Below are 144,179 nucleotides of genomic sequence, written 5' to 3'. Positions count from 1 at the left end.
CCAATGTCACAGGAGATGGGAGGAAGGAATTGAGAATACTCTCTTATTTGGTACCTGTACTACACATGAAATGGTATAAGCTTATTTGAAGTTTAACCAAGATTAGTTTAAAATGTACAGGATATGGTAAACTCTAGGGCATCTACTACAAAAAATTTTTAAAGAAGTATAATTGATACACTAAGAGGGGAGATAGAATGGAATCATATAAAATATTCAAAACTAGAGAAGGCAGAAAAGAGGGGAAAAAGAAACAGAGAGAAATGGAATGAACAGGAACAGTTTCAAACATGGTAAATATTAATTCAACTGTATCAAGGATTACCCTAAATGTGAATGATCTAAATAACACCAATTAAAACATACAGATTGTCAGATAAGAAAAACAGTGCCCAACCCTATTGTATTCAAGAAATTAATTTTAAATATAAAGACAAGGATAGGTTAAAAGGTAAGGTTCAGAAAAAATATAATTCAGAACGAGAAAGATTATGAGCCATGAAGAGGAATCTTGCATAATAATAAAGTGGTGAATTTTTCAAGAAGACACAACAAATCTGAACATGTAGGCACCTAAAAAAGAGTGACAAAATAGCTGGTGCAAAAATTGATAGACAAGCCCACATCATCTTAGAATCTAAAAGCCCAGACCAGTAAATGATACAAAAAGATGCACAACATTCTGAGAAATAGATGACTTGAAAGACTGAAAAATTTAGGCCATAAGCTTCAAAAAATTAATAAAACAAAAGTTTAATAGAACTTAAAAGGAAAAGATAATCTGGCACATTTGTATGAATGCTGTTCTCTGAAACCATTATTTAATTTTGATCTCTCAACCCAGGAATCCTCACAATGAAATAGATCTAAAAAATAGTAACAAAGAATTGTTAATTTTCCCACATCATGTTGCATAATTTAAAAAATGCAAAATAAGTATCATTTGTTCTGAATAATTCTACAGATAAGTTCAATAAATTAACAAAACCACCCAAGTTGTATTTTTAAAATATAATTTAAATGCCTTTTGTTTTTAGTAATATGGTAATTTAAAAAAATTATTTAGTTTATTTATTTTTACTTTTGGCTGTGTTGTGTCTTCGTTGCTGCACACAGGCTTTCTCTAGTTGTGGCGAGCAGGGGCTACTCTTCATTGTGGTGCGTGGGCTTCTCATTGCAGTGGCTTCTCTTATTGCAGAGCATGGGCTCTAGGTGTGAGGGCTCAGTAGTTGTGGCTTGCTAATGCAGTAGTTGTGGCTCATGGGCACTAGAGCTCAGGCTCAGTAGTTGTGGCGCAGGGGCTTAGTTGCTCCGAACAATGTGGGACCTTCCTGGACCAGGGTTCGAACCCGTGTCCCCTGCATTGGCAGGCGGATTCTTAACCACTGCACCACCAGGGAAGCCCCAATATGGTAGTTTTGTTGCATTTAGATTAGCATCTGGTCAATATGTTAGAGTTAGTCATAGGTAATGTCAAAACTATGTCAGTAAATAATCTCTTCTTCCTATGCTAAATGTTATGGCCAACTGTAACCAAGGTAATAGGCTAAGTCAACTTTCCAATAATTATAAGAAGAAAACTTATACACACACACAGGCACAAGGCTATGTGTGTGTATATTTACCTTGTGCATATTATGAGCTAAACCTAAACAAGGACCTGCTTACATCTAAACATGAAGAGCAAAATGAAGGTGAAGCAATATCAGAGAAAAAAATGACTGAAATTTTTAAGAGCTGATTAAAAACCTCACAAATTTATAGATAAAGAAAGTATAACATATACCAACTGGTATAAGTAAAGTGGCATCCACCGACATAGTGTAATTAAGCAGTAGGTAACCAAAGATATTGGGAGGACCTTGCTATCTGGCCAGGAAAAAATAGAGATCACCTACAGAGAAACTGTAAAAGACTGACAGCCACTTCTCAAAACAATAATGAAAGTAAAAAAATAAGTGGAATAATACCTTCAAAAGTTTCAGAAAAATTAATTATAACTAACAAACTAGAATTATATTCCCAGCTGAACTACCAAGAATGAGAGAACAATAAAAACCATTTAAGAGGAAAAAGAAGTTTAGCACTTCTAGTCTGTCATGAAAGAAATTCCCAAAAGATACACTGCAGGATGAAGGAAAATAACTTTACCACAAAAATAGTATGCATTGAAACATGAAATGCTGAGCAAAGTAATTATTAAACAAGTGGAGAAAATTCTAAAAATAGTGTCTGTAAAAAAAATAAAAAGTGTCTGTATAAAACAGTAAGCTATGATGAAACAAGAATAATATTTGTAATAATAATGTATTAATTTGGTTTTACTTTAGTAAAAAGGCCATAAGTAGACCACTGTACAATATTATCATTAAAGGGATCAAAGTACAATTTCCTAAAGTCCTGAAGTTTCCTCTTTGGAACTAAGGCTTTAATTAACTTAATATTATTGATTAATATACAAACTAACGAAGCACAAACTTTAAACTTTGAAATTACATTTGTAATTCTCAAATCAGCATATGTAGTAAATAGAATAAAATTAAAACTGACAAAAACACTAATCACCTCATAAAATAAGAAAAAATATAATGAAAGAGCATCAAAATATGGAAGATATAAAAAGCACAATAACTACAAATGTAAAAAGAAAAAAAATATGTCAGTGTAAAGACAGAGGTTATCAGGATGGGTTGTAAAAGGCAAAAAAAAAAAAATAAGCAAACAAGCCAAAAAAAAATCAACATTCTTCTGTGTTTCTTTTAAGAGAATACATCCATAAATAGCAAGGAAAAAGTTGAAAGTAATAAAATGAAAAAGAAAAAAAAAAAAAAAGAACACCAGAAAATAGTAGCCAAAAGAAACTATAGTAGCTATATATTACTTTCAGGCAAAATAGATTTTAGAACACAATATAGCTTTATCATAAATAGTTCCATATAATAATTTTTAATGTTGAATTCACCAGAGAGACATGACACTTAACTTGTATTCACCTAATAAAACATTTAAAGCAAAACTTATAAGACTACAGGAAAAACAGACAAATCTGCTGTTATAATGGGATATTTCAACACACATTTCTCTATTATGAATAGGGGAAGTAAAGATAAGAGACTAGTAAATAAATGGAAAATTTGAAGAGAACCCTTGCTTGGCTCCCATTTTCATTCAGAATGAAAACACATCTTTGTAATGGCCCAGACCGTGGTTGAAATCACACCTTTACATCTTTCCTGATCTCATTTTATATGACCAGCCCCCCTCATTCAGGTTGTTCCAGTTCCTGGCCTCTTCACTCTGAAAATGCAAGGCATGCTACCACACCAGCTGCTCCCTCTTTGAAAAATGACCTTCCTGGAGATTACTTCCTTTCGTTGCCTAGACATCACCTTCTCAATGACCACACTCTTTAAAATGCAATGCACATCCGATGGTGGACACTTAGGTTGTTTCCATCTCCGGGCTATTGTAAATAGAGCTGCAATGATTCATTTTGTTGTAAAGCAGAAACTAACACACCATTGTAAAGCAATTATACTCCAATAAAGATGTTTAATAAATAAATAAATAAAAGGATTGAAGAGAAAAGACATAGAAAAAAAAAATGTAATGCACAACCCTCCCGACTCTCTTACTCCAGCTATTCCTTACCCTGGCTTTTTGTTTCTTGCTTTTTTTTTTTTTTCTTTTCATTACACCTATCTTCTTCTAGTGTATTAGTTAACGTTCCTTTTTTTTTTTTTTTGACATTTACTATTAATGTTCTGCTTCCCCACCCACTGCTTGAATGCAAACTGTATAAAGGAAGTAATCAGTATTTCCTTCAGGAATATGTACCAAGCACTTAGAACAGTGTGTGGCACATAAAAATATATTCAATAAATATTTGTTGATTGAATGAAAAGACCAGGAATTGGGCTGTGATGGGCAAGGCTGAGCCAAGTAGAGAGGGTGGAAAGATCAAGGCAAAAATTTTCCCACAGGAATTCAATTTTGAGAAATTACAAGCAGGAAAAAGTGTTGGAAATCGGTTAGTAAAGCTGATATGTGTGTGTGTATACGTGTGTGTGTGTGTGTGTGTGTGTGTGTTTATGTATGTATGTATGTATGTATATATATATATATATATATATATCCAGTGTCAGACACGATGTGTTGTCATCTGATACCTGAGGACTTCTAGGTGAAGATAACTCAGTTTTGAATGCACACTCCAGGCCGTATAGAGATGAACACATCAAAGTGCCACATTGCTAGGAACTTACGACCTAGTGTGAGACAAATCATTACCAGAAAATATATTTATGTAAATCAAAACAAGTAGTCATGTATCTAACTTTATTGATTAAAATGTATTTTTTCTTAATAAAACTATAACGTTATATTGGAAAACAAGAGCATACCAAGTGTTTTAAAGCACGTAGGTGTATATCTATCTCAAACTTAGAAAAACACTATTCAGATTCTAGAAGTATAAAAGGATTCACATATTTCTTTTGAGAGGAAATAATCTGCTAAAACATGGGACTCCAAACTAGAATTTACCAATTAGTTATTTTGTGACGCTGATAATTCCTTGGTATCCAACTCTAATTTTTATTGAAGTATCTATAAGCTGCTTTACTTATTTTTACTCTTTAATCTCATATATTTCTTCTTTTTCCAAAAGCCATGTTTTGTAGGCCTACCTATTCTTTCAAAAGCATGTCAATAGTTCGATCTCCTCCACCACACACCCAGAAAATGGAAATAAATAAATTAATTGCTTAGGATATGTAGCAGGCAGAGTTAACAGCTTTCTAATGTGAAAATTGTGGTAAGAAGACCAAGTGAAGGAAGTCTGAACAGAGAATGTTTCCACTTTCTTTGGCCACCATACAAGACTTAACACAAGAGAATCTCCAGAGATCCAAGGATGGTGTCTCTACAGAAGATTTCATGATTCTGGTAATTTTGTTCAAGTTCATTTGACAGGCTTGGCTTTAAAACATATTTGTGGAATTAGACAATACTCACAACTGGCCAAATGCCTAGTTTTAAAACACATTTTAAAAAATCTATTTTAGAAAGCTTTTTGCTTTGTCATTAATTTTTACAACTGAAAGTTTTGATATTAGGAAAAATGGTGATGATTATCTCTTTATTAGAACCTACATGAAAATCATATCTTTTTCTTGGGTTTTTACCCCTAATGTGTTGAGACCTTGATTTTATAGCATAGTGTTAATTTCTTCCATTGTAGAAGATGGTACTTTACTAGTTAATCTTAAATTTGTTGTTCTGCTTTCACACACAGAGACATACTCATGGTAGCAACCAGGGAAAACAACATTTACTTTTTTATCTGTAACTTTCATTACATAACATATTTTAAAAAGGTTGCAGTATAGTGAATAAAATAAGGGTATACTATGGTTCATTCTTATTGAAGTATATATTTTAAGTCTAAAAAATACAAAAGGTACATTTTCTACAACATCAGATTGTAATTTCCTCAATATGTGGAAATGTATTTTACATGATTTCTCCAAATCAAAATATCATCAGATATAGGCCCCATTATTGTACGTGCCACTGCAAATCCAAAAATGCTGCCCCGGCATTCATTGTAAAACAGCATGAATTGTAAGGCAAAAGACACATCATGATGTTAAAATGTAACATATGGTCTATCTTCTAAGTGATTTTTAACTATGTGCTAATAGGTTATACATATTTTGATATGATATGTGTACTTTAGATTTTAGTGTTAAAATGGACATATCTGCACTGTTTTATGTGGAAGCGATTGCATGAAATCCAGCAAATATTACTAGCAACTGCATATGGTTGTAGGATGCAGACATATTTTAACAGTAATTCTAATTAATGAAATGTGTTTCCTCCTCATAGTATAGGGCAGTAAGTTGAGTATATTTTGAATAGAACCATTCTTAAAAGAGATACATACGTGTCATGAAAAGTAATGAAACAACTGTTCTCTGCTAGAGATAAATTTGTTGGAAATTTAGGTATGAAAATTCCTGGAGAAAGTTCTGCTTCCAGTAATGACAGAGGACCTCCTATCAGACCTCTCCACAGATAACAATTATAATTTCTGGAGGATAAATAAATAAATTGAGCAATTATCTGGAGGCTATGGAGAATCACTGAAAGCAGGCAGACTATACCGAGAAGGCAGACTATTCTTCTTCACCATTTGGAAGAAATGGCACTGGATGAAGTTCCTTTTTTTTTTTTTTTTTAAATGGTTTTTACCTGATAGCAGGCCCCAGTCTGTGACACGTGAAGTGGCAAATACTCAGATGGAAACTTAGAGCCTTACTGGCTTGAAGAACCACAGAAAAGAGTTTGGAGCTATTACAGCCAGTGGAAAGGTAAGAGGAAATACAAGAAAGGAGAGATCCCTGTTTAAAAAGCCTCAAATTCTGCATATGAACTCTGCCCAAATCTCTGGCTAACACATGAATTATGCATGCATATGGCAAACTCCAAACAGTCCAGGCAAGGTTAAAAGAATTAAACAGCTTTCTGCTTCTGCCCACCTCAGCAAAGGTAGTTTTGAGTTTGAGTTTAGCCTGGTTAGCTGTGTACTAACACAAACAAAAAACAATAATCTTTTGAGGAATATAATCAAAACTGAAATCTCTATAATACCCTCATTCACAATGACCAGGCCATAATTGAAAATTTGACCCATATTCAAGAAACCAATTGAGATGACCCAGATGTTAGAATCAGTAGACAAGGACTGGAAAACAGCTCTTATGTCTGTGGAAACAAAGAAAAATATGCTTATAATAAAAAAAATAAGAAATCTCAAAACAGAAAGGGGAACATTTAGAAAGAACCAAATGGAAATTTTAGAGTTGAGAAATATGAGATAATTTATGTAATGTCCTAACATGATCAGTTCTCAAAAAAAAAAAAAAAAAAAGAGACAGAACTGTAGCCAAAGAACTGCTAAATATGGGGAAAAAAAAGGAAAATCACCTTTAATCTTCCTGTTATTCTATGGCAAGAATAAAGGCAAAATGATGTCAAATTTGTGTTTATTTAAGTAAAAAACACTAAAAGAATAGACTAGGCAAGTCACTCTTTTGAATCTTTTTAACTGTCAGTGGAGGTGGACAATTGTTCTTTCACAGTAAATTAAACATTTACTCTTTCCAGTAAGTACATTCAGCTGAGTAAATTCTGATACATTATACTGAAATATCGTTTAAGGATAAATACAGAGCACATGTTGTTATATAACTTTTAGTTTAATACTCAAGTATGAGAGTCACAGAATTTGACACATGGTTACCAGTAAAAGACACAGGGTCCCATACAAGGAAAGTAAACCATCCTCTATCCTTGCTGAGCACTTCTTTCTTTTTAACCTTTAATCTGCCTTTAATCTGCCTTAGCTGCCTCAGAGAGATATAATGGCTGTAATTAAAATCTGTAATTTGCAAGAGGAAGGGGGCATGGATTCTGTTGGAATACCTTCTACCAATTACTTTGATTTTTACCATGCAGATTAGCAAAATCTTGTGTTAGAAAACATCCAAAGAGATTCGAAATTAAATGATAGTTAAAGATCATTTTCTAAAAGAAATTACTGCTTTTGTACAAAACTCAAAATATACTACTTATCCATTATGTTGAATATTTTTTTCACTTTTGTGAACATCTCTTCTAATGATCTTAATTCTAACCTTTATATATAAAACATTTTAATAGAAAGTTGGATAAATGAACTCCAGACTTACTCATCGGTAGTGTGAAAGGTGTCTACACGAAAGATGAAAATAAAAAATGAATTGTGCAGTCTTTCTTTTGACTTAATCTGAGAATTTTAAATTAGATTATTTTCAATGTAGCTGCTATTCAGGACCATGGAGGTGAATTTTCTTCCCCTTACTGCTGACTAGTGAGGTGCTGCAGAACTAAATCTGAACAAATATTTAGAAAAAATATTTTAAAATAATAAGTATTTAATTTATCTATAATTAAAGCATTAACTCAGTTTGATAGAGCTAGTGAAATCATGATGATAAAAATAGATTACTAAGAGCAGAAAATTACTGTTATGTCCATGAACACTTTTAGGTCCATGAACATTTGCTCAGGGAAAAATTATAATTTCATTGTTGAAATAATATAATCTTCCCCCCAAAACTTGAGTGAAACTTTCCAAGACAGAACCAATTATCTTATTCACCTTTGTCTTCCTCAAACCTACCAACAGATTTAGCATATTAGATGCTGAATATACTAGTTAAATAAAGTGTTCTTACTTAAAATCCTAAATATATCAATTAAAGAAGAAAATAGATTTAGTTTCTAAAAGATTTTTTTTTAAGATTTTTTTTGATGTGGACCATTTTTAAAGTCTTCATTAAATTTCTTACAATATTGCTTCTGTTTTATGTTTTGGTTTTTTGGCCACAAGGCATATGGGATCTTAGCTCCCCCACCAGGGATCGAACCCGCACCCTCTGCATTAGAAGGTGAAGTCTTAAACACTGGACTGCCAGGGAAGTCCCTAGTTTCCAGAAGATTTTATCCTTTTGGGTTTATGTATAATGAACAAGTCTTCAACTCTTAACCTGTAGTTAATTTTAAAATAGAGTACACAGAGAGTATGATAATGTAGCATTTTTATCTTAATATCTTATTTCTAAAAGAAGGGTATAAAATATTCACTGCCATGGAAATTGTTTTAATAAGGTATGACTGCTATTTTCAGCCATACACTTATCCCATTATACATGTTTTTGTTGATATACATTTGAAATTTCTATCAAAAACTTTATTACCATTTTCCTTCATAACTTTTGGCACTTTAATAACACCTGAACACTAGTATTGTATTGGAAAAGTAATCATCAAAGTTTATATACCAATTTTGAAAAAAATATATTTGAATTCAATTAATCAAAACTTTAGTTTAAAGCAAATTGCTAACTTTTGGGGCATGGTCTTAAATAGGCTTTAACAATTTTTAAAAGGAAATTCAAAGGAAGGAAAATAGTTTAATGACAGATCATGGAAGTGCTACTGGAGCATTTGATATTCACATTCAATGTTTTCCTTGGCCAAATAATGAAACCCAAAGATCTAAAGGTGTTTTTTTTTCTTTTTAAACAACTTTGGAGAGTGTATCCCCAATGGACAAAATGGGAAAAGAAGAGGATAAAAGTAAGTCCAGTAAAAAGAAACCATTATATTTTCAAAAACTTTGATCTTTATATAAGGAAGTAGTTAGAGCATGGAATTATGTAATGCGATTTGTACACAAAATACTTGGAGATGCTTAACTACAGATACTACTCAAGACATTTACAGGGAAATGATACTCTGCACCTACTCCAAATTACTCCAAATAGTCAAAGTTGATGGAAATTTTCTCTGCTATTTCAATTTCTGTGATGTGATCCCTCAGAGGTTTTTTGTTTAGACACTACAACTAATAAAAATACCACCAATTTAATGACGGCTCCTAAGCAATCTCACTAGTGAGGATTATGAAGGAGATAGAGAGATACTGAGATGTCCTAACCCCCAAATAACCCTTTCTTAAAAGTCATGTAATGGCAGGACCTATACATTTTTTTCTTTCTTAATGCAGTTAGTAGTGCTCTTTCTTAAAATTCCAAAGTTGTTCTTATATGCACACAATCATAGGTAATCCAGAAAGGTAAAGTTGACCAAGTACAAAGTAAAACTTAATGTCATGTCTTATGCCTAATCTGTTATTTTCCGGGTAAAGATGGCATGCTCAAAAAATAATTTATTGTATTATCTGGTGATTTTTCATTTTTTCTTAACTATAATGGAGAGGAAATTAATTTTAACAGTAAAAAATAATGTACTCAGGAAAACACTGTATAATTTGAAATGGAATTCTGGAATTAGGGAAAAGTTTTTCAAAAGCTCAAAAATATTTCTAAAAGTTTCTGTATTCTTAAGACTGCGGAAAGCATACCTTATTTCTGGTGGCTTGCAATACTACTTGTGTTGCTTGGTTGTCAGCATTGCAAGTAACAAAACTTGATAGAACTAGCCTTATTTGGCAAAGTGTAATTAAATAACTAAGAAGTCCATAATTCTATAGTTCATCAAATTATTGTGCATCAAGACTATGCTGAATTCAATGAAACTTAATTGTATTGTAAGGGTCATAAGGACTATATGCCTGTTTATACATGCAGACAGAGTCTCAGCCTCCTAACTCACAATTTTTTAAAAAGAAAAGTGGGAAAAAGGCAAAGAGAACAAAAGCAAAGCAAACTGAAGAAATGAAAAGAAAAGACAGTGCAAAGAAAAGAAACGAAAAGAAAAAAGAAAAGAAAAGAACAGAAGCAAAAGGAAAAGGAAAAGGAAAGGCGTACAAATAAATACCTGGCAATATGACAGTCAGCTTCCACCTTCCAAATGAAATAAATCTAATGTGACATATTAAAACAAATTTAGACAGTAGCACGTTAAGTTCAAGAATCAGAAATACTATTTGAATAGTATAAAACTTCACTTTTATTATAAGCAAGTAACACTGTCCAAATATTTTTGCATGCCAAACTGAAAAGGAAGATGACTTTTTTCAAGAAGGGCAATTATTGCCAAAGTATGATTTTATTTCTTATGAATACAGCCTCCTAAATAATTTTCTTTTGTAATGCCCACTTACCAAATGGTTCTCAGACCTTTTTTAGTAAATATTTTTTCTGATTATTTCTGATTTCTAAGTGAGTCCTGACCGCAAATTTATCAACATAAATGGTTTTGAACTGATGATTCTAAAACCAGACTTGCTAGCAATGACTTCCTACTCCTCAACCAAACTTAGTCTCTTGAGGGCAAGAACTCTTTATTGTTCATCTTTGTATCACACTGTAATTAGTACGTGGTTAAGCATATAATAGTCTATTACTATTCATTGAGTAATGAAGGAAGGAAAGAAAGAATAAACAGGCATGGACAATGTGACCATCTCCCCCAGCCAATGCACACCCAAGCTAGAGTCAATGCATGGAGCAAATTCAGGATGAAGTCATCGGAAATGATTGTGATACAAAGCTAATCATGCTACACATTAAATACACCACTGCATGACCAAGAAAATAAAGATCTTTCACTTGGCATTTAACAACCTTCATAATTACCTCCAGTTGAATGATTTCTAATCTTCTCTGGACTTCCCACTCCCTACTTTCAAATTGCTACTAGAGAAATACCTCGGAATTCAAATTCAGTAGGGTGAAAACCAAATCCATTTACAAATCCCTCTACCTGTGAAAAACACTGGGGTTACCCTAGGCCAATGTCAAAATAATAGAATTTTTTGGTGCCCTGTATCAAATCTTTTACACAATTAGCTAATCATATAATTTCTACTTTCTCAACACATTTCTCTCTTCCTTTCTCGGTTCTTTTTTCTCTACCTTATAGTTGTCCCTTTTTCTCCTATTTCTTCACTGATCTCACTTCTTTAGTCTTTCCTGACACCATTTTATTATGATTAAGACTCCAGATTAATTTTCTAAATCACATTTAGATCATGTTATTACACTGAAAAAAAATTGCTACTGAACTAAATACAATTTGCTCAAACTGTCATTCAAAATCAAAGCCCAACTTAGTTTTCAGCCATTAATCCTAATAATTCCCTACATGGATCCAATAGGACAATCCAACTTGATCATTCTTCTTCTGAAACAAGTGGTCATCATGCTCCTTCTCCCTAAAAAGTCACCTTCTTCCTGAGCATTGAACTTCTGCAATTTCACAAAGCATAGAATCAATGTTACTATCAATGTGAAGCCTTGATATTTCCAAACAGATGTGATCCCCTTTTCTTCTAAATCCCCCAACACTCTTTTGAGATGCTAATCATCATCTGTCTAGTGATGTAGCTCTTTTTGCATTTTCTTACACTCACCTGATATACCTTCTTTGTGTTGGGAATTCTTTTCTAGTCCACCTTCTATCTATTATAGGACATTTCTCTGGGCCTTACACAGAGGAGACAAAAGAAGTTGCTGAATAAAATTTAAAGGTCAGAAAGCTAAATACAACTAAGCCACTTAAATCCATATCTAAGAGCCTTTAGTAACTAGAGAAAACCCAGATAACTACTTAGGGAATCCCTCACCCCAGTGTAGTAACTACTCTATGACTCAGAGTAAACATTTGGATGTCTGACTGAAACCATCTTTGCGGTTTGGTGTTCTCTGAAACAAAATATATTTGAAGGGATGTTATCAGTGAAAGCACAATTTCCATTCTTTTTCCATTCAGGTACTGACCACAGAGAGGAGTCCCAGATGACTCAAGTAGTGGAAACATTTACTCTTGTCAAGCTACTTTTTGTCTAGAAGACTGGTGACCATCCTATCACTCATGCCTGCTGCTGAATCAGGGAAGGGAAGTGAAAGGGAACCACTGGTCCAGTTGGGCAAGTGGCCCAGACAGACACCCACACTTACTGCCAACTATAAGAAGAGGAGGAAGAAGACATGACTTAAGTCACCAAACTAGGTATTTTCCTGGTCAATATAAACTTAGTACTTAACAAGTTGCATATAAAATGACAATAAGCAATTTACTAATAATGCATACATTACAATAAATACCATTTGCCTTATTATACAAAACCTTATTTTAAATAATATTGAATATATGAAGGGAAAAATCTATGGTAAGCCAAAATTAGGTTATTATAAAATATATCAAGGATTCTATTGAACTATGTTAAGTAAAACAAACATTGATTATGCTTAATAACGCTAACAGAAACATAAACATTTGGTAGAAATTATTGATACAAATTGTAACATGTAGCACACAATTAACAATTTCCATAAGCTAATTTTATCAACTAGCTTGTTTCATATTTATAAATAGTTTGCAAAGAAACTACATAACGCATATCAAAGTTTTATATCATTTTACGTGAAGATATTAATAAGGCAGATGTTACTTATATTCTTGCAAATAGACCAAAAAAATCACAGATACACAGAAAGGGCCATTTTTCTTATTACAACATGGACAGTGGTGTGTGAACTGTGAGTCTGGGGTTTATCTTATTCATCATTGAATTCCTGGACTGAGCACAGTGCCTGGAAACTAAGAGATACCTAACAGTTAAATGAAAAGTACATCTACCAGATTTGAATGTGTAACAGTTCTGATGGATTTCTTAGTTGGCTGTAATTATTAGTCCTATAAGACAATTTTCTTCAGTTTTTTTAAATTATAAATTACAAATTAAAACCTAAAATTGTTTGGTGTATTCATCCTTTTGATGAGAACAATGGTTTTACCTCAGTGAGATTAAATAATACACTCTGCTCTAAAGAATGAGAAGCAGCATTTATGATTCACCATAGATAGGATTAGAGACTGATATCTAAGCCAGCTAAGTACTTGGACTTAAGAAGCTCTGATAATCACATTTTGTGGATTTGGAGGAACACACCAAATCACTGCAGATCCTGAGAGATACAGCAGCACTGTGGATCACTGATGGAGACAGATAGATAGATGATAGACAGCTAGATAGATTTATACACATATACATATATTTAGAGCAATTCAATTACATGTATTATTTGCATGGCATTAAAGTTTTTGTTTTATTCTATATCAGCTAGATTTATTTAAAATAAATGCATACCTGATACACATGCATATCTATAAATATATAAATTTATATATTTATACACACACTTATATAGACTTACACAACCTTAATCATTTTTCTTCGGTCTCAAACACTAAACTGTAATTTTCTTACAGGCTGGGAATATACTGTATTCAACATTTCATCCATCACTTAGGAGGTGACTGCTCTATTTCCAGTGAAAGACTGTGGCACATTGACAAGATTGTAAATGTAGAGATTGTGAGAAGATGTAGCTTTTGTGCACATTTTGAATCTAGATATAACAGAATTTCCTGATGAATTTGATGTATGGTGTAAGAGGTCAACTGCTGTCAGAGATATTGTCAAACTTTTGGTAGAGAGTTGGTTGGACTATAATAGAAAAAGAAAATGGTCAGTCTAAAACTTGCCAGGCCCTATTCATATAGTGATGTACGATCTCATATGTGATGTATGAAGTATGACCTAGTTTGTGATAGTAATGCAGTTGAATATGTAAAGGCTGTAGCAGTGGCCAAATAGTATAGTAAAATTGATCCTTCCTTGTTACAGGACAGAGATGAAACTGACATAGATGCAGTCTCACTACATAGACTTTAACTTATGTGCATTCAACAACCTTTCACATTTTCTCTAGTAGCCCCCATAATAGAACTTAGAATACTGCTGGCCATAGGTGGGAATGCTGTGAATACTGACACGGGTTCATAGAATACAAGAAATCTGAACACTGTTCTTCTTGGTTTTGAAGAATGGTACTATACTTCCTTTGACTATTTTCCTCTCTGTTTTAGATGTTAATGTCAGAACATAACCTCTGTGCAAGAAGCAATTTAGTTTTACAACAGTAGTGATAGATTTACACTTGATAATTCTGTTCATTCTTTTGTGCTTACACTTATGAGTAAAACCAGTAAGCAGTACAGTTCATATGTTTAAAACATTATTCTTACTGAAAAATAAATCATGTATAAGGAAATAAAGTTCAGTCTCTTAAGAGCATAGTTACTTGGTCTAGGCATTTCTGATTAGTGCTATACATGGGAGAGAAGTGAAATTAACATTTAAAAAAAGAGAGACTTTGCACCTAATAAAAACTGTGAAGGACATTTTCTCACCTAAGGAATCAAGCTTTAGAACTCTCTCTACATGAGATACAACAGAGTCTACATTTTCTTCTAGCATAGGTCAGCAGTACATATTCTGGCTTATCGTAACAGATAAAGGATAAACCATTTCAATGATATATACCCAATATATTCTGAAATATATTCATTGTTTTTGACTTATCAATTTACTTGTTTATATTTATATAGTTTTATATGTGTTCTTAAAATAAGTTTGGATGCTGAGGACTTCTTTATTTAAATAATAAACTGGTATTAGATTAGTTTCTATAGTAATTAGACTGGGACTATTAAGACAAAGGAAGCTTCAAGGAACTTTTAGAGTAATAATAAGGGATCTCAAAATCCTTAATGGACATTTTTGTAGAGTCAGTAAACAGTATTTCTCATATTCATACTTATTTTTCAAATGCCTGTAGATGTTATAATTTATAAAATATAAATTTATCTTAAAATATCACTGACCTCATGACAGTTTTTGGTTGTTACACATTTTCCTGATCAGGGTTACTAACAGTAGCACTACCACCTTGTGGATATCTACAAAACATATTGACATTAAAAACCAGGTCTTCAGACTTGAAAAAGTTTAGGTACTATTACTCCACTTTAATGAAGTAACTGTCCTTAAATGATGCAATCTAATCTTCTGTCCTTTTGTCTGTAGTTAGTGGAGATTAGAGACATCTGGTTAGGATCAAATATTCATAATCCTCTCATGTAAAGTTATATAACCCAGACTTTTTTTTTCATATTTGGAAAGAGCTAAATACGTACCAAAAAAGTAGACAGAAGGTCATGCTAACCCTAGGTTATTTTGAATTTTTTCAAGCTTTATTGGGACTACCAATACCCTATCATTTTAATTCTTTATCCTATTCTACTTGAAAGATGCAGCTGTTATACACTTCAAGCTAAATGAGGCTAGCACTGCACAAAATGCTGTGTTTGGTTAATTGCAAGTTGCTGCTCCACATATGTCAGATACAAGTAATTAAAACTGTAGTGCCCCCAAGCAAAACATCAAAATTTTTACATTCCAAAGGGCCTCATTAAAACCAGATGACTAGTTTGGCTTCTAGAAAGACTTGGCTAGAACACATCCACTTCAAATCCATACTGTCTTATTTGCTTACATCACAGGATCACTGACTCAAGAACCTAAAGGGTCCTCCAAAGTTTATATAACCTCTTTCCAAGTAGGGTTTTATTTTACATGTCTTGGGGAGAGGCTATCTAATATCTCATTACAGATTCACATGCAAGAATATTCTGAGAAGACTTGCATCATTAATTTGTATAATCTATTAGTGAGTAAAAAACAACAAAAAACCTTCATTATTCTATTTTACTAAAATTCCCTCCGTACAATCTTGGCCTATTAAGTTTTGGCCTCTCTGAGATAGAACAGCAATAGTTTTAACTGAATAATACCCCACCCTACATTATTTTCAATACACGGAGAGCCCAAAATATGCACTCTTCATGATAAGAAAACATGAGAGACTTAAGTTCTTGATAAAAGCACAAGTAACACTCAAAAAATTTTATAAATCCCATGTTTGGTTAACATATATTTTTACTATGTTTGAGAAATTTATAATTAAGAGTCAATTATTTAACCACTCAGCATTAGAAAGAATGGAACTAAAGAACATTGATATCATATTTCTTAAAGAATATATATATTTTTAAAAAACATATATTACAATAAATGTAGTAGGCCCCTCATCATGGACAGTTTAGTGAGGTAATGGGTAAATAACCTCAAGTAGTTTATGAATCAAGCAATGAAAAGACATGTATTGTATTGAAAATAATCTCAAGTCATATTTGAACAGTTAATAAAGAAACACAATTTTTTGAAGCCCGTTGTGATTTATCACTTAGCAAATAATCCCAAAACTTGCAAATGACACTGCTTAAGCAAGCAGTTTCTTCCTTCCCATTAGTAGTGTACAAAAAATAAGGCATAGCCCTTCCTTTCTGCTACTATATCACAGGTCAACTTTAAAACACAGTGGTATGAGAAAGTACAGCTTTATGAAATAACACACCCGATTCTGAAGGCATGTGAGAGAAAAGACAGTCTTTTGAAGTCCAGGTAAATATTGAATCCCATTCGGGTTGCTCCCACACCTGTTTGCTCTGGGTGCAGTATGTTAGCTGAGCACAGATTGCTGCTGATTGTAACTCACTCAAAACCTAGACCAGAAAGACTCATTTTGTCATTAGCTGAGAAATGGAAAAAGCAATAGAATGAAGGTATGAGACTTTTAGTATGCTTCATATTACACACCATTATTAAGGCAGTCTGATACCTGTTTCCTCAATATATCATTTGAACAATGTGATATATATATAATGAACTGAATTATTTTTACTCGCTCAATTGGCTTAATACCGTAAGAATTCAATTCATATTCCTACCATGAAGCACATTTTTCAATATCAGTGTAAGAGTGAGTCTTAAATAAAATACAAAATTATGGTTTTATAGCCACAGAACATACATCTCTTTTTCCTCCTGGGTATTTATCTTTCGAAATATGTTATTAGGTAGTGTTAAGTGCCTCACAAGAGAGCATATTTCTGCCCTACCTGTAACAGTCATAACTACATGTTTTGCATATTATGGATATTCTATTCCCTTAATATAAATATCTCTTTTGATGAAGAAGCAATAATATACTTAATACATTTTTCTTATTAATTTTTAATATTTATTAATTATTCAAACTCCTCTCAAATTACATTTGATTCATAGGCCAAAGACAGACTGGGTAGAAAACCGTATATCAAGCAATATATAAAGTTGCATATCTGTCTATATAAATATTAATCTTCATATAAGGGAGATGTGAATTTTAGAGTGTCAAGCTAAAACATTTTTCTTTACACAGTAAATTTGCAGATCTTTTGTACGCATGATTTTCTAAAGACCTGTGACAAATTACCAGAATGCACGCGAGTCAAGCTGATTCAGAGTTAGGTTCCCATCACTTAATTACCTTGCCTCTTATCCATGATTTCTTTACTTGATTAGTTCTTCCTTTGCTGTAGAATTGTAGAAGGTTCTAACTCACAGGTTACTTAGAAGCTACATAGCTTTAGTGATGTTGGGAGTCACTCTGTTCCCTGTCTTTCTCAGCTCTACTCTTTTCTCTGTGTTGGTCCTTCAGTTTTGCCACAGGTAAAATTTCTCCATGTGAGAGGAAACAGTAATACTATATCCACACAAGGCCCTAGACTATTAGCAAAGCTTAGTGATCTTGAAGAACTATGCAGTTCTCCACTCTAGCATCTACGTGTTAAATTCCAGAATAGTTTGTTCTGTTGCCATCACTGGGCCAATGATTGTCATAGAAGTGATGGGTAATATAAGTCACACCTAGGTCAGACACTTCTCTGGCTAAAGAGAGAGAAGGAAGGTGGGAGGGCAGGCATGACACGGCCCCACCAGAACAACATGTGGTAGATGAGACTTGGTTCCCCCAAAAGGATGGAGTTGGCTGTTAATATATGAAATGTGGGTGAACGAGGGTGTTAAAATTCTGTCCACCTCATTATTTCACCCCTTAGCTGCTCAGTTAGCACACCTATACACAATTCAATGAATAACTTCACCTAACATAGTATAATTATTTCACTTAACAATAAAAATGTACTTATCCGCTCCCCAAAGGGCACAACCCGAAGACACATTAAGTCATCCTGTTCCAAGGCCGGCCTTTTTGGGTAAAATGCATTACTCTAAATCAAGTCCAAAAGTGAGTCCTCACGATACCACAACAAAATTCTAATTATAAATGTAACCATTCTCATCTTACCCAACAGACAATGCTAGGAAAAAGCGAAAGAGTACAACAAATATTCCTACTTGAAAAGCAGAAAGGAACAATCACAAGCTCATACTTGCCTGCTATTGGCATAAATTAATTGATCTGACCCACTGTGAGGCTCCCCCTTCCCACTGATCTCCATTACCATGCTCATGAGGGCACTGGGGATTTTCCTAACAACACAATTATCTTAAAATCCTAGTATGTATAAAATAGATAACTAATGAGAACCTACTGTATAGCACAGGGAACTCCACTCAATGCTCTGCAATGACCTAAATGGGAAGGAAATCCGAAAAAGAGGGAATACACGTATACATATAGCTGATTCACTTTGCCGTACAGTAGAAACTAACACAACATTGTAAAGCAACCACATTCTTAAAAAATTAAAAACAAATCCTAGTCATCTATCAGTTGAGTCATTCAGGGTAATTCTATTCACTAGTAATCAAAAATAAAATCTTGCCATGTTATGCTTCTTAAGTCTATAGCATGTCCTTGCATTTTCTGTCTCTCAACAACACTGGGCGTTCTAGGCAAATCCCTCTATTCCAGTTTAATGGCTTTTCTGTTGGCATCCCTCTCAGATCAGTATTAATCTATAGGCCAGGATGCGGGAGCAGAGACATACATTCACCTCCATACCTCTAGGCTGAATCCCTGGGGATGGTGTGTGTGCGTGTATGGCATATCGAAAATCAAGTAGAGGAGAGACTAGCAAGTAATATTTCAAAGGACCCTGAATATTTGGCTGTTCATTTTCCCTCAGGGTTTCAAACTTACTTTCTGATCTGTATCCCATGTCCCTGATCTGTCCACAACTTCAGGGTTGACAAAAATTTTAGTGCTTTACCTATCCATGAGGGACATGATTGTCCTACTCGTGGTGGCCTTGGGATCAAAGCTGAAATGTTTTTCAGATTAACTATAAGCTATAAGACTCTAGGCTTAAATGAGTTTTCTCTTAAAAATGAAAAAAGAAATGAAAGAAAATAGTGCTTTAAAAAGGTAATACGGGCATATGGTAAAAACATTTCAAACCATACAGTGAGAGGTAATTCTCCCTATATTCTTGACACTCAAATTCTAGTTCCCTGACCAGGGGCAAACAGTGAAGTCCTACATGTATTTCCAGGAATGTTGTATGCATATAATAGCACATATATGTGTGTCACAATGTGATACCACTGCACACCCACCAGAGGAACCATAATGAAAATGATCGAAAATGCCAAATGTGACAATAATGTGAAGAAACAGTTTATTTATACTACTGATTGGAATGTAAATTAGTATAGGTGCTCTGAAAAATGACTTGTCAGGATCTGCTAAAGTAAATCTATGTATGCTCTATGAATCAACAATTCCACTCTCAAGTATAGAGCCAACAGAAACGCATACACATGTACACCGAAAGACACAAATAAGATTGCTCATATCAGCACTATCTGTAGTAGCCCCAACTTCAAAAAACCTAAATGCCTATCAAAAGTAGAATAAATCGTGTTGTATTCTTACAATGTCATGTACGGCAATGGAATGAAAAAACTGTCACTATTGACAGCAGTATGGATAAAGATTACAAATGTTACATTGAATGAAAGAAACCAGACACAAAAAAAGAATGTCCTGTATGACTGTATATACATAAAGTACAAAAAGAAGCAAAACTAATCTATGCTCTTAGAAGCCAAAAAAGTGGTTACTCCTGAGGGTTGACTGGAAAGGCTGACTGGTATGTATAAAACTCAAAAATTGCTAAAAGACATGTTGATAGTGGAAGTATTCTATATAATCATGAATAATCATATATTTAATCCAAAATTAAAATGAATGAGGTAGAGTTCTACTTGCTGACACAAATATAATGCCAAAATAGGGCTACGCTTAAAAAGAAAATACCAGAATAATAAATACAATATCATAGAACACATAGCTCTACCTTTATATATACAAATACATTTGTAAGTTTATTTAAAATATCATTGGGATACATACTGAACTGATGAGAGATTATATTTTGGGAGAAATAATATTCTCCTCTATGTATTATAATGTAATATCATAACTACTCAACTACATATTTATGTATCATTATATATCACATACACACACACACACACACACACACACACACACACACACACACACACACACACACACACACACACATATATATATATCTCCAAGTAAAAAATAAATTAGCCAAGGAGTGGAAGCAACTCAATGTCTCTTAATGGATGAATGGATAAATAAAATATGGTAAATACATACAATGGAATATTATTCAGCCTTAAAAAGGAAGAAAATTCTGTCATATGATATAACATTGATGAATCTTGAGGACATTATGCTAAGTGAAATTAGTCCCCAAAAAAGATAAATACTGGAGGATTCCACTTACCTGAAGTATCTAAAGTAGTCAAATTTATAGAAACAGAAAGTAGAATCATGGTTTCCAGGGGCTAGAGTAGGGAAGGGTTGAAAAGGGAGTTGTTTAATGGGTATAGACTTTCAGATTTTCAAGATTAAAAGTTCTAGAGATCTGTTTCACAACAATGCGAATATACTTAACACTTTCAAACTGTACACTTTAAAATGGTTGATGTGGTAAATATCATGATATGTGTTTTTTACCACAATAAAAAAATGAAATTAAATAAACTAAGTCCCAGAATAAGACAACAATGAAATTATATATTCATTCTAAACTTTGCTCTAATACCTTAACAACATATCTTAAGATTTATTCACTTTAGTTTATATAGAGTTGCCTCAATTTTTTAAAAATGATTGTAGCATATTCCATTGCATAGAAGTATGACTAATTGTAGTGTGTCAGCTCTTCTACTGATGAACAGACTCTCAAACATGATTAGTAGCCATGTAAATGGGGACAAAGCCCAAAAGAAAACATTTTTTTACTCTCTATCAAAATTTTTAAAATATATATTTTCTCAGACTGAGTTATTCCACTTCCACGAATGTACGCTACAACACATCTGCATGCATGTGTCAAGGTTTATGTTCAAGGAAGTTCATTGCAGTATATTTATAATGGCAAGTTTTGCTCCTATATAAAAGTAGGAGGAGGACCCGAACACTGAATTCAACAGCAGAAACTAGTAACCTGCCCATATTTTTAATTGTAGAATGAGTTCCTTGGAGGGTGTTATCCTGTTTTATCTTCCAGCCCACAGTCTTCAGTCTCCTTGGTGGGATAAGCATTCTCTACATTTTCATCTGGTAACATTGTTTCCTCTGATCTAAGAAGAGTAGAGGATGATGGCTATGCTTTACTTATGGGAACTCTAGGTTGAAAATTTGTGTTGTGCTTTGGAACCAGGCCACACAGTGTAAAAGTAGATGGGGTATACATTAAAAAACTATATATCAAGTTATTTCCTAGTTCACTTCATTTCCTTAGGTCTCAAATGTTCATCTGAAAAATGAGGAAATTACTGTTAACTAATTCAAGAGATTTGCCCACCAGTTCTAGGGCCATAACTTCTCCTAGAAGGTCCTGACCAAATTCCTTTTCAATAGCAATGAAAACTGACTTGAAGAAAGAGATTGGGAAGTTGTGTTTATCGTGCATTTCTTATAGCTCTGTTGAACAAGTAGACACAGCAGACATCTAATAATGTCTGTTGGTGGTGGTGATGATAATAGTTTTACTGCTGTCCTCACAATAAGACAAGTAGAAAATGACTTTAGTATCAGAATAACTAGATTTTAAAAATATTTTACCACAAGTGCAAGAGTATTAGTACTAAAAGCAATCACAGCAACAATTTTCTTTTTTTAATTTCCTACACCAGAGACGGTTTGGCCTTTCACATAAATTATCTCTAAACACTTAAATCGACCTCATAGGATAGGGTCAATATATTTGTGTATGTGTGTGTGTGGTACGCGGGCCTCTCACTTTTGTGGCCTCTCCCGTTGCGGAGCACAGGCTCCGGACGCGCAGGCTCAGCGGCCATGGCTCACGGGCCCAGCCGCTCCGCGACATGTGGGATCTTCCCGGACTGGGGCACGAACCCGTGTCCCCTGCATCGGCATCGGCAGGCGGACTCTCAACCACTGCACCACCAGGGAAGCCCGGGTCCATATTTTTGAATAATGAAATTAGGATTCAGAGAGTTAAAGTGAGTTTTCTAAGAACACACAGCTACAGAGAGTAGCTGAGATACAAGTCCAGATTCCTCTGGCTTTGGTTTCTCTCACCACTATGTCGTTACATCATGCTGCTTTAGAAAAAGATGAGGTTTTATACTTACTAATTATATGTTCTTAAGTAATATTTAATCTTGAAGTAAACTTCTGATGGTTTTGTATGCTAATAAGAGAAAAATCCATCAACATAGTGGACACGTCTTCCTTTTATTCAGTGTGCAGCTATTTAATAAGAAATCTAAAATGCTAATTTAAAAATTTAAAACATATTTAGAATTCTAACTTAGTTGAAACTATACATTAGAAACCAAATGACCCAATCTCCGGTCACAGAGATCATGTAAAGTTGAACGTTGAGTCAAGCATGTTTGCTTACCCAATTTGGTATATGTTAAGTGCCATGCAGTTCCCATAAATATAGAGAGCACGAAAGGTCTTCACCACATCAGAGTTTGGGTAACACTTCATTTCACCAAACACAAATATAATATAACTTCTCTATTCTATATTTATGGGGCAGGTGTTGACCATATAATAGTAAGTTTACTAAAGAATGTCAACTGGCAAAATATACCCCATGAATGATATTGGTAAATACAGTAGGTTCACGAGGAAAATGTACCGTTTATTTCTGTTTTCCAAACGAGAGGGAAGGTTACAGCACATAGCAATTACGTTGAGGCTTTTTGCTTCACAAAAAGTGCTTCCAATTTCATGACCACAAGTCTGGAGAATGCAGTCAGCATGGTCACAGTCTAAGCAGGCCCACCTTCAAACTCATCCTTGCCAATCAGAGCAGAGCACCCTGTTGGGGAAGTGTAGTAGAGTTCCATGCTGCAGCTTTCAGAATAGGAATAGCACGCTGACTGAGGCCCCTGTGAAAACATGGCCTTCTCATGACAAGATGTGGTAGCATTAAGCTGTCACTGATGCACCTTAGCTGGAAAAATTAAATAACCCTTTCCAAAATAGAACTTTTTAACTTAAATGGAATTAACTGAGGCATTTTTACTCAAAGTGCATCAATTTAAACCGAATATTTATCTTGTATAATATGTACAGGCTGCTGTGCTATTGTTTTAGGATAATGTATAATATCACCATTTAATTTTTGAATATTTTATCATCAGTTCTGCTTAATAAGTTAATAGTAAGCAAACTATTCAGATTCAAGGGGATCAAATTCTGTGTTGATAACTTTACTGTCTTAATCAAACCCTTGCACTCTTCTGCAGCATTGTTCTATACAAAACTTAACAAGAGGGCTTCCCTGGTGGCACAGTGGTTGGGGGAGTCTGCCTGCCGATGCAGGGGACACGGGTTCGTGCCCTGGTCCGGGAAGATCCCACATGCCGCGGAGCGGCTGGGCCTGTGAGCCATGGCCGCTGAGCCTGCGCGTCCGGAGCCTGTGCTCCGCAACGGGAGAGGCCACAACAGTGAGAGGCCCGTGTACCGCAAAAAACTTAACAAGATTTAGAAGGTTGATGTTTGCTCATTTATTCATCTGTTATTCAGTACCAAAGTCCTACATGTAATGTGTGACTGAGTACTATATTAGTCAGGTTTCTCCAGAGAAACAGACCAATAGAGATTGGATCTGTATGTATATAAAATCTAAACATAAAACTTTATTTTATCCTTTATGACTTCAAAATTATTGCATTTTATCTTTATTGAAAATATTATGATTTAGAGTTTCTGAAATTAATATATGAAAATATCATATATTTTAGGGTATCTTTATAGAATGACAGTAACTTAACTAAAACACCAAAACCTACTTTTCTTATCACCTGCATTAAAAAAGAAAAAGAATAATAAACCTCAGTGACAAGGGTCACTTACATTCCCAGGCGAAAGGAAATGAAAATCAAGGCAATTAAGATATTTGATGGTTGTTTTTCCATCTTATGTGATCATAAGGCTACAACAATTTATGGTAACAGCTTTGAGTAGGAGTTTAAAGAATATTTCTTTCCTGTTCATTTTGGTGACATGAGTCATTTTGAATTTTTTCTTTTGGTTATTGATATGAAGGAAATTTTTGTGTAGTCCAAATACTTCATGCTACCTGAAAAAAATACACTATTTTTGTGCATCTTTTAGAGATAAAGGTTTAACAAAAGAAGTCACAAAATTAAATGATTTCAAACATATGTATGACACTGGTATAATATTATGATGAAATTTGGGTCTTGAATCATCTGAGAATGTCCAAAGTTCAGTATAACATCTTATAAATTCCACTTTTACTCTGACTCCATGTGATTCTATGGCCATGGTTTTCAACTCAGCTATGCTATTTTTCAGATGATTAGAAAATAAGATTTTGAATCATTCAGATTTTTAACATCTTATCCCACTCTTCTATTGAGTAGAATATTGATAATAAAAAGATAATATATTGCAAAGTAGTTAAAGGTATCATACAGATTGAGATAGTGTTATACATTATACTAAAGCTATTGTTGAAAATATACGTAAGTTACAGCTATCCTCTGGTTTAACAACAATGACATTAATAAACCTTGAGACCTATTAATGAGAGGCACAGTATTCATGGGAGCCTTTAGAACTGTCAAATATAATATAATATATCATTCCCTCATCTCCTGTAACCACTGCAGCGGATGGGGTGGGTTTTTCATGGGTTTTGATGTTTAGTAACAGCAGAATGCATAGTCTGTTGTCAAATTTTCACTTGGACCAAAATCAAAATCTATGGGAATAGGCATTCCTGGTTACACAAGATGTAGAGTCAGCCAGGCCAAATTATGATGCTATATCCTTTAATTTTCCATCTAACCCATGGCATTTTTCTAGGAATAAAATAAAATCCATCTAGGCAAACTTTGTTTACAGGTAGCATAACTGCTTCAAGTAGTTTCCTTCCTATAATGTACCGTTTGCACACATGCTTATAATAAACATTCATTTAGTAGTTTATCTGAACTGTCAGAGGATTCAATGAAGTCCTGTTGAGCATAATGATTGGGTTTGCCCATCTTACATACTTAAGGAACGTTTTGAGTTCAAGGAGGGGGAAACAACTCACATAAGATTACTATAGTAAAATTTTCCAATTGTGTTTATTCTGAGCAGACAGTGGAAGGTACTTGAATAAAGTAAGACTGACTAGACTTAAATGCTTCAGTAGTGGGCAATGAAGTTGTTTTTAGAGCAGTGAAAGCATGGAGACAGATGACTCTATTTTCTGAGTTAACTTACTTTCAGTGACATGAAAGGAAACTGTGGGATGGTGACTAACACAAGTGGGAAGGGTGGAAAGGCTTGAGAAAACCAAAATAGCGTTGGTGTTTAGGACATTTCCTTAATTGTTGCTTCTTGACTTAACTCCCCCTCACTTTTCCATCACACATCTTTGCATTGCCTTGAGTTTAGCTTCTGAAACATTTGCTACAAAAATGACGATTTTATATGCAGCACACACTATTTTGGAAGGTCTGGCTTCAGGGGCCTTTAATATTTTAAAGTCAATGTAAATTATTTGCTGTAACAACACTTGGAAATATTAAAGTAAGGATCTATTAGAAACCAAACCTAATAGTGTGTTAATAGAATATAAAATCAGAAGCATAAATATTTTCAGGACGTTCAAATATGTGAATATGTATTGGAAGACTTACTTTTGTGATAGACTTCTGTGATCTACTCACTTATCTCTTAGAGCAGCAAGTAAAAAATGATCAAGGAGGCTGACAACTCAAGAACACTCTTGATTATATTCCTTTCCTAGGTTCCCTTGTCACACGTATCTTCCTGGACTCCTTTGCTAGCTGTTTATTTTCATTTACCCTTACACATTTTTTCTAACCAATAAATATTGGACTTCTTCAGATTGTACTTTTTGGCCCTTTTCAATACTTTCTCTGCAGTGATGTCCCACAGAATTTTCTGTAATAATGGAAATTTTCTGTAAGCTGCACTGTCCACGTGCCACATGAAACTAGTGAGCAGTCGACTGAAATGTGGCCAAGAGAACATTAAAGAATATGAAAGAAATATCCCTCTCTAATTATGCTAGCCAATATCGCCATTATCTCTTTTATCTATTCCTTTACTCTTTCTCCTTGTCTTTTCCTGTTTTCCTCTTTGACCTATTTTCTCTTCCCCCAGTTCACCTCCTTAGAAGATCTCCCTTATATTCAAAGATCGATCTACTGCTTATTGTTGTTGATCTCCAAGTTTCCAGGTCACCTATATATACATGCAGTGATTTATTCATCATATATTTAATAAGCAATTAGTGGGTTCTAGGCACTATCAGACATAATGTAAGAGAGAAGACTGACATTGAAGAAAGAATTCCAAGTGTGATGACTATTTCAGAAGTGAATATCTACCTATTAGAAATTGTTGTGAGGCTATCCCACAACCTCATATAATTTAGCACGTTCACATATGGGAGTCTATTAAGGATTTTAGGTAACCGTAATTTTCCTAAGTCTGGAAAATATAACCTCAGTTGTTATAGGTTTCCTTTGTTCTTGGAAAAAATCACATGAATAGGCAAAAACACCAGCAACAGCAATAACGAAATTGTCTTATTCTAAAGCCAGATATTAAGTATTGTGGTATGTTAATGTAAATCTTGTGCATTGTTTAGCTGGGCTTCTTCCTTCTAGAGACAGTGTAGGGAAAGATAGGAAGAGAGAGAAATAGATCTTGGGCCTCTCAAGGGAAAGGACAACGTGCAAAACTCAGCTGCTCCTAGGGTGTGGTGGTGTGGCTCGTGTCGCTCTAGCTTGATTGCTTAATGAGGGAGTTGTGGTGCACTCTGGGGAGAAGAGGAATATTGCTTCCGGAATACGACTTGAAAAAAATAAAAATAGAAGAAATTGCTTCCCCCACCACTACAAACTTTACATTTTTTTAAAAGTTCTATTCTATAAAGAACTGAAAAAAAGTACTACAATGAATAACTGTAAACCCTTCACCTAGAGTCACCAAGTGTTTATATCTTCCATCATTCCTTTATCTCTCTCTATGTTTGTATACATCTTTTAATCATTTGAAAAGTAGATTGCAAGAATAATGACTCTTCATTAATATGTCAGCATACACTTTCTAAAAATAAAGGCATTCTACCTAACTACAATATTATCAGATCTAAAAATATTATTCCATAAAATAATTGTAATAATTGTCCACAATCATATATTCCCAATTGTCTCAGAAGTCTTTTATAGCTTTTTTTCCCCTGATATAGACTCCAAATTCCATGCATTGCATTAGATTGTTTTGGCTATTTAGTCTATTTTAATCTAGACACCTCTGTTGTTGTTTTGTCTTATTTCTCAAGACCTTTTTTGTCTACATTTTGTTTTGAAGAGTCCAGGTCATTTGTCTTGTAGAATGTTTCACTTTCTATATTTGCCTCATTTTGTTTCCTAATTACATTCAGGTAAAATGTGTTTAGCAATAATAGAATATAGGTTATGCTGTGTACTTCTCACAGGATAACATCAGGAGGTACATAATATCGGGTTATCCCAGTATTGGTGAGACATCTTGATCATATGGTTAAGGGTAGTGATCATCATCTCTCTTCATTATAATCTTTCCCTGTAATAAGTTAGTAACCTGTGGAGTGATAACTTACAACGATGCAAAAATTTCTCTTCCCCAACAAACTTTAAGCTAATGGTTTTAGCAACCATTTAAAGTAATAGCCTAAATCAGTTATTACATTGAAAACTACAAGCTGATTAGTTGTCTAATTTCATCATTTCTTCTACATGTATTATTTGACATTCTTCTATAAAAGGAGACTTTTCCTTTGTTTTTGTTTTCATACATTTTTTAAGGGATTGTAAACTAAGTCTGTCATTATTCTATTAGATTCTCAAATTAACCAAAGAGTGAAAGTCTCTTTAGATCAGTGCTGAGTCTTGTTTCTTCATGATTATTTTAGTGTTTTAACTTTATTTTTGCTTCTGGCACAATATATATTCATCTCTTTTAATCAATAATGACCTTTAGAATCCAAGATTGGGCGCTAGGTGTTTCATTGCTACTAGGTTATCATTGATTCTAGACCTTTACAGTGGATGGACACCGGAACTCTCCTTTGCGTGTTCAAGCTAATACTTTAATAAAAATTTAACATTAACAGAGCTTTTCTTACCTTATTTTATTTTATATTGGTAACTCATCTCTCTCAGTGAAAATCTTTCTTTTAATAACATTAACCTATTTGTTTATTTACACTCTTCTACAATACACATAAAATATCAGAAACGTGTCAGTACAGTTACTACTACTAGTAATAAACCTACTTAATAAGTAGCTTTAGATTTTTATTTCCTAATATTTTTTAAGCATAGAATAGATCTTTTGAAGATTGGACAGTCAGAGCACTGTGTTCAAAATTGAATTATTTTTTACTGCACAGTTATCTTATTAAATATATAGTTAGTTCATTTTCCTATTTTAATTTTGCAGTTTCCTTTCTTTTTTTTTTTTTTTTTTTTTTTGTGGTACGCGGGCCTCTCACTGTTGTGGCCTCTCCCGTTGCAGAGCACAGGCTCCGGACACGCAGGCCCAGCAGCCATGGCTCACGGGCTCAGCCGCCCCACAGCATGTGGGATCTTCCCGGACCGGGACATGAACCCATGTCCCCTGCATCGGCAGGCGGACTCTCAAACACTGCGCCACCAGGGAAGCCCTCCTTTCATTTTTGATATTTTTCTTAATATGTAAATATTTAACTGTGCTAAAAAGATTACTAAAGGAAATCTTGCTCCCACCATATCTAGCTTCCCCCTTTTCCTTCCTATCCACTATAAATATTTTCATTAGTTTCTGATTTATCCTTCTCCTGGTTCTTTTTAAGGAAAAAAAAAATTTTTTTGCACAAATGATAGCATATTAAGTTATTAAACACACATTTTGCATCTTGCTTTTACCTATAAAAATATGTTCTAGGACTTCCCTGGTGGCGCAGTGGTTAAGAGTCCACCTGCCAAGGCAGGGGACATGGGTTCGATCCCTGGTCCGGGAAGATCCCACATGTTGCGGAGCAACTAAGCCCATGTGCCACAACCACTGAGCCTGCGCTCTAGAGCCCGCAGGCCACAACTACTGAGTCCACGTGCTGCAACTATTGAAGCCCGTGTGCCTAGAGCCAGTGCTCTGCAACAGGAGAAGCCACCGCAAGGAGAAGCCTGTGCACCGCAACGAAGAGTTGCCCGTGCTCACCACAACTAGAGAAAGTCCGTGTGCAGCAACGAAGCCCCAATGCAGCCAAAATTAACAAATAAATAAATTAATTTAAAAAAAGTGTTCTAGATATCACCTCTCCCTCAATTTATACAAAATTTTCTCATTCTTTCTAATGACTACTTAGTACTTCTTGTTGTAGATTATACTATAGTTTATTTAACCAGTCTCTTATGGATGGGCATTTAAGTTTCCAAATTTTGCTATTACAAATAAGGTCATAACAAGTAATCTTTTGCATATATTGTTTTGTATTTTGGAAGGCTTATCTTCAGGGCAATTTCCCAAAAGTGAGATTTTTAGGTCAAAGGGAAAATGCATATATGGGTTTTGTTGAATATTGCCAAACTTCCCTCCCAAGAGCTTGACCATTTTGCAACAAGTCAGAGTCCCTCATTCCCAAAAGCTCCAGCTAAAGAATATGTTTATCAAGCTTTTGAAGTTTTTCAGTCTGAAAAGTGAGAAACAGTAATCTCAGTATAGTTTTACTTTGTATTTTTATTGAGTAAAATAGTGCATATTTTCATATGTTCTATGAATATTTTTCTGTGTAAACTCTAAACATGTGTTTTGCCCATTTTCTATATGCTTTTTATCTTTTATTTCTTAATATTTAATGTCTTTTATATATTAGAGAGATTAGCTAAAGTGTACTTCTGTGAGATACTAATGTACAGTTTTTGTTGTTTCTGGCCCAGGTGATAGAGAAGTTCTTGTTAACAGAGCATACTTTTTATTGGTCCCATTACAGAGTAAGTAGTCATCTTTTCAGGTTCAACATAAGATCAGTGTCCTAGATGGAGCCTTTCTGGTGTTCTTCCTTCCTGCTTTTCCCCTGAGAAGTGAACAGTATTCCCTTTGCTCCATCAATTGGGAACAAAAGAAGAGGAAGTGAGACAGAGCTCTTGGGGGTGATTTGGAGATGCAAATCTCTTTGATAAAATGTACAGTTATAGAGAAACGTTGTGGAGGAAATGAGTGGCATCCAAGAAAGAAAACATGGATGAAGATTCATCAACACCATCCTGCTCATTTCCCACATCGTTACAGAGTCTGGCTGATGGCCTTTGCATCTCCCGTACAACTGGAGTACATCACTGAATGTCTATCAAGACCACCTTCTTTGCACATACCAAAGTCCCTTTCTAAACCTGTCTGAAATATGGTAACAGAGAGGAAATGACAGGCTGAAAAACTGTTTAAAAGTTGCACTTTTGGGATATGATGATTGATTGCTTTGGACAAAGATTTATAAAAATACAGGAAATTATGTCTCAACCATACACATCAGAAGCCTTCAGAGAGCTTTTTCAAAGGTAATTTTCCAAGGCCCCACCCCAAGCCTAGTGAATCAGAAGCTCTGTGACTGCATCCAAGGCCGCTGGCATAGATGCACTTGTGGAAAGACAGGGATATTGAGTATGAGGTGTGAAATGAGACCTCTACATGTTCTGATAATGAACATCTTTCATATAGGTTTACTGCCCTTTTAAGCTTATTCATTTTTTCATTGTATTTTTTAAATTTATTATTGCCTGTTTTAAAGGATTCTTTGTATATTCTGATAATAATCCTTTCTCAGCTATGTATATGACATAACTTTCTCAGGTTACAGATTATCATCGCATTTCGTTTAAGGCACCTTTGAACTTAAAGTAGTATTTTTTTAATTTAATATAATGTATTAATCTTTACTTTTTTGTTTCTTTGTTTTAAATATCTTCTTCAAACCATATTTTCCTGATCAGAAGTCATAATCTCTATTGTTTTCTAGAAGTTTTTGAAACTTCTATAGTTTACCTCTCACATTTCACTCTTGAATCCACTTAGAACTATTTAATAGTGTGACATTTTTAACAGTGTGAAATGTTTGGTAATATGAAGTAGAAACCTCATTTCTCTATTTTATGCATGTGTATGTATACACACACACACACACACACACACAGTTTTTCCAATACTATTTGTTAACAGTCATCCCACTATTTCACAAGTCTGGCTGGGAAGCAAAGAAGAGACACTAGTTAATGCAATGGAGGCAGGCAAGGAAGGGATTGAAAGCTTTCAGTAGACATTTACAGGAAAGTCCTATGGACAGGCATGGCTTCACGACCTGTATAGTTGCAAAGCTTCAGGCCTAGAAGGGCCTGAATTGTTTTTAATTTATATTTTTATTAAAGTAACATTGGTTTATAACACTATATGTTTCATGTGTACAATATTATATTTCTGCTTCTGTATATCCAAAATTTACTTTCCATCTGTCACCATAGACTTGGTCCCTTTTACTCATTTCTCCCTCCTCCCTACCCCTTCACCCCAGGTAACTACTCCTCTGTTATCTTTTTCTACATGTTTCATTTGGCTTGTTCATTTATTCTGGGGTTTTTTGTTTACTTGTTTGTTGGTTTTGGTATTCCACATATGAGTGATATCATACAGTATTTGTCTTTCTCCATCTGACTTATTTCACTTAGCATAATACACTCAAGGTCCATCCATGCTGTTGCAAATGGCAAGCAATTTCACCCCTGGGCATATATCTGAAAAAAACAAAAGCACTGATTTGAAAAGATACAGGCACCCCAATGTTCATAGCAGCATTATTTACAATTGCCAAGATATGGAAGCAACCTAAGTGTTCATCAACAGATGAATGGATTAAGAAGATGTGACATATATATATATATATGTGTGTGTGTGTGTGTGTGTGTGTGTGTGTGTGTGTATACAACGGAATACTACACAGTCATAAAAAAGAATGAAATTTTGTCATGCAGTAACATGGATGGACTTGGAGGACACTATGCTAAGTGAAGTCAGACAGAGAAAGACAAATACTCTATTATACCCCTTACATGAGGCATCTAAGAAATACAACAAACTAGTGAACATAACAAAAAAGAAGCAGACTCACAGATATAGAGAACAAACTACTGGTTACCAGAGGGGAGGGGCAAGATAGGGGTAGGAAATTAAGAGGTACAAACTATTAGGTATAAAATTAGCTACAAGGATATCTTGTACAATATGGGGAATATAGCCAATATTTTATAATAATTGTAAATAATTATAAACTATAACCTTTAAAAATTGTGAATCACTATATTGTACACCTGTAACTTATATAGTACTGTACATCAACTATATTTCAATAAAAAATGGACAGAGGACCAGAATAGACATTTTTCCAAAGAAGACAAACAGATGGCCAACAGGCACATGAAAAGAAGTTCAACTTCACTAATTATTAGGGAAATGCAAATCAAAACTACAAGGAGACATCACCTCACATTTGTTAGAATGGCTATTATCAAAAAGACAAGAAATAACAAGTGTTGGTGAAGATGGAGAAAAAAGAGAACACTAGTACACTGTTGGTGGGAATGTAAATTGGTGCAGCCACTATGGAAAACAGTATAAAGATTCCTCAAAAAATTAAGAGTAGAACTACCATACAATCCATCTATCCCACTTCTGAGTGTTTATCCAAAGACTATGAAAACACTAATTCGAAGATTTATGCACTCCGTGTTCATAGCAGCATTATTTACTATAGCCAAGGTATGGAAGCAATCTAAGTATTCATCAACAGATGAATGGATAGAGAAGATGTGGTATACATACATACATACACATATATAAAATATACAATATGTATATAATAGAAGGGCGTGAATTTAATTTAATGCTCTGTTGTTGCCATATTGAAATTTCTAATAATCTTTGAACATGGAGCCCCCCTTTTTAATTTTGTACTGGGTGTACTGGGCCCTACAAATTATGTCTAGGGAATATTATCTGGCAACATTTGCCTTTAGACTGCTTTTGTCATCTTCTATGTCTGTTTCCATTGGTTGAGGTCTTACAGATTTAAGAATATTCAGCTGCTCTTCTATTCAAGAATAGATTCTACCTTGTGCTTTTCCCCTCTGACGTTAAAATTTTCAGCTGCTTCTCCAGATAAAAGGATCAAAAAACAGCTTACATGTTGGCTTTAGTGAAAGATAACAGATTACCATGTGATTTATTCTGCTATAAAACAAGGTAAGAAAAACAATCAAAACTCAATCAGCCTAACAAAAAGGTGATATAGAGAGAACGTGTGGTGACTATCAAATGTCAAATAAAATTATTGTCACTCAGGTATTTTTTCAGCTCAGGCTGAATTTCTTGCCTCCCCATTGAAATCTACCAATTAGAAATATAATTAATTGTATACTCCTCTAAACAACAAATGTCCTCCAACAGAGACCTATGACTCTGTACTTTGCTTCCTACCTACACCTACTTGAGATCAACAGACACTGAGTAACTGGGAATTCAGGTAGGTGAGAAGGAAAGGAGAAAGTAAGGGGAGGTGATCTGGATTCCCAGAGAAGGAAATAGCCAGCTCAGATACCACAGTGAGATTCTTTGTGAGGTACGAAGGTATCCCCGTCTTAACAGCACCTACCCCTCTTTAACTGAATGTGTCTGGCAAGGATGGTTACTTTTTGGTTAGAAAGCATCAATACTTCAGTCCTCATAAAGGTGGAAGTAGATAAGTGAGGGGAATGATACAGCGAAAATCCTGGTGCGGGAAACACAACAGAGAGTAGAAGCTAGGGAAGTTCATAACCATGAGGGTGTCGAAGTTTGAGCAGACACTGGAAGCAGAAAGGCAAGAGCTGCCCTTTACTGAGCCATGGCTCTGGGAAGCATGAGTAAGTGGTCTTCAGGTTACATATGAGAATAATGACTTGCTTCTCAATGAGGAAATGTCCTCAAACGTTATTTACTTAATTGTCTGATATTTATCTAAAAGTGACAAAAAGTCATTCAAGGACAGAAGTTAGTTAATAAAATCTTCATTATTTTCTTAGACCAGTAGAAGGACCCATTTCTCATGGTTTTTTTTTTTTTTTTTTTTTTTTTAAACTTCTTCCTCTTTGTAACTCATTTTTGCTATTCATACATGATCTCAGGCATTCTAATCATTGCTTTTAGTGTTTGGGTCCCCATAAAATGACAATGATAAGATCTTTGATCATAAGTAGTGGTGACCAAGAGTAAGTAAGTAAGGCAGGGTCATCTGAGACAGAAAAATGAAGCTGGGAAAGAGAACTGAAAAGTAGCTGGAAATAGGGTATATGTTCATAGGGGAGATAAGGGAGAAAGAATGACAAGAGACAGTACTTTAAAAAAAGATGAAATAAATTGTAAATCAATTCAGGAGTCATAAGTGATAAACATGAAATCAAAGAAAAGAAGATCCAGAGTAGAAGACTCATGGGATGGCTCTGGTCATGGGCCTGATGTCTGCAGAGACAAAATCTCCTCTGCTTCAAGGAGAGATTAAAATAGAGATACCTGCTTTGCAAGAAGAAGAACAGAGAGAAATGAGAAAAAAGAGCTACAATGATAATGGGCATTGTAAGCTGTCAAATATTTTCTTCCTTCTAGTTTAGAATGGAGTTTTTCCATCAGTAGGGCAAAATCCAATTGTAAAATGTGAAATCAACTTAGTAGGTAGCGACCAACATTAAAAATAAAATGGAAAACAAAGAATGAAGAAACCATAATAGAGGAGAATGGAAATGTAATCAAACAGAATTGAAAGTTTAGGTATGTACTGACATTAAGAATAAATAGTTTATGAAACTTGCTTTCATTTTACCTGTCTTTCTATAGATGGACTTCTAACTCTGAATAGGAGCAAAATATATTTAAAATATAGACTCTAGATTACTTCTAAGTTTTCTTCCAGCTCTAAGATAAATATCTTAAATATATTAATATAGTTAATGTATATATTTGAGATATAAATATCTTCAAGATATTTGGATTCCTGGGGATGGGGAGAGCTTATTTCAGGAGACTAGGAGTGGGGCAAAAATAGAAAAACACATGATTTCAAAAACAAACTTACATACACAAGGTATCAAAACTGTGTTATAGTCACATAGAATCTTACGTGTATTTTTTGCATACTTTTCAAGCATTGTTTTTACTTAATCTGGTCAAGTTATACACTTATTTCAACATAATTAAAAAAGAAAAACCTTTTTAGATTCATTTGTTAAGACAGGCAGTTGGAAGGGAGGATAGAGGGAAGTAGGAAAAGACAAAGTAAAATTTGAAAGTTATTTTCTTCAATTATAGCACAGAGCAGCTACCTATTATACTTACTCACCAGGGAATATAAAACTTATACTTTTCTTACTGCATTTCCAGCATCCATCAAATTGGACTTGTAAGGGAGTAAGAAAAGGCTGCTTGCTAAACAAAAATTTTGTGAAAGTGGTAAAACTAAATAAGCTTTTGCTAAAATATTATATACAATTCATGAGCATTTATGTTTCACTATATAAATGTTAATCTTTAAATCAGACACTGTCTCACCAAATGAGGGAATACTGAAGCCTGTTAAAACACAGACAGTGCAGCTGAACCAGGGAAATGGGGAAAAGTATAAACAAATCAAATGCTTAACCTTGCAATGAAGACGTGTCAACATAAACATAACTGTACTTCTCATTTTCCTCAAATATACTATTGGCAACACAATGAGAACTAGCTTTACACTGTGAATGCAGTAGTGGCATTCATTGTATTTCTGAACAGAGCCATGAGATTCTTTACTAGAATTACTGAATGGTGTGAACGTTCATATTTCTACATTCCTGGATATTTTCTTTATGGCAGGAAGTACTAGCCAGATTTTCTGTAAGATCTATATCTACAAAAACAACAAAAAACACTAGGGAATATACCAATGAGTTTTTGTGGTATAACAAGCTACCCTAAAATTTTTGGCTTAAAACAACAAGCATTTATTACTTCTCACAATTCTTTGTATTGCTTAGGTAGTTCTTCCTCTCTAGACAGATTTGACCAAAGCTTGATGATCTAGAATGGTCTCACTCACATATCTGACAGTTACCCAGTTGATTGGTCTACAGAGTCCTCATTCAGGAAGGTCTCTAATTTTTCAGGGCTACCCTGGGCCTCTGCACGTGGTAGTATCAGGACTCCAAAGAGCAACAAGAGAGCAAGATCCAATGTCTAAATAGTATTCAAGGCTTTGTTTGTATCACACTTGCTAGTTTTCCATTGCTTAAAGCAAATCATATGGACAAGGCAAGAATCAAGGGATGGAAAATTTATCCCCTTAATGGAAGAGTTGCAAGTTAGGAGAGATATAACATTACATTGCACTTTGAGTTGATTTTTATGTATGGTATAAGGGTCCAATTTCATTTATTTGCATGTGGATATCCAGTTTTTCCAATACCTTTTGATGAACAGACTATCCTTTTCTCAATGTGTTTTCTTGGCATCCTTTTTGAAGATCAGTTGATGGAATATGTGTGGATTTATTCCTGGACTTTCTATTTTGTTCCATTTTTCTATATCTGTCTTTATGCCTGTACCATGCTGCTTTGATTAATGTAGCTTTGTAACATATTTTGAAATCATTGTCATGTCTCCAGATTCATTCTTATTTTTCAAGATTGTTTTAGCTATTCAGAATCTTTTGTGGTTTTACAGGAATTTTAGGATTAGTTTTCCTATTTCTGTAAAAACTGCCATTGGAGTTTTGATAGGGATAGCATTCAATCTGCAGATCACTTTGGCTAGTACACACATTTTAACAATATTAAGTCTGATAATCTATATGGGATATTTTGCTATTTGTCTTCTTTACTTTCTTTAATCAATGGTTTATAGTTTTAAGTATACAAGTCTTTCACTCCTTTGGTTAAAACCTGATAGTGTAAAAGTCCTAGAAGAAAATATAGGGGAAAAGGTTTTTGACATTGGTCTTGGCAATGATAACACACAAAAGCACAGGCATCAAACCCTAAAATAGACAACTGGGACTACACCTAACTAAAAAGCTTCCACAGAGCAAAGGAAACCACAGAATGAAAAAACTACCTGGAATGGGAGAAAATATTTGCAAATCCTATATTTGATAAGAGGTTAATCTCCAAAATATATAAAGAACATCTGCAACTCAATAGCAAATAATAATAACAACAACAGCAACAAGATATTAAAATGGGCAAAGGAATTGAATAGACATTTCTCCAAAGATGACATACAAATAGCCAACAGGTACATGAAAAGGTCCTCAATATCAAATATCACCTCATACTTGTTAGGCTGGCTATTATCAAAAAAACACATAACAGATAACAAGTGCTGGTGAAGTGTGTGGAGAAATTAAATGCTTGTATACTGTTGGTGAGACTGTAAATTGGTACAGTCACTATATAAAACAGTATGGAGGGTCCTCAAAAAATTAAAATAGAACTAATATATGGACCCAGCAATCCTACTTTTGAGTATATATCCAAAAGAATTGAAATGAAGACCTAAAAGACCTATTTCCACTACCACGTCTATTACAGCATTATTCACAACATTCAAGATATGGAAACAACCTAAATGTCCAATGACAGATGAATAGATAAAGAGAATTTGGTATATACATACAATAGAATATCTTTTAGCCTTAAAACAAAGGAAATCCTGCCATATGCAACAACATGGATGAACCTGGAGGACATTATACTAAGTGAAAAAAGCCAGTCACAGAAGGACAAGTACTGCATGATTGCACTTACATGAGGTATTTAAAAGAGCGAAACTCATGGAAGCAGGGGTTAGTGGTACTTGCCAGCATCTGGGAGGAGGGGGAAATGAGATACTACTGTTCAATTTGCATAAAGTTTCAGTTTTGCAAGAGAAATAAGTTCTAGAAATCTGATGTACAAGCATAGTGCCTATAGTTAACAACACTATATTGTACACTTAAACTTTTGTTGAAAGGGTATATATTATGTTAAATGTTCTTATCACAATTTAATAAAAAGTTATATCGCAAAGGTAAGTGTATAAAGAGAGTGAAATGTGTGGCCATATTAGTAACTTACCATAGGAATTACTTGTATATGATTTTTGGAAAAAGGGTGAAACAAGAGGATAGAATTTATAACAGCAGCATTAAAAAATGTATTTTCTGGCTTTTCTTTTGAATTCAAACCAAAATCTTATGTAGGAAGTTGAACATGACTCCTAAAATAGTATCTAGAGGGTCAGATTAGATTTTTAATGTTTAGAGAGCTCATTATGAGATTGTATACTGATATTGATGAAAGAATACCATTTTCTAAGCCCTGATTTCATTGAGAATTTTAAAGGAACATAGCAGTTTTATTTTCCCTTTTGTTATAAATTTTCTTCAGTGAGTGTAGTCTTCTCCCAAACTCTGTGAATAGGGGTAAAGAGAGCATCAATTCAAGTTCCAAACCTGCAGTCTCCTCCACGTATCAGCTTTTTCCCCACTGGGGATTTTTCCATGTTTAGCATATCCTGGTAGTTCAGATTTTAGTGATGAGAAGGTATGGTGTTTGATTGTGGGTTGGAGGGGGAGTGAAGAAGAAAGGGTGATACAGAATCTCTCTGCTGGGACCTCTGAAATCAATTATATATATAGGAAGTTACTTATTTTTCCTGTGGATAAGACCCATCTTAAACTGTCTCGTGAGTATTTGGAAACAAACTATGAGCTATTTACCAAATGGAAAATAAAGATCTCAATGTGTGAAGCCATGCTCATTGCTGAGTTCTCTGTTGGTAATGATATTACATATGCAAATCTCCCCCAATTTATCGGAAATATCCTCATAAAATGAAACTTCTACTTTTTAGGAAAGTTCTAATAAGCATAAAAGAAAGAGACCATAAGAAAGAAAAAGAGGTCTCATATTTCTTTCTAATGGAGTGTTTTTGACTGTGCACAGTGACAAATATAACTGTGAGATTGGATCTCCTAATACAGCAAAATGATTCAGTATATAGAACTCAAAATCCGGAGTCATTACACCTGACTTTGAAATCTAGTTTTGCTACTGGGCAACCAATTGTTTAACTACTGTAAGCCTAAACTTTCTACTCAGTAAAATTGTGATAATAATAATAATAACAACAGTAAAATCAGTATGGTTTGGGAAAGATTAATGTCATATAAATATTAGCATATTTTATCAGCTATCATTTATGAGTATTAATTTTACTCTGAAAGACAATGGGACAGTTACCCTTCTCTCTCACTGAACGTAAACAACCACAGTAACAGCTAAAATACAGAGACTGAGATGAGCCTCAATGCCAAATATATTTCCACTGGACTAAAAAAATCACAAATATACCTAAAGTTTAAAAGAATTCATAAGACTAATTTCAAAGAGCAGAATTCTCTAAATTCTCCCTAAGTATTCATGGGCTTTGACTTCTAGTCATAATTATCTGGTAGTTTTTTTAGGTATTTGGTCTAAAGATTGGTGAATAAGCCTATTCTTTCTAATGTAAAATTAGATAATCAAGCCAGAGTCTGGAGGATCATCTTCCATAAAGTCATTCCAAGTATTAGAGCAGGAAAATAAGCAAAACCACATATACACTGGTAGTCTGGAAATGAATTAAGCATTTTATAAGTCGCCACACTTCCCGTTTATTGTCTCAAATAATTGACCAGGTGTTCATGGAAGCCAACTTTGAGGTTTCTAAATTCTTTCCATCCTCTCTAAACCCTTGGGGCAATACTTACCTTGGTGAAAGATCAAATTCCCTCAGAGCACAGGAAGAGAGCTGTTTATTATAAGCAGTAAGTGCCAAACGCATTATTGGGAAAACAGCCAAGATTACTGCACCCTAGTCTGCGTAAATACCTCAGAAGTTTTTTTTTTTTTTTTTTTGGTGTTGTTGGAGTTTATCTGATTGTATTTAAGGAGACTGTAAGGTAATACTGAACATCTTACATGAATATAAAAATCAGGGTAAACAAGAGACACCTTTTTTAGATTAGCTACTTATTCTAACTAGGTAAATCAACAACAAAAGAATTTTGCAGTACTGCATTTTCAAAAGCAGCACATTAGTCAAGGCTTGAAATCGGCCAAGTGTTAGAAGTTCACCTAGCACATCACACTGTCAATATACATGGTCAGGAAGAAACATTTTGAAATAGTGTTAATCCTATGCTAATGAAGTGATTCAAAGTTGAAGAAATAAAGATGGAAAATTTTACACTGTGTTTACGAATGCTAATTTTTGTAAATGGATAAAGGTAAAGTAAGTTGATATACAGAAGCCTTGCACTTATAGTTCTTCAAGTCAAAGTGTTCAACAATAGTTGTTATCAATTTTAGCAGTATCTCGAATAATGTCAATTGATGTATAAAGAGATCATTAAGTCCTCAAAAAACTCTGTTGAGGTCATTACCCCTATTAAAGCTTACTGACCTGTATTTCATTTACTCCTAATCTAATTTCTTTCAATGCTTCTAAGGATTTAGCTTTGATGGTAAGGTGATTTTAACACCATCAGAATGAGATTCTTTTTTTATTAAGGTAGAATTGGCGTGAGATTTACAAAAGAATGACCCTAAAGTTTATCTTTATTTACAATGGAATAAAAAAAATTAAACACCTCTCCCACAGTATATTTTGTTATGAATGTAATTTATTTAAGTAAAAACTACAAACTTTTTAAGTGAGGGGGCAGGTTTATTTCAATAACACTATGAGGTAAGCTCATTCTTTTAACGTAAAATTACCTAGAAAAGTATAAAGAACTAAGCTTTCTTTAAAAAAAGTTTATCTTTTTTATATGATAGAAGGTAAATTTCAAAAATTCATCCTCTTACTGTGTTTTGATATTTTAAATTATATCTTTACAAAAAAATAACATTTAAAGAGGTAATTATAAATGATTTTATAGAAGCCTCTCAGATTGGCTTCTAATAAACAGAATAAAAATTTCAGAAAAATGGCAGAAATTTCACTTCATACATAAGATAGTCACAGGATTTCTATCATATTAATCTTTTCAACTATAATCTACTTGATTATGTCATGAGAAAGGCTGAAAAAAGTGATTATTTTAGTAGTTGTTACTCTTATCCATATATAAAATATAAATACAATTTATAAAATATGTATAACTATATATCAGAAAGATAATTTTCAACATCTTCTGACATATTGTGTTGTTATAGGGTTATAATTAGTCTTCTTAACTAGTGCCTAAACAACTGTGCTCACATGATTGGATATACTTAGTAGCACTGGTGTTTAATAATCAAAAGGACACTGTATCTTTCTAATTCTGGCTTAAGAAATTGGCAAAGAAATTTCAAATGCTGGCCTTTACTTAAAGAATTAGCTCATACCCTCTCTGACTAAGGCATATAGTTGTATGTGGTAAGAAAAGATAACAGAGTGATATTTATATTTTTGCAATTCAACTGAATTCATTAACGTTTAAGAGATTTTGTTTTGGCTTTTTTTCCCCCTTGTTGGATATTGAAGTTTTCTTATAATATCAATTGGATGACAACTAAACATCCACGTATCAATTATGTGGGAGAAATGTCCTAAAACAGAGGATGAGAATGTTGTTAATTTCATCTCAACAAAATTGAAGGATTTCTTGTGATTGACTGATTTAGAAAGTGGCCCCAATTCTTCACCCTGCACCCTGTATTCATCCCTTAGCAATACAGCTTTTTCCATCATGAAATGTAGTCTGTGTCCCCACTCCTTGGTTCTGGGTTGGTCTTGTGACTTGCTTTGATCCATAGAATGTGGCAGAAGTAGTTGTGTGGCAGTTATACGATTCAGAGACTTGTATACCTCTGCTTTCTCTTGGACTGTTGCCAATTCCATGCAACCAAGCACAAGCTACCTTGTTAGAGGATGATAAACCTTGTAGAGAAGGGCTAAGAGTCCTCAACTAACAGACAGCCATTCCCAGAAACAGAGCTGCCTAACTGACCCAAGCGGAACACCAATGCATGAAGGGGTCCAGCCAGATCAGAAACACTGACGAGCTGAGCCAGCATAAATAGCTTTGCCACAGAAATAAGGGTTTTTGGCTGTAAGTTCCTGAGCATCTTGGGTGTCACGCAGCATTGTTGTCTCAATAGCTCATAGGTACCCCATCTCTAAGTCTTGTTTGGTCACTTTCCTCCAAGTTTCTTCACAGTGATCTCTCATCATCTGAGAAGACTGAATTATGTGGGGAAAAAAGCAGTACTGGGTAAACACAGTAAGAACTAGACCCCAGGTCTCCTATCTGTCTGATCAAAGAAATTCTATTCCAACAGGCAGGGCCTCCATTTTCCCATCTGTATGAGGTATGTCATGTGTTGCTTGCGATGAGTGTGTGAAGAAATGTTTGATTCCTCAGGGGTCTACTGCTGCTCTGATATTCTGTGGTTCTGTGATCTTTTGCTCAAAAAGTTATATATTTCTCACACTAGCCTTCCATTCATGCTCTCACAAATTAATCTGATAAACGAAAGCAAGCTGTTTTTAAAGGTGAGTAACAATGTTATTAGAGAAAAGCAAACCAAAACTACAATGAGGTACCAACTCATATCAGAAAGGCCATCATTAAAAAGTCTACAGGGACTTCCCTGGCAGTCCAGTGGTTAAGACTCCACGCTTCCAATGCAGTGGGCATGGGTTCGATCCCTGGTCAGGGAACTAAGATCCCACATGCAGCGTAGTGTGGCCAAAAAAAAAAATGTCTACAAATAACAAATGTTGGAGAGGGTGTGGAGCAAAAGGAACCCTCCTACACTGCTGGTGGGAATGTAAGTTGGTGCAGCCACTATGGAAAACTGTATGGAGCTTCCTCAAAAAACTAAAAATAGAGTTGCCATATGATGCAGCAATCCCACTCCTGGGCACATATCTGGAGAAAACTCTGATTCTAAAATATACATGCACCCCAATGTTCATAGCAGCACTATTTACAATAGCCAAGACATGGAAACAACCTAAGTGACTATTGACAGATGAATGGATAAAGAAGATGCACTATGTATACACAACAGAATACTACTCAGCCATGCTAACACATATATATGGAATCTAAAAAAAAAAAATGGTTCTGAAGAACCCAAAGGCAGGACAGGAATAAAGACGCAGCCGTAGAGAATGGACTTGAGGACATGGGGAGAGGGAAGGGTAAGCTGGGATGAAGTGAGAGAGTAGCATGGAAATGTATACCCTACTGAATGTGAAATAGATAGCTAGTGGGAAGCAGCCGCATAACACAGGGAGATCAGCTCGGTGCTTTGTGACCACCTAGAGGGGTGGGATAGGGTGGGAGGGAGGGAGACGCAAGAGGGAGGGCATGTGGGGCTATGTGTATACATATAGCTGATTCACTTTGTTGTAAAGCAGAAACTAACACACCATTGTAAAGCAGTTATACTCCAGTAAAGATGTCAAAAAAAATAGTAATAATGCCATTTGCAGCAACATGGATGGAACTAGAGATTATCACACTAAGTAAGCCAGATGGAGAAAGACAAATATCATGTGATATCACTTATATATGTAATCTAAAACGTGACGAAAATGAACTTATCTACGCAACAAAAGACTCACCGACAAAAGAAGAGACTTGCGGTTGCCAAGGGGAAAGGGGCAGGGGGAGGGATGGATTGGAAGTTGTGGTTAGTAGATGCAGAATGGTTAGTTTATTTCTCTAAATTCACATAATAAAGCTATATTTCAAACACATGTCTAGACATAATGACCATCCATTCACCTATAGTCAAACAGGGAATATCAAAGCCAGTCCTCGATGCATATCTGACATCTTGACAGCTACTGAGAAATATTTTTCAATGACACCCACCGCTATGTGTAAGCAACTATGTGTAAGCAAATCCTCCACCAGACCACAATTAAACATCTACTGATTCAAAGCTACTTCTCTGGTGAGGAAAGAATATTTCTAAACCAGGATGTGCAGGGCGAGGTGATCAAACAAAAGAAATGATACTTACTGGCTCTCTTTACATTTAAATCAGTCTCTTGTGAAAATTGTAATAAAAAATATTACCAAAGAAAAAGAAAATTAAATCACAGCTACTTCCTTTTTCTTGTTGATACAATACCATCCAGCCCATAAGAGCTTTTTGTGATGGTGATGAACATAAGTACTTACTGAATGTCTGCTCCCACCGTGAGCACAGAGAAGAATAACACAAAAGCTTATCCTCAAGGATGTCATCATTTCATAGAGATCAGCCACCCTTTGGATACCACACTGGTTCTGCAAGTAAGCTTGGCCTCAGAATGTGGAGAAGTCATCCTATCACAATAACATGATCTATGAAACCAAAGACGGCCATCTGGACTTGGCTGGGGACAGGACTTAGAATCATGGGCCCTGTCTGCAGAGAACTCTAGGGAGCTCAATTTCAACTTTTTCTCTTCACAGGTAAGGATGTTGGTACCACTGCAATATGAAAGCAGAGCAAAAGCAACAACATACCGAAGACCAACTCTATCGGTAAAAGGTCAGAAAAAAAGATGATAGAGTAACTTCATGACAAATTAAGCAAATGAGTAAACTGCAAAACAGCCTGGGTTCACAGAAGCTGTGTGTGTGTGTGTGTGTGTGTGCGCGCGCGCGCGCGCGTATGTGTATATAGATATATAATATGTAATGTAGATGAATAAAGAAAACACTTGGATGTATACACTGATGTTTTAACAGGGCTCGGTGTGGAGGCATTAATTTTTTTTCTCTTTGCCTCTTGGATTAACCTTTTTCTACAATGAAAAAGTTATTTGAAAAACAAAGATAATTAATAACATAAAAGACAGGCTATGAGTGACAATGAACAACACAAACCCATGTTCACATTTAATGATTTTCAATTGACTTCTGCAGACAAATATTTACTTCCTCGGGGATACCTACAGATTCTTAAATGATCAGGGGAAGCATTTAGGACAACTTAAACGTTAACTAAATAGAAAAACACCTGAAGAAATTATCTGAATCACTTCTCTGAAATAAGCTGAAAGTAAAAATTTCTGAGAAAGTAAATTTTGCATAAATTTTCATAAGGAACAGACTTTACCAATTAAATATTTTTCATTCTACTCAAGTAAGCTAACCCACAAATACTATATTGATAGCTACTCAATACCATGCAATCAAATCACATTTTTTTCACTCATTCTTATTTCTCACCTTTTGTAAAGTTTCTTTTTCATAAGCTGAAGGATTTTTGCCATCCTCTTAAAGTACTAGATCAAAAGCTTTCTAGTTAGACTTTATTCTCTAGAGTAATCTCCATTTAAGAAACCACTGTTTAAGGAACCAAAAGAAAATCGCTTCGACAGATTTCTAAAACTATACCTTCACCTTATTAGTTTGCAATTTGAATTATATTCAAAGAATACTCAACTTTAGGAAACAATTTTTATGTTTCAGATGTTTTCTGATTTTTAAAAATTTTTTTTACCTCTGGAAAAGAGCACATAACATAGAACTTACATTTTAAAGTGTAAAGTTCAATAGTGTTATGTATGTTCACATTGTTGTGAAACAGATATCCAGAACTATTTCATCTTGCAAATTTGAAACTCTAGATCCATTAAAAAACAACTCCTCTTTCTCTCCTCCACAGTCCTTAGTAACTGCAATTACACTTTCTATGAATTTGACTACTTTAGATACTGCATATAAATGGAAAATACAGTGTCTTTTGTGGCTGGGTTATTTCTTTTAGTATAATGTCCTTATGGTTCATCAGTGTTTCGGAATGTGATTTCCTCCCTTTTTAAGGCTGACTAATATTCCATTGTATGCAGTATCACATTTTGTTTATCCATTCATCCCTCAATGGTTATTTAGGTTGTTGCTATCACGTGGCTATTGTAAATAGTGACACAATGAACATGGCTGTCAAAACATCACTTCCACATTCTGCTTTCAATTTTTTGGATGTATACCCAGAAGTGAGATTACTACATCATATGATGGCTCACTTATTTTTAATTTTTTGAGGAGCTGCCATACTGTTTTCCATAGCACTTGCTGTATGTTTTTGATATACCAATATTGTAGGTTTGTATTAAGAAAGGAGACAAGTAAAAGGGAAAAAATCACACTTTTACTTCTTTCTTTAAAAAATGCAGAAGTAAAACTTCATATAGAAACTTGGAAAAACATACATATGTGTTTGTGACAGTCAAAATACTTCAGTTGGTATTTTAAAAAAACAGCAACAAATCAAATATTTTCCTATTGAGTCCTTCTCCACCATTTACCTACATTATACTGTAACAACTTAATGCTGATATTCCTTGGGAGCAAGCATTTAAATGCATTGTCCATACATGGACAGAAGCCACGAAAATATAATGATCTGAGAACATTTTATAAATCAGCCCCTGCCTTTGTATATACTTTTTTAAAAAGTCACACTGGTAATATAAGGATTGACTAGAAAAATTTGAAAGATGAAAAATTCATATGCCAGAGCTAAATAGGCTATATAAAAATAAATTTATTTCAGAAGTATACATTATATATATTAATATTGACTTAAATAAATGGATTTGAAATAAATGAGCTCATGTTCATGCAAGCTTTTGTTTTAAACAAATGCCTACTTTTTGAAAATGCCTCAGTGATGGTAAAGGCCCCTTTTGTCTCATAAAAGGACAATGTTACTGGATTTAGGACCCATTTAGATAATCCAATGACATTCCTCTTAGAAAGCTTCTCATGTTCTGAGTTTCTATGTCAGTGAGCTAACCATGTGTATTGACTACTTTATTGTATTTAGGCCAAAGAACCATATCAAAATATTATCAACGAAAAGGAAGAGTACGGTTGGACAATTTTTAAAAAGAAAAAAGTGAATTTTGAGTATAGGTATATATTAGGCCAGGCTTGAAATTATAGATTGCTGTTGTCAAGAGAAAAGTTTTAACATGGTATAAATTTATGGGTTTTTAGGAAAAACTTAATCAACATAACAACCTATAATCAACTGAAATTTTTATTCAGTTCAGTTTCATTCACAGATATACCTTTTTTTTTCTTAACACCTATTGAATTAATCTGCTAAGGTAATGGCACAGTCAAGTAACTGAAAGCATTTAATTTTTCATGCCGTTTTAGTCGGAAAGATTCACTGCATGATTCCAATTCTATTTAAACTTGAAAGATAGAAATGTATAACTGGAATTTTTTCTTTTTTCTTTTTTTTTTAAACATAAGTCAGATAGTCTTGTTGTTAGGAAGAAGAAAACAGATCTGCAGAATCAGCACTATATTCATTACTGATATATTTGTTTATCCTTGCGTGTGGCCCATTTGATTTTCGAAGACTCAAGTTCCCTGTCTTAGCATTCTTATTTAAAACAAAATGAAAGCATCTTTGTGGATAATTTGAATTCCATTACCTGTTCTTCCTCAATTCATCTAATACAGGAATTTAGAACATGAGCTCCAGAGCCCAGCTGCCGGTGTCACAAATTCTAGCTGCTTCTCATGGGAGCCTCAGCTAGTCTGTGCTACAGTTACCTCTACTCTCCTAGTACTTTATCTTTGGGGGGTTGTTGTGAGAATTACATTAATATTTGAATGCACTTGGGACATCTGAATGTCTGCTACGTGGATAATATAGAATGAACATTAACTGCTATTGTTACTATTTACCTAATGTGTACATGCCTCATGAAGAATAGAAGCTTTCATTTCTGATACATAGTACTGAACACATATGAATAATTTTTATATAATTTAAAGTATTTAAATTATATAAAATATGTAGCTACCTGCTCTGTTAGTTCCCTAGGGCTGTTATAACAAATTACTGAAAACTGGGTGGGGCTTAAAACAACAGAAATTATTTTCTCACAGTTCTGGAGTCCACAAGTACAGCATCAAGATGTGATCAAGGCAGTGTTCTCTTTGAAAGCTCTATGATCTTGGAGGCCATGGCCTAGACTACAATAACAAACAGATTCTTGCGGTTCATACAGATTCTTATAACATAGACACTAACCAATGGACACTTTGTTACTTTCAACCTACTCACTGGCCAAAATGAATCCGGAGTTGCTGTCCATAATGAGAGAATATATTTTGTGGGTGGTATCCGATTTGGACAAATGAGCCTCTGGCTTGTATCCAGGTATCGAATGTAAAGACAAAAGCCCAAGAAGTACCCTAGGAGTCTACACTCTTGTTTTGCTTCCAGTGGAATAGCAGCATGCTTCCTTCTAGCTCCATATTTCACATGCCTTAACCTTAACCACCTGCCTCATCACATTAGTGACATCATCTAAAAAGCCAATTTTCTGTTAATAACCATTATGAATGGGAGAAGGAAAAAAAAGGCCTGACTTTTGGATACTGAGCATGAAAAGACTCAGTGCTCAATGCTTCACTGTCTTGTTTCTTAGGTCTTATATTCAGATAAATATTGGTTAAAAAAATGGACAGCTATCTAAAATACGTTGTTGAAAACTCAGGTCCCCCTTTTCAGTGTGTGACGACACACAATACAATAAAATATGTAAGACTTAAAAAAATCTTTTTTGTTTCTTTCTGGTTTCTGGTGTTTCTAGGTATTTCTTGGCTACATGACTCCAGTCTCTGCCTCTCTCTTCACTTGGACTTCCTTCTGTTTCTTTTCCTCTTCTGTCTTTTGTAAGGACAATTGTCAATGGGCCCAGGGTCTTTCTGGATAGTCCAGGATGATCTCATCTTGAGATACTTAATTACATCTGCGAAAGACCCTTTTTCACAAATGAGGTCACATTCACAGGTTTCAAAAGTTAGGACATGGACATGTCATTTTGGAGGATACCATTCAACACACTCCACCTTTCTTCTCTAATATTCGATTTTTATTTAACAGATTCCCTCCTCTTTAAAATGGAATTAATATTATTATAACAGAAATAATCAATTATTTTAATAATTAATGCTTAATACATTGTAACGGCTACTGCTTGTTTAGTAATATGCAACTTATGTGTTAGTTTTAGTATTCTTGAGAAAATTATAATCTACCTGATTTTATTTGATGAAGAGAAATTCATTGTGCATGGGTTTTCTTTCAAATCTTTGAACTGAGGATATACTAAAACTTATAGAGCCAATTTCCCAATTATTCACAGTTGGGCTTTTCCACAATTTGTCTTTCAACTTCAAAATTATGTTATCAGCTTCTTTACTTACACACTGCAAAAATGTTAGTTCTTGTTGACATTGTCACCATCTCCTGTTCACACCCTCCTATATATAATGTACAGTCAAGTACCAGATGGAAAGGCAGACGCTAAAAACTCAAAACATGCAATTAATAGCTTCCTGTCTCTAGGGAATGTTTTGGCCAAAAATGCAGGAGGTTTGGAAGAAAAGAGGACGACTTTTATTAAGTTTAGTCATATGCTTGGCTTCTGATCAAGAGTTAATGCTCTCCCTTTTCATCATGGAGGGGAAGGCAGGATAGAATTTGGACAGAAAAGTATAAAGGGGAAGCTCGACAGCTCCAGCTCCAGTTTCAACTGAGTCTGGAGTCATTCCGCAGCTTTATCACTTAGAATGAAATGTTGATAGATGAACACCTTTACCATTGCTTTAAAAATGTGTTATTTGTAATGTTATTAATTGCTGGAAATTATCCACCAGTAATAATTTTTAATTAATGTATTGCCTAACAGGAAATGTATTTACAAACTAAGAGGATAAGGACTCTTACCTCGAGGCTAAATATGGTACAGGATTCACTTCTGTCTGGTCAAGTGGGCAGAGTGGATTATATTTATGTCAATACAGAGAAAGGAAAAGTTCCATAAAGCTTACAGTGTCATTTAAGGTTCAATGAGATGCTTCTCAAAAAAATGTATAATATCTGCTGTTTTTAAGAAAAGGGAGAGAAATTTTAAAAGGCAAAGTGTTTTTTAGAGACACTTTGACTTTATAAAGTAACATGTAAACAGGAAGATAGGTTTTCCCACTGTAAATTTTAAAAAACCGGTATTCTAGAATATCCATTTCATTTGTCCATGAGACAGTAGTTAAAATTATAGCAAATATTCACCATGCATGACTATTTTAAGTGAATTTTATTAAATTAGAGCTAATCTATTAAGGGTTTTAAAAAATAAATCAACTTTCTGACAATTTATTTCACCCCTCTCCTTTCTTCCTCTCCCTCTCATTTTCTTTTGTTTATTTAACTATACAAAATCTAATTAAAATAATTTAGCAATTATTTATTATGTTTTTACCACTATTATTTATTATATTTATTTTATTTGTCTTAAAAATCTAATTTAAGATTTTGTTTGTTTCTGTCTCCACAGGATCTTACTGGAAAAAAAAAATTCCTATGCATTATATTAGACATATTTGTAGAGAAACAAGAAAACAAACTAAAAACAAAACAAAACAAAAATGTAAAATCCAGGATCTGAGAATTTTCTAATTTGAGTGCTAGCATTTCTTAAAAACACTTAGATGTAATGCAGTTTCATTTACCTTCTTACCAACTATAGCCTAATAGCCTTACTTTGTTCATATTTTAAAGTAAATGGGAAGTACTTTAAAGGAAAAAAAATAGAAAGGAGAAAATCAGCAAGCAAATAGTTCATCCAAAGTTGTGATCTTTTTAAAAACGAATATAACTAGAACAAATTATTCACGTAAAAAAAATCATGTTAGACACACAGGACATAATTGGTCTGGAGGGTGTTCCAGGGGAGAGTTCATCTTCACATTCTTGGCAACAGTCATGTAGGTTGTGGTTAATAATAAGAGAATTGGCCAAGGTTTTTCTAAGCTTCTTTTTTTTTTTTTTTTTTAATCAAATACTCAACAATGTAGCAACATCTAAGTTTCAAGTACCACCAAAACCAAAAATTGGGGACAAGTGGGGACAACTTTGGTTTCATTTTTACACTTAAGAGTCTTGTTGTAGCCAGGGCAATAAAGGACACGCTTTTGAATCATATACGCTAACGTATCAAAAAAGTTTTTTGGAGTTTTTGATGTTCAAAAAGTGAAGGGATCTTTGGTTATGGGTATTCGAAAATGTTTAAGTATCTCTCCACAGAATTGGAAGCCAAGCTGTTTTAGTTTGTGAACCCTAAAGCTGACGCTGAGACAGAGACTCAGGTGCATGTAGTTTATTTGGGAGATGATCTTAGGAAACAGGAGTGAGGGAGAGGCGAGATAAGTGAGAGAGAAAAGGGAGAAAAGCCATGAGACGGCTTCTGCTTTGGACAACTGATGCTCCGCCCCATCGGCTCCCCGCTGAGGAATTGTGTGGTATGTGCCTGGGAATAGTCATCCACCAATTTTTTTTTTTTTTAAGATTGAATTTTATTTATTTTTTGCTGCATTGGGTCTCTGTTGCTGCGTGCGGGCTTTTTCTAGTTGTGGCGAGTGGGGGCTACTTTTCATTGTGGTGTGTGGGCTTCTCCTTGCGGTGGCTTCTCTTGTTGCGAAGCACAGGTTCTAGGCGCACAAGCTTCAGTAGTTGTGGCACGCGGGCTCAGTAGTTGTGGCATGCAGCCTCTCGAGCACAGGCTCAATAGTTGTGGTGCACAGGCTTAGTTGCTCCGCAGCATGTGGGATCTTCCCGGACCAGGGAAGTCCCTGTCAGCCACCAATTTTAATGCACTAAATCTTCTACTAGTTAAGGGTTGACCCTGGGAATGTGAAGTCTAGTACACTTCACTGTTTTAGAGCTGGAGAAACCCTCAGAGGCAGACACAGACAGATGCAGGTATTTGCAATGGGGTTCTGTCCCAAGGCTGAAAATTGGTTACCTGAGCTGCAAAGGAATATGGAGGAGAGATTCAAGAATCTTCTCCAGGGCTTCCGTGGTGGCGCAATGGTTAAGAATCCGCCTGCCAATGCAGGGGACACGGGTTCAAGCCCTGGTCCAGGAAGATCCCACATGCCGTGGAGCAACTAAGCCTGTGAACCACAACTACTGAGCCTGCGCTCTAGAGCCCACGAGCCACAACTACTGAGCCCATGTGCCACAACTAAGGAAGCCTGCACACCTAGAGCCCGTGCTCTGCAACAAGAGAAGCCAGCGCAATGAGAAGCCCTCACACCACAATGAAGAGTAGCCCTTGCTCGCCACAACTAGAGAAAGCCCACACACAGCAATGAAGACCCAATGCAGCCAAAAATAAATAAACTAATTAATTAATTAATAATAATTTAAAAAAAGAATCTTCTCCAAAGATTTGGCCCCAAATTTGACCCTGTTATGTATGTGGATGATATGAAGACAAACACGCATGTTTAGCAAACATCCAATTGACTTTTTTTTTTTTTAACATCTTTATTGGAGTATAATTGCTTTACAATGGTGCCAATTGACTTTTAAATATCAAAAATGTTGGCCCCAGTTTGGGGGAGGAAGAAGATTACAGAGCTATTCTGAGTATTTTCTAGAGATTTTATATTTATATTTTTAGTAATTTTCTGGTAGAAGGAAACTGCACAATAAAATGACTTGGTTTGTTAAAAAAATATATTTATGTTTGGATCAAAACATAGAGTCCATGAAATTTTAGAAAATACTGAGTATGAATCTGCTGGAAAAAAATTCCTGCAAAAATGGTATTTTTCTCAATGTTTCTCAACAATCCATTCTAGTTCCCATGAATGTAGTCAGTCTTAATCTTTCAAACTCCACTTTTCTTTCTTTCATTTACAAACTAAATGAGGGACTTTGGTAGGTCTTTAAAAATATCTTTAATTGAAATTCTGAGTGTCAATGACTCTGAATTATAAATTACTATGAGATCTAAGATGTTTCAGCAATGTTAAAAAAAGTCTTAAGTAGAAAACTAAAAACTAAATTTGTTCTAAAACAAATCACTCTTTAAAGGGAAATATATATAAATCATATTTATATCTCATAAAACATTAACAGTTAAGTCATTGACTTGAGTTGCTTATAGCATGTTAAATTTCAATTTTTTTTTAACCAGGTCTAGAATACTAGTTATAAGTATTTAATTTGACAGATCTGATTGATATATGACCAAAAAAAAAAAAAAAAAAGAATCTTAGAGACTACTTGGGGAATCTGGGCGGTGGAGAATGGCAGGAACTACCTACAATGGTAGATTCATTTGGTCATGGTCATTTAGTATATCCTCCCTTAGAAGCCAAAAAATCTCAGTATCTCAATATCTTCATCTACTTTTCCTTTTTTTGTTGTTGTTTTTGTTTTTGCTTTTAAAAGCTGTGTGTAGCAGTTACATGTATGAATTTATGGTACATCCGCTCATTCTATTTTTATTCTTTGGTAGTATTATCTAGTATATATACATTGAATATTTATAATGTACAGTCCAAAATATCACAAATTTAGAATAACTGCATTTCTTTTGCTTAGCAATCCTTTGCTTAACCAATGGAAGTGTATTTTTGTGAATGGATTTCGCAATTTGGGCCAATATTTTAGAAACAGAAAGTCTAGCCATTGTGTCTCTAAGACTGCTTATTAATATGCTTGCATGGTTTATTAGTAAACACAGCTGAATAACTAAAATTCAAAGCAAATTCTTGAGCAAACAGATTTGACCTTAGTTATCATGACACTATGTTCACCCTCCAGTGGACCTGTTTTCCTTTACACGCAGCAAGTTGAGTGTTAAACAGAACCACAGTATATTTTATTAAGGTCTCTCTTACACACAACTGTACCTGCACAGAAAACTACTGACTGCTAATTAACATGTGACCTCTGGAACCATCACATAATTTTGGCTTCTTTGTCAATGTTTCAAATTCTGAGGGGAAGCATTCAATTAATATTGTCAAGCTACATGATATAGAAAAAGCATTTTGTTGACTCAGAGTTAAATGATGTCAAAAAAAACAGCAGGAAATTGTCACAAACCAATCTGGACTTTCTCAACTCTGGCTTCCTGGTAGCAGATTCATTTTTTTTAAATGTGTAAACTGGATGTAGTTGGCAAATCAGTTGCATCCATGACTACTGGGTCGGGAAATATGTCTACATTAGCTTATTTCTTTCATGTTCTCTCCTGTTCCATTTCATGCTCAAATAATAATTCACTGGCACAAATGGATAAAAACAGCAAGTCTAAAAAGGGAGTAATAGTAGGAGTTGTTTAGGAATCAAAACACTTTTAAAAAGTACAGCTGTTCTGATATGGTTATCAGGCCAGCAATTTCTGATGGTTAGGTGATGGTAAAAGGCAGAACAAACTCTCAGTGCAACTATTTTGCTAACTTGTTTCTGCTATTGTGGTATGTATTTATCTTTCAAAGTGATGTACCCCATATGTACACACTGTAAAGATGCCAATAGAATGCATGTGCTCTTCAAAAGATATAAGTACACAAATGCAATTATTGGTACTTCCTATCCACGGAGAGGAAACTGAACACCATGCAAGTGTCTTCATTCAGGAAGTGGATTACGCATTTCATACAGAATAGCTTACATTTCTAAAGCATCTAAAACCACTGGTATAGTTCATACAAAGTCTCAGGAACAGCCTGGCTCCAAGCCCTGTGACTGCATAGCCATTTGGTCCTCTCTTCCACCCTACAAGCCATACTTGCCACCTAGAAACTCAGATCTGAGACTTCCAACTCTGAATCGTTCTCCTGGAAGTGGATTTGGCATCATGCAGCATTCTTACTCTGGAAGGCATACAGGTAGAGATTAAGAACATGAACTCTTGAGCTAAACCACCTTGTGGAATTACTTGTAGCTGGGTGACTCACTTCACTTTTCTGTGTATGCTTCTGTATTGTTTCTTCACCTGTAAGATGTGTATTATAATAGGGGTTGTTGGTAGAATTACATAAGTGAATTAAGAATAGTGCCTGGCTGTAGTATGTGTTCCATAAATTTGTCATTGATATGAAACATTTCCCTTGCTTATCTTTTAACCACTGCTGACTTCATATGCAGATATGCTTGTCTCTTATCTACTTAGCGTAAAGTAAGGGGCTAATGTGAAAGGCTACTTTACCACCAAAACACTTCCCCACTTTTACAGTATTAAACATTTTTTAAAAACCAGAGGCATGATCCTTAGGGAAAGCAGTGTAACCTGCATAAATCCACCGTTAAAATCTATGTATGTATCTGTTTCATATATTCACTTCATCCACGGGACTGTTGGCCTTAATGTTTTACATTTTTTCATGGGAGTTAAGGTGATACTGTTCATAAACATCTAAAACCACAAGGTCAAGGGAAAAAAAAAAGGTTTACTATTTTAACATGTTTAAGTTGCCCCCAATGAAATAATAAAAGAAGAAATGTCATGAGAAAGAACCTATGACTGCGAACCATCTGTCAATTAGCAAAAAAATGTGGGGTGTTTCCTTAGCATGTTTTTCAGATAGCAATTGCCCTTTTGCTAGACATTATGGAAGATCCGAATTCAAGTTGAAGTGCACTCAAAAAATATACAATTCCTCACGTTCAATATGAATTCTTCTCAAGTTCATACTCAAAAATCCTTTGAACCCTAAACTATCTCCCATCTAACTGTGACAAAATATCATCCCTCCTTAAAAGCGATAGGGAATTATGAGTTTACTTCCAGAAAATTGGTGGATTTACTTATACTCCTGATGTGAAATAAATTATGTAAGGTTATGAGTACAGTCAGTATGTGAAGTATATGAAACCAACCACAGAACTCAAACTCTGGACTCATTATCCAGGCCCACCCACTACAACATGCTACAAAGACTTGAAAGAAGATAGAAAACACTGAGAAAAAAAAGACATTAGTCTTCCAGAGACTAATGAAACAGTAGAGCTAAAGTAACTTGTTTAACTAAACAGAAAAAAAAAATAAAATGAGAGACACCAGTCAGAATAATCATGGCCTTAGTTGACAAGAACTTGGGAAGAAATGGTAGATTAAAAAAAAAAAAGTAACTACAAATTACTGAAAGGAAAATTCATATATTTAAACTAGAATTAAGCGACTTATATTGGCTTTATATATTATACAGTAGTTAAGTTAGCTGTACACCTGAAGCATGTCTGAAGCATAGTGGGCCATGTGAGAGGGGAAACCTACTGCCAGTCATGGCAGTAAGAATGAAGAAAAAGACAGTTTCAAGAGCTTGGGTTTACTTCTAATGACAGCACCATAAAGGCATCGTAAGACATGTTTCAATTTCCCCATTATGTCAAATGTCTCCTGGAGAGGTACCTTTGCACAGATCAATATAGTAAATAATATTCTGTATGATCATTCAGGCCAGGACATAGTCTAATTAAATATATAGAGAAGGGACATATGGGATAGACCTGGTTTGGAATTAGACTTCTAAACTGAGTGGGATGGACAGTTGATTGATGAAGTAAGCTGCTAGCTCTTCAGGTAGCTGGAGCAGAAGAGAGAACATAGTATCTTGAGAGTATACGGTAAAGCAAGTAAAAATTAGTATACATCAGTGGTATGGGGGTTGGAGGGACAGAAAGAGGCTGTATATATACAAAATAATAGGTTATATTCCGACAAGTAAGTTGAACATGAGAATGGGGACCAACGAATAGATCATAATTCATAATGTAAGAAAGTAAGTTATGGGCATTAGAACAATGAGAACAATTATGGCATCAGGTAACTACAATCATCAGCTTTGGGTTCAAGGAAATGAAACCACTCTCTGGGTGGATGACAGGAAAGAGGGAGAATGTATTCATAGGATCTTTGTGAATGAACACATACTATGTTTCAGGCAGTAGCATTGGCAAGAACAGTTAATGCTTCAATCATAAAGGAACAGTGACAGGAGAAAGAGTCTTAAGACATGAACTGGGGCATGATGAACGCAAATTGTGCCTCGTAATCAACACCAAGACAGAGGTTCCCACGGGTATCAGTGCCGATGTTCAGAGCCTGAGGCCACATGACTTGCTTGCCATGCTCTTGGACTATAATTCCCATCCCTTTATCATTTTTTGAATTCTCAATTTCTCATGGAGAAAAGTACTAAGAACAATTGTACATCCTTGTATTATACTTTCAACCATGTGTTATTTCTTTCTCATAGGTACGTCTTATGTCACTGGAAATATTGTGAGACCATAGAACAAATGCTGGATACAGAGTTAAAAACACCTGGTCAAGCCACAGCTCTGTCATTTACTAGCTCTTTGGTCTTAGAAAAGGCTCTAAACTTCTCTGAGCCTCAATTTTTTTCACCCTAAAGTGGTCACAATAATTTCCACCTCCTATGTGTTATGAAAGCATAGAATGATCCAATACAAGTGAAAATATTAATATATCAGAAATTTAAACCTTGTAACAGAGGTTTTAATAAAAAAGGGCAATTGGAAAAATTTCCCCAGATGAAATTGCTAGTAGAACCCCCAATAACAAAAATAATAATATTCAAGTAGATTTTATAAATTATTACCTGAGTTAAAATATATAACATTCACTTATTAAAAGTTTTTTGACAAAAACATCTATATTTCAGCTTGCAATTTACTTTATATTGATTGCATGGAATCAAGAACATTTGCATTCCCACAGTGAAGTAGTTGCAAAAGACATTTCAAAAAAATTCCTAATTATAACATTTACCACATTTCACTGTACAGTTAATTTAAAAGCTTACAGATGGAAAGTAGTAAAAATTTTAAGCAATAAACACGTTGTAAAAGAGTATGCAACAGAATACAACTAAAAGCAAATTCAGCTTTCCTCCTACCCAGAAGTGAGGACCTCTTACATAGAATAACCCTGTTAACAGTTTCTTGCGTATCATCTAAAAATAGTCGTGTATTTAAAGCACTGTAATCAGATCTGGTTTGAGATCTCTTTGCAGTATCAGATATCATTATCTAGAAACTTTAAAGTTAAATAATAAATTCTATGTGTAAATTTAATCAAATACTCTCCATCCTTAAAATAAATATCAAGATAATATAAGAAATACACAATATTTAGAATTTCTAAGTGTTAAAATGATGCAATAGTATCACAATTCAGTTTACTTTTTACTGAAAAACTATTACCCCATGATGAGAGTGTGCTCACAGCAAAAACAGCTGCAACTTGCTGGGCATTCATTAATAGAAGATGGTATATGTGTGTTTTGGTTGTGTACTCAGACATAACATTTTACATGGGTGCCTATGTATAGATGTGAATTCAGGTGAAGACCCATAATGCAGTATAAGAAGTTCATATGTTTTTTCATGTGGTTTTAGTAGAGGAGATATATTAAAAGGTATGCAGAAAAATGAGTTCAAGCGCTTATGCCAGTAATTCTGTAGCAAAAGTCATTCTACTGGTGTTCTCTAATGTACTTAAATTGAATAAACCAATTATTTGAGTGTTTTTAAGACAACTTTAACTATTTAAAATATACGTGTTGTTAGTAAAATTCAAAGTTAAAGACCTCAAAATCTTTTTGGGAGATTAGGTTTGACATAAATATACTACCATGCGTAAAATAGATAGCTAGTGGGAACCTGCTACATAGCACAGGGAGCTCAGCTCAGTGCTCTGTGACGGCCTAGATGGGTGGGATGAAGGGGGTGGGAGGAAGGTCACAGAGGGAGAGGATATAGGTATATATATAGCTGTTTTGCTTCACTGTACAGCAGAAATGAACATGACATTGTAAAGCAGTTATACTCCAATGTAAAAAAAAAAAAAGACTTCAAATCTTTGAATTGCTCCTAGGAACAACAGTTACCTAGTAATTTGGTTTGAAACAGTTTGCTTCCCTAATGTAGTGTTACACTTACTACTATTATCAAAGTTTCTGCGAATCCTATTGCTATTCATTTTTTTATTAATTTTTATTGGAGTATAGTTGCTTTATGGTGTTGTGTTAGTTTCTGCTGTACAGCAAAGTGAATCAGCTATATGTATACATATATCCCCTCTTTTTTGGATTTCTTTCCCAATTGCTATTAATTTTTAATCTCTCAAGTTCAGGGTCAGTATTTTAGAACTACATTTTTTTTATTCCCCATGATTTCTTATCACATAGGTACTTTAAAATAAATGTAATAATTATTGTGTTAATCAATTCTGTATCAAGTAATCTGATGATCACATGACCATATCTTTCTTTCTATTTCTAACAATATTGTCCAGTTTAAACATGTCATACCCAGTCTTAGCAAACAAATGTATTATTTCTACAATGACATCCCATACATTATAGTATTAAAAATACACATAATCAGACAAATATGATGACTAAGATATTAAATAAATGTATGTTTTCTTAACTTTACTCAATATTTTCAGTTAAGGGATAACACAAAGGTAAATACTCATAATGCTTAATGTAGTAATCGCTTTATATAGCATTAGATAGTTATTAGTGATTTAGCCTGAATCCTATTTGAAAATAAACATCTGAAAAAGAGACAATAAGGTTTAAATAACAGAGTGTATCCTTCCTTGTAAAAATAATAATTTAACCATACACGCAAAGATTTAGACTATAAATGTGGTCTTTCATATAACTTTTAAATGGGAGAATTTAAGTTCTGTGTCTTTGAGCATGTATGCACATGATCATTTAAAATAAAACCTTAGGGCTTCCCTAGTGATGCAGTGGTGAAGAATCCGCCTGCCAATGCAGGGGACATGGGTTCTAGCCATGGTCCAGGAAGACCCACATGCCGCAGAGCAACTAAGCCCCTGCACCACAACTACTGAGCCTGCGCTCTAGAGCCCGCAAGCCACAACTACTGAAGCCCACACGCCTAGAGCCTATCCTCCGCAACAAGAGAAGCCACCACCATGAGAAGCCCACACACCACAACGAAGAATAGCCAGCCCCCGCTCGCTGCAACGAAAGCCCACGCTCAGCAACGAAGACCCAATGGAGCCAAAAATAAATAAATAGATGTAATCTCTCATCATTAAAAATAAATAAATAAAATAAAACATTAAAAATTTGTCAAAGAATACAGAATTTCAGACAGCTGTAACTGACAACTGGTATAGTCTGGATTTAAGTGGTTCAAGATTTGGTAAAAACAAAAATAAAAAAACATGTCTATAAACACATAAATCACCATGGGAACCAATATACCCTATCTGCCAGCACAGTATTCTTTCTTGGCCTAGAAGGTCAATCAGGATGGAGATCCACCGCAGAGATGTGTGCAGGCCCCTCTTCCTGTATTTAGATGTAGCTAAACACCTTGTATCAGGCAGAAGATGGAAACTTCACAAAAGGCCCTAAAACATCCTTCTGTGTATGCAAGTTGATACTTCCTTGTCCTTCCCCAGAGGTCTGCCCCAGAGCTGGAGCTAATCCCCTCCTTGTATTGGTTTCCATAGTGACATGTATTAGTATACATATAAACGAAAGGTCTGAAGATATCACTGTACTAAAAATTAGCAAACAAATAACATTTTCGGATTGAAGTTTTGAATTAAAAATGTTATTTTCAAAGAAAATGTTATTTTCCTCCTTATTATCGATGCACTGAATTCCCATAATCATTAGCACTCAAAACTATACTGTTTCAAGAATATTAACTTAGAAATGATGAACTGAACACTAATACATAGTTTGAGAGAGATGAAATAATAAAACGTTTGCTGTATGTATGTGTTTGTGTGTATATGTGTGTCTGCATGTACATATGCAACTTTCAATTTCTGAATTTTTATGTGGGCCTATACATTTTAGATATCCAAAGCACTTTTCAGGTGTTGCTATTAATACTCTTACTTAATAGGATATGACTGAAGAAAATGCTGGTACATATTGTTTCATTAACTTGCTTGATAAAAAATCAGAAACAAGAAAAATGAACCAGAATAAATCAAATAGTGAAATAAATTATATGCATTAATTCACATAAATTATAATTCAAAATAATAAAAATCATTTGTGTGTCTAATGATTTGCCTGAGCCTCAAGTGGGACTTAGGTCAGCCCAGACAAATCTGTGAACTTAGCTTGGGTCATGTTCAGGCCATTAGCTTTCTTTTCCTAACGTTAAATACATTTTTCTTCTTTCTTGTATGCACTTTTGTTCGAAGACACTTAGATGCATATTTAGCTTTTTATAAATATTCTTTTATTGATTTGGTTGAGATGCATTAAAAATAGAGGTCAGGAGAAAGAGAGAGGAAGTAAGAAATGGAGGGAGGGAGGGAGAAAGGGAGAATGACAAAGAGCAAAGCAGAGAAAAAGAGAGAGAGAGTGGTGACAGAGACACAAAAACAGAAACAGAGATATGAGACCTAGAACATCATTTGAGCCACTTGTCAGGGATCTTGTCAGCCCCTCTGCAGCCTTCTAAATCGGTGAACCAGTCAAGTCTCCTTTATCATAAGCCAGCTGACGTTAGATTTCTAGTACTCGTGTTTAAGAGTCTGGTTTATTCTTGAGAATCACTGAGGGATGTTAACCAGGATTTAAAAAATCAGATGTATAGGGCTTCCCTGGTGGCTCAGTGGTTGAGAGTCTGCCTGCCGATGCAGGAGACATGGGTTCGTGCCCCGGTCCAGGAGGATCCCGAATGCCACGGAGTGGCTGGGCCCGTGAGCCATGGCTGCTGAGCCTGCACGTCCGGAGACTGTGCTCCGCAACGGGAGAGGCCGCAATGGTGAGAGGCCCCCGTACCCCCCAAAAAAATAATAATAAATTTTTAAAAATCAGATGTATATTTAGAGCAACCAATTATGCAGCAGGGAGGACGATGGATTGAAGACAGGAGGGAGTTTTTTGCAAAAATCACAGTGAGCAATGTTACTGGCTAGACTAAGGCATTGGTTCCTAGGAGATAAAAGTGACAATACTTAATACGTAATTGTTTGGGGACTTAGAATAGAGGGAGAAGAAGAAATCAAAAGTAACCCCCAGAATCTTGCCTTGAGAGTTTGGTTTAGGATGATGCCATTTGACGAGATGAGAAGTAAAGTAAGCATAACAGCTTTGAACAGGGCTAATGATAATTTATTTTCAGGACATGTTGAGTTTGAGGTATCCATGGACTAGTCAGGGGAAAATGAAAGAGACAGTTGAGATAAATATCTGGAGCTCATGAGAGAAAAGGCTGCTAAAAAAAAGAAAACACATTAAGGAGACATCCAGAGTTGATATACACTGCACAGTGAAAAGTCAAAGACATCAGAAGAGAACACCAAAATTCAATGAAATTATAGTGATGGGTGACATAAAAATACATGCTACAACATTAAGTGAAAAAAGGCTTACATCTCAGCTAAAATAATAAAAATGTAAAAAGTATATACATATAGAAAAGTCTGAATGAATACATAAAAAAGAAAATGTGAATTGTTGAGTATCAAAGTCTCCATTTTTTGAATTTTTGCTTCTTTTTCTACTATTTTATTATTTGTCTTTTTCTTAAAGTAGCATAAACAAAACATTTAATGGAAGTGACTCCCCAAGCTATCTTTACCATGTAAATAACCACATGTAACCTGTTAGCATCTATGAAGTTACTTCTATTAAATTCAGACACATTATATCTTATTCTTTCCAGATTGTGGAGTCCTAATGATTTAGGTTTATCTTTACAAAGAAAACTTTCCAATCCTTTGATCATTCTAATTGGGCCTTTAACAACGTTCTTCTCTATTATAGCTTTGCTGAAGTGTAACAACCAGTCATCATGCAACCCATGTTTGCTCCTCAGAAGGCAAAGCCCATGTCCCAGAAGTCACTTTTACCTAAAGGAAATAGCAGAGTGCCTGCCACTAACCATTCAGTAACTGTTGGTTCAATAAATAAATAAGTGTTTAATTTCAAATAGTATTCCTGATTATGCCAGCCCAGGATGGCCTTTTGGATCTCACTGTCTTATACTGAGCTAATGTTCTCAGGAAACTATCCAGAATTATGTCATTATTTTTACTATATACCAAGGTTGACAAACTATAGCCCATGAGCCAAGTCTGGCCAGTTGCCTGTTTCTGTTAATAAAGTTTTATTGAAAAACTGCCCCAAATAGACATTTCTCCAAAGAAGACACACAGATGGCCAACGGGCACATGAAATGTTGTTTAACATCACTAATCACCAGAGGAATGCAAATCAAAACTACAATGAGGTATCACATCACACGAGTCAGAATGACTATTATCAAAAAGTCTACAAACAAAAATGCTGGAGAGAGTATGGAGAAAAAGGAACCCTCCTACACTGTTGATGGGAATGTAAATTGGAGCAACTACTATGGAAAACAGAGTGGAGGTTCCTTAAAAATCTAAAAATAGAGCTACCTTATGATCCTGCAATCCTACTCCTGGGCACATAACCAGAAAAGACAAAAACTCTAATTCAAAAAGATACATTCACCCCAATGTTCATAGAAACAGCTATTTACAATACCCAAGACATGGAAGCAACCCAAGTGCCCATCAATAGATGACTGGCTTAATAAGATGTGCCATACATACACACACACACACACACATATACATACAGTGGAATATTACTCAACCATAAAAAAGAATGAAATAATGCCATTTGCAGCAACACGGATGGACCTAGAGATTATCATACGAAGTGAAGTAAGTCAGACAAAAACAAATATCATACAATTATCATTTATATGTGGAACCTAAAAAAAAAATGCTACAAATGAATTTATATACAAAACAGAAATAGACACATAGACATAGAAAACAAACTTATGATTACCAAAGGGGAAAATGGGGGGAGGGATAAATTAGGAGTTTGGGATTAAAAGATACACACTACTACACATAAAATAGAAAAACAAGGTCCTTCTGTGTAGTGCAGGGAACTATATTCAGTATCTTGTAATAACCTATAATAGAAAAGAATTTGAAAAAGAACATATATATATATATATATATATATATCTGAATCACTTTGCTGTACACCTGAAACTAACACAACATTGTAAAACAACTATACTTCAATTAAAAAGAGAGAGAGAGGAAAAAAATAAAGAAAAACTGCCACACTCATTTCATGTTTTCTCAATGGTTACCTTCTCACCATAATGACAGAGTTGAGTAGTTTCAACAGAGACCATATGGCCCACAGAGCTTGAAATATTTACTATCCGACTCTTTTCAGAAAATGTTTACCAATCCAAGATCTATATCAGAAATGATATCTAGAGTTTATCATTTATGAGTTCAACAACAAATTTCTCTCTCTCTCTCTCTCTCCATATATATCAATATATATAGGACCTTGGTTGATATAAACATTTTTCTTCTTTCTTCTCGTAACTCTGTGACCCATTTATAACCCAAAAGAAATGTGTCATCCTTAAACCTAAAAAGCATCATTGAATAACTCTTTAATAGATTATTTATGGAAATTGTGGATAATTGTCAGTCGGGCAGCAATTCTCTGGGGCTCTACTAAGATTAGTTCAATTTCTACTGATAGCAAGCAATTATGTAATTTGTATAATTTATACAAAATGCCCATCACATTATTTATCACAATTATCAATATTTATCACATTATTTATTTATCACAATATTTATTTATCACAATACATGACTTAAAAATTTATTATTATCATTATTATTACTGCCTTCAAAAGAGAGAACAAGGTAATTGTTAATAATTTGCCCAAGAATACACAGCCAGAGAATTATCCTCCCTGACTTTTAGTATTTGATTACTTTTATTATTTCTCATAACTAAAAGTTTCCCCCATTTGCCATATTATTCCAATATTAAAATATACCTTGGGTAAAAGTATCAAAAACTTTTTTGTGGATAAAACTAGGTAAATACAATGGTTTGTGTTTTTCCTATATTTCTCCCATAAAACATTCAACAAGTAAGAGTAGAAGATTCTCTATAAACTTTTTTCCCTAAAAGTAAATATTGCACATTTTATGTAAATGTTTCTACATTCCAAATAAGAGAAAAGCAAATCGTGTGTGTCTGTATTCTGCAAAGTAAGTGTTCTACATATGATACTATTTATATCATATGTACCCCAAATTACATAATCGTGTAAAATGGTGAATCCTGGCTGTGACCCCAAAACTGGTGAGGTTCAATAATTATTAATAGCGGCAAGCCTGCTGTTGATTGATTAGACCAACAGAGGAAGCAAAAGTCAAGAAAAATTTGCTTCAGAGTAATACACACTGAGGCAAATTTAAAATTAGGTCACTTCATTGACTCAAGCCACACCAGAATGGAAATGAAATACAATTATGCTAGCCATAATAAAATGCTATTTTCCAATTCAGCCTCCACCTGGAGATTTCTAGAAATCAGTCTATCTCAAATGTCCTCCAGATATATCGAAGAGTTATCTTTATAAGTGTTCAGGAATACACAGTCCTCTCTTGGGAGGTTTAAGTTCCTTCACTTCTTGTTCCTGATGCTGCTTTGATGACTCAAAGTGCCCCTGATACATGATGTTCTCTGTTCTCTGAATCTGAATTAGGTTAGTCGCACTAAGTGAACAAGGCATCATCATTCTTTCCCAGGTCAAATTCGCAACCAGTCCACCACTTTGGGATAAACTATGAACTCCAGTACAGGTTTATTAAGAGAAGACAAACTGTCATCTCTTTTACCCTGCATTCTGTTTATAGATTCTAAGGCAGTACTGCCCATGCCCTTTGTGTCTTTCTGTGTGTGTGTGTGTGTGTGTGTGTGTGTGTGTGTGTGTGTGTTCCAACTCTTTTTTTCTTTCACTTTTTCCCCCTGGGTTTCTATACCAAGTTTAGCATCAAAAAACAATCTAAGCCTCGGTTACTAAACCCTGCTTCACTCAAAAATTTCTCCTCTCATTGTCCTCTTGAGTTTTATCTGGTTGCTTTAGTTCCCTTCTTAAGGATCAGTTCTTCGACAAAAGATGTCTTAGATCTTCATGCACACAGGCCTCTGCTAAGCCCATGATATGAGCCAACCTTCCTTCAAATCTACTAGTCCAAGTCTGATGTTTTTCATCAAATACAACAGTAAGACTAACTTCAAGTCTCTCATTCATTTTCTAGTAGATTAAGAATATCTCACTTGTATTTCACCACCTGTAGCCATTCTTTTCTCTGATTTTTATAATAATTCAAACTTGGAACCTAACTCTTTTTCCTTAATTCCTTGGAGGAACCACTAAAACATTTTTTGCATGTATCATTTTCTTAAGATTTTGGGTGTTCTAACAAGTCGGTTGACCACTGTGTCTCTCAGAATCTCTCCTTCCACCTTCCTTTGCTGAGTCTAGCCTCTCTCTCTGTTTCAACCACATTTAAAAAGATTCTCCTTGGGCTTCACTGGTGGCACAGTGGTTGAGAGTCCGCCTGCCGATGCAGGGGACACGGGTTCGTGCCCCGGTCCGGGAGGATCCCACAGGCCACGGAGTGGCTGGGCCCGTGAGCCACGGGCACTGAGCCTGCGCGTCCGGAGTCTGTGCTCCGCAATGGGAGAGGCCACAACAGTGAGAGGCCCGCGTACCGCAAAAAAATAAATAAATAAGATTCTCCTCTTATCGCTCTGATTTTCCATTTTACCGACAACTTTATTCTCAGATGCCAATGAAAACACATTTGCCATTGCATTTTCACATATGGCTATCTATACATTCCACTCCTTCTTTGCTTCAGCCTTTGCATATTTAAAGATTTATTAATAGTCTTACTAACATAAGACTTTCCACTCCAGATTTTCTTTCCATCTAAAGGTAGAGCCTAGATGAACCTTTGGTTTTTGTTTTTGTTGATTTTTTGGGGGTTGTTGGGCAAAATTTTATTAGATAGTATACAAAAAGCCAAAAGAGCTGGAACACAGAAGAAAAAAATGATAAATTAGATTTCATCAAAATTAAATACATTTGCTCTTCAAAAGACACCCTTAAGAAAATGAAAAAGCTAAATCAGACTGAGAGAAAGTATTTAAAACACATGTATTAAACAAAACACTTGTTTCCAAAATATATGAAGAATACTTCCAACTAAATAATAAGACAAAATAAAATGAGCAAAATATTCGAGCAGACACTTCACAGAAGAAACTACATAAGTACACAAAGTACATAAAAAGATAATCAACTTCATTGGTCATGAGGAAAATTCCCAAAGAGATATCTCACTATACTAGATGACCTCTTTGTTCTTGCCGCATAAAAAAATAGTAAAGACTTCAAAATTTTAGTCTTTTTTTTCTCCTTCGCTAGTTTTGTAGGTGTGAAGAAAGGGTACAGATGTTAGTTCTTATGAATATAAACTATATTCCCCCTTTTGAAGGCAAAAACATCTACAGGCAGCTTTATTTCAAATAATATTTTCATCTCTCCCATGGGGATTATCTTCCTTTTTGGGAAAATAAAAATCTGGACAATAGTTGATGTAAGAAGTTAAAAATTGTCTTTATTCATATCTACAAAAAATTATACTACAAGTCCAATTCCTCTGTAACAAATACGGTCACCAATAGGTTACTTTTCTATTCTGTCCCTATTCTATTAGAGATAATAGCCACAGTCTCTTGGTATACTCACTTGTAATTCTTAGTAATTTTTGAACATCTGTAAAACACCCCACTCTCACTGTCTCCAGGCCCACCACCAGCTATTACTTGTACACAAACTTTAATCTCATGGTGAAAACAATGATGTGAAACTTGCTTTCTGTTTAGAAACAAAAGATGCTCCATGAAAAAGGCTTTCTGATCCTCACCTTCTAACCGACAAAATGAAGTGAGAATTATCCTCTAGAGTGCTAGGTGGTATGAAAAAAGTTAAACCATAATAATAATCTCATAATAATAATCTCAGCATAATAATAATAATGCTGATTTGGGATTTACAGAGTAATCTGAACCCTTTAGTGGATAGGTGGGCCCTTTAAAAATGTTGGACTGTAAGAAGTTTGTTCAAAGTGGTAGTAAACTTCTCTGAACTAACTGAAGAGATCTCAGTTGCATTTCAGAGAGTTCAACTCTAGGGGGATTTGAAATGCTCTAAACATATGGTAGAGTCAGTTAGTTATAGAATCCACTTCTGCATGGGGGCCTGCTCAGTGTTGTTCCCTGGATAATATGGTCCAGAGGAGCCACATAATAAATGAATTCTCTGTCTACTCATTCTACTTCCTTTCCGTAAATTCTAATTTCTTTCTGGGTAGAGAAAAACCTTTTCCATATGTCTGGGTAGTGCTGCTTTAGAGGCATTCACATAGAGATAATAGGCATAGTTTCTTGGTATATCCCAGGAATTCCCAGTAACTTTTCAACATCTGCAAAATACTCCCTTGTCACTTTCTCCAGGCCCTATGTTAGCGCTTATTTGTCCACATCTTTAATCTCATGATTAAAACAACAGTGTGATTGAAATGTGAATTCAAAACATTATTCCCTGCTTTGCTTTGTCCTGGTCCTTTTAGTCTGTCCCCGGTACAAAGCACAGTAACTAAAGACACAGTTATTCAGGAGAGTCACAGTGTGTTGATGAAAATAAGAAACAAATGGAATGGTTTCAGTCTTGTGGAGAATATATATTTCAATGGAGGAAGAAACCTAACTGGTTGATAACTGCCTTTGCTAGAAATGAATTGAACCAACTCTTGTGGGATAATGTTGCAGAAATGAAATAAAAACATTTTCTATCGTTTCATATCAACTCTTGCTCTAATTTCAATTTTCGCAAATTGGAAGATTACCACTGAAAAGAGAGCAATTTAAGCAAAAAAAAGAGCATAACCTAAGATGACCCTAAGTATCATATTTAAATTCTATTTAAATTTCAACAAATAGGTTATAAACTTTGTGAGTACAGAAGCCAAGGACTATGTTATTCAGTCTTATGTTTCTAGCACTTAGTGCAGTCACCGACTTATAAACTAACAAGAATAATCACTTCTTTGAGTAACAGTGTCAGCCACAGTTGTACTATGCTTATGTGTAAGTCTGTTCACAAGTAATCCTCCAAATTATATCGTGATATAGGTACTTTCATTATCCACATTGTGCAGATGAGGAACCTGAAGTTTGTACAAGTTAATTTACCCAATATTTCCCATCTACCCAGTTGCAGAGTCAATTCTATTCCCTTTTCTGAATATCAAAATCAGTTCCATCTGACTATAAACCAAGTGTTCTTAGCTACCCATCTATACTACAGAGATGGTGAGATACAGAGGTATTAGCTGAATTGAGAAACAGTAAAAGGTAAAAATATAAGCAAATAAAAAAACCAGAATGTGTTGATCAAGTAGTCATGGGGATGGTGTTAAGGGAAGAGAAAAAGTAATGGGGAGCGTCCCATTTTTAGCCTGGTTGGTTGACTGGATGATGAGCCCTTTCACTGAGTTAGGGAATGTAGAGGAAGGATAGGATTTCAGGGGGAAAAAGAAAGGACAGTAGTGGTGGCAAAGTTAATATAATTTTTGACATTTGGGGGTTCATTTTCCTTTTACACATCCCAAAAGAGAGACCATTAGGCCCTAGGATGTGTGATCTGGGAATCACCATAGGAATAAGATCTAGTGAGATAGATTTGTGTACCACCTGCACATACTGTTGATTCTGGTCATTTAGGATAGTTATGTTCTAGAATGTTGCCACAAACACTGAATTAGCAAATACTGAGCCACTGCTCCTAGTTCCCGAGAACCATCTCATCACAGTGTGTTTTTCAACTCCTTCATACATAACTTTGTTCTGTGTGTTTTTGTTTAAAGACACCTCATTCAATATGCATTTCTTATAAACAATTAATTATATAAAATACTAACCAAGGAAGGTCTAACAGTTTCCTGACCCTGGGTAATGTCACCATAAGTGTTTTCAGCTTTCAGACTTACAATAACACTGTCCACTATACTTTTTTTTTTTTTTTTTGGTTTTGTGATGGTTAATTTTATGTGTCAACTTGGATGGGCCATGGTGTCCGGTCCCCAGATATTTGGTCAAATATTATTCCGGATGTTTCTGTGAAGGTGATTTTTAGATGAGATTAACACTTAAATTGAATTTTGTGTAAAGCAAATTACCCACCATAATGTGGAAGGGCCTCATTCAGTCAACTGAAGAGCCTTGTTCATAGAATAATCTTGTCCTCTCCCCAGTAAAGGGTATTCTGCTAGCAGACTGCTACTGGACCACAACCCCTGTCTCCAGCCTGCCTCCCATCCCATTACATTTTGGGTTTAGCAGAAGCCTCCACAATCACATGAGCCAATTCCTTAAAGCTAATCTCTCTGTCTGTATATATACACATCCTATTCGTTCCGTTTCTCTGAAGAACCGCTATAATACCGTTTTTGTCTTATGGATCCACAGATGTAGATGATTTCCATCATTTCCACGGCTTCCTCACACATGATAGATGTTACCTTAACACTTTTCAGAGCTGCCTCACATACAGATTGGTAATTTATCTCTTACTTGGTCTGGATGTACCATATTATTGATTCATGAACACTGAACTCACGGTCAACAGCACAGCTCACACCTGAACAAAGCTTATCTGACGCTCATATTTTCTCCATAAGTCACATCACAGACTTCTCACGCTTAGGAACACTAGACAGCACTTCAACACTACTCTTGTTGGCCATTTCAAACAGCAAAATCGCCAACAAAAAGCACAGAAGTGTGCAAAAGTGTGGCATTAAACAGACAACTAAATGGCCACCTATTTACAGCATGAGAACTGAAACAAGAAGGCAGAGCATCACCTTTTTCTACCTCATTTAGGAACGTACATGTCAGAGGACTCTCATTTTCCACGCTCTGAACGGTATGAATGACGGTGAAGGCAGCAAGGGTGGATTTGGGGGTCACAGATATCTTTTAGTAAGTAGGTGAATTTGCAAACAAGAAATCCACAAATAATGAAGTACAACTTTATGTGGGAGGTTTTTAACTTATACCTCTCCTTATTATCTTATTATACACAAAGTGATTTTAGGGGCCTTTGATAGAATATATAAAACGATAAGTTAGAAAATATTTAACAATGTAGTAGGCAAAAGAAATAAGGTTAAGAACAAAACAGAACACATTCACACCACAAGATTCCACAGTGTTATTTCAACCAGGTCTCACACTTGGCACTGAGTTTCTGGGTGGGTAAAATTAGATGATGTAAGGGTCAAATGTAGTCTGGGAAATGCTCACATTGAAGGGACAGATAAAAAGAAATCATCCATATGAAGCCCACGGCAGTAAAAATGAGGTTTTCGCTTCCTTACTAGGTGCCACTTTTTTGACCTATGCAAGATAAAGTCTTACTACAAAGTTTTCTCCAGCAAATGAATACATTACATCATAACATGTTATCAATGAACACATTATATTAGTGTCAAGAAGATACTCTGCAACTCAGTCATGTATGAAACCTGCTCTCAACTTCGTGAAGTGAAAACTAGTGCGATAGATAAAGGTTATTTCATCCTAAGCAAAATATAATTTACACAATAATGCAAAAATCATATTGGTGCATTAGATTTTTGTGCCTAGACCTAATGGTAAGATATTCTAACTGTATGGAAAAGCATGAAGGGTGAGCTAAAAATCAGTGGCTGCTAGAAGAGACACGCATCTGTTCTTGAGAGCCTCTGGTGCTCTGTCCTTTTCTTCCCAACTCTGAAATCAGGGCTGCCATGTCCATAGTCTAAAACTGGCAGTGTTGGGAATATTTACATAGAAATCAGCAAATGATCAGGAAAGTTTTTACTCCAAAAAATCAGTTGTTAAACATTCAGCAACATAACCCTGACTAAAACTCATAGTACACTATCTTATTTATTTCCTATAAAATACATCCTATTTTTCAATAAAAGAGTAAATTATTAATTCATAATTTATACTTTAATCTCTTGATATGAATTATAGTTGAAAATCTAAGGAAATGCAAAAAACTCAATGACACTAACATCCTCTGTTATCATTTATTTTAAGTTTATGCTTCTACTGTCAGAATATAACTTACATTCTTTTAGAGATAGTATTGAAAATGTTAAAAATTTTGAGCTCCTAAATTATGAGTAGCTTTATAAAATGCTATGGACAGAATAAAGTTCTTATTCTGTTTTAACAAGAGACTGACTTAATCGTTACTACCCAGAACATTACTTTTTCATATAGGGCTGATACCTTTTAACAATTCTCTAGACCCACTTCTGAAAGATACCAAAAGAAAAAAGATAAGTCTAAAATGCAACACTGGGACTTCCCTGGTGGCACAGTGGCTAAGAATCTGCTTTCCAATGCAGGGGATGCTGGTTCAATCCCTGGTCAGGGAACTAGATCCCACATGCATACCACAACTAAGAGTTTGCATGCCACAACTAAGAAGCCTGCCTGCAACAACTAAGACCTGGTGCAACCCCAAAAATTAATTAATTAATTAATTAAATAAAACAAAATGCTGTATATGCTTTCCACCACTCTATTAAAATTCTCATCCCATTCTAGGTTCTAATTTAAAAATTTACTTCAGTAAAATATTTTCTATTTATTTCCTTAATTTTCATAATCAGAGCATCATGCACCTGGGAAGAGATTTTACTATAGTCCTAACTTTACAATTTTACAGCATATTCTTGCTCTCAACAGTCTTTTCTGCTTTTTAAAATATAAACAGTTTTTTCCTAAAAATATAGTTGAAACATAACATTATTTTAAACACAGTTCATGAGTCACACAAGAGAATTAATAGTAAGTGCAATCAGTTATATTATAAATTCTTTAATAGATGTGTTGCTTAAATTTTTATTTAAATATAATCGTATGCTCACACTGACACATAATTTTAGATTTTACCTGATTTCTTTTAGACAACAATTGGCAATAGATTCTAATTTCTTTCTTTCTCTGAAACTCATTGTCAATAAGTTACTAATCTGTAAATGTGTCCTTAAATTAACATAGGTAATTAGTACTTAAAAACTTGACCCCTGAGATTAAAATGCAATTTCTAAATGTAAATAGTGACAGTATCAAGTAGGACCAAGCCACTCCAAATTTTTATTGTTATATTTCAGTGTTCTAAAAGTAGATCATGTAAGAACATTTTCTGCAAATTAATGAGTTATTCTGAGTTTAATTTTTTTTGTATATCAAAACTATAGAAAAGATAACATGGCTATTGTTTAATTCTGGCCCGACTGACTCAAGATGCCATAATGATATGCACAATACAGTTGATGACAGTGGTTCTGTGTCTTTTATTCCCAAATATATCAGTAGAGAAGGAAAGTATGCCATGAAAATATAAATCTGGAGGTCAGAATAACTAGCCACTGGTTCCTCTGCGGGATCAACAACGTGGCTTGTAACATGTTACCTCACTTGTGAAGTGAAGGAGTTAATTACATGAACTCTAAACTTCCTTTTTTGGCTTTTCTAAAAAATTTTTCAAATCTAAAATCTAAAAAAATAATAGTACACATAGCAGTGACACATGACTCCTCTTTAAAGCACTTTTTATTCTCAATCTGAAAAACTATATGTGTGGGAGACCTTCAAGATGGCGGAGGAGTAAGACATGGAGATCACCTTCCTCCCCACAAATACACCAGAAATACATCTACATGTGGAACAACTCCTACAGAACACCTACTGAACGCTGGCAGAAGACCTCAGACTTCCCAAAAAGCAAGAAATTCCACACGTACCTGGGTAGGACAAAAGAAAAAACGAAAAACAGAGACAAAAGAATAAGGACGGTACCTGCACCAGTGGGAGGGAGCTGTGAAGGAGGAAAGGTTTCCACGCACTAGAAAGGTTTCCACACCCTCTTCGCGGGTGGAGACTGCAGGTGGCAGGGGGGGAAGCTTCAGAGCCATGGAGGAGAGCACAGCAACGGGTGTGGAGGGCAAAGCGGAGAGATTCCCGCACAGAGGATCAGTGCCGACCGGCACTCACCAGCCCGAGAGGCTTGTCTGCTCACCCGCTGGGGCGGGCGGGGCTGGGAGCTGAGGCTTGGGCTTCGGTCAGATCCCAGGAAGAGGACTGAAGTTGGCGGCGTGAACACAGCCTGAAGGGGGTTAGTGCACCTCGTCTAGACGTGAGGGAGTCCAGGGACAAGTCTGGATCTGCCTAAGAGGCAAGAGACCATTGTGGTGGGTGTGCAAGGAGAGGGGATTCAGAGCACCGCCTAAACAAGCACCAGAGATGGGCACAAGCCATGGCTATTAGCGCGAAACCCAGAGACGGGCATGAAATGCTAAGGCTGTTGTTGCCGCCACCAAGAAGCCTGTGTGTGAGCACACATCACTATCCACACCTCTCCTCCCTGGAGCCTGTGCAGGCCACCACTGCCAGGGTCCTGTGATCGAGGGACAACTTTCCTGGGAGAACACACGGTGCACCTCAGGCTGGTACAATGTCACGCTGGCCTCTGCTGCCACAGACTCACCCCACATTCCGTACCCGTCTGCCCCCCGGCCTGAGTGAGCCAGAGCCTCCTAATTAGCAGCTACTTTAACCCCCTCCTGTCTGGGTGAAGAACAGATGCCCTCAGGCGACCTACACACAGAGGCGAGGTCAAATCCAAAGCTGAACCCCAGGAGCCGTGCGAACAAAGAAGAGATAGGGAAATCTCTCCCAGCAGCCTCAGGACTAGTGGATTAAATCTCCACAATCAACTTGATGTACGCTGCATCTCTGGAATACCTGAAGAGACAACAAAACATCCCAGAATTGAGGTGGTGGACTTTGGGAGCAACTGTAGAGTTGGGGTTTGCTTTCTGCATCTAATTTGTTTCTGATTTTATGTTTATTTTATTTTAGTATTTAGAGTTTATTATCATCGGTAGATTTGTTTATTGATTTGGTTGCTCTCTACCTTTTTTTTTATATATATATTTTTTTCCTTTTTATCTTTTTGTGAGTGTGTATGTGTATGCTTCTTTGTGTGATTTTGTCTGTAGAGCGTTGCTTTTACCATTTGCCCTACGGTTCCGTCTGTCCAGTTTTTTTTGGTTTTTGTTTTTTAGTATAGTTTTTAGCACTTGTTATCATTGGTGGATTTATTTTTTGGTTTGGTTGCTCTCTTCTTTCTTTTTTTTAATTCCTTTTATTTTTTTAATTTTTTTTATTTTAATAACTTTGTTTTCATTCTTTCTTTCTTTCTTTCTTTCTTTTTCTCTCCCTTTTCTTCTGAGCCATGTGACTGACAGGATCTTGGTGCTCTGGCTGGGTGTCAGATCTCTGTCTCTGAGGTGTGAAAGCCTAGTTCAAGACATTGGTGCACCACAGACCTCCCAGCTCCACAGAATATCAAACAGCAAAAGCTCACCCAGAGATCTCCATCTCAAGGTTAAGAACCAGCTCCACTTAACAACCAGCAAGCTACAGTGCTGGACACCCTATGCCAAACAACTAGCAAAACAGGAACACAACCCCACCCATTCTCAAAGAGGCTGCCTAAAGTCATAATAAGGTCACAGACACCCCAAAACACACCACCGGATGCAGTCCTGCCCACCAGAAAGACAAGATCCAGCCTCATCCACCAGAACACAGGCATTGGTCCCCTACACCAGGAAGCCTACACAACCCACTGAACCAACCTTAGCCACTGGGGGCAGACACCAAAAACAGAGAGAACTATGAACATGCAGCCTGCGAAAAGCAGACCACAAACACGGTAAGTTAAGCAAAATGAAAAGACAGAGAAACACACAGCAGATGAAGGAGCAAGGTAGAAAGCCCACCAGACCAAACAAATGAAGAGGAAATAGGCAGTCTACCTGAAAAAGAATTCAGAGTAATAATAGGAAAGATGATTCACAATCTTGGAAATAGAATGGAGAAAATACAGGAAATGTTTAACAAGGACCTAGAAGAACTAAAGAGCAAACAAACAATGATGAACAACAAAATAAATGAAAATAAAAATTCTCCAGAAGGAATCAATAGCAGAATAACTGAGGCAGAAGAATGGATAAGTGACCTGGAAGATAAAATAGTGGAAATAACTACCACAGAGCAGCATAAAGATAAAAGAAAGAAAAGAATTGAGGACAGTCTCAGAGACCTCTGGGGCAACATTAAACACACAAACATTCGAATTACAGGGGTCCCAGAAGAAGATGAGGAAAAGAAAGTGTCTGAAAAAAAATAAAAATTAAATAAATTAAATTAAATTAAATTAAAAAAAGAAAGAGTCTGAGAAAATATTTAAAGAGATTATAGTTGAAAACTTCCTTAATATGGGAAAGGAAATAGTTAATCAAGTCCAGGAAGCACAGAGAGTCCCATACAGGATAAGTCTAAGGAAAAACACGCCAAGACACATATTAATCAAACTATCAAAAATTAAGTACAAAGAAATAATATTAAAACTAGCTAGGGAAAAACAACACATAACATACAAGGGAATCCCCATAAGGTTAACAGCTGATCTTTCAGCTGAAAATCTTCAAGCCAGAGGGAGTGACAGGACATATTTAAAGTGATGAAAGGGAAAAACCTATCACCGAGATTACTCTACCCAGCAAGGATCTCACTCAGATTCGATGGAGAAATTAAGAACTTTACAGATAAGCAAAAGTGAAGAGAATTCAGCACCACCAAACCAGCTTTACAACAAATGCTAAAGGAACTTCTCTAGGCAGGAAACAAAAGAGAAGGAAAAGACCTACAAAAACAAACCCAAAACATTTAAGAAAATGGTAAAAGTAACACACGTATCGATAACTACCTTAACTGCAAATGGATTAAATGCTCCAACCAAAAGACATAGGTTAGCTGACTGGATACAAAAAGAAGACCCATATATATGCTGTCTACAAGAGACCCACTTCAGACCTAGGGACACATACAGACTGAAAGTGAGGGGATGGAAAGAGATATTCCATGCACATGGAAATCAGAAGAAAGCTGGAGTAGCAATTCTCATATCAGACAAAATAGACTTTAAAATAGAGACTATTACAAGAGACAAGGAAGGACACTACATAATGATCAAGAGATCAATCCAAGAAGAAGATATAACAATTATAAATATGTATGCACCCAACATAGGAGCACCTCAATACATAAGTCAAATGCTAACAGCCATAAAAGGGGAAATCGACAGTGACACAATAATAGTAGGGGACTTTGACACCCCACTTTCACCAATGGACAGATCATCCAAAATGAAAATAAATAAGGAAACACAAGCTTTAAATGATACATTAAACAAGATGGACTTAATTGATATTTATAGGACATTCCATCCAAAAACAACAGAATACACTTTCTTCTCAAATGCTCATGGAACATTCTCCAGGATAAATCATATCTTCTGTCACAAATGAAGCCTTGGTAAATTTAAGAAAATTGAAATGGTATCAAGTGTCTTTTCTGACTACAATGCTATGAGACTAGGTATCAATTACAGGAAAAAATCTGTAAAAAATACAAACACATGGAAGCTAAACAATACACTACTAAATAACCAAGAGATCACTGAAGAAATCAAAGAGGAAATCAAAAACTACCTAGAAACAAATGACAATGAAAACATGATGACCCAAAACCTATGGGAGGCAGCAAAAGCAGTTCGAAGAGGGAAGTTGAGAGCAATACAATCCTACCTCAAGAAACAAGAAACATCTCAAATAAACCTAAACTTACACCTAAAGTAATTCGAGAAAGAAGAATAAAAATACCCCAAAGTTATCAGAAGGAAAGAAATCATAAAGATCAGATCAGAAATAAAAGAAAAAGAAATGAAGGAAACAACAGCAAAGATCAATAAAACTAAAAGCATGTTCTTTGAGAAGATAAACAAAATTGATAAACCATTAGCCAGACTCATCAAGAAAAAAATGGGGAGAAGACTCAAATCAATAGAAGTAGAAATGAAAAAGGAGAAGTAACAATAGACACTGCAGAAATACAAAGGAGCATGAGAGATTACTACAAGCAACTATATGCCAATAAAATGGACAACGTGGAAGAAATGGAAAAATTCTTAGAAAAGCACAACCTTCCGAGATCGAAGCAGGAATAAATAGAAAATATAAACAGACCAATCACAAGCACTGATATTGAGACTGTGATTAAAAATCTCCCACGAAACAAAACTCCAGGACCAGATGGCTTCACAGGTGAATTCTATCAAATATTTAGAGAAGAACTAACACCTATCTTCTCAAACTCTTCCAAAATATATCAGAGGGAGGAACACTCACAAACTCATTCTATAAGGTCACCATCACCCTGATATCAAAACCAGACAAAGATGTCACAAAGAGAGAAAACTACAGGCCAATATAATTGATGAACATAGATGCAAAAATCCTCAACAAAGTATTAGCATACAGAATCCAACAGCACATTAAAAGGATCATACACCATGATCAAGTGGGGTTTTTCCCAGAAATGCAAGGATTCTTCAGTATATGCAACTCAATCAATGTGATAAACCATATTAACAAATTGAAGGAGAAACACCATATGATCATCTCAATAGATGCAGAAAAAGCTTTTGACAAAGTTCAACACCCACTTATGACAAAAGTGCTCCAGAAAGTAGGCATAGAGGGAACCTACCTGAACACAATAAAAGCCATATATGACAAACCTACTGCCAACATTGTCCCCAATGGTGAAAAATTTTAACCATTTCCTCTAAGATCAGGAACAAGACAAGGTTGTCCACTCTCACCACTATTATTCAACAGAATTTTGGAAGTTTTAGCCACAGCAATCAGAGAAGAAAAATAAATAACAGTAATCCAAATCAGAAAAGAAGAAGTAAAGCTGTCACTGTTTGCAGATGACATGATAGTATACATAGAGAATCCTAATGCTGCTACCAGAAAACTACTAGAGCTAATCAATGAATTTGGTAAAGTAGCAGGATACAAAATTAATGCACAGAAGTCTCTGGCATTCCTATACACTAATGATGAAAAATCTGAAAAAGAAATTAAGGAAACACTTTCATTTACCATTGCAACAAAAAGAATAAAATACCTAGGTATAAAACTACCTAAGGAGACAAAAGGCCTATATGCAGAAAATTATAAGACATTGATGAAAGATATTAAAGATGATACAAATAGATGGAGAGATATACCATGTTCTTGGATTAGAAGAATCAACATTGTGAAAATGACTCTACTACCCAAAGCAATCTACAGATTCAATGCAATCCCTATCAAACTACCAATGGCATTTTTCACAGAACTAGAACAAAGAATTTCACAATTTGTATGGAAACACAAAAGACCCCGAATAGCCAAAGCAATCTTGAGAACAAAAAACGGAGCTGGAGGAATCAGGCTCCTGGACTTCAGACAGTACTACAAAGCTACAATAATCAAGACAGTATGGTTCTGGCAGAAAAACAGAAATATGGATCAATGGAACAGGATAGAAAGCCCAGAGATAAACCCATGCACATATGGTCACCTTATCTTTGATAAAGGAGGTAAGAGTAAACAATGGAGAAAAGACAGCCTCTTCAATAACCGGTGCTGGAAAACTGGACAGCTACCTGAAAAGGACACCATACACGAAAATAAACTCAAAATGGATTAAAGACCTAAATGTAAGATCAGACACTATCAAACAGAGGAAAACATAGGCAAAACACTCTGTGATATAAATCACAGCAAGATCCTTTTTGACCCACCTCCTAGAAAAATGGAAATAAAAACAAAAATAAACAAATGGGACCTGATGAAACTTAAAAGCTTTTGCACAGCAAAGGAAACCATAAACAAGACCAAAAGACAACCCTCAGAAAGGGAGAAAATATATGCAAATGAAGCAACTGACAAAGGATTAATTTCCAAAATTTACAAGCAGCTCATGCAGTTCAATATCAAAAAAACAAACAACCCAATCCAAAAGTGGGCAGAAGATCTAAATAGACATTTCTCCAAAGAAGATACACAGATTGCCAACAAACACATGAAAGGATATTCAACATCACTAATCATTAGAGAAATGCAAATCAAAACTACAGTGATGTATCACCTCACACCAGTCAGAATGGCCATCATCAAAAAATCCAGAAACAATAAATTTTGGAGAGGGTGAAGAGAAAAGGGAACCCTCTTGCACTGTTGGTGGGAATGTAAATTGATAGAGCCACTATGGAGAACAGTATGGAGGTTCCTTAAAAAACTACAAATAGAACTACCATACGACCCAGCAGTCCCACTACTGGGCATATACCCTGAGAAAACCATAATTCAAAAAGAGTCATGTACCACAATGTTCATTGCAGCTCTATTTACAATAGCCAGGACATGGAAGCAACCTAAGTGTCCACTGACAGATGAAAGGATAAAGAATATGTGGCACATATATATACAATGGAATATTACTCAGTCATAAAAAGAAATGAAATTGAGTTCTTTGTAGTGAGGTGGATGGACCTAGAGACTGTCATACAAAGTGAAGTAAGTCAGAAAGAGAAAAACAAATACCGTATGCTAACACATATATGTGGAATCTAAAAAAAAGGTTCTGATGAACTTAGGGGCAGGAGAGGAATAAAGATGCAGACATAGAGAATGGACTTAAGGACATGTGGAGGGGGAAGGGTAAGCTGGGACGAAATGAGAGAGTGGCATGGACATATATACGCTACCAAAGGTAAAATAGATAGTTAGTGGGAAGCAGCCTCATAGCACAGGGAGATCAGCTCGGTGCTTTGTGACCACCTAGAGGGGTGGGATAGGGAGGGTGGGAAGGAGACGCAAGGGGGAGATGATATGGGGATGTATGTGTATGTATAGCTGATTCAGTTTGTTATAAAGCAGAAACTAACACACCATTGTAAAGCAATAATACTCCAATAAAGATGTTAAAAATAACCAAATTAAAAAAAAAAGTATATGTGTGTGTGAGAGAGTTTAAATTATGGAAAAGAAAGCTATTTCAAACCAAGTATCAAAGTTTGTTTTTCCCCAAGTTAGTGGAATATGACTTTTTTTAATCGAACATAAATAACCACTTTGGAAGTTGGCTGTGGCTCAGGGCGAAATGGAAAGGTACTCCTACGCTTGAAAAACAGGGTTTTTTCTTTTTTAATGGAATTTTTTTAAAAAATCATCTTGCAGAATAAGTGGCGCCACAAGAATGACAAGATTATACTAGATACGATAAGGCCCTGAATAGCTTCCATTCAAGCAAGAAAGAATATCTTACAATTTATTTTAATAGTTTTTAACACAGAGTTAGAATTTCTAAGATAGTTGCTGCAGTTAGGTTACTTGTATTAAATTGGAGAGAACATGTAGTTTAACACGGTTCGATTCTCCATACTTTACCACTACTTATAAGTTAACTGTATTTTCTACAGGCATGGGAAGAAGTAGAACCTTCTTACCACACTTTGGACTCCACCGTGATTGTGCATTTTTACCTCAGGCAGTATGTGATGAGAGACAGAGCCTGCCCTCTAGCAGTGGCCACTTACAAGAGGTATTTAGGGTGATTTATTACACTGGTCCCGATTCACCTTGAATGAAAGCTGAGATCAAAGGATGTTTGTCACTTTCCTAGTTTAATGCTATTTTCTGATGATGCTTTGCAATAATTATTTAGGCGTCAACCAACTGCTATTACTTCTTTCTCCTCTTTTCAAGTTAATTGATCTATTTAGCATACATTCACTGAAATAACCATTTTTTTCCAACACAGACTCCAAAAGAGCCCTATTTTGAGTTAAATAACACTCCACAAAAATAAATGTCTTAGAAAATCCTTTTGTTGTTCCCAACAACTACAAAAAAAACAAACAAAAAACAAAACAAACAAAAAAAGATTCAGGGAGGAAAGAGAGAGAGAGTGAGGGAGAGGGAGAAAGAGAGAGAGGACCAGGCAGAGCTGATCTCCTCTGAACTGAGACTCTAGTAACTATTATAAAGACTTTGATGAACTAGAATGGAAAGGCACAAGCTGGGAAGAATACTGGACTACGTCTCTGAAAAATTATATGCTATAAACTACTTGTCCGTGTAATGTTATTTCTCCTCAATAAAAATTTTGAGAAAACTTGGTTTTATACCTGATTATCAGAATGCTAAAACATATGGTCCTTTTATTATTATTTTTTTTTTGGCGTTACGCGGGCCTCTCACTACCGCGGCCTCTCCCGCTGCAGAGCACAGGCTCCGGATGCACAGGCTCAGCGGCCATGGCTCACGGGCCCAGCCGCTCCGCGGCATGTGGGATCTTCCCGGACCGGGGCACGAACCCGTGTCCCCTGCATCGGCAGGCGGACTCTCAACCACTGCGCCACCAGGGAAGCCCCATATGGGCCTTTTACAATGATTTTTTCCAGTTCCCTTACAAGGGAATCACAGTGAAAATTATTGCTTTTTCGATCATGTTGCCATATCTTTGAGATCCTCCCTTTATAGGATAGAAATTGAGGCCCAGGAAGAGTACATCCTTAAATGTATCAATATTATATATCACTATTTCCTAAAGGTTAATGGACTATACATGTAATTTGTCCTGATCAGGAGAAGAAAGTAAACAAAAAACAGAAACAACAACACAGGGCATACAAATCCAAAAGTCATTAATTTCAAGCCAATCAGGTCTGGTTTGCAAACTTTAGAAACTGGTGGAATTTTAGAAACTTCAGGTGCAACCTGAAGACTTGTGCTGGAATCTGTCTCAGAAGATGATAGTCCTCTGTTTATAAACAGTTAAAGTTGGTAATGTTTGAGAAGGAGTAACTACTGGAATGGCTTTTTGTAACACAAATCTGATTAATTTTTAAATGAAGATATAAACTGCTGTGAACTGTGTATTGTTACTTTACTATTTATCCAGCTCTTCCTTTTTTTTTTTTTTTTTTTGCGGTACGCGGACCTCTCACTGTTGTGGCCTCTCCCGTTGCGGAGCACAGGCTCAGGACGCGCAGGCTCAGCGGCCATGGCTCACGGGCCCAGCCGCTCCGCGGCATGTGGGATCTTCCGGGACCGGGGCACGAACCCGTGTCCCCTGCATCGGCAGGCGGACTCTCAACCACTGCGCCACCAGGGAAACCCCAAGCTCTTCCTTTTTTAATTAACTATTTTTCTAATTACTACTTTGCTAACTTGATAATTTGCTAAGTTACACAGCATTTATTAGGCAACCAGTAACTTTTCTCATCCTCAGTTTCTTGATATAAGAAACAAATGATGAAACTTAACGATCTCTTCTAGCTGTAAAATTCTGACTTGTTTGCTAAACGCGTAATCCTAATTCCCTCTACATCTCTTAAATAGTCTTGAAGTAATACCTGTAAACTGTAGGACTTCATTCAGAACAGGAAAGTACAGTGAAATAACTCACAATGTCTCTAAATCCCTGCAGATATATTCACATGCCACTGAACATAAAAACTACTTTTTACATTGCTATAAAATACTCATTGTATTTATGTTAGTATAAAATATACAATCGTAGAGTTGTCTGAAATGCAACACCTGTTCTCAGCCCAGCAGCATACATGGTAAAATTGGAAATAATGTACGTTGTGTAAGAAAACAGGGTCGCACTGAAATTCCTTCCTCAGAAACAAAGGAGACGTAGAACATTTTATTCCAATCAAAAATATCCATTGATTGCCAAATATGTGCAAAATATTTTGCCAGGTACTACAGCAAATACACCATCTAAGCTTCAAAGGATTTAAAAATTAATAGAAGGAATAATGCATTCATCTATTCATTTCTTTCTTCCTTCCTTCCTTCAACCTTTGTTAATTCTTTATTATTGTCCATGGAGCTTGCATTCTGGTCGGGGGTATGCAAAAAACAAAACAACCACAGACAATTAACCAAGGCTGACAAATGTCAGGCAGACAATGCAAAATCAGTAATGCCATCAACAGTTTCAAGGTAGTTTCTTTAGAAGCAAGGCCCTTCTGAAGAGGGATCATTTAAGCTCAAATTGAATGTCAAAAAGAAATAGCTTTTTTTCTTTTTAACATCTTTATTGGAGTATAATTGCTTTACAATGGTGTGTTTGCTTCTGCTTTATAACAAAGTGAATCAGCTATACATATACATATGTTCCCATATCTCCTCCCTCTTGCGTCTCCCTCCCACCCTCCCTATCCCACCCCTCTAGGTGGTCACAAAGCACTGAGCTGATCTCCCTGTGCTATGTGGCTGCTTCCCACTAGCTATCTATTTTACGTTTGGTAGTGTATATATGTCCATGCCACTCTCTCATTTCGTCCCAGCTTACCCTTCCCCCTCCCCATATCCTCAAGTCCATTCTCTAGTAGGTCTGTGTCTTTATTCCCATCCTGCCCCTAGGTTCTTCATGACCTATTTTTTTTTTCTTAGATTCCATATATATGTGTTAGCATACACATATATACAATGGAATATTACTCAGCCATAAAAAGAAACGAAATTGAGTTATTTGTAGTGAGGTGGATGGACCTAGAGTCTGTCATACAGAGTGAAGTAAGTCAGAAAGAGAAAAGAAATAGCTTTTTGAAGATCGAGAAAAGGAGCATTTGAGGGAGAAACAAATGTCTATCAAATAGTTTAAATTTTTGAAATTGCCTAATGTGTCTGAGGAACAGTTAGATAATCACTGTTCTAGTGATGTGAGTTGAGGTCAAGAAGGTAGGCGGGGACAGATTAGGTAAGAATTCACATGTGTAAAATATCTGGGTTGTATTTTAAGCTGTAGGCAAAGCCACTGGAGATATTTAAGTAGGTGGGCGCCAGCATTTATACATTCAAAATATCACTCAGGTTTTCCTGTGGAGAATGTACTGACAGGAAGGAGTCCTGTTAGGAGGTTTCTTTGGTAAACTAGGAAGAAATGATGATAAAATAATGATGACGAAAGAAGAATGAAATGATGATGGCTTTGGAGATTGGTAATGGAGCTGAAGAGAAGAGAACAGATTTGGGATATGTTTTGAAGGTTAGTCTGATGATACTTGTTTGGATGTTGAGGCTGAGAAGACATAAGGAAAAAAAAGAAAAATAAGGATGATTCCTAGATTTTGGCTGAGCAAGTATGTAGATGACAGTAATATATACTGAGATGGACTGGGTGTGACCAGCTTTGGGGATTCGGTTTTGGCCATATTAACCTAGAGATGCCCTTTAGTTACTGAGAAAGTAGATATACAATTCTGTATTTAAGAGAAATTAGCCTAAGGTTCACTATTTAAATAAGTGGATTTAAATGGACTAAACACAATGTTAAAATAATACATATAAATCTAAAAAACAGTTATGTTTATTTCTCATCCTTTTTTAACTGCCTTTCTAACTCTATTTATAACAGGGAAGGAAAGAAGGAAGAAAAGAGGGAAATAGGTAAAACTTAACTCTGATTGATGCCACTCATTTTAGAATAAAAACTGATGAGTTTGTGCAAATCTCTCTAGCCCAGTGACTTGTCTGAGGCTGAAGGAAAGGATCTGACTTTTGTTTGATGCCTAAAATGCTTATATGTATCAGAAAATAGTCTTCTTTATCTCATTAAGTCTTCAGGTAAGTTTTTCAACCTGTGTGTGGTTTTCCAACTATGTGGAGGAAGAAACTAGGCTCAGTGAGGTTGGGAAGTTTGTTGAAGACACCCAGCTAGGAATGGATGGAGTTGGATTTGGAATGCCTGGAGCTTGGCCCCAGAGCCTTTCCCTACTCCATCCCAGAATCCTGTCTGCTAGCTTCTTCATACCAGCTGGCTACAATTTTGATTCAGTCTTCCATTCCTGAGACTACCTGAAAAAGCAATTTGCGATTCTCTGTTTTTTGCTTCCCCTTTTGCTTTCACTCAGAGAAGGAAGAAACAACAATTTGCTTCATATAATTTTCTTTGATTGAATGTGCAATTAGCTTATGAGTAGAGGGGATATTTTTACTTAAAAAGAGGAGAAAAAAGAACCAGCACTGAATTCATCAGAAGGCATTCTAATGAACATATTAGAACCAGTTTTGAGTATAAATGTATGATATCCTGGAATTCTGATTTGATATTCCTAAATGTCAAACAAAGTGGGGCAATCTGCCATTCCCCCTTAAAAAAAAAAAAAAAAGAATTCTTTATCGTCCCAAAATATATTTTTGGTTATGTTGGATAAATTAAATAATCAGCAAGTATCTGAGTGCCCACTTTGTGTCTAGTGAATCATATAATGTATGTATGGCGCATACTACATAAATATTATTCTTTGCAAAGCATTTCTTTAGCAAGGGCAGCTGCACGCTTCCAACTTTTTAAACAATTTTTAAGACAGATCCTCTGATACAGTTGGTATGCCTTGCAAAACCAAGTATTTTAAACAAAATATTTAAACAGTTTCCTGAATACTGGCTTGATGTAGTTTCTTATCTTACCTTGGCTAAAAATCAGCAAAATGAGTCAAAGTTGCTAGATTTGACCATACTTATACCTAAACTTTGGAGCTATATAAGGCTGTTCTATGGATACATTGTATTAACAAGTACATGAGCAGTTTATATATATTTATGTATTCGGAAAGATTTTGATAACAATTGCTACCAATGAAAAACATAACCCCGAAAACTCTTTTTCAAAAACTTCATAATTTGGGGTACAAATATTAAAGATTTTAAAATTCAAAATATTACCCTGAATCAGCTTTTTTACTGACAAGTTTTTGTGAAACTTGCCTTTCAGGGAAATGACATACATGGAAAGCTACCCGTAATCAGTTTGGGGCCGACTGTTAAAATCAAAACCCGTGGCACCAGATAGACTTTTATACAAGTACATAAATAACTATGATCAATTGATTTTCAATCTTTTTTAGGTCACGATAAACTTGAATCAATTCTTGAATTAGATGATTCAGATGTTTCCTTAGTGGAAACTTTAAACTGAGCCTAGAGAGAAATTTGCATTTGGATGAAACCCCCAGTCTCTTGGACATATCTAAGCTCACTAGATAAGGGTCCTTATGATTCTCCCTATACATTCTCACACACTTTGCTCTAGGGAAGAGATGTTATTCTTTCAGCTTACACTTGGCTTTTCTGTATTTTATCTAATACTAGATAAGAATCCTTAAATATCATGGCTTTGGTTCAAGAGTACCCAGCAAATTACACACACTTTATTCTACTTATAAGAGTAAAATTGGTATAATCCCTAAAGTGCCAGAATGATAAGAATTTAAATGAATAATCAGATACACTTTCTTCTGTCTAAAGGTTTTTACAGTTCATTCTCCTCCCTGTTGTCTTTTTGCTTTGAATAATATTGCCATATCCAGTTCTTATATTTCAATTAAAATTTTTGTTTAATAACTATCTATTTCATGCCTTCTCTGTGCTAGGTTACCGGACTAGGGGCTAAGTCTATAGGATTAGCAAACTGGACTCATCCCTGTCTTCATGAAATTGATAGACTAATGGCAAAGGCACAAAACTAAAAAGGAAAAAATTTATATATATTATTAGAAACAGTGAAAAATGACAAGGGAAACAAGTAGAGTGCTATGAAAGCAAATAACAGAAAAGAGAAAGTACTAATTAAGACTGGGTAGTCAAAAAAGCCCTCTCTCAGAGAATGATATTTAAACTAAGACCTCAGGCAGAAAACAATCCACAGCTTTAAATGTGTGCATGGTGGATACCTGGGGAGAAGAGGTTGGTGGAGAATCTCTCACAAAGAGTTAATTGTATGAGCAGAGATCCCAGATAAAGGATAAAAATTAAAACTTGGTGTTTTGAGATACTGGGAGGAGGCGGTGACTGTGGCTGGGGCATGAGAATCAAAGGAAAGATGGAGAGATGTATATGACTTGGGGAATTACTGGTAAAGTCAGCAGACAACAGTTGTCATATGGGAACCCACTGGAAGACTTTAAGTAGGGCAGTGATATAATCCCTCATGTTCTTTCCACTTTAGAGTGATGCTTGAGTTGTACTGAAATGATTCAATATGTTGTCCATTGTAAGGAGAAGAAAAAATGTGAAAAATGAAGGGGGCTGGCAGACTGATATTTTGAGGACGCAGGGACCATACAAACCTTCACTTATTCCCTAGAAGGACTCACAGAACTTGTACTCAGTACAACAGAGCAAGCATACAGAGCAGGACTATAGTAGAGGGAAAAGGGCACAGGCAGAGTCTGGAAGTATCCAAGCATAAGCTTCCTATGCTCTCCGCCTGGAGAGAGGCTGCTCTAAGGGAGCCCTACCTTCAGCAGTGAAAAGCACTTGTCTTTTTACTGAGCAATGTGTCTGTGTTGGGAAACTTGTTTGAGATTCAGGGTCCAAGGTTTTTCTTGGACAATGGTCACAAACGTACAAATAGGGAGTCATAACCAATGAAATTTCAGACTCCCAGAAGGAAAGCAGGTGTTCCATGCCCTTGGCAGGCAAAACAACCTTATCGCTGTATCAAATATTTCAAAGGTGGAATTTTCAGACGCCAGCCCAGGGCCAACACTCAAACAGGCCTTCTGTAGACAACTGCCTCAGGCCTGCTATGATAAGTCTTTTCTGTGTGGCTACAGCTGCTGAGAGAGAGATGGGTCCAAAGCCTCAGAGGGAATGCCATTCAGAAATTCTAAAGCTGATTCCCCAAAACTGGAAGTGCTCCATTTTTTCCTATAAAAATCTTGTCAGAATTAAACCCACTTCACATTCTTCCTCCTCTGCATCATCATCCTTCATTCTCTGCCTCCATTCTTTCATTGAACTCTCTATCCCCTGAAAGCCTACAACTATTATTCTTTCTTTCTTATGATAGATTACACATTAGCACATGTTATTTTTCCCAGTCATCATAACTCATCCTTCATCCTAGATAGCAACCCTTTACCTGAAAAGGATGAGTTGTGATGGTGGCTTTGCAGTTCCCTCACTTCCTTGTAAGAGCAGAGGCCATAGAAGTAATTGTAGGATGAACCAGTAAAAGAAATGAGAAAAATTTAGGACAAATGAGCGGAAGTTGGCATTTCTTTTTCATTTGTATTTAGTTCTATGTATTTAGAATACATCGACACTTAAACCTTCAAAAGGAACAAAACTGTACTGACAGAAATCATTATGATCTATATTACCTAAGATCACAGTATATGTATAACATCTGTACAAATTATTATTCTCATTTTACCTTTTGGTTTTTGATTCAGAAATACATAACTACTTCAACAACAAAAGAGTTAAATTTACTTCTGAAGGAAACATAAACAACCATGTGGAGAAACATCGTATTTAATTTTGTAGTTGCTTTTGTTATTATTTTATCTCCCAGTAGCAATCTGAGCACATTTATTATTGTTTTAAACTTCACGAGCCACCCCAACGGTTTCTTGTGTTTGTTTATTTGGGGCTGTGGTTATGATTCCTACATAAATGTTTACAGATCTCTTCAAGTTTCAGACTACTTTTGGAAAGGCTATAGCCTAGAAAGGTAAGAATGTTTAGTCCTGTGATCTTATGCACAAAACTCACACGTTTAACATGAGAAAGTGATGGGAATAGATTCTGTTGCAATGGAATAAATCTGTGTCTATCCTGTTTGTGCTGAAAGTATAAATACCAATTGAGAAAGAAAAAAGAAAAAAGTTCCTCTTCCTAGCATACCAGACCTTGGAATTTCCACAAAGTTTATAACAATAGCAGTGGGTGGACATGGGACAATTAGGAATTGCATTTCAACCACTAACCCATTCACAAATGCTACAGAAAATGCCTTCAGACACAAACCATTGGTTTCTCCCATCAAAGACTGCACTTAGAAGTTAAGCAGCATTTTTCTATTTTACTCTGGGCAAAGAGAATTTGAAAACTGAACAAAGGTTCATCAATTTGATCAGTTTAGATAGCTATATAAGTAATTTATGAGAGCAAAAGGTCTCTTTCCTTTAATTGCTAAACACTTCTCTATTTAAGTTTATGAAAGTAATTTCAAATGCTTTCCTTCCCTGCATCTAAGTTGCTTCCTGTATCTACAGGTCAGTTGAATATCATAATTGTCAACAACTTGGTAAAAAGCAGTCAAACTTTTGTTCAAATCTCTACTCCTCTGCTTACTAACTGTACAAGTTTGGTAATTTGATGTAATTTCCCTAAGCCTCAGTGTCTTCGTCTTTAAAATGACGTAATGGTACCTATCCCAAAGTGTTTTGTGAGAATTAAATATAACACATATAAAATATGTGGCACAGCGCTTGGTATTAGAAAGCCCTAGAGAATCATTTTAGTAGGTAGCATTATTTGCGACAGTTATACTAGTGTATGTGTTGGCATTGAACTGGCCATGTCTCTGACAGATTGGGACTTACTTTTCTTGAAGAAGCAGGAATTTGCCATTGTTGGCTCTTAATGGTGTTCATGCTGAGGACTGAGTTACTGTCTTGGCCTTGCCCTGCTGCAGCTCGAGCCAACATGTCAGCTTTCTAAGTTGGTAGAAGGGGATGGAGAAGGGCAGTATTAATCTCAACACTCTGTGTAATCAGGAGAGCAAGTGATTTTCTTTTGAGCCCCCTGTAGATCAGTGGATCTCTCTAAATATAAGGAGGGCTGAGAATGAATTTTTGGAATTCCAAGCTCTGTGGTAAAATTAGCAAGTGGGAAAGAGATTGAGAATGTCTTCTAGCTACCTAGAAATATAGTGTTTCTTTAGTTCCAAGTGTTGTTTTAAGAACTCTACTTGTATTAACTTATTTAATCCCCTCAGCCACCCAGTTTGATCCCACTTTGATAGTGTTAGACACTATCACAATTTTCATTTTATACATGAAGGAACCACAGCATGGAGATGTTAAATGAGGTTCACATGCCTTGTCTATGCTGGGGTTCAAATCAGGTTAGTCTGCCTTCAGTCTCTATATCCTTTATTACCATGTTCTACTGCCTCTTCTTGAAGAGGACGGTGACACTGTTTGCCAAGTATTTGCAGCAGCAGGAGAATCAAGGCCTCCTAAGAGGGTCACGAGGACTCAAACTTAAGCACCACTAACAGAGTAGTGATTGCTGTGTCAAGTAGATTTCGTGAGCAGAGATCCAGCTTTGTAAATCCTTGGGAATTTAACTCTCACTCTCTGCTGTTATATAACTATGTTAATACTTACAACTCCTTTAGTATTAAAAAAAACAACCAAAAAAAACCCTAACACCCCTGTTTTGGTAACTGACAGATCAAGGAGGCAGTTAAGGTAGTGGGAAAGAGTTCACCTCAACAGAACCATAAGTCAAGTAGATCTAATTGACATTTATAGAATATTTCAACTAATACAGCAGAATACTTTCTTCTCAAGTTCACATGGAACATTCACCAAGATAAACCACATTCTGGGTCATCAGACACACCTTTATAAACTTAAAATAAATCTGACCACAAGGAATTAAACCAGAAATCAGTAATGGAAATATAGCTGGAAAATCCAAAAATACTTAGACATTAAACAACATGATTCTAAATAAGATATGGGCCAAGGAAGACATCTCAAGAGACATTAGCAAATATTTTGAACTAAACATAAATGAAAATAGAGCTTATCGAAATCTGTGGGATATAGTGAAAGCAGTACTTGGGGGATATTTAGAGCTTTGAATTCTATAAATCTTAAAACTCAACAATAAGAAAACAACCCAGTTGAAAAGTGGGTAAAAGATCAGAACAGAACCTTACAAAAGAAGATAGGCCAATTGCAAAGAACTATATGAAAAATACTCAACGTCATTTGTCGTTAGGGAATTGCAAATGAAAACAACACTGAGAGACAAATATATGTATGTGTTAGAAATAGCCAAAACCCCAAACACTGAAAGTACCAAATGCTAGGGAAGATATGAAGCAACAGTAAGTCTCATTCATTGCTAGTGGGAATGCAAGATGGTACAGCCATTTTGGAAGAGAATTTGGCCAGCCTTACGATATGATGCCACAATTGTGCTCCTACATATTTATCCAATTGAGTTGAAAACTTATGTCCATGCAACAACATGCACAGGGATGTTTACAGCAGCTTTATTCATAATCATCCTAAATTGGAAGCAACCAAGATGTCATTAATTGTGAATAGATAAACTGTGGTACATCACACAATGGAATATTATTCCAGTTATAAAAGAAAATTTAAAATGGTAAAAAGAAATGCGCTATCAAACCATGAAAAGACATGGAGGAACCTTAAATGCATACTGCTAAGAGAAAGAAGTCAGTCTGAAAAGGCTACATACTATGTGATTCCATTTGTAGGACATTCTGGAAAAGGCAAAGCTATAGATGCTATAGAAAAAATCAGCAGTTGCAGGTGTTCATGGGGAGAGAGACAAAAAGGTGAAGCACAGGAGAGGTTTAGGTTGTGAAATTCATCCCTGTGATAATGGTAGATATCTGGCACCATGCATATTCAAATTCATAGAATTTCATAAGACAAAGAGTGAACCTAAACATATGCAAATTAACAAAAAAATATTCAGGAGATCAGGAGATCCTAGAAAAGAATGCAGGCTATGACAAAAAAAAATCTAACTGTATTACAAGTATATAACATAACTTTACTGAAGGGGGATGGGGATCTAAATATAAAATAATATTAAATTAATGCATTTTCCTCTGTGAAACTTTGGGCAGACTTGTGGTATATGTAGATTTCAAGCAGCCCAAGTGCAATTTGGCCAAGACCTCTGAAGGATCAGGGGTGAAGTGTCCTTCCCACTGTTCCCCAAACTGAGAATAACTGAACTCCGTGATCTTGAGTCAGCACGTTTTGGCTTAAAATATGTGAAACAAAGTCAAGCTAAATAAACCTCCTGTTGTATATTTTTCATCTAGAAAACGGTGATGATAAGTACCTGCCTCAAAGAGCTCTGTATGAAATAAATAATAGCATTTATACAAGAGGTGTTCTAAGGGTTTACCAGAATTGTAGTGCTTATTCTGATCGCTGCTGCGGTGAGATGGCTCTTTGGTTTTCCATCACTGGAGGAATTATTTCGTAAGTTCTGTTACACATAAGCATAGTTTCAGGATCAAATCTTTCCAAAGCCTATACTTCTTTCTTCTTCTTGCCCCATCGCCACTTCCCAATATCAACCCAAGTTAAAGAGGAGAACTGTATTCATTGGTTGGAAGGTAGTAATCACATCGCCAAACTTGCAAAGTGATGTTAGTTGTAGTTTCCAGGTAGTTGCTCATTGTGACTCTCTTGGGGAGTTCTGACTTACCTGGTAAACATGGAGTCAACCAAGCAGCATCCTCTTAGAAAGACTCTACCTCCTCCAGTAGCATGTGTATGCTTTTATGAAACTCTCACCAAATTAAAGGATACAATAATTTTTTTGACCATCAGATAAATATTGGGTTGGCCAAAAATTTCGTTCGGGTTTTCCCATAAGATGCTATGGAAAACCCCGAATGAACTTTTTGGCCAACCCACTACTAAGTAACAAGAATTCTAGAAAGAGGTACCAGTGACTAGACAAGAAAACCATGATGGCTATCAATGGGCATAATCTTTTCCTAATGAATAAAAGAGGAGTCTAAAAGACATTTTTATTTAGATATTTTAATCTTCCTTTCATTATACCTAGATTGCAAAATATATTAACTCATGCATTTTTGCTGTACCAATTTTTCTTTGTATAACTTAGTCAAAGTAATGTAGGCTGTTACACATCATTCGTTTATAAACTGAGCTATGTTAGAATCACAACTGTTTCCATTATAAATTAAAGCCATTAAAATTATAGGGAAAAGAAGCCCTATCAGTCATGAGCTCCTGTGCCTTTCTAGTATTAGTACATGGCCCCTTCTTTTTGTAGATTGAAATTAAAATATTAAATAAAAACCTTTAGAGGTTTTAGGTATTTAAAAATGGTATTTCTTATTGATTGTCTAATATTTCTGTAATGGATGATGTTATTTCTGAGTCTAAGACCTATTCCACCCTGAAACGGTTTGTTCCATTTATTCCCTAGAGTTTGAGAAATTCTTAGCATCAACATGTAAAGACTCTCACTGTTTATAAATAAAGATCTTTCTTTAGCTTATTCCCTTTTCTTTTTTTTTTTACTTCGTCCCAGCTACTGCCTAATGAATACTTTAGGATATTCACAAGACATGAACAAAGTTTTCTTAGAAATGGATATTCTGGATTTTAAATTCTTGAAATCAAAGATAAAACAGAATGAGAATTTGCTTTCCTCCTTAGAAAAAAGTAGTAGCAAAGGTATTCATGGCAGATGGTGATTTCTAAACTAAAAAGGCACACATATTCTCATTTATAAAATGAAAATATATACAACATCGAGCTTTCTGAAACCTTTTCTTTTTACTGAATCTAGCCAAGTTACAGAAATTTCAAAAAGTCCTTTAGATGGTTGGTTTGTAAAGAGTCACTTCTGTCCTCTTTTGCATTCCTCTAGAATATTATTTCTAAAACTATGCATTATGCATTATAAGTAAGACTGTTTTCTTAGCCCTTTTCAATCCTAAAAGCCCAGTTTTTTGGTACCATGGCAAAATGTATTTTAACTCAAATTTTTCTACTCAAGGCCAACTGGCATATGTGAGGAAAAAGCTAAAAACATGACTTTATCATTTAGAATTGGCATAATAACCTTCTTGGCATAGAAAAGTCTTAATTAAATATGTTTACAGATGAGCCTCTCATACACCTTTAAGTTAATTGCCTTCCACTGAGATTTAAAACTAACGATGGAGGGATTGCCCTGGTCTATGTATATCAAGACATATTTTAAGACAGTGTCTTGTTTCTATACACCTGGCTGAATTTTAGATCTGTTTTCTGTCCGAAGAAGTTCCATGAACACTTTTATATGCGAAACCATTTTTTGCTACACCAGTCTGGAAGATATAAATGTGGCTCCATTGAAAGTAATAAACTATACTTCCCTATTTTCTTATATATCCAGTGTTAGAGGAATTATAGCTCCCAATAAAGTTTCCAAAAATAGGACTTTTTTTCTGGTAATATATGGATATGTCATATCTGATATCAAATGGCCACTATCATTTTCTTCTTTCCCCATTCCAGTGATCTTTAGGAAGTTCTGCTCTGGAGGTCTTTACTCCCTGAAAATCTATTTCATTTATCCATTTAAGTATGTATTCCACAAATATTTATTGTGTCTTTACTATGTGTCAGAACATTTTTATACCCTATGGATTCAGCATCGAATAAAACAGATGGAAATCCCTGCCCTCGTGCCAAGTAAATAAGTTTTATATATTAGGTACACACACACACACACACAATTAGCGAGGAAGAAGAAAAGTAAAGCAGAAAAGGAGAGTGGGTGAATATAGAAGGGAAATGCATCATTTTTATTTCTTTGGATGCCAGAGATGGTACTATTGACTTTTGTGCCACTAGATTATAAATTCTATAAGATAGAAACTTTTTTCCTGTTTCATTCATCATAGTATTCTTAGCGTATATACAATTGTGCTGGACATATTTAAAATATATAATAGACATATGGGTTGAATGAGTAAACCAGTGCCAAGGACGCTAACCACAAAAATTTACATTTATCTTGTCCTACAGATTCTACCTTTAAGTGTTCCTGGTGTATACCTCACCACAGATTTTATTAGGTAGCATGCCACCACTATCTGGAAAGGATACTCAAAGTAGAATCATATTTTCTGGAATTATTTGTTCAGAATGCTAGAGAAAATTATTGGGGATAAGAAGAGTAGTCATGTGGATTATTCCCCAAAACCAAGATAAATAAATTTCTTCACTTTGGATGTGACCAACTGGAACAATTAAATTTTAATCAAGGTATAACTTAAAATCAAATCAAAGAATGTTCCAGTGACCAACTGTTGGGAAACAATTCTATGTAGGTCTGTATTTCTGTACATTTTGCTGACCTATGTTCCAGACTGTCTTTTCAAGGATGTTTGTACTGTGAAGATCCCTGAAAGAGACAGCCCTATAGTGTTTCTCTCTTGAGCAAAGAACAAGTTTCTTTCTTTCTTCCTTTCTTCCTTCTTTCCTTCTTTCCTTCCTTCCTTCCTTCCTTCCTTCCTTCCTTCCTTCCTTCCTTTCGTATCATCAAGCACAATAAAAACAATGACCTTCTCCAGAGCTAAGGCCAGGCAGGTTTATAAAAGATTCAGTTTCCCTAATCTTGGGATTCCTCAGCTGTGACACAAGCTACTGCATGTGCCTATTTGTGTCACCCCTGAAGGACCTGGGAGCAAGGGGAACCAACAAAAACATGAAGCTCACACTGCCTGCCCTGCCATGACTAATAAAGGTCTTTGTCTCTGACCCAGGAGTCTCGTGTCTTCTGCCAGCGTCCATGAAACTAGGACCTACTTACTTGATAGATTTCAAGTCAAGTAAATGCTCAGAAACTTAACAGTTCTTGACACCAATATTCATCTTTGAAGAATTTAAGCATATTACCTTCTTTGTATCTAGTAGTAGTAGAAGTAAGTTCTAAAAGCATCGACTTGGGTAGTCAGTCAATAGTATTTCATTTTATTCCAAGGCCAAGTGATAAATAAATTGCTTTTGAAAAGCAATTTAAGAGACTTTCTTTGTATTAATTGCAAGCAACAAAGATCAGTCCCCGTGGAAAGCCATGCAGCCATGCACAGTTAATTCACATAATTCATGTCAACTGTACAGTTCACATTAATTTTACCTCAGCTTAAAATCATGTTAATTTCAATAGTCCCAAAATAGGATTGAATTTGCAATATACTTATTGTAGTGCTTTGGTAAATATGCAAATTTTGGAGTAGGAAATAGAAAGGAATCATCTGCGATATAAGTAGAGTATAAGGAACGCACAGATGCAGCACAAGAAAAGCAACATTACCTAATGTTAATACTACAGTATGTGCTTTGTTAACTTGGACAAGCCAAAGAGAGAATACACTTACATATTACATACTCGCAGCATAATGGGAAACTTGCCTGATTTAAACTCAACTACAAATAAAGGTGGAGTTGACACTTAGATACCAGGGCTTACGCCAAGTGCTTTAATATTTACAATATTAGTATAAAGTAGATCATAGTAGTTATTACATCTCTGGAGTCAGAATAAACTCTCAGAGCTTAGCAAGTCATTTCAATGGAAATCATGGCAATCATTAAATGATCATTATTATTCCTCTAAAGAGCTTAGTACAGTGCTCAGTTAATTTAATATACTTATCTACATAATTTCCATATTTCTATAACCAACTCTCTCTACATTAATTAGATATAAATCATAGACTGTTAAAGCATAGATTGACATAAAGCATAGATATAAAGCATCATTTTGAAAATGAAGAAAATAAAGTTCAATGAAGTAATTTGGCTAAGTCAAACACCTGATAAGTATCCGGACCGAACATTGAACCCATATCTGTGACTTTATTACACTGTACACAATCCAGCTGGGCATACAGAGCCTGGATTTGGACTGAATAATCACTGGCAGTATTTGGTAGAAATTCATCCCGAGATAACTAGGTGATCTGGGAAAATTGACATGGTACCAGCAAGATTTGGAGATCCAGACAGGCAAATAAACAGTATCAGGAGGCCCAGAAGCAGGTAACAAGGTCTCAGTGATGTGGTAAGATTTTGAGACACAAGGCTAAGGTTCCAAAGAGTACTAATAAGGAAAAGATAAGATTCAAGTCTCAGAGGAACCAGTATACCAAGTAAAGTAGATTATCGATGCAAGGACTGGCGTAATACAACTAGCCTGAAGCCCAGGAAAGGGAGGTTTAAGGAAGGGATTTGATCATAGGAACAAGGTGGGACCCAGATATTCAGAGAAATTGACATAGTAAGATTATTTACAAATACTGAGTCAGTTCAGCTTCTGAAGAAGAATTATTTCCATTTTACAGATAGAGGAAAAAAGTTAAGATAGATAAATGTGAGTTGAAAAGTTTGCTTATGGTATAATTTAAGAAATATGGGGGCTAGGAGTCAAACAAAACACTATGGTTATGGTTCCCTTCACTCGACAATTTTCAAAACCATCCGAATCTTAACGTTTAATAGAGATGGAATTTTGTTTGGGGAGGAAAATATATTCAGGCAATGTGATTCTGAGATCTCTAATCCAACATTTTATGTCATCCAATGTTTTTGATTTCTTCTACTAGCCAAAAGTATGAAAATCAAAATTTTATTTGTATTTTTATTTTGAAGACAATGCTCATGGCAAATATACTGTTTATTCAGTATTTGATTCCAAATTCTACTTGGGTTCTACCTTGGTGACCTGGTGCAAATCACAGATTATCTTCAAGGGCCCTTCTTGAAACTTTACCTTAAGATGCTAGCTGGAGACAATGGATTGTTTTTAAGTATGTTTTCCATGGGACCACACTATGATCTTTTTCTTTTAAAACATACAAATTCTACGGAGAAATGAGGAGTAAACTAACAGCACATAGGGTACGAAGAGGCAGATAAGCCCTCAGACAGTTATCACCCATTTTTCTTTTTGTTTGCTCCACTCTGTTCTTGCTTGATCATTCAAGAGGAGAGTTGAATGATTAAGTCATTTAAAAAAGAAAAACAAAACAAAAAGCACTCAGACTCTATTTTCCCATATAAGCCACATTGGACAAAATATGTAGCATAGAGAAGAGAGCCAAGGGAAGAAAGTGTCCTTGGAGTCCATTTTTATTTATAATTCTACTATTAGTTTCACTAGAAGCTCAAGTCTGTAGACTAGTCATTTAATGGGATGTATACATATATCAGTCCTTTGAATATCAAGACAGAGATTTTTTTTTTTCATTACAGGTAGTGTGTTGGATGGTTTGAGCTCCCTGAAGGTTCAAGAATATGATTCATAGTGTACAAGTCAAAGCTGGAAAAAAAAAGTGCTAGAGGCAAATAAGATACAAGTAATCACAGGTTTACATTCTACCAGATCATTCCCAATCAGAAAATTAAAATTGAGCTTTTTCTTAATTATATCAGTAATCAAAGCATTTAAATGTATTTTTTATGACATAAAAACATACTCATACCTGTGAACCTATGCATTATTTTATGCCCAATTAATATCTAACATTTAGCATTTTAATTTTACTTTTTAATACATACAGCAAAAATCTGTAAAAATTATAGAATGCCATTTTTTAATGTTTGCAAAGAATACAACATATTTTCTCCTTAAATAACATCTATAAAAATAATGAAAACTTACACTGAATTCTTTTCTGAACATAACAATAAGGGTTCTACACTCCCATTTACTAATATGTCAGGCCTCCCAAAAATCTCTTCCAAGAAACATGCAAAAAATAAGGCATTCTAAGACATAATGATGACCTACCCAATCTTACACTCCTGGCTAGAAGACAGATGAGAAGCTCCAATTCTGCCCAAAACTGATTAAGAAGCACATTCCAAGTCTCATGTCTAGATATTTTCCACTCAGATATTACTCATAATGTCCTAGCCAAATAATTCACAATTTGCCAACCCTCCACACCTCACTCTACACGAGGTAGAGGAAAGTCATCTGAAATACCCTACTTGATTACCTTCAGAAGGCTAATCCAAAGCAATTAGACTGAGGTTTTCTAGTCTTTCCAATTTAATTTAATTTATTATATATGTCTCATGTTTTTTAAGGAAATCAAAATAAAATACTACATAGTGTTTCTAATGAATACTTTCATGTCTTCCTTTCATGAAGATGTTGAGTTGTCTTTGTTATCTAAGATAGGAATCACCTAAATTTATATCCTGGCTTTTTCATTTACAGGTAATCTTTTGTAAGGAATATAACTTCTATGAGAATGCTTCCTAATCTTTGAAGTGAAAGTAATACTGTTACTTAGCTCAGGATTGTTATGAATACATGAGTTAATCCACATGAAGTGCTCAGGACCTTGAAAGTCTCTAATTTTTAGCTATAAATCTTATTAATATCAGGTTACTCAGTTTTTTCAAGATGTCACACTTCTTCCCAGCTTGACTGGTTTCTTAAAATGTGACCCCAAATTTACTAACCACTGTAGATTAATTGTATTCCAAGTAATTGCCATGCTTTTCAATCTCAGATAAACTGCCTTTCGAAAACATTTAAAAGATGGACCAAAAGAAACTATTTATAGTGAGTTTCCTGAAGAACATGTATCCATTCATTTCTTTAGGAGAGTGTTTTATAATATTTGTTCATCTCAATTATTCCATATGATTTTTATAGGTGATACAAAAAGGGGGACTGTATGGTCACGTATTTTTTAAAACATTGGTAAATTCAACTTTTTAATCTTCATAGGTAATTTGTCCATACTCATAGCAAGCTACACTTACACAAAGGTCTCCAAAATTTTACTTCATCTGAGACCTCTACTCTGAACCCTAGATATTCAAAATCCACAATCAAGCCTGAATTTATAAACTGACTCTAACCAACTTCCTCTCCCCCAGAAAAAGTTGTCTATCTAGTTGGTCAATTTAGAAGTTATCCTTGATAATTCTTACTTCCTCCTCCCCTCATATCCATCTTTTTAGTATTCACATTGATATTACTGCCCTGAACAGGTACACATCTTTCCACTTTCACTGTTTCCATTTCAAGAAACCTTTTTCTCTTCCTCTGATTAGGTTAATATTCTAGTAATTGGTCTTCCTATACCTACTTCTTCTTCTTTTTCTTCTTCTTCTTCATTTGCCACACTACAGAAAGAGAAATCTTGTCAAAACATACATTTAGTCATGTTATTTTTAACACTCTTCCATTGTTTTCTTTTCCTCTTAGGAGCAACATTCTTCATATGACTAATTATTTGGACTCTCTTCCTCACTTCTCTTTCAGTCTCTCTCTGCCCCAATCATAATGACTTTGTTCCCCTTATAGTATGTGCCATGACCATGGCTCCCTCTTATTGCAAGACCTTGATACATGTTTTTCTTCCTACTTTGCAATGCTCTTTCCTCTTTTCCAACTAATTTCTACTCAAAATTTAGATCTTGGCTCAAGGGCTGAAGCTTTCCCTAATCATACCCTACCCTGCCATTTAGTCATTTAGATGAGACTCTTTCTTTCTTCCTCTTTTCCTTCCTTCCTTCCTCTCTCTCTTTTGTTTTTTTCCCCCAAGGCCATAGACTTGAGGGGCAGAACTGATTAAACACATTAGTTCATGGAACATTACCATCATCTATGTGGGCATACTGTGACAGACTGTATTTTTCAAAGATGACGTCAACAATTTCTCCAATCCCCCATGCTTTTCTTGACACTACTCCTATTGAGAAGTGGAGTCTATGATACTTCTTATATCAGAATGTGGTTGTGACTTCTTTGAGCATAAAATATGGTAGAATTCATACTATGTGACTTCTGAGATCAGGTCATTAAAGACCATACACCCACCACTTGGTTCTCTTGGAACACCCATTCACCGGAAGCCCCTCTTAAGATACTCTCTCTCAGATCCCACCCATCTGGCTGAGAGAAGACTCAGCCACACAGAGAGGCCATGTGTAAGTGTTCTCAGGATGAGTTTCAGTTGCATCAAACTTTAAATCATCTCATCTTTGATTCCAAATGTGAGTAAAGACATCATCTTGAAAATAGATCATCCAGTCCCAGATTTTTGTCTCCCCAGCCATTTTAATCTTCTAGGCGGAATCTTCAATCATACTGTAGCTTTTCTCACAGATTTGTGAGTATAAGTGCTGTTGTCTTCTATCACTGCATTTTTGGATGATTTGTCACATAGCAATAATAACCAGGACAGATACCCATTTTTGTTTTATGGGGTTTTTTATTCATTATTTTTACACTTTGAGCCAAAATTCCCACTTCTATTTCTCTCTCCTTCCACTGGTTGCTGCACTACTCTGTTTTAGTATGTGCCCTTGGATAAGTACATATCTATAAGGAATGTTAACAGTTGGCTTTTCTATGTATCCATTTTCATTGAAGTAAATGATCTTGTGCTCAGATATTTCCTCCTAACTTTTTCTAGTCAGTAGTGTTTCACAATCCACCTGGGTTGGTAATTGCCTATCAATTTCACTGCTCCTAAATGCTCCACACTATTCCACTGTGTGCATTCATCACATTTTTTTTTTTTTAACATGTTCATCCTTTCCTTTGTCACTGGCTTTGGCTTTTGGTGGCAGCGGGTGGGGGCATCATGTAGCATGCGGGATCTTAGTTCCCCAACCAGGGATCGAACCCATGCCCCCTGCAGTAGAAGCATGGAGTCTTAACCACTGGACCGCCAGGGAAATCCCCATCACATTTCTTATTATCTAGTTGTCTTGGGCTGAATTCTTTGGTTACCTCCAACACCCTTCTTGTGAAAAACAAGTCAGCAAAACAAAAGACACCTCAGTATGGACTAGAGAATATATAACAAAGTATATACAGCAAAGAGTGAAATAATTGGTTCAGAGGTATAATCATAAAAAGACAGGCATACGTAATACCCCTAAATACCATCAGATATTGATAGCAGTCTCAATGTCTATCAGCAGTGCACAGGAACACAAGAATTTTCATTTTCTACATATTTACAAATACTTGGCATTTTTCTAAGCTCTAATCTTATGGAAACCTGGTATTCCTTTAGTTTAGATTTGTATGTTAATAATACAACATAGCACATTTTCAGCCTTTCTGTGCACTGTCTACTTATACCTTTTGCCCATTTTCACTTGGGTTTCCTTAGCTTTCCTTTTGATTTGAAGAATTTCTTGTATTTTGTAGACATTCTTTGTTTGAAGCATTACAAATATTTTCTCCTAGTCGCTAATAAATTCTAACCAAAGAACCCTAAAATTTGATACTTTCAAATCTACCTTTAGTAGTATTATTTTTTCCTTAGCTTTTCTGCTTGGATATATATTTTACTTTTCCTACTCATGTCTTTATTCCACCCACAGTTTACCTTTTTATACAATGTAGGTAGTGATACAACTTTCTTTTTCTCCACAAACATGAACCAAGTCTTCCCAATGTCATCTACTACATAATTCATCTTTTCTCCCCTGAAATTTAGTGCCTCCTTAATCCTATGCATAGCGTCTATGTGCACAGGACACTGCTGGTATATCTTTCTGTTCCTGCATCAGTACTGCAGTGTTTCCATGATGATGGCTCTGTGACACAGTGTAACATCTAGTAGCATGAGGCCTCCTCCCTCTTTTTCTCCTTTAAAAATAGTTTTAGTTAGTCATGGACTTCTATTCCTTTATACAATTTTTAAAGAATAGTTTTCACATGTTTCTACAAAATCTTGCTTGAGTTTTATTAGAATTATTTTGAAGTTACAGATAAATTTGAGAATTAACACCTTTATAGTAAGTCATCTCATTCAGGAATATATTATCTCTCTCCATTTGTTTAAGCCTTGTGTTATGACCTGTTTTATAACAGTCTTCTGAATTGCTTACAGGTAATTCCTAGATAGTCTATAGCATTTTACTTTGTTTTGTTTGAGGAAGGGTGTTTTGTTTTGCTATTTTGAATTGTATTTTACTATCAATCTTAGCTTACTTTCTTATTGGTTGTTGATTGTAGAATGAAACACCATTTACTATTTTATGTTGGTATTACGGGAGATATTTCTGATTTCTTTCATTGGAGCCACTAAGTAATTTGTTAATCATATCTTAGAGTGTTACCTTGGTTTATTGTTTCCCCCATTTATGGTATCAGGATGTCGAAACACATCATCAAGCCAATAATAAACAATTCCAAGGTTTATTCCTCACTTGGGAACAAACAAATTGCTGGTAGCAAGAGGACTCTTTGACTTCAGGGCAGGGAGAAAAAAACTATTCTTGGGTAGCTGTATGATTTCTGAACGATGCTGTGGGCAGAGTGGTAGAGCAGGGCAGGCTGCCCTGCAGGAGAACTTATCCACAGGACTTAGCAGAAGTGACTGGGGCTGATGCCCTGGTTGGTGTCAATGTTTGGACCAAATGTCATTTTGCTGAGAAAGACTTATTAATTATACCCAACTCTATTTTCCCACATTATATCACCTGCAAACAAGGATAATTCAAACTCTTCATAATCGGCCCCCCTCTTTTTTGGATTGTCCTATAAAACCATTTTCCATGTTAGAGGGGCCAAATAGCAGACTCTGGAGCTAGACTTCCTTATGTTTGACTTCCAGCTCAATCATTTAGCATCTCTATGACTCTGTTTTCTGTACCTTAGTTTTCTCATCTGTAAATTGGGTATCATACTGGTACCCAGTTCACGGTGTTTCTGGAAAGATTAAATGGATTACTATATATAAAACTTCTAGACGAATCCTGGCAGAGGTCAGTGACAGGTTCTTCTCTTTGGAGCCCTTACATTAGTTTGCAATTTTATTTCCTTAAATGTGATCATGGATATCAGTCTCTTTTACTAGACTGTGGGCTCCATGAGAGCATCACTTTATTTGTACTGGTTCACCATCACATTCCTAGTACTTAGCACATATTCTGGAACAGAGTCAATATTATATGCTGAATACATAAATGAGTGAATGAAATAAATAATGAATAAAAATGTTTATTTGCTATAAAATTTCTCAAAATATTTAATATACTAATGAGATTTTTATTGAGAATATTTAAAGTTTCCTAAGTTTATATGACCATAGACATTTTGTTTTGACCTATTTCAATGGAGAGCCACTAAGGACCAATACACATTTGCACCGCAACTAGTGAAAAACTGCTCACCATATTTGGCATTTTATTCCTGAGTTAAGTCAGGCTATTAGAGAACCTAATACCCAGATTTTAGTATATTGGCATCCATCTAACTGTTTATGCTACATTACATTTCAGTATAGTGCTCTCAGTTTATACTGAAGGGCTTTAGAAGGACCACTTCTATAAAACACTTCAATATTTTTACTATAAAGAAGTAACTGAAAGTGCACATTGTTAATGGTACAGGGTTTTCTTGGTGAGGCCCACTGGAGTAATTCTTGGTGTTGGTAAGAGAAATATCTTCCTTTTTCTGAATATTTATTTTGTTTGCTTTTGTGAAAACCACAAATTTTCCTCACTAATTGCATTTGCTTGATCATAGTAACCACGAGAAAGCTTCAAGTCAAATTTACGTATGCCCTCTGAGTTAGGGTTTCTATTCTAACTCCTGGTTTCGTCATAATTTTCTACCTTATTTATATTTTTCTCATGTATTTTAATTATGTTAACATATTTTATTCCTTTAAAAAATACTCCTTTGGTCAGAAAGAGAAAGACAAATACCGTATGCTAACATATATAGGGAATTTAAGAAAAAAAAATGTCATGAAGAACCTAGGGGTAAGACAGGAATAAAGACACAGACCTACTAGAGAATGGACTTGAGGACAGGGGGAAGGGTAAGCTGTGACAAAGTGAGAGAGTGGCATGGACATATATACACTACCAAATGTAAACTAGATAGCTAGTGGAAAGCAGCCTCATAGCACAGGGAGATCAGCTCGGTGCTTTGTGACCGCCTGGAGGGGTGGGATAGGGAGGGTGGGAGGGAGGGAGACGCAAGAGGGAAGAGATATGGGAACATATGTATATGTATAACTGATTCACTTTGTTATAAAGCAGAAACAAACACACCATTGTAAAGCAATTATACTCCAATAAAGATGTAAAAAAAAAAAATACTCCTTTGCCCTTTACAAGGCAAAGCATAATAAACAAAGAAGTCAATTTACAGTACAGTAATAAAATCATTTACAAAGATACATATTGCTAAAATAGCAGAGAGAACAGGAAGAGGAGGAAGATAAAAAGAAACGATGTCTATTACATCTCTTTTGTTATTTTGGTATGGTAAACTGATCTTTCTCTGGGAAACCACACCTCTTGCCTCTCCTCCCTCAATCATTCCAGGGATCAAAGCCTCCCATACCCTGGCCAGTGACTGACTGAGTCTGTGATGTGACGTAAGCCAGGCCAACTAGACACAACTGGGATTTTTGGTGAAACTCTTGGAAAAGAAGCATGTATTCTCTTTCTGATGGGTCTCCCTTAGAGTAGAAGATACGAACCAGGAGTTGCTGGTGGTAATCTTGCCACTGTGTGGAATTAATTGTCTACTTGAATGAAAGGACTTAAGAGGAAAGCAGAGAAGAGACAAGGAGCCAGGATCCTCATGGAATCCTTTAAACCTAAAAATTCAACTATACCTGATGCATCCTGGGGCTATTCAATTCCTAGTGAAACTTCAAATAAAACAATGATTTTTTTAATATAAAATTGGAGTTGCTTTAGCCTGAGTTCTCCTTCAGAAAGACTAGCGTGGAACTAATATTTGAGGAGAGCTAGCAAGCATATTTTGAGAACGATCTCCAGAATCAGGCTGGGGGACTGGGAAGAACGAACTGAGAAAGAGGGAAAACCAACACAAAGGTGCTTTCTAGAGTCGATCATCACGGTGGTCAATGTGGGCCAGCTCCCACCAGGACCTTCTGAGTAACACTGAAGTACATGCCCAGAATTGTCTGCTCAAAGAAGAAAAGAATACTGCATTTATTCACCAACTTTCTCCCCGCTGGTCAGGAGATTTCTCTAGGCTTCACAAGCGTGATTGCAAGATGGTTTTTACCAGGGACAACCCATGCCAAAAGTTAGAAACATCAGACATGTTGTGTATGAGGTACTATCATCTTGCACTTGCACAAAGTGCTCGCCAAGATACGACTGGAGTAAAAGATAAGCCGAGAGCATAGGAAACAAGGCGAAAGAGGAGTAATGTTAAACCTCAAACCCTAAAATACAGAATTAGATAGAGGAAAACGAGGGTCCTTCTTCCTCACCTAAGAAGGTGACTATCTTTTTTTTTTTTTTTTTTACAAATACAAAACAGCTGTTTGGAACGTATCCTACTGTACAAGAATGAAACTACAAAGTCTGGAAATAGAGAACAATATCAGCCTTTTTATAAGCTTACTCCTATGGCCTTCATTAAAGTCTCATTTCCACTGCAGTTGAAACAGGCTTGTCTACAAGGATAAAGGAAAGAAATCTATTTTGTTCAGAAGAGCTCTTTCTTAAACTTTTGGTCAAGGGCTGACTCATTTTTCACCTTTATCTCTGGCTACTAATTCAAAATTTCTTGAGAAAGAGACCTAAGTCATTAGCTGAGAGAGAGGGAGGTACAGATACAAAAATTTTTCTGTTAGAGAAGGAATTCCCAGAGCAAAGTCCTGATAAATCATCTATGATTCCTCACTGATCTTTGCCTTTGGAATTTGACCACAGACAAGAAAAATGACACCTTGCTAATCTTTTGAGGGAGGTATTTTTCCTGATAAACCCTGAAGGTGGCTACCAGACCTGGCACAGCTACACTCACTCACTCCTCAGCCTCCAGGCTCCCAAACCCATTCCCTGAGGACATATGCAATAAAGATGAGCATCTTCCAGTAAGACAACCCTCCTCCTTAAGGCCCTTCAAATGTGACCATGGAGTAAAAACAACAGGAGATCTTCCTAGAAAGCAGAACAAGATTGGCTGGACATGGAAGTCATTCCACTGCCAGGGAAGGGAGTGTTGCTGCTCTTTACTGCTCTACAAGCTATGTTTTGAGATTTGGACCAGTACTATCTCTCTATTTCTCTTTATCAAAATGGGAGTTTTGCCTATTTATCCTATTGTATTTTAAGTATGTTGAAAATGATTAAATGTGACATTTAACTTGAAGTTACTACATCATGAGTAACTACATCACAGTTTTTCAATCAAGACATTATTTTTCTCTCTTTGGCTTAAGCGAATTTGAATTGTTTTCTGATGGTTGCAGTGGAAAGACCACCGGCTTTTGTATTGTGAAATTAACTAAGAGTAGGGGAATGGTTAAATAAGTTACAGTACATCTATTTGATGCAACAGTATGAAGCTACACACAAAAAATGTTAATATATGTTTATATAATTATAAAATATAATATATAACTATAAAAATGTATAAGTTCTATATATATATATTTAGTAGTTAATTTTCTTTGCGTCAAGATAAGTTTGATGTAATGCCTAGATGAATCATTTGAAAAGAGGTAAGTATTGTCTATCTGAAATCCTCTAGCAAAATATCATGGAAATATTAATTATTTCATGGCATACCAGTCTATTAGTCAATATAACCTTAAAGATAGAAGTGTGGAATTAGTTATGTGATCTGATTAGACTTAAAAGTATAAATGACATTTTTGATAGTGGGAGAGAGAACAATGGAAGAGTTCATAGCACATGACGGCAACAACTACCTCAATTATCATTTATAAACATCTGTAATTGAGTGCCTATAGAATCAAGGTTTGGGTAACCAAAACGTTGCTGCCACTAAATCTTTAAAGAAAATAGGATTATAATGGGTGTGACTGGTGTGACTGGTCATTGCTTTTTAGAAGACTTGGAGAAAGAAAATTATAAACTTAGGTCTTTAAATTCCCAGTTAAACAATGAGTAAGAAAATAGAAAGATTCTAAGACTTCCTAAAAAAAAAAAAACAAAAAAGTCTTATCTGCTATAGTCATAGAGTTGAAATTTCTGAAAACCAAACCGATAGTCTAATTCTGTGGGCAGTAAAATCACACTGTGTAGTGAATTCTCAATCTCACACTGTCTTTTAAAGTTAAATCATTTATTGGGAAGCAATGGGATCCTAAAATTTGGGATGACATGTGTGCAGATTTAAAGGGAGCTGAAGGTCTTAAACCTCTAAATTCTGTTGAGCTTCCTTTGCCAGCAGAAGTACACCATCCTCTCCTTGCCTGAAGAATCTTTAATGGCCCTCTCTTAAGACAGTTTCCTTACAGGGGGTTGCTGATCCTCCTGAGGACCTGTTCCCAGCCCTTCTCATTGTTCCTAGACCTATCACCAGATTCAAGTCCCAGAAAGCCCCAGTACATCAGATTCAAAGTGCGAACTATGAGAAATCATCAGAGACACCAAAAGAATGGCAAGATTTTGCCAAATTTGCCTGAAGCAGAATGACCTTTTGAAGACTTGGAAATGGAGTCTGTTGGGTGACAATGTATCACCATTGCAAGATGGAGTCATCTTCTCTAGAATGTGGAATATCTTCAGAATCAGCAATCAATATATGGCACTGTTTCTCCCATACCCATGACTCTAGGGTCTGGGAATCAAGGGATGGGAATGAGAGTGGATCCTTTCACTTTTACTCCTTATCATCCACTACAAAATTTGTGCTTCTCTTCCCTGCAACATTGGGCTTTGCTGGGCTAGAGGTGTAAGCTCCCATTCCTGGTGGAATGTACCACCAGGAGGTGTAGCAGTGGTTACAGAACACTAGAAACTGAGTCTGCCACCTGGTCATTCTGGGTTTCTCATTCTAGTATACCAACAGGAAGAGAAGAGGGTTACTGTACAGATTAGAGAACACATTCTGACGATTAAATGGAAATTGGATTGAAATAAAGAGGTAAGAAGTAGTATAGCTGGAATGCAGGTGATCTTCTGAGATATCCCTCCATTCTCCCACGTTCTGTGGTAAAATTTAAGGAAAAAAAATTACAATAGCCCAATTACACACAGGATTGTCAATGGACAGACTTGTCAGGAATAAAGGCGTGGGTCACCCCATTAGAAAAGGAAATACATCTGGTTGAGATTCTTGCTTGGACAAAGGAAATGTGGAATGAGTAGGGTAAGATAGAAAATATAAATCACAGCTATGACCATGTGCCCACATATAGAAATGAGGATTGAAGTAGTTTTGAGCTCTTGTTTACATACATATGAATATATTTTTGTATTATTCATTTCATTTTCTTTTTTCCCATCTCCCATTGCACTAATATTTAAGATATGTGGTATAATAGAATGGGTAAACTTATATCTCCTCAGTAAATAAGTTATAAAATATTAAAGGGGGATATATCTCAGTTAAAAAAATGACAAAACATTACTCAAATGTAGATACTGTGCTGCATTGACTTTGTATCCTCTTTTGGAGAGTAGGTTAGTATGTTTTCAGTGACAGGAGGGATAGTTATACCAGGTAAAGCTAACACAAGCTTTTGCTATTGTCTTTAGATGAAAATTAAATATGATTTAAACTGGTGTATATGGTTTTCAATTTGAAAAGTGGTGGACTGTAGTAGTTTCATACTATGTCAACATGGCCAAGCTGCAACTACATTTCCTGGAATCTCTTTCCCTTTATAGTTCTGAGTTGGAGTTGGTCAAGAGGGAAATATTCATAAGACTGGGAAGACAGAATTGAAGAATCATTGATTACTTCCTGAAGATTGTAGTGGTTCTCTGTGCTAAGAAATAGACACAAGGTGCTAGTGGCTTTCAACTCCTCTTTCCTCTAACATCTCCCTGGTTACAGCTCTTCTACCTGCCAGCTCTGCTCATCAATAACAAGCCAAGTCATGACCAAATGCAAAGGCAACAAATAGCCTTCCATAGTCTTCTCTACCAACTGTCCCTTCAGTTTCAGTATGGCAGCTGGAATTACCTGGCTTCCTAGATCTATCCCTGGAAACTCCAAATTGCTCATCCATACCAGTGCTTCAGGAGGGCTGGTTAGTAAATTTTCCCTGATCACCTACATCTCTTTTTTGGAGATTCCTTTTTCTTACTTCCTTAGCTCCTTCTGCAATTGCATAAGTAATAAATTTATTTTTCTACAACACTTATAGTGGTTCTATTTCCCTGATTGACCTCTGGTTGATTAATAATTGTTTTTAAAACAGTTGATATTTATTGCTGTTTTGATGCTTTTTTCTTTTTTTTTTTTTTTTTTTTTTTTTTTTTTTTGCGGTACACGGGCCTCTCACTGTTGTGGCCTCTCCCATTGCAGAGCACAGGCTCCAGACGCGCAGGCCCAGCAGCCATGGCTCACGGGTCCAGCTGCTCCACGGCATGTGGGATCTTCCCAGACCGGGGCACGAACCCGTGTGCCCTGCATCGGCAGGTGGACTCTCAACCACTGCGCCACCAAGGAAGCCCTGATGCTTTTTTTCTTCTCTTGGTTTCTAGGTCGCCACTTTCTCTTTCCTGTCCTCTTACTTACTTGAGTCTTCTTGTATGTTACCCTCTCCTTTTCCCTTACCCCTTAATAGCAAATATTTCAGAGCTCAATCTTGGTCCTCCGTCTCAAGCTACAATCAGTCCTTTGGTGATCTTAGGTAGCCTTGCAGTATAACGTATTTGATTAATCTTTTTCTTCCACATCAAGATCTAATCTATCAGAAAATATTCATGGCTTTATTTTCAGAAGATATTCAGAATTCACCAAAATTCAATCATATATGCCCATCTCAGTTATCTGAACCATCATTATCTTAAATGTCTTCTTTTGCTCAACTCTTGACACCCTAGAGGTTTCCTAACAAAGAATTCAGAGTAATTGTTACAGATCATATGTTACATCATTTTATTCTATCCCTCAAATCCCTGCAATATCACACCATTTTATTTACAACTACAGCCAACATCCTCACAGTGGCTAAGGCCCCTCTGAGACCCTATGAGATCAGGGCCTCTGTTACATTTCTGGTCCCATCCTCTACTCTTTCCCCTGCTCACTCCACTCCAGCCACTCTGGCCTTGTTGGTGGTTCTCAAACATACCAAGTGTGCTCCCACGTTCAGGCCTTGATAGCTGTTCTTCTCTCTAATCATATGTCACCTGCTCAGTGAAGCCCATTGTGAACGTACTGATTAAAATTGCCACTCACGCCACCATCAGGATTCCTCAAGGCTGCTCTGTGTTTATCGACATGTTTATTACCTCCAAACATACCAAATACTTTTATTATGTATATTATTTCATATTGATCTTCCCAACACAAACTCCGGGTAGAATAGAAACTTCATCAGGGCAGAATTTGGTTTTCTTTTTTCGCTGATGTAATCCATGGGCCTTGTATAATGCCTAGCAACTAGTGATCACTCAATAAATATTTGTTGCATTAATAAATGAATGGTGAAATTCATCTCTATCAAAGATCCAGTACTTCTCCTGACATATATATTATCTATAGTATAATTGTTCTTTCTCTTTTATAGAAATGTTGGCAAGAGATGACATGGTATAAAATGTGAATGTGTTAACTTTAAACACTATCTTTTATAAAAACTATGCCCTCATAAAAAGCAATGGCAAGCAAAGTTCAAATCTCTTATACTTTCTAAAGAAGAAAAAACAATTACAATAGCAATGAATGATGAGAAAATTATCTAACCAAAATATCATGCATAGCCTACTTTCATCTGTATTATAGTTAGGTCAACATAAGAGAATCTTTAGTATGTTGTTGGAAACTTAGACAAAGGTTTGTTTAGTACTTCCTCCTTGATAAATGTCAGCTATATTTAAATTTAAATAAACCAGGAGCAAAGGGGAGAGCTGAGTCCAAGAAATCCCTTCCAAAACAAAAATAAAAAAATAATAATAAAAAAGAGGGGATAAGATTAGCTGGGATTGAACTGCTTGCCAGAACTGGGGGAAAAATGTTACTGCAAAAACCACAACTCAGGAAACATTTCCAAATGTGATTGAGGGTGTAGTCTGGTGGTTTATGTAGCAATGTAGAGCAGAAAGTCCATCAGGAGAGCAGAAAAACAGACGTGACCATGAGCCAGTGACCAGTAAGTCAAGAGCAGAGCCCACACAGCCCAAGGACAAACAGCCTCACCCTAATGTTTTCAAGACATTTGATGAGTTCTGCCTTTTACTTAGAGCAAGGCTTTAGTGACTTGTGGAGTCTACTCTTTAATTCCAGATGTTTTTCTTCCTTGTAAGGATGCCATTCATCTCCCTCGTCTTTCACATCAACAACAAACGGCTCTCTAATCCAAAAGGAGGTACAGAGCATAAATACTAGAAATTTCTACCTGCTTCAAGATGTAACATTTCCTCCCAGGAGAGACACCTTAGTTTTGGAATACACTTTAAAAAAACACTCCTATTAAGTAAAGATTTTAAGTTGAGTGTAATTCTTGACTATTCAAATCTTACACTAATATTTCATGTTTTATTTTTTAATGCAAAAAATCACTACATTCACTAATCTGCAAGTAATATTTATAGCATAATTAACTTTATCTGGGTAGTTTAGAGTATCTCCATTTGTAGAGTTCACAGAGGCTGACAGAGAATTAGTTTTAGAGAGAAGGCTTTGATAAACAATGATTTGAGATGGATAGATAAACAGATAGATAGGTAGATCATCCAGAAATGAGAATGAATGGTCCCAAATCTTGCCAACAAAAGCATGCACCAAAGTAGTAGTATGATCAAAGTAGTATACATAACCCACTGACGTGGCTTTGTGATATTTTTTAAGTCTAATTGTAGAACAAAATATGGAAGAAAGTAATAAGGTAAAAAAATTTATTCTCAATATATACGGCAGCATTAATCTAATAATGTAAAAAATGTTCTCTATTCAAAACTGTCAGCTTTTTGACATCAGGGAACATATAAAGAGTATTTTATAATGCCAAGTATGGGTCACATGTAAAGATGAATCATTTATAGTTAACTGGCAAAGATTATCATTGTGTATTAGATTAATGTTATATATTATCCTGTCTACAGAAATCTTTTATGTTCTGAAATCAGACACACACAACCCCCAAATATTTTCAAGAATATTTCCAAGTCTAAGAAATTATTGTTCAAGGAACAGGAAGAGAGATAGATACATAGACACATATCTTTATCTATATGCCTTTCATGAGCCCTATCCCCAGTTAATAAAGGAATGACAAGAAAAATACTCAAATTTAACGTGTAACTAGATACATAAGTATGCGCTCTGATAAACATCAAACATACATATGAAACCAAAATGGTACGTTTCCCAACGAGAAAATATTTAACCATGCTAAGTTACCTCTATTCTGCCCAAATGTTCTTTTGGCAAAACATTTAATTTTCATTAAAAAAAATAATATCAGTTGATTAAAGTATCTGTCTTCATTCTTTTTTATAAATAATTTTTCACCATTTATAGAAAATGTTATGTTTAAGTATTAAGCAAGGAGACCAGGTATCACAATTTAGATCTAAATAAAATGAGCCAAATCAAATGTAAGTGATTTGTCTGAGTAAATTTGTAGCAGGACTGTAATTATAACCCCTTCCTCAAAGCAATGTCTCTTCCCTGGTCTACTGCACATTCTACTGAGCCTTGCAGATTCCAGAACGGAGAAGATAATTATTTATTTAGTTTGAAATATGAATATGATTCTACAGAAAAGGAACAGATCTAGATTTTTTTTTTCCTCTTCAAATGTCTTAAATCCTTTATAAGTCCTCAGTTATTAGTTTGTGGTTAAATACAACACAATCATCTGATAAATCTTTGTAGTATGGTCTGATTTTTCCTGTAACAAATCCAACAACCTGAACCAAACTAACACATTTTCTGGCTTCCTCCACTGAAACAAATTAGAAGTGAGCCAGCCTTTCTGTCCTGGGGCAAATTTGTCTAAGAGCTAAAGTTTTTCTTTGCTAGATAAGGAAAAAAATAAAACTCTTTTTACAGGTTTAAAGCCACAAGACAAGCAGAAAACACAGAACTGTTTATCTGTCCTCATGCCTATTTATATCTCACAGCCATCAATCTGATAACAGGTTAATTCTGGGTGTCTTGTTTCTAAGGCAGTGACATGTAGACATTACAGATAGATGGTGCCTGGCAGACAGGGGTGGCAGTACCCACCAGTGCCCAGATCTGTAACTTAATCCTACACTAAGTGATGCTTTACCAAGTCAAAATGCTAAGAAAAGGCTAGAAAAAGAAATGTACAGTGAAAGTCACCAACATCAATCCTAAAAATTCAAATAGAAACTGGACAGACAAGTGGGAAGGCTAGTACTGAAGAAACACTGCCAAGTTTCTTAAAGTATGGAAGATCAAAGATGAAAATTCACTTTGAAAATATGAATGCCATTGTGAAAAGAGCTGGGTCATGGCCAATTCTTCTCTAATTCTAAAGACTTAAGAACAATATAGGTTATAGATAAGAACTCCTTGTTTACAAGACAAGTCTGAACATCCAACTGAGAGGTTAGGCATCCTTTTCTGGCAGTCACTCAAACTGCAGACATCAGTCAAACAGAGCCAACTTATGGAGTTGGGGAATAGAGTAAGTGACCTCCACAGTTACTTTTAGTCTTCAGATTTTAAATGTAAAGGCACCGCAAAGTCAACTAAAAGGAAATTGAGTTATAAATAAATAATGGCATTCGGAAACAGAAGACTGCCACCTTCATGAACCCATACTGATTTTATTTATTATTTTCTTTTGGTTTCTGATGCTTTACTTGCTTCTCTTAAACTCTGTAAACTTTCAGACCCTGAGTGGCTTATTATTCTGGATTTCAAAGTAAAAATCAAGAATTTGTTCTTTGTCCTTCCATAGATTAGTCACAAGGCCTTAGGCAAGTTGCTAAATTTCTCTAACACTAAGCGATTAAATTAATAATTGAAGGTGTTACAAACTGTGTCAATGATAAAAATTGCTTATTCTTAATACCGATATTCCTAAAAGCTGGGTTTGTTGACAGACCTTTCCTTCCTTTTGAGTTGGAATAAGAGCCTTTCAGTACATAATATGTGATCTCATTACTCCTCACTTGTGAGTGACAAGTAAACATTATAAAATTCATTGCCTAAAACTGTAATGGAATGTTTAGGTTGAAGCTAAAATTCTCACTGGAAAAAAAAAATATATAAGCCCCTTTCCCTCCCAATTTATACCAAGATTCATAATATCTTCTGGTTTTGTAATTAAACCATAATTATTAGTTTATGGAGGCTGTTGTGATGTTGCGGTTTAACTTTTTTTTTTTTTTTTTAATAATCAAAACCACTGTTAAGAGTTTCATTGAAATAATTTTCTGGCTATATTTGCTAAAAATATTTTTGTTACTTAGTCTTTACATTAAGAGTCAAGTGACCATAATTTCAACAACGCAGTAGGGGTTAATACTGTTACAGGATTTACCTCCTGTTGTCAAGAACCTCACAGCATATATCCCTGAAAGCTGAAATGATTTGCAGTGGGACATGGAAATGGAGTGGTAAGGAGAGGTGGGAATGTTAAATAGGGGGCTGAGGGGGTGCAATCCCTACAGCAACAATCTAGAACAACTTTGTCAAGGACAATTTGTGGTTTGACCTTTCTCTGTCTTTATTTTATGCTTTCCACCTGTACCTTCTGCATAATAATATCATCTTTATATTAAACTTACTCCCCTTAATTATAATCAGCATAATTTACTTTTTCTCATTCTCAGGAATTGACAAAAACCTCTACTTGTAGACATTAGAAATTTGAAACTATAGAAGTATATAGTTTTTTTGTAAAGAGAAACAAAATAAATATCCTTATCTTTAAGTATCTAAATGATTTTCATTATTCCCTGTTTAAAAACATTTTTTTAAAGATGGCTCATATATTTGGTGCATTTCCAAAGTGTAAATTACTATTTTTATTATTATTTTGCTTATTACATGTCTAAACAAGAAAAACACTGTGAACAATGAAAAATTCTTTCCTTGGAAGCATATTTAGATTTAATACGTTGAGAGTTTGAAAGTAGACCTTTGTGAAGTCTTCTACCTTCCCAAACCGGCCCTGGTGTGTAAACTAACCTTGTTTTCTCTAAAGGCGGCACATAAACAGTCCTCCTGTATATCTGTCAGGAAGGGTACTAGTTCTCCCATATGCCCATGTCAACTGTGCAGTTCTTCCATTCATCTGGTCTGTCTGGAGAACTCTATTTGCATTCTCACAGCCATCTCTTTGCTTTAACAATGAAGTCCTTTGGTAATTAAAGAGTTCTGTTTTTCATATCATGCCCTATGTTTATCCCAGAACACTGCTTGTCAATCTTTGCTGACCTATAGTTGAGATTCTACTTCACCTAAGAGGAAAGAGCAACAATGTTTGCTCTTTTAGAATATGAGTATTACATATGGCACTAAGCAAATTCTCTATGTGTGACTATATGGTGGGGTCCTCCATTGCCAGGTCATTTTGCCTACTATTTTTAGACCTTTCTATAATCTTCCATCTGGTAAGCATGCTACTGAAGAGATACAGTAAAGACAACAGAGTCAAGGGTCTTCCTCTTCCTCCTTCCTTTCCACCTTCTCTTCTTATTCCCTTTAATAGTGTTTATGGGTGGCGCAGCGGTTGAGAGTCCGCCTGCCGATGCAGGGGACGCGGGTTCGTGCCCCGGTCCAGGAAGATCCCACATGCCGCGGAGCGGCTGGGCCTGTGAGCCATGGCCGCTGAGCCTGCGCGGCCGGAGCCTGTGCTCAGCAACGGGAGAGGAAAGCCTTAGTAGAGTACACCTGACAATGATATACACATTATTCCCACTTTGTTCAATAAAGATCCAAACTTTTCAAAGACACCCTGGTTCACAGACTTCCAACCTCAGGAAGCTTAATTAATTAAAACCGTAGCTGTGGTGCTCTGAATTCCACCTTGGCCTTTGCTTTGAGGCCACACTTCCCACTGGACGCTCCCTGTCGACGGCTGAGCCCGGAAAGCATTCAAAGGCAGGACTGTCCCTGAGAGACACGGACTCCGCTGCATACTCTGGCTGGAAGACTCCCAGGTGTCCTACTGAAACTTCCTTAAACTACACTGCTGTTTAGTAGGCTTCCTAGCAACCTTTACTCCTTTGTCTCTTCATTTACAGTTAGACTGACATTATGGTCTTAGAGCTACCCCAGACATTCTCCACTCCCTTTCCATTTTCTCCCAGTTCTCTAATAATATCCCTGCACATTTAATCCCATTTTGCCATCTGCTTTTCAGAGTCTCCAGACAAACACAGGCCTCAAAGACTAGAGATACAAGAATATCCCAATATTTAAAATCTAAAATGGAGAATCCAAAGAACCATAAACTTCAAATGTATTGAGATCAAATAAAATGAAAAGATGGAGGGATCAACAAACACCAAAAGGGTTTATGATGTTCACAGTTCAAAGTTTCTTCATGTCCTTTCTCTACAGAGGAAGAATTCAACATTTAATTCATTCTTACCTCAAGTCCCAAGCTCTCCTTGGCACAGTAGATATACCATCTCAGTTAATGTTCATACCTGCATGTTTTTAGCAGATAAGGAGAACTAAAAACTCAGAGAGGCTGCCACTGAACAGATGCAGAATGGTGGACTGGAAATGGGAATCTAAGCTGCAAACCTGTCCTTTGTCCTTCACTACCTACTACATTTGATATGGTGCTAGGTTACAAAATCAAGGGACTACAATAGCTGTCATATTTTTCATATTGTTCTTATTTTCCTATGGCTTGCCCTAATTCATAGCTGTTTACCAAAAACATATCAAATTAATTGTAGTCAGTGCCTCCATGCCAAACCTAGTTGACTGTAGCATGGCAGAAACTCGTTCGGTTCTAAATGGCAGAATTTTTTAAATAATGTAAAAAACACACATTTGTCAAATCTGCTGAATACAACATAGGGTTGCTAATATGTAGGGTGATACATTTAGAATGCAAACTGAACTTGATAAAATGAAATGAACTAAAAGCAGCAAAATGAAGTTTAACAGAGAAAACATGTGGCCCTCATTTTAAGTTCAAAAGACAATTTTGTAAGTACAGGATGTAACTGCTCAAAGACGAGACCATGTTTCTTCTGAATGTAATACATGGGTTGGTCTTCTGGAATGACAAGAGTTCATATAAAGGTCCAACGTTTTATATGACCACAAACTCGATATGAGCCAACAGCGTTACTCTGTGGCTAAAAAAGAAAATCTACTTTTGGAGTATACTAATTTACATATGGCATTATCAAAGACAGTCAACACACAGACCTGGAGGACAGTTCCTGCATCTGGGCATCGACTTTAGGAGGAGCCTGCATAACCTCCAGTATTATGGAAAGCATGCTGAAACAATGTCCTGGATGAGGGTTTACTCATGCATACATTTAACAAATGGTTAAGTGCACACTATAAAACAGAAGTGTTCTTGATAAAGGAGATGAAAAAGTAATCCTTGCACTCAAGGAATTCAAAGCCTAGAGCTGATGATCTGAATATTTAGCCTAAAAGAAGACTTAGAGGAAAACGCAAGTTGCCTTCAGATATTTAAAGATATTTTAATAGGGAAGGTTTACTTTTTCCAAACTTGATTTCATTAAGGTTGATCTCAGGGAAAAAAAGCTAGCCTGCAAAGCTGTCAGGGAAATGGTTATGTTCCCAGTACTTACGATAAGCATCTCTCTTCGTTAAGTCCTCCCAGTACCCTATTGATGAACACGGATTGTGGCAAAGCCTACTGTAACCCTGGGTCCTAAGCCCAACTCCCATCCCTCCAGGGGAAGTGTAGTATCTGTTGTCCCCCCTGAACTGGCAGGATAAGACTAATGATTATTATATCCCAGCCCCTCATCACACCAGGGAAGGAATGAAGACGCGTCAAAGTCATCATCCTAGAGTCTGACATCCAACCTGCTGGGTGCTCATGCTGCCCTAGAGCATGATAGGCAATGTAGAACTTACCTCCTGATCCCGTCTGCACTGCCTCTTTCCTAAGTGTCATTTCATCAGGTCTGCTGGACTATCTGCCGTTCTTTGTATGAAACGCATATAAGAAGAAATATGCTGCCGAATTTAAATTAGGTACTCAAATGTTTGTTGAATAAAATAACTAGGAACTAAACTATAATCAGTGAGTGAAGGGTGCATCCAGGAAATTTTCAATGGAACATGGAAGAAGGTTATAAAAGTCATAATGAGACACGCAATTAATTATTTTTTAGGTAGAAATCTTTCAGTCATTGGGGTCTTCAAGCAGAGATGAGGATGGCATTACTTAAGTATATTATTGAGTTTATTTCTGCAATGGGCGATTCCTATATTGGGTGGAAAAATGTTGTCTTGGTAAAACTCTTAATCCCTCTCCAATTCTAAAATTCTGTTGTGTTCATACTTTGAATGGACAATGCAAGCTGCATCTAAGCAGTTGTCTCACGTGGTTGATTAAATGCACGTAGTTGATCTGTATATTTTCTCAACGGCAATATTTTCTGACTGTATTGTTTGTACATTTATGTTACCCTCTCCATCTCGTATTTATTAATGTTACAAGTGAAATTTAGCGCTGCAATTACTTCCTTTATTATTTTAATAAATTACATTATTTTTAAAAGAATGTTTTAAGTGTACATTTTATTGACCTGAATTTTATCTTTTGAAATTTTAGAGTATAAATCAAGTTTAGTAAAAGGTTAAATTTTACCCATACAAGGCATTTTTCTTGAAAGCATGTCTGAAATCTATCACTTTCTCCTCACAGTACATTTATTAACACTACAAAGTGGATTGTCCTCACGTGGAAATGTTACAAAAAGTATAAAATTCAGAGTCTTGAAAAACTCCTACAAAGGATCTTAGATTTATACTTCCCTGAAAGATAATTTATGCTGGCAGTATTGACCATAGTATATAAACTTGGCATTTACAAACCTTACCTTACTTACTTTGGTGCCAGAACCTCGTTTCATAACACACCAAGCAATGCAGTTAAAGCAGTAAAGCCAAAACCCAAATGGTAAAACTATAATGAGGAAGGATTGTAAAAATACTCTGCCCAAACGGTGAAAAGCTATAAATAGCTAATTCCAAAGAGAGAAAAACTTATTGTACCTGTGAGAAAAATTTGCTAATCAAATTTTGTGAAAAATTAAAACATACCATCATTTCTGATCCTGGAGATTTCCCACTTATGTGACCTTTCTATTTTGGAGACACTTGATTTGTATCTCACAAATGTTTTAGTAAGGAAGGAGGAAGAGCAGTTATCTAATATGCAAGAAAATCTCATTTTCTGTCTATTTTTCTCAGCCATTTTCAGTAATTCAATCTCTTTAAGTTCTAAAATGGAAATCTTTTTTTTTTTACATCTTTATTGGAGTATAATTGCTTTACAATGGTGTGTTAGTTTCTGCTTTATAACAAAGTGAATCAGTTATACATATACATATATCCCTATATCTCCTCCCTCTTGCATCTCCCTCCCTCCCACCCTCCCTATTCCACCCCTCTAGGTGGTCACAAAGCACCGAGCTGATCTCCCTGTGCTATGCGGCTGCTTCCCACTAGCTATCTATTCTACGTTTAGTAGTGTATATATATCCATGCCACTCTCTCACTTTGTCACAGCTTACCCTTCCCCCTCCCCATGTCCTCAAGTCCATTCTCTAGTAGGTCTCTGTTTTTACTCCCGTCTTACCCCTAGGTTCTTCATGACATTTTTTTTTCTTAGATTCCATATATATGTGTTAGCATACGGTATTTGTCTTTCTCTTTCTGACTTACTCTGTATGACAGACTCTAGGTCCATCCACCTCACTACAAATAACTCAATTTCATTTCTTTTTATGGCTGAGTAATATAGAATGGAAATCTTTTAAGTTTTTTGCAAATAACTCTATATAAACAATATTAGATATTTACTTCTCTATTATACTTAATTTCTAACAGGAATATTTGTATGTGCCAAGGACTGTTCTTAAAATATCACAAAGAATGGGGAATTTCATATTTTGAATAACAATTTAAATTTACCTAACATCTAAATATATGGTGCAAATAGAAATGCTTGAAATAAGAACTTTGAGAAACTGGACAGAGAATAAAATTATATAGAAAGAAAGAAAGAAAGAGAGAGAGGGAGAAGGAGGGGAAGGAAGGAAGGAAGGAAGGGAGGAAAGGAGGGAGGGAGGGAAAGGAAGGGAAGGAAAGAAAGAAAGAATTATAAAATGAAAGATAGTGCATGGCTACAGTGTTGTTTTACATAGGTTTATTTTGAATGCCTTTCTATAAATTAAATACAGTAGCTTGAGTCTCTTACACTATTATCTCATTTCTTTGATTAAAAAAAAAGAAATCTGACATACTATAGATGCTTCCTCTTATCTATTAAGATCTAGACTAATTAGCAATCAAAACTTATGTGTGTTGAATTGAAGTAACCGGCAGTCTTTCATTCATAAACCACTGTTATGGTTTATAGCCTGCAGTATCCAGTTTTAGTTGAAGTTGAAGTAAGTCCTTAAAGATTCACAAAGCAATATGCAAAAACCACCCTAGATTTTTAAAATGTATCTCCTAATCTTTTCCATTTGTCTCATTAACACCTTTTTGACAGCAGGCAATTAATAGTATTTTTCCAAAGTATTTAACCTGGTTTTTATAAAAAGTTTTCTTTCTTCTCATACTGCTACTCGAGTTATGTGATATTTGATTAATTACAATAACTTGCTAGAATAATAAGCATAACTGGCATAATCAGTTTTAAAAATAAATACAATACCTTCTATATAAGCATAATAATAAAACCAATCCTTTCTTGATACAGTCTGTTAAGAGAAAAAGTGAGTGCTGTGCTCAAGTTTTGCTAACTAACCCTGAGCATACATAAAAGACATCAGTCCATATGAACCGTACTGGTTAATCTTGGACAGCACTTCAGGGAAGAGATATTAAGAGAGCTCTTCTGTATTTATGCAATGATAAAAAGCTGAGGGCATAAAATGTAGACAGAGTAGTCCTTTGATTTTAGAAAATGTTTATATATGGATCTATTTATACACATGCAAACTTTTACCATATATATAGATAACCATAAACCATCATCTGCATTTCACAAAGGAAATACTAGTTCAATTTGCCTTGAATCACTAATAGATCAAAGAGTTGGAAACAGACTAATTTTCAGTGCAAATTTAGAATCTATTATTTCTAAACCTTTTAAAAATTGTAAATGTGGGTTTTTTGCTCTGACTCCAAGTCTTTCAAGAAAGTAAACTATGCACCTTATCAGCAACATTGGCAGTGAGCTTTTCAAAACTGCTTGGGCTCAAAGTTTTGTTTTGTTTTGTTTTGTTTGCAGTACGCGGGCCTCTCACTGCTGTGGCCTCTCCCGTTGCGGAGCATAGGCTCCGGACGCGCAGGCTCAGCGTCCATGGCTCACGGGCCCAGCCGCTCCGCGGCACGTGGGATCTTCCCGGACCAGGGCACGAACCCGCGTCCCCTGCATCGGCAGGCAGACTCTCAACCACTGCGCCACCAGGGAAGCCCTCAAAGTTTTTATTTTAAGAATTGAAGTTGGTAATTGGGGTCAGATCTATGATATGATATACTTGTAAAAAAAAAAAAAAACTTCCTCAATGCTGAGCTCTTATATTCCTTGACTAGATCATTTGATTTGGGAGCACTCTGCTAAAAAGATCATCCAGATGGCCTGTGGATGCTTAACGAAGATGGGCAAGTTCTGAAGAATCAGCCAAATTCAGGTCTAGTTTCAAGAGATTATTCATGAATATAGTATGTCAGAAGATCATATTGCCTGTTTGTAAATCTGCTTTTCCTTGAATAATGTTCACCTCCACTTTAGAAATGTGAATGCACTTGGAAAAAAAAATCCAAGCTGGTGTTTTAAATAATCTATTTACTCACGACGGAGATATTGAAGACTTGATAACCTACATGCTTATAACAAAAAATGTTGCACAAATAGAAAGTACGGGGCACATAAGACATATCATTAACCATAAAAGCAGTATAAATTCCCTTTGGTCTTCTTTTGACAATAAAGGAAAAAAATCTGGAACAGACTTTTAGAAAAAAAAGTAAAGGATCATATACCGTACATTTTCCCCTCAATCTTTGGCATCTATAGGTAGAATGTCAAGTCTAGTATTGAATCTTGAAAAGAAATCAGACTTGTTTGGATAGAAACCAGCATTTTATTTCATTTAAGCCAAATGAATTTAGTTGGTTTGGGGAAATATTTTTTAACTGTTTACTAATCTTCTGCCTTTGGGAGAAAAAGAGAATCTCACCTTGCAATATTTTCTAATTTTAAGTCCAACTGTATATATTAAGCAACCATGCCAATTTAAGGAGGCCCTTACATGTTCTAATTATAGAGATTATAGATACAACATATTACAGCTACTGATACAGAACTCTCACAGATGACCAAGAATCACTTATATTGAATTTCATTTAGTGATGGATTAAAAAGTAGTTAAAAATTACTTTTTAATAATGAAGTATTTTTAAATTTTATAAAAGCAAAATATATTCCTTAACAAATTCTTAAATATTACCAAACATAAAAAAACTTCCATTGTAATTTCTAACAGTATATCTCACAACTCCCTCTTCAGATATAAAAGATCCTATATTTTTTAAATCATACAAATCACCAGTATTCAATTCAGTCTTGTTTGCCCTTCCCTCAGTTTTTGAGCTTGAATTTATACATGTCCCCTGAAGCTGGAAACATTCTCCAGTTACTACTGGCTATATGCCAAAATTTCCCTGTGCTCTCAGTATTATAATATTGTGAATTAGTTTCTTTCTGTCTTTTCTTTTCCTCTCTTTCTATCTCTCTCTGATATTCACAGATACCATATACTCCTACTCATATACCCAGTTTTCCTCCAAGGGCATACATACCATGCTAACGGGCTAGTTGAAAAAGAATTCCACCATCATCCACTTGTCTGGCACCAGCCTGTCCCTAAAATAATCCCAGACTTGGCGCTGATCCTGGATCACTAGTCAAAACGTCTCACTTCTTTTTGATGAATTTCTTCTCTAAACACCTGGGTCTTTTTCCTGCCATTTGACCTAAGTTGGGGACTTGCAAATTCATCTAAATTGTCTAATATTGAGCATCAAAAAGAAAACAGCCTAGTTCTTGATTATATTTCCCAAAGAAAACTCCTTGTCTTCAATGCAAATTTTCTATCCTCTAACCAACAACTTTTCAATTCTAAATTTAGGGAGCACTACTTTTTTTTTTTTTTTTTTTTTTTTTTTTTGCGGTGCGTGGGCCTCTCACTGTTGTGGCCTCTCCCGTTGCGGAGCACAGGCTCCGGACGCGCAGGCTCAGTGGCCATGGCTCACGGGCCCAGCCGCTCTGCGGCATGTGGGATCTTCCTGGACCAGGGCACGAACCCGTGTCCCCTGCATCGGCAGGCGGACCCTCAACCACTGCGCCACCAGGGAAGCCCGGGAGCACTACTTTTATCCATCAGTAAAGAATCATGTTAGAGACTCTACCCAGATTAATAGAAACCTCCTCACCTTATTTATTGTTTCAATTAAGATTTGACTACAGGTAACAGAGACCAGCTCTGTATAACTAACACTAAAGAAGGAACTTAAAAATAGCGAAATTTAAATTTAAGAAGCAATGGGCATTATCTACATTAAGATAATTTTCAATTGCTAATGAAAGCCAGAAAACAGAACTTGCCGATTTTTAGATAGGACGATCCAGCAGTATGTCAATTCTCCCAAATTCAATCTAAAACTTTAATGCAAACTTTATAATATACCATTAAGATTTCTCTTTTAACTGATTTAGTTCATATTTTTAAAAAAGCAGGAAAAAATAATTCTTTTACATATACACACTACTATATTTAAAATAGATAACTAATGAGAAGCTACTGTATAGCACAGGAAACTCTGCTCAATATTCTGTAATGACCTATATGGGAATAGAATCTAAAAAAGAGTGGATATATGTATATGTACAACTGATTCACTTTACTGTACAGCAGAAACTAACACAACATTGTAAATCAACTATACTCCAATAAAAATTAATTAAAAAAAAATAATTCTTTTACAAATCCTGCCCCAAAAAGAGCATTGACATGGAACTAACACTGCTAGACAGTAAAACATATTAAGAAGTTATAGCACTTAGAATACTGTCTTTTTATTACATGTCATTACAATGACTCACTACCAACTACTTTCTATCTTTAAGATACTTCATTGAAGTGTTCAGTTCTTCTAGGAGAGATTCAAATGCTAACCCACTGGTAGGTACATCTTGGAACTAAGACTACATGATTTGGAAGATGACTAAGAACTCAAAGAACAATCAGGTGTTAAGATCAGTTCCATTCCTATGTATTTCCCTAAGATAAAAGAAAATGTACGTTGTGTATAGCGGTTTTTTGTTTTTGTTTTTTTTTTGCAGTACGCGGGCCTCTCGCTGTTGTGGCCTCTCCCGTCGCGGAGCACAGGCTCCGGATGCACAGGCTCTGGACGCGCAGGCTCAGCGGCCATGGCTCACGGGCCCAGCCGCTCCGCGGCATGTGGGAACTTCCCGGACCGGGGCACGAACCCACGGCCCCTACACCGGCAGGCGGACTCTCAACCACTGTGCCACCATGGAAGCCCTGTATAGCAGTTTTATCCGTGATAGCCTAAAACTGAAAACAACCTGGTTGTCCATCAACAGGATAACTGATAAACAAATTGTAGTATATGTACACAATAAACTAATACTCAGCAAAACAAAATAAACACTGATAAATGAACCGATCTTAAATACCTAATGTTAAACAAAAGAAGCAAAATACAAAAGAATATATGCTGCATGATTCCATTTACCTGAAGTCCAAGAATACTGAAAAGTTAACTCTAGTGATAGAAATCAGATAGTAATTGTTTAGCAGTGGTGGGAGGTGGGGGGATTTACTCAAAAGGGACATGAAGGAAACTTCTCATATGATGCAACTACTCCATATCTTGATTTGGGTGGTGGCTACAAGAGTTTGTACAATTGTCAAAACTGATCTAACTGTACAATTTTAAATACATGAACTTTATTGTATGTAAATTTTACCTCAATGACAAAGAAAATATATATACATAATCCATAATTTTTAAAAGTGAAGTAAAAAGATAAGTTGAACATAAAAAAGATGTCCATTACACTGCAGCCCTCAAATAGTTAATAAAACACTTCTCTTCTTTCCTTCGATGTAATTCCAATCTTACTTCTTCCTTTTCCTATTTTGTGTCTCCAGACATCATCCTACCCAACAGCCCAACCATAATGTCATCTCTCCACCTTTATTTATTTTACCATTTTTCCAGTGGCATGAGAAACTCATAATCGTTAGAAGACCTTCTCAGATTCCACTTCAATGAACCCATGATTATGTATAATAAAACCGTCAAATTATCAGAAAGCAAAGACATGAAGATGAGAAGTCAACATTTTAAGACTTTAGGTGAGATCATGAGAGCTGTGATATCCACTCCCTCACCGCCTCCCAAGACATAAGGACAGTTTCTACGTTTTAACTTTTGGATGGACCAGTGAATTTTGATTATGAGGTTAAATTGAAGCAGCACAGTTATTTCAGAACACATACTGGATATTGTAAGAGTACACTTACCCCTGAAATTATTTTCTCCCTGTTAGAACATGAGCCTCAAATGGGCACTTCGCTGCTCTAGACGGTCAGTTAATTGCTTCTGGGTTTACGATTAAGAGCAGTGAATTTTACGCTAACCTTCCGTTTTGATGTGAATTGAGTTCCTCAGTTAGTGTAACCAAAGCTATATAAAAGGCAGCACTACTAAGTCTGTGATACTAGTAGAGGCATGAAAGACAGGGAAATGAAAACTAATTTCAGAATAGGTTGTCTTCCAGTATATTTTTCTTAATAATGTAAGGAATGCATTTGAGTGAGTTGGATACCACCTAACTTTCTTGTCTATTTGAGCTATGAAACCATGCTAGAAGTCAAGAATTGGTTTTTGTGGGTGAAAAACTGGTCACCAGCCATGGTTAAAGCCCTGTCTGTCTTTATGAGGGACAGTTGAAAGGCTGAGAACATGTATACAACCTCCATCCTTACCACCGGGATCCCTTTCTTCAAGAACCATTTAAAAAAAAATACGCTACCTAGAGACAGGGACTGATCAATATCTGTGGAGCGGGTTATCATATCCAGTATATGAAGAGCATTTTCTACATCAGACTTTTTTTTTTTTAAGTATTCAAGTGAAACACAACTATTTTCTTGATCTTGACCCACTTTAAGAAGCTCCCATACATCTCTCTCCAAATTACATCATCCTATTTTATTCTCGCTCCTTCAAAGTTCCCACCCATCCCAGATCATTAGCCTTTTGTCCAGGATCCGAGGCTTCTTTTTTTCCAATTAGTTCTTCATTTAGAAGGGAGGACAGACGATATTAATTTATAATAAGTTGTTGTAATGCAATGTATGATAGATATCTAAGCAGTGTGCTATGGGAGCCAGAGAAGAGAATATTGTAACTAGGTGATCTGAGAGCGCTGATTGGAGATGGCAAGTATTCAATACAGGCTCTCAAGAGAATAGATACGATTTTGAAAGAAAACAATGGAGGGACGATAAAGGAAGAGTATAACCTAAGAACAAGGCACATTGCTTAATAGATGGATTGTAAAATGTAAGTAAATATACTTTTGTGAGATATTTAGGTTTCCATATTAAAGGACTTGTCTTTATTTTTTCTCTACAGTAGATATTCATCAGGTGAGTCTGACCAGGGAAATGATTTGGCTTGATCTGTGCTTCAGAAAGATAATTCTGATATCATGCAGACTGCATTAGAATGAACAATACTCGAGAAACAGAGATCAGTTTCGAAGAAAAGAGAAGGAATTAAGACACCAAAGTGGAAATGGGGAAAAATATTATCGATGTAGCATCAATAGAATTTGACAAGCAAGTAGACTAAGAATTCAGAAATAACTATTGGGGTAATTCTAAAAGCTTTCCCTCATTCACCATCTCTCCTGGGAAACACAATGGACCAGAAGTATAACAGAGCAATAACTGTCTCCCTGAAAACCAAGTTTCAAAAGCATATTCAGATCTCCTAAGTACCAGAAGTGAAAAACTTCCTATAATGGAAGGACAGGTACTATGAGTAATTCTGGGAAAAGGCTAGGCTTCCTACTTTGTCATGTTTTGCCTGTGGCTTTTGTATTAATGGAATGGAATATGTGTTTTCCTTTCCACAGAATAGCTAACTACCACTACCTCCTCTTAGTCTGGTTCCCTGTTTCATTCCTGTTGTTTCCGTTTCCCAAGGGCTGCATCCTGTGTATCCCTTCCTTCCAGCACTGTTTTAGTACCCTGGCTTTTTTGTTTTTACAGGTTTCATTTAATAATCGTGGTCCAATTTTCACCATTGTGAGCCTTTGAAGCCATTTGCAATATTCTTAAGTTGGGACACATTTGTTCTCCATACTGACGACCGAGCTGCCTAGGACCAAACTGAATTCCCCACGACCTTCTTTGGATTTGATCCCCACTGTCACTACGGAGTGGATCTTTTTTTTCCTGATGAGGCTCCACAATTTTGCTGGTTTTCTGCCACTTGCACTTCCTTAACTTTGCACAGACCCCCTTTCACACCTGGCCTGTTTTCCTTGCAGTCAGGACACAATGTGCTGGGTTATTATCACCATCTTTCTAACAATAATGCTGATGCAAACAGACATCATAGTGAAACAGGAGGAAGGTTACTGGGAAGTAATATGTTGCTTGAGTTTGATAAGTTATCAGTCACCTTATCCCAAGGTTTCAGAAATAGGCCATATGCAACCTGTTCTTATATCTTTGCTTTCTTTTAGAAAATTTGCTCTGGAGAAATATTGCTCTAAGCACCAGGGTAGCTGGATCAATGTAACAGCAAACTATATTTTGTATCGTGCAAGATTCAAGGTTGTTGTTATAACTCTTTTGAAATATACATTAGTTTTTCTTTCATGAAGCTTTCTATATGAATTTTTTCTAAAAGTTAAAATTGACTTGTATTCATGACTCCTGGTTCTAAATCTCAAAAGATAAGTATATAATGGTGATAAAAACTTAGTCTAATTATTCTGATTATCTGGGTCTCATTTTCTTATTCGTAGAATGAGAAATGGAACAAAACAGACTTTACAGACACAAATTGTTTTAGAATGCAATCAGCAGTAGGAAAACAATTTACTCTTATCTTATAAAGGATTACATTATTCCCCTGGCCTCACCTCCACTTCCACGCCAGTTTCTCTCAATTAAAAAAAAAAAATTCATAGAAATTGTGCTTTGGTTTAGTAGTGTATTTTTTTTTAATGTTTTTCATAATTTTTATGTGCATGAAAATACCTTCTGATTAAGTCAATATTGGGAATTAATTCAAAAGTAAGTTTGTACTGTTATCAAGTTAGAAATCCTGTGTAATTTCCTCGGCTTCTACATCAATTGTACCTTACAATGACAATTAATCTTCTTTGTAAAGAATGGCTCTGTTCCATGCCACAACTCTGATCATGGTCCTTTTTCAAATCTACAGAACCAGTTCAGAAGAAATAAGATATGTTTTATGTAAGACTTAAAAAAAAAAGAATAATATCCTATCTTGTCCAATTATTTCAAGAATGTTTGCCTCCTGCTGTGCAAAAACTAATAACAATTTAGTTTTGCTTGGGGCAGAATGGCGAGTTCTTATTTGTTTAAGCTTCATTTAAAATATACCCTACAGTACAAAATGCCATATCACAGATGCTGTGGTTCATTAACTCAAGGCCATATCATACTCGAAAAGAAACATAGTTCTTCAATTAACCTATAGATTTTAGATAACTCTCCAAAACTCATTACCATTCAAGATAATTACATACTTCTGGCATTTTTATTTTTGGTTGGTGAAAGTTCATTTCTCAATAGCGTTTACCCTTTCTTCCAACTGCTGCAGACATAAACCATTCTGCTTTAACAATTTCTCCCAAATTCATTCTCCCATGTATGCTTGTTGGAAGCTTTAGTGGTATCTAAATTAGACTTGGCAGAAATAAAGAGACTTTCCACTTTTACATGGCACATCCTATGGGGCACTCATTTGAAAGAGGCAAATTGAAAATGAAAGAGATTTGATGCTACAAGCAGAAAAATGTTTGAAAGTGGCATAATTTAAAAGTACAATAACCTATGTTTATTTATAATGTCTAGGGAATGCCATGGTTTGCTTAATTGAAAACTGTAGGTAATTCAAGGATACATATGCCATACATGGATTACTGATTTTCAAAGTGCAATGTGATAAGATACATTCAGCCCTAAAACCTGGATTTACCAAAATTTGAACTTTGATGATTCTGATGGCCCTTCATTGTATGTACATTCTTGGCTTGCCAAAACATGCTCCCTTTCTAGCAAAAAGAATGAATTTTTGTTTTTATTCAGCCCCAAAGAAAGCAATGTGTCTTGTAACAAAAGGAGGATTGGTTGGTTAGGAACAATTGCATTTTTTAAAAAAATATTTGTTCTATATTCCTACTGCTGGTCAGAAGAGTCTGTACATGGGCACTCAGGAGCAATGCAAGACATGGGCAGGAGGCACTGGAGAGCACCCATGTGAATATCTACCCATCCACCAAGCAGTCTGTTCCACTCATTCTACCAAATGGAGATCTACTAGAAGCCAGAGGTTTCTTTAAGTAGATGTAAACCCTATTGTCATTCACTTATTTTTTTATTTTATTTATTTTTGGCCATACCACATGGCTTATGGGATCTTTGTTCCCTGACCAGGGATTGAACCCAGGCCTTCAGCAGTGAAAGCATGGAGTCCTAACCACTGGATCACCAGGGAATTCCCTGTCATTCACTTTAGTGTTCATCGCTTAATACAGTGGAAAAGAGAAGCAAGAAGCCAGGGTTGTGAAGATGGTACAGGAGGAGGAAAGAAAGAAAAAACATTAAAACATATCTTGATTCATCCATTCAAATACAATTAAGCAGTGCTATGTTGCAGACGCTGCATAAAATTCAGAAGAAAAAGATTGTCAAGGAATTCAAGTCTAAAAGAGGAGAAAGGCACTTAAGCAAATAACTATAATACCTTGTCATGAGTGCTCGAAGAGAAGTATGCAGAAAGTACTAAGGGGAGAAAAAGTGAAAGAGGATCGGTCAGATCTTACTAGAAGGAGGAAGTTGTAAAGAATAGCCATGGATTGGAGGTAAAAATTCAATACATCTTGAAAAAAGGTTGAATTGTGAAGAATAAGCAAAGGGGCTCACATACATGAGAGACAGAAGTAAATACGTATAGCCAGTATGAGAGTCCACAGAGATGCAATGATCCACTTAAGCCCAGGGGCACTTCCTTTTATGTCTTCTTTTAGAACACAAGGTGAACTCCATCCTCAAAATTTTAAAGTCCAATTTACAGTTTTTAATCTCTTCAAAGTTGTCAGTATTTGTGAAATAGGGAGCCTCCGTATATTTGTAACTTTCCTACTGAAATAGGTGTAATATTTTGAAAATATTCAACTGTGAACCTTTCATCATTCAGTGAATCATATCTCCTTCCCCAATCCTAGAAGTCTTTCTAGTATTCAAATTAGTAAAGAAAGTTTAATTGCTAAGGGCTAAAGTAGTATCAACTACCTAGAACAGAGAAGTCACTGAACAGATTTAAATTGCAGACTACAGTTATCAGGCCTTGTCAAGTATTTTACAAACTCCAAAAACACTCCTTTTATAGCAGTGCAGGACCCTATGAAAACTTCCTGGAACAGACCCCTCCTCCCTATTCTCTGCTTTAGCTCCTCTCTGAAGTACCTAGATAATAGTAGCCGATGCACATCTCCTGAGTTGTCTTACCTATGTGAAAATCCCCACCAAATGGAAGAAGTTAACTACTTGATGACCATGAGCACATAGTCCCCAGGCCTGCTGGAGCCTGAGAACAGATATGGTTAATCCCTGTGACACCGCCCTGTTACCTCACCAATCAGAGAATTGGGCATGAGCTGATCACATTCCTTGCAACACACCCCACCCCTTACCTGGCTTTTAAAAATGTTTTCCTGAAACCCATTGAGGAGTTTGTGCTTTTTGAATACTAGCTTGTCCTGGACCGCTTGTATGGGGCCTTACAATAAACATTGCACTTTCCTGCCCCACACCCAGTGTAAATAAATAGACCAACTCGACTGCACGTCCCTGAGTGGGCCCAACTTCTGTTAGGGAACAATTCATATGTTAAAAGCAAGCCTGGTTTACACAAAATAAAGTCTTAATGTAAACCATGGGTAGAGAGAACTCAGGATATGTATGATATGAGGAACGTAATCAAGTAACAGGAAGTGTAAGAGGAAATCCCTTCCTAATGGCAAAGAGGGAATGGAGGAAAAAAAAATAAATATACATAAAAAGAAATATGGACCAGAATTGGATACGGTTGCCCAGTTTACTTTTCCATTTACTGATTATTTATTTAATAACATTTTTGTTTTTGGTGCCTACAAGGTATGAGTTATTATTCTAGCTTCTATGGTTACAGCATTAAATGTAAAGTCTCTATAGTCGGAGGCAAAGTTCCTGAAGGAGGAGTGTTTTAAGAAATACCCAGATATGTTGGAGAATCTTGGAGAAGTGGGGTTTCTTTCTTACTTTCCAGGTTTCAAGGTGAAAAAATGCAAGTACCCTTAGTGAAGTACTGCATCTAACTTCACCAAGTGGAATATCAGAAATGGTTGAGATAAGGTCTGAGTCAAAGACAAGATCAAGATGTAATCTTGGTTAAGAAAAAAATGGTAAGAGATTGAAAATTTGAAAATGGAAAACATAGGGAACTCTTCTCTCAACCCACACAAAACAGAGTGCCAGAAACAAATCAATGTGTGTGTGTGTGTGTGTTTGGTTTTTGCAATTTTTTTACATGGCTAAATTTGAAAGCAAGAAAGGTTTAAAAAAAAAGTGGTAGCTGAAGTTGAAGAAAGAAAGAAGCCATAGCAGGAATGGGAAGTAAGGCAAATGACCCATGGACTATCAGGATGAGATGTACCTAAGGGACTAGGGTGTTAACACCCATGCAGGAACTGAAGTTGAGGTCACAGGTCCCAGTAAACTGTGAATCTGGAAAGAATCTCTCAGCATAAAGCTGGGAACCACCTATAAAACAGGAAACTAACAAAATTCTTTCCATTAGCCTATGTAGAAGTGGGCACTGACCATATGTAAAGATAGTCACGTGTGCAATTTTGAAGCCCACACCTGTAAACATAGGGGTTAGAAATCATAAGCCTAGAAATTACCATGAAACTGGCCTCAAATTAGAAAACGCGTAGGTCAGATGTAAAGCAGCCACATTAAGGACATGCATAACTTAGGGTACATGTGTGGTTCATGTGGAAAACAACTCATTTTGATAAGGTCACTGTCCAACCGTACAAAGCGTGAAAGGAAAACAAAATGGGAGGAGAATGTGCAAGTGAAAAAAAAAGAAAAATTGGGATCATACAATTTAAGAAATTAGAGCAATCTGAAAGAGAATAAAATATGCTTTGTCAAAAAGTTCAAATAGATGAAGGCAGAGATATATGCTATAAAGTAAATACAGGAGATTTCAAAACAGTTACATTTGCAAAATACATAAAACTTACAGAAATAAAAAATTCGTTGCTAAAATTAAAATATCAGCAGACAGATGGAAGTAGACAGTTTCTAAGACAAAACTAGAGAGTATATTAGACTATAGTTATCAGAAATAAAACAAAATTACACAGATTTTTTTTAAAGGTTAACAGATAAAGAAGCAAGACTAGACAGCTCCAAAACTGTCTACTATGAGTTCCAGAAGGAGAAGATATAGAGAATTGGAAAGAGAAACCATTTGAGAGGTGACTCCCAACAACTTATAAAACACAGAAAAAACTTGAGTCATCATACTTAATGACACACCTCATACTGAGAGAAATAAGATTAAACAACACTGCCACCCAGCAAACTGAGTCAAAATAATAACATAAAGATAAAATATTACAAGCTATTCAAAACATCAAGAAATGGGACTTCTAATAATGACTGATTAATTTTTTTTTTCATCCCATTGAGAGGAATAGAAAATCTGGAGACGCACAAAGAAGTGTTAGAGACAGAGTCAAGATACAGAGGATCCGGCCGATATACCAGGGAGACTTAATTTGGTACCTAGCATCTCTTTTTCCACTGGGGTAAGCCACACTTTCAACATCATCACAGGGCTAAGACAACTAGGAATTAGCATTCAATGTCTGAAAAGTGAGGGGCCACAGTGAACCGCCTGTTTTGAGTTAGGACACCTAAATATTGTGTACCTCACAACTAAGGGTGAAATGCACACATGGCCTTGCAGATATTGTGGGTCAGTTTTGAAATAGCTTGATTCTCAAAAACGTGTTAAGGTAGATTTGTGAGTAAATATAATTAAATATTGGTTCTCTGATTATTATAATATCCCATGGGGTTCAAAATATATATAAAATGAAAGCTCAAGAAACTAATGGCATGGGGAAGAAGGTAAGGTTCAAAGAATTAAAGTGATCAAAGTCCTTTTATTCTTCAAGATGAGGGAAATGTCAGTATTTGACTTCGAAAATCAGGATAACATACTGTAAATTATAGGGTAATCTTTTAAAATGCTGATAGAGTGGAAATAATAAAAGGGGTGCTAATAGAGAGAGAAAATGGAGTAAATAAAATTGTTAGTCTGTTAACCCAAAAAGTGGCATGAAAAGAATATAAAACAGATGAGACAAATAGAAAGAATCAAAAAAGCTATTACTTAAAACCAAGTATATCAGTAATAACATTTAACGTCAATGAATTTCATAATGCAAATAAATACAAAATTGTCAGACTAAATAAACACATGCACACACACACACACAAACCCCCCTAAATGCTGCATGCACACAAAGAAGCAGCTAAAACATAACAATATGAAAGCCTAAGAGGAAGATGATTAAAAAATTAGGCAAATGTTAATTAAAGGCAATCTAACACATGTTCATTGATTCCAGAGAAAGACTTAAGGAAGAAAGCATTGCTAGTGATAAAGTGGCACACTTCACCATCATAAAAAGGTTCAATTCACCAAGAAGATACAATAATTTCAAATTTTTATGTACCTAATAACATATTCTAAAATTTTCTAAAGCAAAAGTTGACCAAATTACAGAAAAAAATAGAGGAAATAATGATCATTATGGGAAATCATAACACAATTTTTTCAATAACTGAGAGAGAAATCAGGTAGAAATCAGTAAGATTAAAAATTTTAAGTCCATGGTTAGCCAATTTTGACGTAAGGAACATATGCATAAATACAACCACTCAGAAACACAGACAAATTTTTTTTCAAATGCACAAAAGGAATTTACAAAAATGGCCATATGTTGGATTTAAAGCAAGTCTGTCTTGGTCCATTAAGGCTGCTATAACAAAATACCACAGACTGGGTGACTTGTAAACAACAGAAAGTTTTTTCTCACAGTTCTGGAGGCTGTAAGTTCAAAAATCAGGGTGCCAGCATGGTCTCATGAGGGCCCTCTTACTGATCACAAACTTCTCATTGTATCTTTATATGATATAAGGGGGTTATCAAGCTCCCTGGGACCTCTTTTATAAGGGTGCTAGCCTCATGCTTAAGGGCTCCACCCTCATGACCTAAGTACTTCACAAAGGTCCCACCTCCTAATATCATCACATTGAGCAGTAGGATTTCAACATATGAATTTTGGGGGGACACATTCAGACCATAACAAAGTTTCAACAAATTTCACAGCACTGCATTTTATGCAGAATATTTAGTCAAGAAATAAAAGTAACAAGAGAATCTTCATGTATTTAGAAATTAAGAAATTGAATTCAAAATAACCCACACATAAAGGAAAAATCATAGAAACTGGAAAATATTTTGAACTGAATGAAACTGCGAATACCAGCACAGATTTTCTAGGATGTACCTAAAAGCATGCTTAGAGGATTTATGATATAAATGTATAATTTATAACAAAAGAAATGCTGAAAATCATTGAGTTAAGAATCTATATCTAGAAGTTATCAAAATAATTTTAAAAATACAAAGAAAAAGTAGGAAAGGAAACTATTTAAGAGAAACTATTTATGAAATAGAAAAGTGGATCCATAAAACCAAAATTTGGTTGTACAAAAATACAATAAAACTTATAAACCCATAATCAAGAAAAAAAAAGCTTAGATAACCAACATCAGGAATGAAAAAGGGGTCTTTATGCCATATTCTACAGACATTAAAAAGGAATAACAAGAAATCGTGAACTTAATTACCAAGAACAAAGGAAAAATTATATGAAATAGACTAATATCTAGAGAAAGATAACTTACCAATTTGATACAAGAAATAGAAAACCTGAATAGATCTTTACTAATAATTCATTAAATTTCTAATCAGAAAACTTTAAAAGAACAAAACCTCTAGCCTAGATGACATAAGAAGAGAATTACACCAAACTGTTTAAGAAGAAATAACACTAATCATTTACAAAATTTTCCAGAAAGTTGAAAAAGAGGTAGTATACACCTTACTTTATATGACCAGAGTAACCTTGACTCCAAAATTTGATAAGTTCATCATGAATAAAAATTACTCTTATGATCACATATGTAAAAATCCTAAATAAAATGTTCACAAACCAAATTTAGCAATGCACTGAAAGGATAAGTCACACTCAAGTTGGATTTATACTGGTAATGCAATATGGTTTCAAAATCAATCCATGTAACTCACCACATTAATAGATCTCTTCTCATTATTCCCATGAGCATCTCTACGACCATTCTTTACTCATCTCCGCCCTAAGCTGTGCCCTGGCATGTTGATAAGCTTCAACTGCTTCCTAGTCTGATATGTCAGTGGAAGACACTGGCAAAACAAGACAATAGAAAAGTGATATCAGATATCTATTCATGCAGTTTTCTCTCCATCATGCTGTCCATTTGGACTGTTGCATTTATCAACCCCAAATTAAAGCTTCGATTAGGTGGTCCTCTCTTACAGCTTTGTATTTCACAAAAGTTAGGTAACCACTGCCTTCCTATCCTTTTGGCTTTGATATAATAAAGCTTCCCTAGGGACACCCCTGGTGGTCCAGTGGTAAAGAATCCACCTTCCAATGCAGGGGACAAGGGTTCAATCCCTGGTGGGGGAACTAAGATCCCACATGCTGCAGGGCAAATAAGCCCACACGCCACAACTACTGAGCTTGCACTCCTCAACTAGAGAGTCCATGTGCCACAAACTACAGAGCCCATGTGCTCTGAAGCCCAGGCGCCACAGCCAGAGGAAAAAAACCCACACACCACAACTAGAGAGAAGCCTGTGCGCTGCAACTAGAGAGAAACCCAAGCAGACCACACGCCATAATGAAAAAGATCCCGCATGCCTCAACAAAGATCCTATGCACCGCAACTAAGACCCAACACAGCCAAAAAAATGAGACTAAATAAATAAAATAAATAAATATTTTTTAAAAAAAGCTTCCCCACTATAAATTGTTTTGAGGTGCTCTACCAATTCCTATTGGGTATTCTTAACACTATCTGTGTCTTTGTACAACTTCTTTCCTGCTAATCACAGAGAAATAAAAAGTAATTAAATCTTATGATCATCTCAATAGGTGCAAAACAAGTGAAATAATTAGATATTAATTCCTGTAGTAAATTCTTAACGAACTAAGATTAGAAGGAAATATTAACCTGATAAAGAGGAACCACAAGAGACCCACAGCAAACATCACACATAATGGTGAAGTGTTGAAAGCTTTCCTTTTAAGATCAGGAATGAGACAAGAATGTCCACTAACATGATTTTAATTCAATTTAGTACTGGTGGTTCTAAGCTGTACATTTAAAAAGAAAAGAAAGAGAAAGAAAGACATAAGATTTTGAAAAGGAGACATTTTAAATCTTTAAATTTGTTCACAGATAATGGAATTTGTAGAAAATATAAAATATGAAACAAATATAGAATTAGAATCAGTAGGAGGGGATCAAGATGGTGGAGTAAGAGGACATGGAGCTCACCTCACCCCACAAACACATCAAAGTACATCTACATGTGGAAAAATTCTCATGGAAAACTAACTGGAAAAAGACAGAAGAACTATACAATCCAGGCTGCAAGAAAGATTCCCAAATAACTGGATATGACGGGGGGAAAGAAGCATCAGGTTGAGACCTGTGCCCCTGGGAAGGGCCTAAGAAAAAAGCAAAGACCACATGGACAGACTATTGCCCTGGGACACAAGTGGGTCAAGCCACAGACTGGGCATCCCAGTCCTGGGTTTGTATGTGGAGAAAACAAGCCCCCTTAACTGCTGGAAGAACCCCTGGGGCAGACAAAAGGATGGAGAAGCCTAGAATCCATCCGTGAGGCGTGTGCAGATGCTGGCTTGCCAACAGAGAGGGCAAAGAGAGCTCTGAATGAGTGACTGCTGTTTCACCACACGCCCCAATACCAGCTGGGTGAACACCTGGTCTCCACTCATTCTAAAGGCTGCACAGCTACTTGAACCACCACAGGCAACACACCATAGTCCCCACTCCAGCTGAGTGAATGCTCCAGCCTTGCCCATTGCACACCACAGCTTGGTGCTTGATCCAGGGCAGGCAAGTCCTGGGAGAAGACTCAATCTAGGGACACAGAAGAGGCTTGGGGGCAGGAGGTGTGGTAGACTTCGTCTTTTTTATTTCAAGCACCTTTTCTGACCACAATGGTATGAAACTAGAAATCAACCAGAGAAAGAAAAACAGGAAAAGAATGAACAGATAGAGTCTGAACAACATGCTACTAACAAACCAATGCGTGAACGATGAAATCAAAAAATACCTAGAGACAAATGAAAATAAAAACACAACCTTACAAAATCTATGGGATACAACAAAAGCAGTTTTAAGAAGGAAATTCATAGCAATACAAGCCTTCCTCAAGAAACAAGAAAAATCTCAAATAAATAACCTAACCTACCATCTAAAAGAATTAGAAAAAGAGCAAACAAAACCCAAAATCAGCAGAAGGAGGGAAATAATAAAGATGAGCAAATAAATAAAACAGATTTTAAAAACAATAGAAAAGATCAATAAAACAAGGAGCTGTTTTTCTGAAAATATGAACAAAGTTGACAAACCTCTAGCCAGACTTGCCAAGAAGAAAAAAGGACGCAAATAAAATTTAAAAATGGAAGAAGAGAAAAAACAACTGAGATCAAGAGATACAAAAAAAAATTGTAAGAGAGCACTGTGAACAGTTATACGCCAACAAATTGGACAACCTAGAATGACAATCTTCTAGAAACATACTGCCTATGAGGACTGAGACAAGAAGAAACAGACAATTTGAATAGACTGCTCACTAGAAGTGAAATAGAATCTGTAATTAAAAAAACAAACAAACAAAAAAAACCTCCCTGAAAACAAAAGTTCAGGACTGGATGGCTTCACTGGAAAATTCTACCAAAAATATAAAGAAGAACTTACACCTATTCTCCTCAAACTACTTCAAAAAATTGAAGAGGAGGGAACAAGCCCAAATTCATTCTATGAGGCCACCATTACCTTAATACCAAAATCAGACAAAGATATTACAAAATTTGAGCAATATCTCTGATGAATATAGATGTAAAAACCCTCAACAAAACATTAGTAAACCGAATCCAACAATATATTAAAAGGATCATACACCATGATCAAGTTGGATTTATTCCAGAGTCACAAGGATGTTTCAACATATGCAAATCATTCAGTTGATACAAAACATCAATAAAAGAAAAGACAAAAGCCATATGATTATCTCAACAGAGGCAGAAAAAGCATTTGACACAATTCAACATCCATTCAGGATAAAAACTCTCATCAAAGTGGGTATAGGGGGCTTCCCTGGTGGCGCAGTGGTTGAGAGTCCGCCTGCCAATGCACAGGACATGGGTTCATGCTCCAGTCTGGGAAGATCCCACATGCCGCGGAGCGGCTGGGCCCATGAGCCATGGCCGCTGAGCCTGCACGTCTGGAGCCTGTGCTCCGTGACAGGAGAGGCCACAGCAGTGAGAGGCCCACATACCGCAAAAAAAAAATTAAAAAGTGGGTATAAGGGAACATATTTCAACATAATAAAGACAATTTATGATAAACCCACAGCCAACATAATATTCAATAGAGAAGTGAAAGCCTTCTCACTAAATTCAGGGCATACGCTCACCATGTCTATTTAACATAGTATTGGAAGTCCTAGCCACAGCAATCAGAAAAGAAAAATAAATAAAAGTTATCCAAATTGGAAGGGAAGAGGTAAAACTGTCACTATTTGCAGAAGACATGATACTCTATATAGAGAATCCAAAATTCTACACCCAAAAACTATTAGAATAAATGAATTCAGCAAGGTTAATACACAGAAATCTGTTGCATTTCTATACACTAATAACGAAATATGAGAAAGAGAAAGTAAAAAAAAATCACATTTAAAATCACATCAAAAAAACAAACAAACAAAACCTAGGGATGTATAGTCAATTAATCTACAACAAAGTAGGCAAGAATATACAATGGAGAAAACACAGTCTCTTCAACAAGTTGTGCTGGGAAAGCTGGGTAGCCACATGTAAAACAAGGAAATTAGAACATTCCTTCACACCATATATAACAGTAAACTCAAAATCGTTTAAAGACCAAATGTAAGACATCAAACCATAGAACTGGAAGCATGTGTAGACAAAACACTCTGATTTAAATTGTAGCTATATTTTCTTTAATCAATTTCCCAAGGCAAAAGAACTAAAATAAGTAAATAAATAAACAAATGGGACCTAATCAAACTTAAAAGCTTTTGCACAGCAAAGGATACCATCAACAAAAAGAAAAAACAATGTACGGAATGGGAGAAAATATTAACAAATGATGCAACCAACAAGAGGTTAATATCCAAAATATACAAACAACTCCTACAACTCAATATCAAAAAAAATCTAATCTAAAAATGGGCAGAAGACTTGAATAGACATTTTTCCAAAGAACACATACAGATGGCTAAGTTCATGAAAAGCTGCTCAACATCATTAATTATTACAGAAATGCAAATCAAAACCACAATGGGGTATCACCTTACACCTGTCAGAATGACTATCCTCAAGAAATCTACAAATAACAAATGTTATAAATGATGTAGAGAAAAGGGAACCCTCATACACTGAGGTGGGAAAGTAAGTTAGTGTAGCCACTATGGAAAACAGTACGGAGGTCCCTTAAAAACTAAAAATAGAACTACCATATGATCCAGCAATTCCATTCCTGGGAATATATTTTGAAAAAAATAAAATACTAATTTGAAAGGATAGATGCACCCTAGTGTTCATAGGAGTACTATTTACGATAGTCAAGACATGGAAGCCACTCTAATGCCCATGAAAAGATGACTAGATTCAGAGTATGTTGTATATATACCATGGAATATTACTCAGCAATAAAAAATAATGAAATATTGCCATTTTCAACAACGTGTATGGACCTAGAGAACATTATGCTTAGTGAAGTAAGTTAGACAGAGAATGACAAGTACTATATGATATCACCTAGATACGGAACCTAAAAAATAATACAAATGAATATATATACAAAACAGAAACAGACTCATAGACATAGACATTTGTGGTTACCAAAGAGGAGAAAGAAGAGGGGAGGGACAAATTAGGGTTTTGAGATTAACAGACACAAATTACCGTACATAAAACAGAAAAGCAACAAAGATTTACTATATAGCACAGGAGACTATACCCATAGCCTATAATGGAATATAATCTGCAAAAATACTGTATCACTATGCTGTATACCTGAAACTAACACAATAGTCTAAGTCAACCATACTTCAATTTAAAAAAAGACACTTAAGTATGCATTAATAAAATAACTCTTGATTATATAATAATAGTACCTTCTGTGCTATTTTTGAAGTTTGAAATCCATACTTTCTAAAAATTAAGTAATGGGTATTTTTCTTCTATTAAACTACTAAAAAATAACTGATTAAAAAAAGAATGATAATCAGTAAAATTTAGCAGCAGTTAATGTGCAAGAATCATTTCTATTTCTTACACTGACAAACAATAGACAAAATGTAAAAATATACCATTTACAACATTACAAACAGCAAATATCTAGAATTAATCCAGCAAAAAATATATAAGGTCACTTGCATAAAAGTATAAAATATCACTGAGAGAAATTAAAGAAGACTTAAATGAATAGAGCATGTTCATGGATTTGAAACATGAAACCATAAACATCTCATTTCTCTCAAAATGGATCAAAATTGTGTCAGGTTTGTGTGTGCATATGTGTATGAGAAATGAGAAATGCATGAAGGGGGTATAAGTTTATTTAATAAAAAACACAGTAAATGAAACATTTAAAAAATAGTTAATTGACATCAGAATTGCAGGAGAAAAAATAGGTATTTTGTGGGGTCTTTAAAAAAGTGAAGGTATCAAATGATACTTAATAAAACATTTGCCAACTTAATGTTTAGTCACTATAGATTTGAACTTGATTAATAGCAAATAAAAATAAAATAATAAAAAATAAGCAAAATTTATATTGAAAGGCAGAGTCAAGAAAGAATAATTGACACTCATGAAGAAGCAAAAGGTAGGACATATCATGTTATCACAATATCATCAAAATTCATAACATTATCATAATTAACAACTTATAAAATTATAATAATTAAGACAAAATAATATTG

Source organism: Pseudorca crassidens, chromosome 8 (genome assembly GCF_039906515.1).
Source record: "Pseudorca crassidens isolate mPseCra1 chromosome 8, mPseCra1.hap1, whole genome shotgun sequence".
Lineage (NCBI taxonomy): Eukaryota > Metazoa > Chordata > Mammalia > Artiodactyla > Delphinidae > Pseudorca > Pseudorca crassidens.
The sequence above is the reverse complement of the archived record's forward strand: the minus strand, read 5'-3'. Positions refer to the sequence as shown.